Source organism: Bombina bombina, chromosome 3 (genome assembly GCF_027579735.1).
Source record: "Bombina bombina isolate aBomBom1 chromosome 3, aBomBom1.pri, whole genome shotgun sequence".
NCBI classification, from domain to species: Eukaryota; Metazoa; Chordata; class Amphibia; order Anura; family Bombinatoridae; genus Bombina; species Bombina bombina.
In genome coordinates, this window is record NC_069501.1 from 603334983 (window position 1) to 603479161 (window position 144179).

Sequence of the window (144179 nt, forward strand, 5' to 3'; positions counted from 1 at the left end):
GAATTACAGGAATCAGAAACCCTGCTATCTGAGTTCCTTTTCCTTTTACGCATCACCTGTAATCTAGGAAAAGCCGCTAACGCTGCAGATACTGCTGAAGATACTTGCGCTGCAATTTCTGCTTTTAAATATGCTCCACTTGGAGCTACAGAGGAGCCCGCAGGGCATAGCATGTGACGCTATAGAGGCTTGAGGACGTTACAGGAGAAGGCTGTGGAATAATCAGAACAAGCATCATCCTGAGAGACATTAGGCTCAGCAAATTAAATTTATCTTTACATTGCATGGTCTTTTTAACACATGATGAACAGAACTGCATAGGAGAAGCAATCTGTTTTTCTGTACACAGAAGACAGGAGATTAACTGATCATGAGCCTGATCTGTATCAGACATGATCGCAACAACACTAATATTGTGAAAAAGTAAAAAGGATTCATTAATATCCCCTATATAAATTCCCTCTGCAGCTAGAGTATTATTTTTATTCCCACAGTAATACAATAACCGTTCACAAATGATATCATAACGAGAATTTCTTTCCTCAGAAAATCCACACACCTCAGTATTAGCTGAGGTGCCTACCTTGCACCAACTCCGGAGACCATATAAAATAAACTGTCTTTATCGTTGTCGGCACCAGACTGATGCAATAAAAAGAAAAGGGTCATGTGATCGCTTCATAAACTAAACTACGCCACAGAGAGGCGCGAAAAAACGTCACAGACAACTGCTTCCTAGTTGCTACTAAAACGAAACGCTGCTAGAAGCTTAAATTAACGCGTAGGAGAAAACAAAAGTAAAATCTTCCCACCTGGAAGAAAAAAGGAAACTTACCTGCCAACTCTGCTGCCAGCTTATAAGGTATGCAAGGACATAGTTCCTCACAGAGACCTGTAAGAAAGAAAAGACAGAGTCATCTACTCTGATTTTCTATAATAGGGCAGCAAAATGATAGGAAAACTCTGTAATGCCCATACAAGACTGTCAAAAGTGTACTAAAGTGTATGTTTTCTTAATTAGGAATGTGTTGCTACTGTAAAATTCCAAATACAGGTGGCCCTGGGTTTACGCCGGTTTCAATTTGCGCCATTTCAGAATAACCTTTTTTTCCAGTCATGTGACGGCTATTGAAAAGCTATGGAAAACAAAGTGCACTAATTAAAATAGTCAGGTAGGTGGAGCTATCCACTTGTTTTGCAGCAAAGTTATGCAACTTAACAGCCTGAAATTGATCTGTGTACACAGAGCAGACATTAGCTATTGAGCAACAAGTTTTAGCAGCCACTTCCCTATTATCTTCCCTGTCCAGCAGCTTGAGGGTGAGGGTGCCTAACTGCTTATTAATCACTGCAGATTGAAAATGCATAGAATAGGTGCTGACCCAATATTATCTACATGCTAACAATGCAGGAAACTGATTGCAGAAAAATGTAAGTAAAAAACAAAATTTATGCTTACCTGATAAATTTATTTCTCTTGTGGTGTATCCAATCCACGGGTTCATCCATTACTTGTGGGATATTCTCCTTCCCAACAGGAAGCTGCAAGAGGACAACCACAGCAGAGCTGTCTATATAGCTCCTCCCCTAACTGCCACCCCCAGTCATTCGACCAAAAACAAGCAAGAAAAAAGGAGAAACTATAGGGTGCAGTGGTGACTGTAGTTTAAAAAATAAAAAAACACCTGCCTTAAAATGAAAGGGCGAGCCGTGGACTGGATACACCACAAGAGAAATAAATTTATCAGGTAAGCATAAATTTTGTTTTCTCTTGTAAAGGTGTATCCAGTCCACGGGTTCATCCATTACTTGTGGGATACCAATACCAAAAGCTTAGGACACGGATGAAGGGAGGGACAAGGCAGGCACTTTAAACGGAAGGCACCACTGCCTGTAAGACCTTTCTCCCAAAAAATAGCCTCTGAGGAAGCAAAAGTATCAAATTTGTAAAATTTAGAAAAAGTATGAAGCGAAGACCAAGTCGCCGCCTTACAAAATCCTGTTCAACAGAGGGCCTCTTTTTTTTTTTTATAATATCTTTATTATGTTTCCAGCAAATAAAGAAAAATAATACAGTAACAACTGAAGGGTTAATAGTACTTGCATCAGAGGCCTCATTTTTAAAGCCCATGTGGAAGCCCACCGCTCTAGTGGAATGAGCTGTAATTCTTTCAGGAGGCTGCTGGCGAGCAGTCTCATAAGCTAAGCGGATTAAGCTTCTCAGCCAAAAAGAAAGAGAAGTTGACGAAGCCTTTTGGCCTCTCCTCTGTCCAGAGTAGACAACAAACAAAGCAGATGTTTGACGAAAATCCTTCGTAGCTTGTAAATAAAACTTTAAAGCACGAACCACATCAAGATTGTGTAATAGATGTTCCTTCTTAGAGGAAGGATTAGGACATAATGAAGGAACAACAATCTCCTGATTGATATTCTTATTAGATACCACTTTAGGAAGAAACCCAGGTTTGGTACGTAAAACTACCTTATCTGCATGGAAAATCAGATAAGGGGAATCACACTGTAAAGCAGATAACTCCGAAACTCTTCGAGCCGAGGAGATAGCTACTAAAAACAGAACTTTTCAAGATAAAAGTTTAATATCTATGGAATGCAAAGGTTCAAACGGAACCCCTTGAAGAATTTTAAGAACTAAATTTAAACTCCATGGCGGAGCAACAGATTTAAACACAGGCTTGATTCTAACCAAAGCCTGACAAAACGCCTGAACGTCTGGAACCTCAGCCAGACGTTTGTGCAAAAGAATAGACAGAGCAGAAATCTGGTCCCTTTAAGGATCTAGCTGACAATCCCTTCTCCAATCCCTCTTGGAGAAAGGATAATATCCTAGGAATCCTGACTTTACTCCATGAGTAACCCTTGGATTCACACCAATGAAGATATTTACACCATATCTTATGATAGATTTTCCTGGTGACAGGCTTTCAAGCTTGAATTAAGGTATCAATGAACCGACTCGGAAAAAACACGCTTTGATAGAATCAAGTGTTCAATCTCCAAGCATTCAGACGCAGAGAAATTAGATTTGGATGTTTGAAGGGACCTTGAATTAGAAGGTCCTGCCTTAGCGGCAGAGTCCATGGTGGAAAGGATGACATTTCCACCAGATCTGCATACCAAGTCCTGCGTGGCTACGCAGGAGCTATCAAAATCACTGAAGCTCTCTCCTGCTTGATCTTGGCAATCAGACGAGGAAGCAGAGGAAACGGTGGAAACACATAAGCCAGGCTGAAGGACCAGGGCGCTGCTAGAGCATCTATCAGCGCTGCCCTGGGATCCCTGGACCCTTGGCGTTCTGACGAGACGCCATGAGATCCAGTTCTGGTTTGCCCCAAAGTTGAATCAACTGGGCAAATACCTCCAGATGGAGTTCCCACCTCCCCCGGATGAAAAGTCTGCTGAGTTAGAAAATCCGACTCCCAGTTCTCTACTCCTGGGATATGGATAGCTGAGAGATGGCAAGAGTGAACCTCTGCCCATAGAATTATCTTTGAAAACCTCCAACATTGCCAGGGGGCTTCTTGTTCCCCCCTGATGGTTGATATAGGCTACAGTCGTGATGTTGTCCGGCTGAAAACTGATGACCTGACCACAGCTAGCTGAGGCCAAGCCTGAAGAGCATTGTGAGAATTGAAATCTCCCCTTTGGAGATGAAGCTTTGAAATCCAGAAGATATCCCTGGGGAAAACAATCTCCAGAGCCCAGGGATCCTGGACGTCTCTTGCCCAAGCCTTGGCGAAGAGAGAAAGTCTGCCCCCCACTAGATCCGGTCCCGGATCGGGGGCTACTCCTTCATGCTGTCTTAGAGGCAGCAGCAGGTTTTTGGCTTGCTTCCCCTTGTTCCAAGCCTGGTTAGGTCTCCAGACTGGCTTGGACTGGGCAAATTTCCCTCTTGTTTTGCAGTAGAGGAAGTTGAAGCTGCGCCACTCTTGAAGTTTCGAAAGGAACGAAAATTTAGTCTGTTTGGTCCTTAATTTGTTGGACCTATCCTGGGGAAGGGCGTGGCCTTTTCCTCCAGTAATATCAGAAATGATCTTCTTCAGTCCAGGCCCGAATAGGTCTGCCCTTTGAAGGGGATGTTGAGAAGTTTAGACTTTGAAGTAACATCAGCTGACCAGGATTTAAGCCATAGTGCCCTACGCGCCTGAATGGCAAAACCTGAATTCTTAGCCGTTAGCTTGGTTAAATGAAAAACGGCATCAGAAATAAATGAATTGGCCAACTTAAGAGCTTTAAGCCTGTCTAGGATATCATCCAACGGGGTCTCTACCTGTAAAGCCTCCTCAAGAGACTCGAACCAGAAAGCCGCTGCAGCAGTGACTGGGGCAATGCATGCAAGAGGCTGGAGAATAAAACCTTGTTATATAAAGATTTTCTTAAGGAAAGCCTCTAATTTTTTATCCATTGGATCTAGGAAAGCACAACTGTCCTCGACAGGGATAGTTGTACGCTTAGCTAGGGTAGAGACTGCTCCCTCCACCAGGGGGACCGTCTGCCACGAGTCCTGTGTTGCGGCATCTATAGGAAACATCTTTTTAAAAGCAGGAGGGGGAGAGAACGGTACACCTGGTCTATCCCATTCCTTAGTAATAATTTCTGAAAACCTCTTAGGGATTGGAAAAAACGTCAGTGTAAACAGGCACTGCAAAGTATTTGTCCATTTTACACAATTCTCTCTGGGACTACAATGGTGTCACAGTCATTCAGAGTCGCTAAAACCTCCCTGAGCAACAAGCGGAGGTGTTCAAGCTTAAATTTAAACGCTGTCATTTCAGAGTCAGACTGAAGTAACGCCCTCCCTGAATCAGAAATGTCACCCACAGATAGAAGCTCTCCTGCTCCGGCTTCTGCACATTGTGAGGGTATATCAGACATAGCTACTAAAGCGTCAGAAAGCTCTGTATTTGTTCTAGCCCAAGAGCTGTCTCGCTTTCCTTGTAACCCTGGCAGTTTGGACAATACCTCTGTGAGGGTATGATTCATAACTGCCGCCATGTCTTGTAAGGTAAACGCATTGGACGCGCTAGATGTACTTGGCGTCACTTGAGCGGGAGTTATAGGTTCTGACACATGGGGAGAGCTAGATGGCATAACCTCCCTTTTGTCAGTATGAGAAACCTCTGGTGATAAATCTTTAAAGCCATAATATGGTCTTTATAACTTATAGAAAGGTCAGTGCATTTGGTACACGTTCTAAGAGGGGGTTCCACAATGGCTTCTAACAATGGCTTCTAAACATAATGAACAAGGAGTTTCCTCTATGTCAGACATGTTTAACAGACTAGTAATGAGACCAGCAAGCTTGGAAAACACTTTAATAAATGTGAAAAAGCAATTATACAAAAACTGTACTGTGCCTTTAAGAGGAAAAAAAACCCCCACATAAAATGCAAAACAGTGTTAAAAAGTAGTAAACTCTATGAATTTTTACAGTGTGTATAAGGGACTAAAGCAGCATTGCACCCACTTGCAAATGGATGATTAACCCCTTATGCCCAAAAACGGATTAGAAAAACGTTTAAAGACCGTTAACAAACAGTCAAACACACTGCCACAGCTCTGCTGTGGCTCCTACCTGCCCTTAAACACGATTTTTGTAGGGAAAAAAACCCTCTATAGTGGTCCTAGATGCCAGAGGACTCCTTTAGGGAAGCTGGATGTCTCAGTCTGAAAATCAACTGCGCATTTAGAGCGCAAAAATAGGCCCCTCCCACCATGCACTCAATGTCAGAGGGCCTTAAAAAAGTACTCCTAGGAGTAATCTAATTAGCCATGTGGAAAACTAGGCCCCAAATAAAGATTTATCACCCTCAGCGAAAAAACGTTTTTTCTATAAACCATGCAAACGTTTTTTACACTAAGTAATATGAGTATTAACATGAATATTACCCTTTTTTGCAAGCATGATCCCAGTCGTTAAATCACTGTATCAGGCTTACCTCAAATATACCAGGCACTGTCAGCATTTTCTAGACCTTATCTCTCTAGAAAAAAATATACTGAACATACCTCAAAGCAGGTAATCTGCAGACTGTCCCCCCAACTGAAGTTTTCTTTCCATACTCTTCAGTTATGTGTGAGAACAGCAATGGACCTTAGTTACAAACCGCTAAGATCATCAAACCTCCAGGCAAAATTCTTCTTCCAATTTCTGCCTGAGAGTTAAACAGTACAACGCTGGTACCGTTTAAAAATAACAAACTCTTGATTGAAGGTAAAAACTACAATAAGTCACCACATATCTCTTGATACTTCCTTTCTTGTCGAGAGCTGCAAGAGAATGACTGGGGGTGGCAGTTAGGGGAGGAGCTATATAGACAGCTCTGCTGTGGGTGTCCTCTTGCAGCTTCCTGTTGGGAAGGAGAATATCCCACAAGTAATGGATGAACCCGTGGACTGGATACACCTTTATAAGAGAAAAACGTTTTTGTTCATTAAACTTAGTTTGATGATGATGCAGTCTGTTGTGTGATTATTTAAATAGGTGCTGTTAGCAAATGTTTTTGTTCATTAAACTTAGTTTGATGCCGATACAATCTATATTATTAGGTTTATAATACTGTTTAGCATTTAAAGTCTTCATTTCAAAGCTTTAAAAATAATGTATTAGGTGTTACTTATGACAATTTTGAGAGGGGCCTGGAACCTAACCCCCTCACTTCCCATTGACTTACATTATAAACTGGGTTTCAATTTACAACTGTTTCGATTTACAACGATTCCTCCTGGAACCTAACCAGTTGCCTTTAGACAATAAAATTACACAAAAGCATGAATGCTCTTTGGATTTTAAATAAAGTTTATTTCAGACCAATGTTTTAATACTGTTTTTAATAGTGTAACAAGTGTTTTTTTGTTGTTTTTTACAAATCATATTAGTTTTAACAGTTAAACGCATTCCATTTTTTCTTCTTTAATTCTGTCTGTGCACACATAAGTAAAAATGAATAAACACTAGCATATTTCTGTAATTCTGTCATTGAAAGTCAATTATAAATTAGAATTAAGCCAGGCATTTAAGTGCATTTAAATTTCAATTTCAAAAGGAGAAAGCAGAATTAAACATATGAAAACGATGTATTAATGAAAGTTACACGTGGTAATCCTATTGATAATACACATATCAGATCTAAATGACTTCCTGCTTCTTAAAAGATTTTCTTAACCATTGAAAGAAGTTAACCAATAAACAGTAAGTATGATGGGTAAAGCAAACTGGCAGCAAAATACAATTAAAACTTCTGAAAAAAAAACCATTTTAATGTTTTGGTTTATTTTGGTTTCTCCTTAATGATGATAAAGTGATGATAAAGTGATCAAAGAAAGCTGCTTAAAACTTTCAAGAACATTCATAAGCCAGGATATTGTAAACAATCAAATTCTAAATGTGAAACCCTAAATAAAACAATTTTAAATAAATAAATAAATTGGCTGGTACTAAATATAATGCACAATTAGACATTCTGGCCACCCCAACTGTGGTAAAAGCAGAACATTTCTTTAAACCACAATGCACTAAATATGGAGAATTTATTGTTTAAAAAAATCTGTAACAATACACAATAAACGTTATGCGTTTTACTAAACAATATAATAATTAAAAAAAAAACAAAGAAAAACAAACCCAAAACATGTCAACAGCACAAACGTGTAAATACTACTTTCTTGGTATCAGAGCTACAAATGGATTATTTGATAAGCTTTTTTAACGTTTTAATTTTGTGTTTCCACCTTGAAAACTAGCAGTACAGTTGAACATAAGAATTATTGCAGTGTTTCATTTCTGTATATAAATTCTGCACTCAACCTAGAACAAAAAAACTGTAACATGTTCCATTTTAGCTTTAAACAATTATATACTAAAAGGGTTCACAACATTTAGAAGCTAGAAGGAAAAAACAAAAAAATAACCATAAAAAAAAAAGTCTGCTCCAGCTGTATATGTGGCACTTTCCAATGCTCATCTTTTTTTGCAGAAAAAAACTGAAGCAGCCTCAGACTAGTCAAGATAACATGCACATTGATGCAATGCACTATACAAAATAAATTGCTGTAAGAATCCTTTTTGTTCCAAGTCTGGACCCATAATTATTGTGTCCACTGTGAGCATTTATATATAAAGACTACCTTTGACAAGTGCAGCAATTTTACTTGACAGTGTCATTAAATGAATGTACGCTAAATTTTGACATTTGCTTGCTTTGATAAAAAGGAAGTACAAATTCTAAAGTGTAACTTAAAAAAAACAAGAATAATATTACAAAGCAACTTACAATGGTTCAAAATAAGAATCTTAAATCTGCACCACAAACGTCTTTGCTACACACACAAAAATCCGACTTCTAAAACCTAATAGATCACTCACAACAAATATCTAAATAGATAACCTACAAAGTAGAGAGATCTGTGCAATCCCACTAGCTTAAAGGGACATAATACTTATATGCTAAATCACTTGAAACTGATGCAGTATAACTGTAAAAAGCTGACAGGAAAATATCACCTGAGCATCTCTATGTAAAAAAGAAAGATATTTTACCTCACAATCTCCTCAGCTCAGCAGAGTAAGTTCTGTGTAAAAAGTTATACTCTGTTACTGTCCAGCTGCAGGTAAAAAAAAATTATGAAGAAATGAACAGCAGCCAATCAGCATCAGCAGTGCTGAGGTCATGAACTCTTTTACTGTGATCTCATGAGATTTGACTTAACTCTCATGAGATTTAATTGTAAACTTCCTTTAAACTGAATAGGGAAATAACATGAGAGTGCACGCGACTCATCCCTTTGGCTGTCCCGGGACATACTGATATGATGCTTAGAAATCATTTACAATGGGATGTGGCTACTGAGGAACTTTTGAGGTAAAATTTCTTTCTTTTTTACATAGAGATGTTCAGGTGATATTTATTTTCTAGTCAGCTTTTTACAGCTATACTGCATCACTTTCAAGTGTTTAAACATTTGGGTATTATGGCCCATTAATGGTAATTAAAACCTATTAACTTTATGTAAATATAAAACAGAAATAAATATATTGTGTAAACCAAGGGTGTAAAATCACAGTTCAATCTCAAATCATATGGTATTATTTTTTTAGGTTGTGCGTCTCTGAAACAAAAAAGATTTTTCTGTTAGCTACCAAACACCATATTAATAAACCCATAGGAAATTAACCATATGCGTGCATGGGTGCTTTTGAAATTTTCATCAGTTTTTAGAAAAATGTTGCATTCATTACCCATAATATGCTACAATATGATAATTTGTTTTTTTTTTAAAAAAGGTATATGTACCTAGACAGTGCACCAAACATTTTTTTCATATTTTTTTTTCTTCTTCATTTTGAGGTATTTTTATAACAAAATATTTGACCTTTAATGATTTCTATTGCATGAACAAAATTATTTTATAAAAGTCATTAATTGTTCTTTTTAATATCTTGTGGATCATGAAGTGCAAACTTTTGCCTTAAAACTTCTGATATAAGATTGATTGGATCTTCTTCCTTGAGCAAATTCTGGCTCCTGTTTGACCTAAGAAAATAAAATGCACATATTTAATCATAAAAGTAACAGAATCAGTTAATTAAAACATAACAGAAAAGAAGCAGTAATCATATATACATAGTGGTCAGTTTATCAAGCTCCATAACCTGTCCACCTGCTCTGAGGCGACGGACAGAAATCAACCCGATTGAATACGATCGGGTTGATTGACACCCCTTGCTAGCGGCCGATTGGCCGTGAATCTGCAGGGGCGGCATTGCACCAGCAGTTCACAAGAACTGCTGGTGCAATGATAAATGCTGACAGCATACGCTGTTGGCATTTATCGATGTGCAGCGGACATGATACGCTACATTGTATCACGTCTGCTCACACATTCATAAATTGACCCCATAGTGTGTATAAACTTGTATGGAGACCCAGTCACTTATAGTGGGATTGGCTGGGGGCCACATTACATTATCCCCACACTTCTGTTATAGATAATATCTCAAAATAAAATTGTTTTATATTGACATTTTGATTTAAAAAAATAAATTTATGTTCATCTGATAAATTACTTTATTTCATGATGGTGAGAGTACACAAGTCATCACTTGTGGGACATTCCTTTCCTGATCACTAAGAGGAGGCAAAGAGGCACCCCAACACACCATAGCTTTAAATTCCTCCCACTTCTAATGATCATAAGTCATACATCCAAGTAGATGAAAGAATGAAAAGCAGGGAAGATAAAGCAGGGCAAAGAAGTGCAAAGAAAGAATTTACTTTATCAGGCAAGCATAAATTATTATTTTTTTCATTAGATGGTGAGAGTCCCCAAGTCATCATGTGGGGAATTAATACCCAAGAAGTTAAGTCCACAAGACCTCCGTGAAATGGCAGAAGCATACACATCAAAGTGATAAAACTTTGAAAAGTGTGCAAAGAGGACTAATCAGCTGCCTTGCAAATCTGATCAACAGAAGTCTCATTATAAAAAAGCTCAAAAAGTGGCAACTGCTCTAGTAGAATGAGCAGTAATGTTCTCGGGGGAGTTTTCCCAGTGACCAAGTAAGCTTAGCAAATTAAAGCTGATAAAAGTAAATGACATAGCTTTGTGTACTTCACCAATCCCAGAAAAATTACCAACAATGGAAGTCTGAAATATTTTAAGTTTGAACACAATATTTGAGAGCTCTCACGTCCTAATTGTGGAGAAAGGAGCTGGACAAAAAGAAGGAACACCCAATTTCCCAATTGAGTATTTGTAGAGAGCTTAGGAAGAAAAGAATAGCTAATGCGAAGAAAAGCCTGATGAAAAAAAAAAATCAGAAAAAGGAGATTTTAACCGAAGAAATAGCTAAAAGAAATAGAACCATCCAGGATAAAAGCTGAATGTCTAAACCATGCATGATAAATATGTCTGGTAACATTAAGAGTTCAATCGCCATGTCGTCAGCTTCAGAGTTTTGAGATCTTGTTAAAATAAAAGGCCTTGACAGAGAAGACTCGCTTCTTAGAGGAAGTCTCCAAGACAGGCATGAAGAAATCTGAACCAGATTCACAAACCAAATCCTGCAAGGCCACGCCTGAGCATTTAGAATTGCTGAGGATTGTTCCTGCATGATTCTGGCTATCACTCTGGATAGCAAAACAAACTGAGGAAAAATGTATATCGGGTTTTACAACCAGGAAACCACAAAGGCATCTATCAGACTTGTCAGAGGGTCCCAAGACCTGGCAAAACACTGGGGAAGTTTGTGATTCAAATGAGAGCCCATGAGAACTATCTCACAAGTTGGTTCCTGATACAGAGACCATTCCCTTGGGTGACGCCCTTAACATGGATGGATAACTGATTTGTGTCTGAGGTTGGGCCAAATTTGAAGAGCTCTGAAGATTGCAGATCCAGAATATATATTGGTAACTTCACCTCCTGGGGGGGACCCACAGGCTGCACCCCAAACTAACAGGCTGGCATCTGTGGAGATTTACTATCCACACTGCCTGAAGCTTGGAATGGGGAGGTCTGCCATTAAGTTAAGGATACCGTCTTGTCCTGTAATCTAATAATCCTCTGAGATAGATCCCCATTCCATTGATGCCACATCTGCAACTGTTGGGCATGAGGATGAAATCTGGCAAATGGAAAAGCATCTGAGGCAGCCACCATGAGACCCACAACCTACATCCACTGAGCAAAGTTTTAAGGGAGAGTATTCAGCAGCAGAAGGGCACAGCCCTGTTGCAGCTTCAGTCTGCACAGGTCTGTCAGAGACAAATGCATGGTTACGGAATTGGTTATAAACCCCACTAGAGACACACTGGTCTGAGGAGGTAAGGAGCTTTTCGGGAAAATTTATTTTCCAACCATGACTTTCTGAAGAACCATCTGAGTGTAAGACAGAATGTCACCCAAGTAAGGAACTACAGAAATTCCTTGAGCTCGAACTACAGACAACCAAGCACTTTTTGTTAACACTCTGAGAGCTGTAGCTAGACAGAAAGGGGGGGGGGGGGGCACAAACTGATAATGCTTGTCTAGAAAAGCAAATCAGGTACTTCACATAATCCCTGTGAATAGTGATATGCAAATAAGCATCTTTTAGTATATGGTACTCCTGGACTAAAGGAAGTTAAGTGTGAATTGTCTCCATTTTGAAAGTAGGATCTTTCAGGAATTTTTTCAATATTGTGAGATACAAAACAGGCTGAGAAGTACCCTCTTTCTTTGGTATTATAAAGAGATTTGAATAAAACCCCTGGTTTAATTCTGAAGTTGAACTGGAGTAATCACTCACGTTAATTCCAGATCTCTCACACAAGACAAGAAAGCATGGGCCTTTAAAGGATCTCGAGGCATTTGAGTCAATGAGGAGACCTGTGTTACACCTTGGATTCAAACCGGTGTATCCTGGCGTTGCTGTACTATGGATTAAGCTGGTGAGCCATTTAGGTCTTTCACTGAAAGCTTGTGTGTTGCTAATCTTACCTTCTTTTTTTCGTTACTCTCTGGACTTTGTTTCTGCCTTTCGGACTGCCTTCCGATTCTGCTTTGATACTTTGTTAGTGTGTTGCCAACCTCATCCTGAACTTAAAAGGACATTAATTCTAAATAAATGCTAGATAGAATGATGCATTAAAAGAAAAGATAAGTCTGAGAATAACTTGTAGATGTATTTTTTAAAGTTTCATTAGTTGTTTAAATATTGACAAAACAAGTGTAAACTTTTATCGTCTATAAAGCAATGGGCTGCCATGTTGTGACGTAGGTTTCTTTCTCTGCTGTGGCCAATTAGAGACAGTTATAAATAGGTCACTAGAATGTGCAACCAGGCTGTGTAGAATATTAAAGTGTTCTGCACTTCTATGTTTAACAGCAACTGAAAAGCTCACAATTTAAGTATGAGGCTTAATTGAAGAAATGGCACTTTGCTACAATGTAAAGTAGTGAGTGTACAGCCTGTATAACAGTGTAAATTTGCTGTCCCCTCAAAATAACTCAACACACAGCCATTAATGTCTAAACCGTTGGCAACAAAAGTGAGTAGACCCTTAAGTGGAAATGTCCAAATTGGGCCCAATTAGCCATTTTCCCTCTCTGGTGTCATATGACTTGTTAGTGTTACAAGGTCTCATGTGTGGATGGGGAGCAGGTGTGATAAATTTGGTGTTATCGCTCTCACACTCTCTCATACTGGTCACTGAAAGTTCAACATGGCACCTCATGGCAAAGAACTCTCTGAGGATCTGAAAAAAAGAATTGTTGCTCTACATAAAGATAGCCTAGGCTATAAGAAGATAGCCAAGACCCTGAAACTGGGCTGCAGCACGGTGGACAAGACCATACAGCGGTTTCACAGGACAGGTTCCGCTCAGAACAGGACTCGCCATGGTTAACCAAAAAAGTTGAGTGCACATGCTCAGCGTCACGTGCTTAGGTTGTCTTTGGGAAATAGACGTATGAGTACTGCCAGCATTGCTGCAGAGGTTGAAGGGGTGGGGGGTCAGCTTGTCAGTGCTCAGACCATACGCCGCACACTGCATAAAAACATAATTTATGTAAGAACTTACCTGATAAATTCATTTCTTTCATATTAGCAAGAGTCCATGAGCTAGTGACGTATGGGATATACATTCCTACCAGGAGGGGCAAAGTTTCCCAAACCTTAAAATGCCTATAAATACACCCCTCACCACACCCACAAATCAGTTTAACGAATAGCCAAGAAGTGGGGTGATAAGAAAAAAGTGCAAAGCATAAATATAAGGAATTGGAATAATTGTACTTTATACAAAAAAAATCATAACCATTACAAAAAAGGGTGGGCCTCATGGACTCTTGCTAATATGAAAGAAATGAATTTATCAGGTAAGTTCTTACATAAATTATGTTTTCTTTCATGTAATTAGCAAGAGTCCATGAGCTAGTGACGTATGGGATAATGACTACCCAAGATGTGGATCTTCCACGCAAGAGTCACTAGAGAGGGAGGGGTGTAAAATAAAGACAGCCAATTCCGCTGAAAATAATCCACACCCAAACAAAGTTTAAAACTTATAATGAAAAAAACTGAAATTATAAGCAGAAGAATCAAACTGAAACAGTTGCCTGAAGTACTTTTCTACCAAAAACTGCTTCAGAAGAAGAAAACACATCAAAATGGTAGAATTTAGTAAAAGTATGCAAAGAAGACCAAGTTGCTGCTTTGCAAATCTGATCAACCGAAGCTTCATTCCTAAACGCCCAGGAAGTAGAAACTGACCTAGTAGAATGAGCTGTAATCCTTTGAGGCGGAGTTTTACCCGACTCGACATAAGCATGATGAATTAAAGATTTCAACCAAGATGCCAAAGAAATGGCAGAAGCCTTCTGACCTTTCCTAGAACCGGAAAAGATAAAAAATAGACTAGAAGTCTTTCGGAAATTCTTAGTAGCTTCAACATAATATTTCAAAGCTCTAACTACATCCAAAGAATGCAATGATTTCTCCTTAGAATTCTTAGGATTAGGACATAATGAAGGAATCACAATTTCTCTACTAATGTTGTTAGAATTCACAACCTTAGGTAAAAATTTAAAAGAAGTTCGCAACACCGCCTTATCCTGATGAAAAATCAGAAAAGGAGACTCACAAGAAAGAGCAGATAATTCAGAAACTCTTCTGGCAGAAGAGATGGCCAAAAGGAAAAAAACTTTCCAAGAAAGTAATTAGGTTCAAACGGAGGAGCTTGAAGAGCCCCCAGAACCAAATTCAAACTCCAAGGAGGAGAAATTGACTTAATGACAGGTTTTATATGAACCAAAGCTTGTACAAAACAATGAATATCAGGAAGATTAGCAATTTTTCTGTGAAAAAGAACAGAAAGAGCAGAGATTTGTCCTTTCAAGGAACTTGCAGACAAACCTTTATCCAAACCATCCTGAAGAAACTGTAAAATTCTCGGAATTCTAAAAGAATGCCAGGAAAAATGATGAGAAAGACACCAAGAAATATAAGTCTTCCAGACTCTATAATATATCTCCCTAGATACGGATTTACGAGCCTGTAACATAGTATTAATCACAGAGTCAGAGAAACCTCTTTGACTAAGAATCAAGCGTTCAATCTCCATACCTTTAAATTTAAGGATTTGAGATCCTGATGGAAAAAAAGGACCTTGTGACAGAAGGTCTGGTCTTAACGGAAGAGTCCACGGTTGGCAAGAGGCTATCCAGACAAGATCCGCATACCAAAACCTGTGAGGCCATGCTGGAGCCACCAGCAGAACAAACGAGCATTCCTTCAGAATCTTGGAGATTACTCTTGGAAGAAGAACTAGAGGCGGAAAGATATAGGCAGGATGATACTTCCAAGGAAGTAACAACGCATCCACTGCTTCCGCTAGAGGATCCCTGGATCTGGACAGATACCTGGGTAGTTTCTTGTTTAGATGAGAAGCGATCAGATCTATTTCTGGAAGACCCCACATTTGAACAATCTGAAGAAATACCTCTGGGAGAAGAGACCATTTGCCCGGATGTAACGTTTGGCGACTGAGATAATCCGCTTACCAATTGTCTATACCTGGGATATGAACCGCAGAAACTAGACAGGAGCTGGATTCCACCCATACCAGAATTCGAGATACTTCTTTCATAGCCAGAGGGACTGTGAGTCCCTCCTTGATGATTGATGTATGCCACAGTTGTGACATTGTCTGTCTGAAAACAAATGAACGATTCTCTCTTTAGAAGAGGCCAAGACTGAAGAGCTCTGAAAATTGCACGGAGTTCCAAAATATTGATCGGTAATCTCACCTCCTGAGATTCCCAAACCCCTTGTGCTGTCAGAGACCCCCACACAGCTCCCCAACCTGTAAGACTTGCATCTGTTGAAATTACAGTCCAGGTCGGAAGAACAAAAGAAGCCCCCTGAACTAAACGATGGTGATCTGTCCTCCACGTCCGAGAGTGTCGTACAATCAGTTTTAAAGATATTAATTGAGATATCTTTGTGTAATCCCTGCACCACTGGTTCAGCATACAGAGCTGAAGAGGCCGCATGTGAAAACGAGCAAAGGGGATCGCTTCCGATGCCGCAGTCATAAGACCTAGAATTTCCATGCATAAGGCTACCGAAGGGAAAGATTGTGACTGAAGGTTTCGACAAGCTGATATCAATTTTAGACGTCTCATGTCTATCAAAGATAGAGTCATGGACACTGAATCTATCTGAAAACCTAAAAATGTTACCTGAATCTGAGGAATCAATGAACTTTTTGGTAAATTGATCCTCCAACCATGATGTTGAAGAAACAACACAAGTCGATTCGTATGAGATTCTGCTAAATGTGAAGACTGAGCAAGTACCAAGATATGGTCCAAATAAGGAATACCACAATACCCTGTTCTCTGATTACAGACAGAAGGGCACCGAGAACCTTCGTAAAAATTCTTGGAGCTGTAGCTAGGCCAAACGGCAGAGCCACAAACTGGTAATGCTTGTCTACGAAAGAGAATCTCAGAAACTGATAGTGATCTGGATGAATCGGAATATGCAGATATGCATCCTGTAAATCTATTGTAGACATATAATGCCCTTGTTGAACAAAATGCAGGATAGTCCTTACAGTTACCATTTTGAATGTTGGTATCCTTACATAACGATTCAATATTTTTAGATCCAGAACTGGTCTGAAGGAATTTTCCTTCTTTGGTACAATGAAGAGATTTGAATAAAACCCCAGTCCCTGTTCCAGAACTGGAACTGGCAAAATTACTCCAGTCAACTCTAGATCTGAAACACATTTCAGAAATGCTTGAGCCTTCGCTGGGTTTACTGGGACACAGGAAAGAAAAAATCTCTTTGCAGGAGGCCTTATCTTGAAGCCAATTCTGTACCCTTCTGAAACAATGTTCTGAATCCAAAGATTGTGAACGGAATTGATCCAAATTTCTTTGAAAAAACGTAATCTGCCCCCTACCAGCTGAGCTGGAATGAGGGCCGCACCTTCATGTGGACTTAGGAGCTGGCTTTGATTTTCTAAAAGGCTTGGATTTATTCCAGACTGGAGATGGTTTCCAAACTGATACCGCTCCTGAGGATGAAGGATCAGGTTTTTGTTCCTTGTTGTGACTAAAGGAACGAAAACGATTATTACCCTGGAAAGAAAGGGAAAGCAGAGTAGACTTAGAAGACATATCAGCATTCCAAGTTTTAGGCCATAAAGCTCTTCTAGCTAAACATAGCTAGAGACATATACCTGACATCAACTCTAATGATATCAAAGATGGCATCACAAATAAAATTATTAGCATGTTGAAGAAGAATAAAAATGCTATGAGAATTATGATCTGTTACTTGTTGCGCTAAAGCTTCTAACCAAAAGATGAAGCTGCAGCAACATCCGCTAAAGATATAGCAGGTCTAAGAAGATTACCTGAACACAAGTAAGCTTTTCTTAGAACGGATTCAATTTTCCTATCTAAAGGATCCTTAAAGGAAGTACCATCTGCCGTAGGAATAGTAGTACGCTTAACAAGAGTAGAGACAGCCCCATCAACTTTAGGGATTTTGTCCCAAAACTCTAATCTGTCAGATGGCACAGGATATAATTGCTTAAAACGTTTAGAAGGAGTAAATGAATTATCCAAATTATTCCATTCCCTGGAAATTACTTCAGAAATAGCACTAGTGACAGGAAAAACTTCTGGAATAACTACAGGAGATTTAAAAACCTTATCTAAACGTTTAGATTTAGTATCAAGAGGACCAGAATCCTCAATTTCTAATGCAATTAGGACTTCTTTAAGTAAAGAACGAATAAATTCCATTTTAAATAAATATGAAGATTTATCAGCATCAACCTCTGAGACAGAATCCTCTGAACCAGAAGAACCATTATCAGAATCAGAATGATGATGTTCATTTAAAAATTCATCTGAAAAATGAGAAGTTTTAAAAGACTTTTTACGTTTACTAGAAGGAGGAATAACAGACATAGCCTTCTTAATGGATTTAGAAACAAAATCTCTTATGTTATCAGGAACACTCGGAGTATTAGATGTTGACAGAACAGCAACAGGTAATGTAACAGTACTAAAGGAAATATTATCTGCATTAACAGTTTGTCATGACAAAACAGTACAAACAACAGCTGGAGGAACAGATACCATAAGTTTACAGCAGATACACTTAGCTTTGGTAGCTCCAGCCCCAGGCAGCGATTTTCCAGAAGTATCTTCTGACTCAGTTTCAACGTGGGACATCTTGCAATATATTATAGAAAAAACAACATATAAAGCAAAATTGATCAAATTCCTTAAATGACAGATTCAGGAATGGGAAAAAAATGCCAGTGAACAAGCTTCTAGCAACCAGAAGCAATAAAAAATGAGACTTAAATAATGTGGAGACAATAGTGACGCCCATATTTTTTTAGCGCCAAAAATGACTCCCACATTATTTGGCGCCTAAATGCTTTTGGCGCCAAAAATGACGACACATCCGGAACGCCGACACTTTTGGCACAAAAGAACGTCAAAAATGACGCAACTTCCGGCGACACGTATGACGCCGGAAACAGAAAAAAAAAATTTTGCGCCAAAAAAGTCCGCGCCAAGAATGACGCAATAAAATGAAGCATTTTCAGCCCCCGCGAGCCTAACAGCCCACAGGGAAAAAGTCAAATTTTTAAGGTAAGAAAAAAATTGATTTATTCATATGCATTATCCCAAATATGAAACTGACTGTCTGAAATAAGGAATTTTGAACATCCTGAGTCAAGGCAAATAAATGTTTGAATACATATATTTAGAACTTTATAAAAAAGTGCCCAACCATAGCTTAGGAGTGTCACAGAAAATAAGATTTACTTACCCCAGGACACTCATCTACATGTTGTAGAAAGCCAAACCAGTACTGAAACGAAAATCAGCAGAGGTAATGGTATATAAATAAGAGTATATCGTCGATCTGAAAAGGGAGGTAAGAGATGAATCTCTACGACCGATAACAGAGAACCTATGAAATAGACCCCGTAGAAGGAGATCATTGAATTCAAATAGGCAATACTCTCCTCACATCCCTCTGACATTCACTGCACGCTGAGAGGAAAACCGGGCTCCAACCTGCTGCGGAGCGCATATCAACGTAGAATCTAGCACAAACTTACTTCACCACCTCCATAGGAGGCAAAGTTTGTAAAACTGATTTGTGGGTGTGGTGAGGGGTGTATTTATAGGCATTTTGAGGTTTGGGAAACTTTGCCCCTCCTGGTAGGAATGTATATCCCATACGTCACTAGCTCATGGACTCTTGCTAATTACATGAAAGAAATTGGTCTGCATGGCTGTCGTCCCAGAAGGAAGCCTCTTCTAAAGATGATGCACAAGAAAGCCCGCAAACAGTTTGCTGAAGACAAGCAGACTAAGGACATGGATTACTGGAACCATGTCCTGTGGTCCGATGAGACCAAGATAAACTTATTTGTTTCAGATGGTGTAAAGCGTGTGTGGTGGCAACCAGGTGACGAGTATAAAGACAAGTGTGTCTTGCCTACAGTCAAGCATGGTGGTGGGAGTGTCCTGGTCTGGGCCTGCATGAGCGCTGCCGGCACTGGGGAGTTACAGTTCATTGAGATAACATGTACTGTGCCAACATGTACTGTGACATACTGAAGCAGAGCATGATCCCCTCACTTCGGGAAACTGGGCAGCAGGGCAGTATTCCAACATGATAATGACCCCAAACACACCTTCAAGACGACCACTGCCTTGCTAAAAATGATGAGGGTAAAGGTGATGAACTGGCCAAGCATGTCTCAAGACCTAAAACCTATTGAGCATCTGTGGGGCATCCTCAAACGGAAGGTGGGAGAGCGCAAGGTCTCTAACACCCACCAGCTCCGTGATGTGGTCATGGAGGAGTGGAAGAGGACTCAAGTGGCAACCTGTGAAGCTCTGGTGAACTCTATGCCCAAGAGGGTTAAAGCAGTGCTGGTAAATAATGGTGGCCACACAAAATATTGACACTTTGGGCCCAATATGGACATTTCCACTTAGATGTGTACTCACTTTTGTTGCCAACGGTTTAGTCATTAATGGCTGTGTGTTGAGTTATTTTGAGAGGACAGCAAATTTACACTGTTATACAGACTGTACACTCACTACTTTACATTGTAGCAGTGTCATTTCTTCAGTGTTGTCACATGAAAAGATATAATAAGAGATTTACAAAAATGTGAGGGGTGTACTCACTTTTGTGGGGAGAGAGACAGACTCACAGGAACGGACAACTGGTTCAATACCATTGTTAGCCTGTTCTATAGCGATTTACCACCTGGGTGCAGCTTTTTAGCCAAGTAATGCTTTTCACAGAGTAGAACTTTCCTGTAGTATTTCAGTCTGACCCCCACCTACTACGGTCAGTCCATCGCTCTAATACCAAGCAATTCCTCTCTGAACAAGAAACACAGCAACCCCAGACAATCGTTTCGGCCTTCATTGGGCCTCGTCAGTGAGGTGTAACCATATTCCTCTAAGCACACTGAGCAAGGAGTCCACATCTGGTTGCCCCTCTTTCCCATAGGGAGACTAAATACATATAGAGAAGTGCACTCACAGGAACGAACAACTGTCTCAATACCATTGTTAGCCTGTTCTATGGCGATTTACCACCTGGGTGCAGCTTTTTAGCCAACAATGCTTTTCACAGAGTAAAACTTTCCTGTAGTATATCAGTCTGACCCCGCCTACTACGGTCAGTCCAGCACCGAAATACCAGGCAATATATATATATATATATATATATATATATAAAAATCGTATATTATTTATTTTGTCCCCATTTCCTGTTATTCCATTCTGAAATAGTGAGCTTTTCAGCTCCTGTTAGAAATGGAAGTGCAGAACACTTTTATATTCCAAAGAGCCACTGGCTGCCCACTCTAGTGATCTATTTATAACTGTCCCTAATTGGCCACAATAGAGAAGGTAACCTAAGTTACAACACGTCAGCTCCCTTTGTTTTATAGACACTAAAAGGTTACACTTATTTTATTATTATTTAAACAGCTAATGAAACTTTAAAAAATACATCTACATGTTATTCAGACTAATCTTTTCTTTGAATGCATCATTCCATCTAGCATTTATTTAGTGTTTAATGTCCCTTTAAAGTCCATCTAAAATATTACTAACTTTCAGGATCTGATTATGAAAAGTTTACCATCACTTTAATGTCCTATAAACCTACTATCTGGATAACTATTTTGCTGTACTCTTGAACAAAAGCTTATTTGATAACCCTGGGAAATGATTTGCAATACCCCTGGATCCTGAACTGATTTCTCCCACGTGAACAGAGACTGGCATGGGGGCCACACCTTCATGTTGTCTTGGGAGATGGGGTAAACTTCTTGAACTGATTGTTTTTAGACCAAGAAGAGCTGGACTTCCAGAGTTCTGGCTACTTCAGATCTTCTTGGACTGTGGTAGTAACAGCATATAGTCCAGGCCCAAATAGAGATTTACCCTGGAAACTGAGAGAAAGCAGTCTCCACATAGATACCATAGCAGCCCAAGATTTAAACAACAAAGCACGTCCATCTTTACCAGTCCAATAATTCATGCTGTCGTCTGGGAGACTGGCTTACATGTCGTCGTAAGCTAAACTAATTTTGTTCTTTATAACATTTTTGTCTTGAAAAAGGCCCACACTGGGGCTGAAACGTTGACAATTATTGTACTGTATATTCATTTGAAAATAAAATTGCACTGTCTTGCTGTAAAAAAAGTCCTGTGAGTGCCCTCCTTCCATCTACAAGTTACAACACACACATATATATATATATATATATATATATATATATATATATATATATATATATATATATATATATATATATATATATATATATATATACACACACACACACATATATATATACACATACATATACAAATTTACATACACACACACACAACAGAAAAAAAAAAGAATTTTATAGGTACTGGCAGAAAACTGCCAGTACCTAAGATGGCCGCACTAATTCGAGAGGGGGGGTTTAGAGAGCTGTTGGGAGGGATCAGAGAGGTTGGAGAAAAAGAACAGGAAATAAAAAAAAAGTCTTAAATTTGTATATTGGCAGACTGGAGGTGACCAGTGTGTGTGTGTGTGTGTGTGTGTGTGTGTGTGTGTGTGTGTGTGGGGTGAGGGGGGTGAGGGAGGGAAGAGAGCTGTTTGGGAGATAACAGGGGGTGGAAAGTGTCAGGTGGGACAGTAATCTCTACACCAGTGTTTTTCAACCAGTGTGCCGTGGCACACTAGTGTGCCATGAGAGATCCTCAGGTGTGCCACGGCAGATTAAGGACTTGTGTCCGAAACGTTGCTGATTTTTTTGATATTGGCTCAATAAAGAAATTCATTCATTGAACTTGGTAGTGCGACTATCATCTTTTGCTATATTGACTGGGGGTATTGTGCAGTGCCCCTGTGTTTGCACACCTTGGATCCCAGGTGCTGGACTCTTGAAACTTTTTACGGCAGACTGACAACAGTGTGACATATTTTTTAAATATTGCTTGTTTTTTACTCTGGGCCGTTTTTTTATTTTGAGTGAGATGATGACTGAGCATAACTGTGCAGTGGCAGCTCGCCTCGCCGACCCATGTTCACACTTGGAAGGGGCCTATTTTCGCGCCTAAATGCGCATTAGATTTTGCAGCTTGAGACATCCAGTTTCCCTGAAGGAGTCCCCTGAACACTTAGGACCTCTCTAAAGGGTTTTTGTGCCTTTCAAAGTCGTTATATGGGCAGGTAGGGCCACAGCAGAGCTGTGGCAGTTTGTTGTCACTGTTGAAAAACATTTATATCGGTTTTTGTTTGGATCCGGTTTTGAAACTAAGGGGTTAATCATCCATTTGCAAGTGGGTGCAATGCTCTGTTAGTCTATTATACACACTGTAAAAATTTCATAAGATTTACTGCTTTTTATCACTGTTTTTCAATTTCTGACAAAATTTGTTTCTCTTAAAGGCACAGTACCGTTTTTATTTTTTGCTTGTTTACATTTATCAAAGTGTTTTCCAAGCTTGCTGGTCTCATTGCTAGTCTGTTTAAACATGTCTGACATAGAGGAAACTCCTTGTTCATTATGTTAGAATCTCTTAGAATGTGTACCAAATGTACTGATTTCACTTTAAGTTATAAAGATCATATTCTGTCTTTAAAAGATTTATCACCAGAGGAAACTGACAAGGGGGAAGTTATGCTGAAGAGATTCACTCTTGCCACCTATCAGCTATCCATATCCCAGGAGTAGAGAACTGGGAGGCGGATTTTCTAAGTCAAGTGGGAGCTCCATCCGGAGGTGTTTGCACAGTTGATTCAACGTTGGGGCAAACCAGAACTGGATCTCATGGCGTCTCACCAGAACGCCAAGCTTCCTTGTTACGGATCCAGGTCCAAGGATCCCAAGGCAGCGCTGATAGATGCTCTAGCAGCGCCTTGGTCCTTCAACCTGGCTTATGTGTTTCCACCGTTTCCTCTGCTCCCTCGTCTGATTGCCAAGGTCAAGCAGGAGAGAGCATCAGTGATTTTGATAGCACCCGCGTGGCCACGCAGGACTTGGTATGCAAATCTGGTGGACATATCATCCTTTCAACCATGGACTCTGCCTCTGAGGCAGGACCTTCTACTTCAGGGTCCTTTCAACCATCCAAATCTAATTTCTCTGCGGCTGACTGCTTGGAGATTGAACGCTTGATTTTATCAAAGCGTGGTTTCTCCGAGTCGGTCATTGATACCTTAATACAGGTGCGAAAGCCTGTCACCAGGAAAATCTATCATAAGATATGGTGTAAATATCTTCATTGGTGTGAATCCAAGGGTTACTCATGGAGTAAGGTCAGGATACCTAAAATATTATCTTTTCTCCAAGATGGATTGGAGAAGGGTTTGTCAGCAAGTTCCTTAAAGGCAAAGATTTCTGCTCTGTCTATTCTTTTGCACAAATGTCTGGCTGAGGTTCCGGACGTGCAGGCGTTTTGTCAGGCTTTAGTCAGAATTAAGTCTGTGTTTAAACCTGTTGCTCCGCCTTGCAGTTTAAATTTACTTCTTAAGGTTCTTCAAGGGGTTCCGTTTGAACCTTTTCATTCCATAGATATTAAGCTCTTATCTTGGAAAGTTTTGTTTTTAGTAGCTATCTCCTTGGCTCGAAGAGTTTCGGAGTTATCTGCTTTACAATGTGATTCTCCTTATCTCATTTTTCATTCCGATAAGGTAGTGTTACGTACCAAACCTGGTTTTCTACCTAAGGTGGTATCTAATAAAAATATCAATCAGGAGATTGTTGTACCGTCACTGTGTCCTAATCCTTCTTCAAAGAAGGAACGTCTTTTACACAATCTTGACGTGGATCGTGCTTTAAGTTTTATTTACAAGCTACTAAAGATTTTCGGCAAACATCTGCATTGTTTGTTGTCTACTCTGGACAGAGGAGAGGCCAAAAGGCTTCGGCAACTTCTCTTTCTTTTTGGCTAAGGAGTATAATACGCTTATCTTATGAGACTGCTGGCCAGCAGCCTCCTGAAAGGATTACACCTCATTCTACTAGAGCGGTAGCTTCCACATGGGTTTTTAAGAATGAGGCTTCTGTTGAACAGATTTGTAAGGCGGCGACTTGGTCTTCGCTTCATACTTTTCCAAAATTCTATAAATTTGATACTTTTGCTCCTTCGGAAGCTATTTTTGGGAGAAAGGTTTTGCAGGCAGTGATGCCTTCCGTTTAAGCACCTGCCTTGTCCCTCCCTTCATCCGTGTCCTATAGCTTTGGTATTGGTATCCCACAAGTAATGGATGATCCGTGGACTGGATACACCTTACAAGAGAAAACAAAATTTATGCTTACCTGATAAATTTATTTCTCTTGTGGTGTATCCAGTCCACGGCCCACCCTGTCATTTTAAGGCAGGTGTGTTTTATTTTTAAACTACAGTCACCACTGCACCCTATGGTTTCTCCTTTCTCTTGCTTGTCTTCGGTCGAATGACTGGTAGTGGCAGTTAGAGGAGGAGCTATATAGACAGCTCTGCTGTGGGTGATCCTCTTGCAGCTTCCTGTTGGGAAGGAGAATATCCCACAAGTAATGGATGATCCGTGGACTGGATACACCACAAGAGAAATACATTTATCAGGTAAGCATAAATTTAGTTTTTTTGCAAAAAGGTGTGCTGAGTTTTTTAAAGAATGATTTACATACAGTGCATGCTTGTGAACACCTTTAAAGTGGATATTTAAGTTCCTCCTGTACTTGATTTATTTTGTCCGTTATGTTTTTGTATCTTATCACAAGTCTTTGTCAATGTATACCCCTATACCTCCCTGTACCCAGCGCTACAGAATTTTACTATACAAAGAAATGATAAAAATAATCAATTAGGGCTAGATGTAAATGAGTACTGTGGTCTATGAGTTTACCATCTACTAGCATGTACCAAACACAATTTTTTTACACAAAAGCAATGGACATATATAGCAAAGTTGTTTACTAGGAAATCTCATGAGATCACAGCAAAGCATAGCATGACCTCAACACTGCTGATGGGTTATCCCCCCCCCCCCTTACTTGCAGCTTGACAGTAGCATAAGTATAACAGTTACCAGAGCACTATTGCAAGCTAAAGAAATCTTGAGGTAAACTATCTTCCTTTTTTACATAGAGATTTCAGGTGATATTTTGTTTTTCCAGCTTTTTACAAATATGCTGCATCACTTTCAAGTGATTTAGCATATGAGTATTATGTGCCTTTAAGATTTGTGAGCACCTAGTATTACCCCTCCATCTCTATAAAGCCATACTCCCACACATTATAGCAGGCACATTAGAGCCATGCATTTTCTGGGGGGTTTTGTTGTTAAAATTAAAAACTTTAATCATTATTTGGAAATTGAGTAAATAAATGTATTTAAAAAGGTATAATTTCTTTACAGATTTATATATATATATATATATATATATATATATATATATATATATATATATATATGTATGTATTCACTCCAGCTAATTTTAACAGAAAGCTTCTTACACTACCTCTCATTCCAAATAATGAATCATATTTCTCAAAAGATCTGTTTGAAGGAGCGACAGCTAAAAGAAGTGACATAACAAAAGAGTGACATAAGTACTGTATCAAAAGAGTGACACCTACAAAAAATAAAAAAAATATTTCAAAGTGACACAATATAAAAATTAAAGATATTTCTGAAAATTCAAAGGAGGGGTAGTCTAAAAGGGGTTGATGGAGATTGTTTTTAAGATGCAGGGGATGATAGTTTTAAAACGCAGGAGTAGGGGTATATAATATAATTGAGGCAGATGGTCAAGTAGTCTTCAAGGGACATGTGTTTAAGTAAGGGGTCAGGTTGTCTTAAAGGTACACAGTATAGGTAGTTGTAAAGGGCAAGGGAAGATTTGTAGTATTATAGGGGCAGGGGAATATATGTATACAAATGTAAAAGGAAATAGCCTTAAAGGTAAAAGGAGGAAGTAGTCTTAAAGGGTTATCAATAGTCTTTAGTTGTAACCTTCCTGATACCAGTCACACAAAAAAAAGTTTTAATCCCCCTTAATACCAGCGACACAGATAGTAATTTTAAATTTTCCCCTTAACCCATCTCCTTTAAGACACTATAACCTCTATTCCTTTAATAAACACACTACTAACTACTATGTAAACAACAACACTTACCAGTCTCTAGTCAGTTTCATTCTGTGGATATCTTTCAAAATTCCCATCATATCAGCAAAACTATTGGACTTGGACATACACAGAGAGTCCTCATCATCATCAGACATGTTGGGCTCAATTTGACGTTGCTGGCTGATGGTGGAATCCACAAGCGAAGCAGATGAGTATTCAGATACATCCAGCTCGTCCTCTTCTGTAATGTCACTGATCACAAAGGAGGTCGTCGACTGAAAGGAGGTTCCAAAGTCAGCAAGGGTGGGGTCCAAGTCCACATTTCCAGAGAGAGAATCTGATGTCAAGCAAGGAGCAGCTGGAAGACAAAACAATACACGCAACTGCAGTACTTAGAGAAAGTGAACTCTTCATTGCAGGAGTTGACAAATGTATTTCTATTTGGGAGCAAATTTAGAATACTTAGGGAGCAGCTCAAAGCAAATTTGCTTTGCTCTCTTGGTATCCCTTTCTGAAGAGCATACCTAGACCAATAAACTGATAAAAATAAACAAAATAAATAAAATAGTGGTATATGAGGATATACTGTACAACAAAGGAGTCTCTTAGTCTTCTCCTTAAGTCCCAACATGCCTTATTGAAGGGTAATGTTCAATATTGTTAACCTCATGTATGTATGCGGGGGGGGGGGGGGGGGGGGGGGTATACAATAGTATATTGCTTGACACTTGTCCACTGATGTGCCTGTAAGAAGTTTATGTTAATTTTTTAATAACATTTTTATATCCTGACCGGAGGTGTGGCTGGTTATGGGCCTATCATAACACTCTAAGCGACTAAAGTCTAAAGGCTAAAAGGACTCTTGTGGGGCAGTGTATCCTCATTTGTGATACTTTATCTTATTGTTTATTTTTATCACAGTTTATTGGTGTATCATTTGATTGTGATTTATATTTTGTTACATTTGTACACACTATTTTTTATTGATTTTAACACTTCTTTTATTTAAGAAGTGCTTACCTAGGTAGACTCAGGACTAACATACCAAGAGAAGAAAGCAAAATTTGGCAATAGAAATAAATTGAAAAGTTGTTTAAAATTATGGGCTCTATTTGAATCTTGAAAGTCTAATTTTGATTGTACAATCCTTTTAAAACAGTAGAATTCAATAATTAGGTGCATAATAAAGATACAATGCAATAACACCTACTTTTAATTAAGTAGATTTTTCCCACAAATTTCAAAATTTACTTCAGTTTGTTGGACTCCAGCATCACGTGACAGCCATCAACCAATCACAGACATATGTATACAATGAACTTTGTTTGCACATGCTCAGTAGCAGCTGGAGCCACAGAAAACATGCAAAAAACTTAACTGTGCACAGTTTGATAACAGTAGTAAACAGGAAAGTATCTAGGGCTGCAACAACTAATCGATAAAGAAAATCGTCAACGATTTCCGTTACTGATTAGTTGGTTAACGATTCGTTTTTGAGCTAGTTCGGTGGGACACTGTTCTGTTTGGCGCTGCAGCGTCATCTTACACCTCCACCTTAGTGTGTGCAGAGTTGTGCATTGGCGCAACTGTGATCTTTCCCCCCTCCTACAGCAGCGTGCATTGTCGGCGGTGCCAGTTTTTTAATTTATTGATTTTTATTACCTGGTTGATCCTGTCTAACAGTGTCTTTCTCCATTTATTTTTATTATTACTACTATATAGAATCACTTTTATAATTAAGGTCTCTGTTGTGATTCATGATATACTTGTGCTAAATAAAGGTTTACTTCTATTAACTTAAAGGGGCAGTCAACACCAACTTTGTTAGATAATGCCTTTACTACCCAATTCCCCAGCTTTGCACAAAAAACATGGTTATATTAATATACTTTATAACCTTTAAACCTCTAAATTTCTGCTGTTTCTAAGCCACTAAGACAGCCTCTTATCACATGCCTTTTTATCAGCTTTTCACAGCAAGACACTGCTAGTTCATGTGAGCCATATATATAACATTGTGCTAACGCCTGTGGGTTGTGGCAGACACTGCACTAATTGGATAAAATGCAAGTCAGTAGATAATAAATAAAAATTCATGTGATCAGGGGGCTGTCAGAAAAGGCTTAGATACAAGGTAATCACAAAAGTAAAACGTATATTAATATAACAGTGTTGGCTGTGCAAAACTGGGGGAACAAAATGTATGCTTACCTAATAAATTTCTTTCCAGATATGGAGAGTCCACGACGTCATTCCAATTACTAGTGGGAACGTCACTTCTAGCCAGCAGAAGGAGGCAAAGAGCACTACAGCAAAGTTGTTAAGGGTCACTCCCCTACCCATAATCCCCAGTCATTCGACCGAAGGGAAATGGAAAAAGGAACAACACAGGTGTAGAGGTACCTGAGGTTTAGTAAAAAATAACTGTCTTAATTAAGGGTGGGGTCGTGGATTCTCCATATCCAGAAAGAAAGAAATTTATCAGGTAAGCATATATTTTGTTTTCTTTCCTAAGATATGGAGAGTCCACAACGTCCTTCCAATTACTATTGGGAACCAATACCCAAGCTAGAGGACACAGAATGAATAGGGAGGGAGAACAAGACAGGCAGACCTAAACAGAAGGCACCACCGCTTGAAGAACCTTTCTCCCAAAAGAGGCCTCAGCCAAGGCAAAAGTATCAAATTTGGAAAAAGTTTGCAGAGAGGACCAAGTTGCAGCCTTGCAAATCTGTTCCACAGATGCTTCATTTTTGAAAGCCCAAGAGGAGACAGCCCTAGTGCAATGAGCTGTAATTCTCTGAGGCTGCAGACCCGCAGTCTCATAAGCAAAACAAATTATACTTCCCAACCAGAGGGAAAGAGAAGTAGCAGTAGCCTTCTGACCCTTACGCTTTCCAGAGAAACAAACAGGGCAGAAGACTGGCGAAAATCCTTAGTCGCCTGTAGGTAGAATTTTAGAGCACGCACCACAACCAAGTTGTGCAACAGACTATTTCCTGATTAATATTTCTATCCGAAACCACTTTAGGAAGAAAACCCAATTTAGTACGAAGAAACGCCTTATCCACATGAAATATAAGGTAAGGTAAGGTAAGGTGAATCACACTGCAAAGCCGAAAGTTCTGAAGCTCTCCGAGCAGAAGAGAGCCATAAGAAACAAAACTTTCCAAGATAACAACTTAATATCTATAGAATTGCATTGGCTCAAACGGAGCCTGCTGCAAACCTTTAAGAACTCCAAGGAGGAGCAACAGGTTTAAACACAGTCCTAATTATTACCAGGGCCTGACAAAAAGATTGAACATCTGGCACCTCTGCGGAAGGAGCGCTAACGGAGGAAACAGATATGCTATACCGAAATCACAAGGAACAGCCAGAGCATCTATCAGAGCGGCCAGTTCCTGGAATGTGGATGGCAGATAGACAACAATTGTGAGCTTCCGCCGACTGAATAATCTGTGCCACCTCCTTCATGGCAAAGGAACTCTGAGTCCCTCCCTGGTGGTTGATGTAAGCCACTGAGGTTATGTTGTCCGATTGGAACCTGATAAACCGGGCTAAGGAAAATTGAGGCCAAGCCATCAGAGCATTGTAGATCGCTCTCAACTCCAAGATGTTTATGGGGAGAGCAGACTCCTTCCGAGTCCACAAGTCCTGAGCCTTTAATGAGTCCCAGACTGCTCCCCAGACTAGCAGGCTGGCCTCTGTGGACAGGATTCACCCAGGAAGGTCTCTGGAAGCATGGGCCCTGAGACAGATGCTCCTGGAAAAGCCACCACGGGAGAGAGTCTTTTGTCGACTGTTCTAGAGTTATCCTCTGACACAGATCCGAATGGTCTCCGTTCCATTGTTTGAGCATGCATAACTGCAGAGCTCTCAAAATGGAATCAAGAAAAGGGAATGATGTCCATGGAAGCGACCATCAGACCAATTACCTCCATACATTGAGCTACTGATGGCCGAACAGTAGACTGAAGAGAGAGGCAAGAATCTTGGATTTTCTGATCTCTGTCAGAAAAAAATTCATAGATAGGAAATCTATTATGGTTCCTAAGAAAACAACTCTTGCAGCTGGAACAAGGGAACTCTTCTCCAGATTCACTTTCCATATGTGGGAATGTGGAAAAGACAACAAGTTTGCTTGTTGAAAAAAGATGGCGCCTGAACCAATATGTCGTCCAAGTATGGCGCACTGCAATTCCCCGAGACCTGATCACTGCCAAGAGAGCTCCCAGAACCATTGAGAAAATTCTGGGAGCTGTGGCAAGGCCAAACGGATGAGCCACAATCAAATAGTTTTTCTAAAAAGGAGCTTGGACTTGGAAGTAACAGCTGACCAGGATTTTAGCCATAAAGCCCTGCGGGCCAAGACAGTAAAGTCAGACATATTGGCTCCCAGTCTGATAACTTGCATGATAGCATCAGAAATAAAGGAATTGGCTAGTTTGAGAGTCTTAATCCTGTCTTGGATCTCCTCCAACAGAGTCTCAACTAAAATTGATTCAGACAAGGCGTCGCACCAATAAGATGATTCTGTGGCAACACAAACTGCAGTTTGCCAATGAAGACCTTAATGAACATACATCTTTTTCAAATAAGCCTCCAGCTTTTTGTCCATGGGATCCTTAAAGGAGCAGCTATCCGCTATAGGAATCGCAGTTCACTTAGCCAGAGTAGAAATAGCCCCTTCTACTTTAGGCACCATGAATCTTTAATGGAGTCAGCAACAGGAAACATTTTTTTTAATGACGGGAGATTGGGAGAAAGGTATCCCTGGCTTCTCCCATTCCTGTGAAATAATCTCCATCACACGGTCTGGAACAGGAAACACTTTCACAGAGGAAGCAACATCATAGTATTTATTAAGTTTTCTAGACTTCTTAGGGTTGACAACGACAGAAGTATCAGAGTCGTTTAAAGTAGCCAATACCTCCTTTAACAATACACAAAGGTGTTCAAGCTTAAATTTGAAGTTAACTTCTTCAGTATCAGATGAAGGAATTATACTGTCCGAAACTGAAATTTCACCCTCAGAGGCTACCGATGTATCCTCCCCATACTTATGAGGGAGGGCAACCTGCGTAGCAGTAGATGGGACAGAAACCTTACTATCTTAATGTCTAATTTTCCTCTTGTGTTTTCCAAGCATAGGAAAAGCAGATAATGCCGCAGAAGATACCTGTTCCGCAAAATATGCAGGCAAATAAACTCCTCCAGGAGGCTGAGAGGAAATGCAGAGCACTGTATGTGACGCTATTGAGGCTTGGGACGTTTGAGGAGAAAGCTGAGGCTTAGCTTGAACAGCATCATCCTGAGAGACATTTGGCTCAGCGGACAAAAGCTACATTTATGCTTACCTGATAAATTTATTTATTTATTGACACGGTGAGTCCACGGATCATCTAATTACTATTGGGAATATCACTCCTGCCCAGCAGGAGGCGGCGAAGAGCACTACAGCAAAGCTGTTAAATATCACCTCCCTTCCCTCCAACCCCAGTCATTCGACCAAAGTAAAAGGAGAGAAAGGAAGCAACAAGGCGCAGAGGTGCCTGAGGTTTATAATACAACAAAAAACCTGTCTTAAAAAACAGGGCGGGCCGTGGGCTCACCGTGTCAATAAATAAATAAATTTATCAGGTAAGCATAAATTTGGTTTTCTTTCTAATGAAAATCTGTTCCACAGAAGCTTAAATTTTTGAATGCCAAGGAAGAGGAAACAGCCCTCATAGAATGAGCGGTGACTCTCTCAGGGGGCTGCTGTCCAGCAGTTTCATAGGCCAAGCAAATTATACTTTTCAGCCACAAAAAAAGAAGTAGCCATAGTTTTCTGACCCTTACGTTTCCCATAGAAAACAACAAACAGAGCTGAAGACTGGCGTAAATCCTTAGTCGCCTGTAAATAATATTTCAACGCCTGCACCACATCTAGGTTGTGCAGCAGACACTCCTTATGAGAAGGGGGGTTAGGACACAGAGAAGGAACAACAGTTTCTTGATTAATGTTCCTATTTGAAACCCCCTTAGGAAGGAACCCCAACTTAGTACGCAGAACTACCTTATCAGAATGAAAAATAAGATAAGGGGATTCACACTGCAACGCCGAAAGTTCTGAGACTCTGCGGGCAGAAGAAATTGCAACAAGAAACAAAACTCTCCAAGATAATAACTTAATATCTAAGGAATGCATAGGCTCAAACGGAGCCTGTTGAAGAACTTTAGGAACAAGGTTAAGACTCCAGAGAGGAGTAACAGGTTTGAACACAGGCCTGATTCTGACCAAGGCCTGGCAAAAAGATTGCACGTCTGGTACATCCGCCAGATGTTTATGCAACAAAATAGACAAGGCAGATATTTGACCCTTCAAAGAACTCGCAGATAAACCCTTTTCCAGACCCTCCTGGAGAAAGGACAAAATTCTAGGAATCCGAACTCTACTCCAATTCACACCAATGCAGATATTTACGTCATATCTTATGGTAAATCCTTCTAGTTACAGGCTTTCGAGCCTGAATCATGGTCTCAAAGACCGACTCCGAAAAACCACGCTTAGATAAAATTAAGCATTAATCTTCAAGCAGTCAGCTTCAGAGAAACTAGATGTGGATGAAGGAAGGGCCCTTGAAGTAGAAGGTCCTTCCACAATGGAAGTCTCCAAGGTGGAAGAGATGACATCTCCACTAGGTCTGCATACTAGATCCTGCAAGGCCACGCCGGTGCGATGAGGATAACCGACGCCCTCTCCTGTGTGATTCAAGCAATGACCAGAGGAAGGAGAGCGAATGGAGGAAATAGGTATGCTAGACTGAAATTCCAAGGGACCGCCAGAGCATCTATCAGTACCGCCTGAGGATCCCTCGACCCATACCACGGGAGCTTGGCATTCTGACGAGATGCCATGAGATCCAGATCCGGCTGTCCCCATTTAAAAAACAATTTGGCAAACACCTTTGGATGAAGTTCCCACTCCCCCGGGTGAAAGGTCTGTGTGCTCAGAAAATCCGCTTCCCAATTGTCCACTCCTGGAATGTGGATCGCAGATAGACAGCAGTTGTGGGTCTCTGCCCACTGCATAATCTTGGCTACCTCTGTCATGGCCAAGGAACTCCAAGTTCCTCCCTGATGGTTGATGTAAGCCACTGACATTATGTTGTCCGATTGAAACCTGATAAACCGGGCTGAAGCTGAGGCCAGGCCAGAAGAGCATTAAAGATTGCCCTTAGCTCTAGAATGTTTATGGGGAGAACAGACTCCTCCCGAGTCCATGTCCCCTGAGCCTTTAGTGAACCCCAGACTGCTCCCCATCCCAGCAGGCTGGCGTCTGCTTTCACAATCACCCAGGTGGGTCTGCGGAAGCAGTTTCCCTGGGAGAGATGCTCCTGAGACAACCACCAAAGAAGAGAATCTCGTCTCCTGATCCAGATGTAATCTCGGAGACAGATCTGCATAATCCCCGTTCTATTGTCTGAGCATGCATAACTGCAGGGGTCTGAGGTGGAAACTGGCAAACGGAATGATGTCCATGGCAGCTACCATCAGACCGATTACCTCCATACATTGAGCCACTGATGGCCGAGGAGAGGACTAAAGTGCCAGACAAGAAATGAAAATCTTTGATTTTCTGACCTCTGTCAGAAATATTTTAATCGATAGGGAATCTATTATGGTTCCCAAGAAAACTACCCTTGTAGCTGGAATTAAGGAACTCTTTCCCAGATTCACCTTCCATTCGTGAGAGCGCAGGAAGGATAACAACATCTTCGTAACCGGAGCACCGCCAACAGGGATCCCAGGACTTTTGAAAAAATTCTGTGAGCTGTGGCATGGCCGAATGGAAGAGCCACAAACTGGAAGTGTTTGTCTAGAAAAGCGAACTTCAGAAACTTGTGATGATCCCTGTGGATGGGAACATGCAGGTACGCATCTTTTAAGTCTACTGTTGTCATGAATTGACCCTCTTGAACCAAGGGAAGAATGGAACGAATAGTTTCCATATTGAAGGACGGTACTCTGAGGAACTTGTTTAGACTTTTGAGATCTAGAATTTGGTCTGAAAGTTCCCTCTTATTTGGGAACCGCAAACAGATTGGAGTAAAATCCCAGACCCTATTCTTGCCTTGGTAGGAAAGGTCCGGAACACAGTGTAAAAACGCCTCTCTTTTTATCTGGTTTGCAGATAATCTTGAGAGCAGAAACCTGCCCCTGGGAGAAAAAGTCTTTAACTCCAGTTTGTATCCCTGGGACACAATGTCCACCGCCCAGGGATCCTGAACATCCCAAACCCAAGCCTGAGCAAAGAAGCAAAGTCTGCCCCCACAAGATCCCGCAGATAATTCATGCTGACTTTAAGTCAGTAGCGGGCTTCTTGGATTGCTTTCCCTTGCCTTGTTCCATGACTGGTTGCACCTCCAGGAAGGCTTGGACTGTTCCTGCTTTGTAGAGGGAGATGAAGGCTTACCCTTGAAATTTCGAAAGGACGAAAATTAGTCTGACGTCCCTTCTGCTTATTCCTCTTATTCTGAGGGAGGAAATTACCCTTTCCTCCCGTAATGTCGGAAATCCTTTCAGCCAAGCCTGGCCCAAACAAGGTCTTACCCTTGTAGGGAATCACCAAAAGCTTAGACTTAGACAAAACATCTGCAGAGCAGGATTTCAACCATAAGGCTCTGCGGGCCAGTACGGCAAACCCAGAAATCTTTGCTCCCAGCTTAATAACCTGTAGAGAAGCATCTGTAATAAAAGAATTAGCCAACTTAAGAGCCTTGATCCTATCCTGGATCTCATCAAGGAGAGTGTCTGTCTGAATAGAATCAGACAACGCATCAAACCAATATGCTGCCGCACTAGTGACGGTAGCGATGCGCACCGCAGGTTGCCATTGTAAACCCTGGTGAACATACATATTTTTGAGTAATCCCTCCAACTTCTTATCCATAGGATCCTTTAAGAAACAACTATCTTCTGTGGGAATAGTGGTTCTCTTAGCTAGGGTGGAAATTGCCCCTTCCACCTTGGGGACCGTCTGCCAAGACTACTTGATAGAGTCAGCAATAGGAAACATCTTTTTAAAGATAGGGAATGGAGAAAAAGGAATACCTGGTCTCTCCCATTCCTTAGCAATAATCTCTGTAGCCCGATCTGGTACAGGGAAAACTTATACCATATAAGGTACATCAAAATACTTGTTTAACTTGCTAGACTTCTTAGGATTGACAACGACCGTGGTGTCGGAGTCGTCCAAGGTAGCCAAAACCTCCTTAAGCAACAAACGGAGGTGTTCTAGCTTAAACCTGAAAGATACAACTTCAGCATCAGAAGAAGAAATTACACTGTCTGAATCTGAGATTTCACCCTCAGATGCTACCGAAGTATCCTCTTCCTCCAACTTCTGGGAGGGAACATTTGGAATAGCCACTACTGCGTCAGACACCTTACCATTTCCTCTAGCGCTTTCCCTGCAGCATGGGAAAAGCAGACAGTGCATCAGATACTGCAGACGACATGAGGGTAGTGATGTCTTGCAACGTAAATCCAGGCGGAGCTAGAGAGGAAACGCAGGGCACTGCATGTGTGGAAGATAATCTCTGGCACACTTGAGGAGAAAGCTGCGGCATATCTTGAACATTGTCAGTAGATTCCTGAACAGCATCCGTCCTAGACAATGTTGTCCTAGACAATGTTGTCCGAATCAAAAAGTCTATCCCTGTAATTTAATGTTCTCTCAATACATGAGGAACAGAAAGGGATTGGTGGTTCAACATTAACATCAAAACAAAGTATTTTGCAAAGTCTCCTGGTCCATTTTTAACCAGAATTAAAAATAAAAAGTACTTAATTTTTAATCAAAAGTTCACAAAAAAAACAATGTTACTGTCCCTTTAAATATAAAAAGGAAATCTGCTTTATTTTCACAGCAAAACTATTTAAGTCTACTGTTGTGAGTAAAAGTTTATCAATCACCCCGGACAGCCTCTACACCTCAGCTTAGCTCTTGCTGAGGTGCCTACCTGCCCTGCTGGAAAACCGGAGTCAATAGCTATCAGATGGACACCGGACTCAAACTGGAGCGTTGCACCCAAATTCCGTCGAGCGTAGCACAAGACTGGAACCGCAGTAAAATCTCTCCTCTCCGGAGCACAGGAAGTGAAGAGCGCGCAATAGAAAACTTTAGCACGTCAGTTATTCCCGCCCATCGTGGGCATAACAGAACTAACCTCCCGGTCTGCACAATTACACTGAGGTAAAAAAAAACGCTGGGAGCAAGTAAAACACACCACCTTTAAATTGAGCCTATCTCCTCGTCCCCAGTGCCTGCACCACTGCCTTAGATAAGCCCATTAACTTGCTAGAGGCAATAGTGTCCCATTGAAATAAACAGTAAAGTGCCATCTTTTTACTGTATGCAGCACAGAAAATTAATAATAGCACTTACCTTAATTAATTCTGCCACGCAGCAAGGCAGCTCACTAGGTTTGAGAGGCATGCTCCCTCACATGGACCTGTGGAAAAATAGATAAAGACTGAGTAATCTTACTCAGGCTTTCAATATTAGGGCAGCATTAACTTGGGAGGCGCAGTGAGGATTGTGCCTCACAAGTTCCCATTGCTTAAAAGCCACCACTCAACTACTGAAGAAACTGTCATGGACTACGGCTACACCCCAGGAGAAAAGCAGGACATGCTTTTACTGCTGAAAAATAATAAAATCTTGCTTGAAGAATCTTCTTCCAGAGACCTAAATTTGACCACCTCCTTGCTCTTAACGTAGGCAAAGAGAATGACTGGGGTTGGAGGGAAGGGAGGTGATATTTAACAGCTTTGCTGTGGTGCTCTTTGCCGCCTCCTGCTGGGCAGGAGTGATGTTCCCAATAGTAATTAGATGATCAGTGGACTCACCGTGTCATTAGAAAGAAATCTTATTTTAACACTCTGTGGTTCTAGCTAAACATGGAGCACAGAATTGAATAGGCAAAACAATTTGTGCCTACAGACATAGTAAGCATCTGTCAACAGAAACAGCTTCCTGATCCATGTACTACCAGAAAGGAAAATTCTAAAATAATGACTTTAATTAATAAAATGACTATTGTCACTTTAACAGAATTTTTTTTTTATCCCACAGAGCATTAAACACACTAATTAAGGCAGTTAAGGCAGGTGCTCCTACTGTAACTCTTCCACAGCAATAAGCTAATGAAATAACAATAGGAAGCCGAAAATCTCCTTCAGTGATTGTGCCAACACGGGAGAATCTGAAGAAAAGTGACGCTGCGCCGTCTCCGATTTTACACAGAGAGCAGGAAGTCACATGATCATCAGAGAAGGGAAACTGCGCAATACTAAAAGCGCTCCCTAGCTCAGTCAGAAAACCGGAGTCTATACAAACCGGCTAACTGACAAACTGCCACACGTTAGTGAAAGAAAAACACAGTATAAGTACATGATACTTAAGCAGCATGTTTCTATCCCAATAAAAGATAAATGCAGTTTACACACATTAAACATAACGAGCCACATAGGAGGAATATTCCATACATAAATGGAAAATTAACTCCTAATCTCCCAAAATTAGTGCCTGCACCCTGCTCTTTATTAAATCCATTATATATAAAAATGTCCCAATAATACTGCAGCTATAGTCCTCTGAAGTGCAAGTCTTCATTACCTAGAAGACAAAAAGCACTTACCTGCCGTCACAAGGGGTGAAAGGACACATACTCCTTACAGAGACCTGTAGAAAAAAGAAAGAACTCTGGCTTTCTATAGCTAGGGCAGCAATATGTTCGCAAACAAAGTAAGGACTACCTCACAACTTCCTAACTGCTTAAAAGCAACCACTACTTTACTGAAAAGATTGACGTGGTATTCAACTGGAACACAAAATGCAAGTGGCTGCTCTCCTCCTCACAGACGTATCCGAGTGGAACTATGAAGAAAGCATAAAACAGAGGGGCGCCTCATGTGTATATCAGCATATTCGGTATAGAGCATAAAGATGTTCAAGCCAAATCGGTACTCACATTTAGTACGACACGAATACACATATGTACTGGTAGAAGCAGGCTGGCTATTTAGGGTGTACCAGCTAACCCGCCCCTCCGGCTCCAGGTGTGCAGTAGGTGGTGCAAATGTGGTCCCAACCCACTATGCAAGAGGGTGACTCCAGGTGTTCACGTTCAATGTGGTGATGGTTTGATCACTCAAAAAAGGTGCTTCCACTATGCTTTTGAATCAAACAACTTGTTTATTAAAAACACTTAAAAGCAATTACAAGCAGTGGATTTAGAGGTCATATACAATATACTAGGGATGCACCGAAATTTCGGCCGCAGAAAGTTTCGGCCGAAAATTGCATTTTTGGCTATTTCGGTTTTCGGTTTTTTAGCCTGTTATTTTCGGTAAAATTATTGTGTAGCATGTTTCAAATTTGATGCTAGCCTAGAGCTGCTGTTTAAGTTTATTACTTGACTTACTGTTCTGCATATGACTATACTGTACTTTATTTGGATAATTAGTAAAAAAAAAAAAACCTGTTAAATATGATTCTGTTACATAGAACTAAATGAAGAATAATACAGTATATTGATATTTATAATTGTTTTAAGTAGGGATGGACCAAAATTTTGGTCGCAGAAACATTTTTGCCAAAAATTGAATTATTGTTTGCCTGTTTTTTTTCTTGGTAAAATTATTGTGTAGCTTATTATTGTTTGAAGATATTTTTGTCCATTCAATTTTAGTGTGTTACTTTCAATAAAAGTGTGGGATTTTTTTTATTTGCTCTAATTATGCAAAAAAAAAAACCCAAAAAAATTAATTTGAAAAAAATACATTTTCGGTATTGGTTTCGGTTTTCGGCCAAGTGCATCCCGGATTTTCGGATTCGGTTTCGGTCCAGAATTTCAATTTCGGTGCATCACTACAATATACCCCCTATGCGACGCGTTTCTCAGCCTTATCAATCGCCGTTTCCTCAGGCATAAAGCACCTTAATACAAAAACACTATTTAAAATTAACTGTAACCAATTGGCAAGTTGGACACGCCTACAAAGGGTGGGTGTACACACTGGAGTCCATAATTAGTCAATTAGAAACCAACATCAAGAATAAGTTGTGTAACACGTGACACCTATATTTACATTACAATGAGGATAACAGTCTATATACAGCTTAAAGATATTCCTTATAACCATCATTCCCATCATACAATGTTATAAAACACAGATAAAAGTTCCTAAATAAAACATACAAATAAACTTGATGTCCCATCCAGCATAAAAGAAACATTCATTTGAAATAGCTTCATCCTACTTCATAAAATTAAACCTTGTGACCCCATCCTTGTAGGGAAAAAATTGTGTGTGTGTATATATGCAGAAGTGTCGGATCAATTGTAAGGAGTATTATAAACTCCTATAAAGGATGATAGGTTAATACCTTAATTATTTTCTTCTTGAGGGTATAATTGCTTTTAGGGGACAGTCTAGTCACAACTAAACTTTAATGATTCAGATTGGGGATATAATAACTTTCCAATATTTATTTATCGTCAAGCTTGCTTTGTTCTCTTGATATTCTTTGTTGAAAGCTAAACCTAGGCAGGCTCATATGCTAATTTCTAAGCTGCTGAAGCCCGCATCAGTTCATTTTGACATTTTTTCACAGTTAGACAGCGCTAGTTCATGTGTGTATAGAGAACATTGTGCTCATAAATGTGAAAATTACACAGGTAAAAAGTGTATTAATATAACAGAGAAATGTGTAATAAAGACATTATCTATCTTTTTAAACAATACATTTTGGTGTAGACCATCCCTTAAAGGGACACTGAACCCAATTTTTTTCTTTTGTAATCCTGAAAGAGCCTGCAATTTTAAGCAACTTTCTAATTTACCACACAGTATAGCTTGGCTTGAGCACTGATAAATTAAAGGAACAGTAAACATTTTATTTTTTTTTTTATTTTTTTTTACATAAAATGCTTAGTTATGCACAGTAAAAAAATGTTTGCAATATTTACTTAAAATTATTTATTTGGCCCCCTTTTTGTGTAATTTAGCTTTGAGGATTTTCTAATTCTTTCCCTAACTGGCTTCAGCAGATAAACTGCAACACAAAGGAGGCTAACAGATTGACTCTGGCTTGGCTTGCCTAATTCATTAACAAATCCTCCAAATATGGCAAGTGGTATGTGGAGTTTGGCTATTGAAATGCAGTCACAGCAAACAATATGCTTTAAACTTTAACAAAAAACATATATTTTAAAACCATAAACCACTTAAAAGAATAGGAAAGTCCAAATTAAACTTGCAAGAATCATTTAGAGCAGGTCATTTTAATACACTTTTAAATTCACTTCTATTTTCAAATGTGCTTTCTTTCCTTGGTATCCATTGTTGAAAATGAATACAAACATATCCTACACTAGTGGGAGCTAGCTGGTAATTGGTGCCTGCACAGATTTGTCTCTTGTGATTGGCTAACTAGATGTGTGCAGCTAGTTGGCAGTAGTGCAGTGCTGTTCCTTCAGCAAAGGATAAAAAGAGAATGAGGCAAATTGTTGTTAAAAATGGTATGTTCTACCCAAATAATGTAATACAAATGGGGGTTTCCTGTCTCTAATAAAACTAATATTCATAAAAATCAAAATGTGTGTGTGTGCCAGCTGAAATTTCACTTTTCTATTGGTATAAAATTCCTTCTGCTTTTTGTAATTTTATCGATAAAACGTTACACTGAAGGGGCGTGTCCAAGCAGCGTTCTGAACCCAGTGGCAAAACTTTTCTTCACTTTCTGCGATGAGATTTTTTTTTGTGAAAATTTTTCTGCAGGTTATTTTTAAATAAAATTCAATTTTAAATTAGACAGTTTTTTGCTAAGGAAAACTTACACAGTGCAACCAGAGCACAGCTCTGTTTGAGGAGAACTGTCTAATGTGGAGCAGCACTACAAAGTTCAAGCGCTAACAGTGCCTGCATGTGCCCTGTTCTTTCTGCAGACATGCTGCATTTTCTGCGATGCAATCTCAGATCACTATATGTTCTGCCTTGGGGGTTCTGAATAGGATGCACACTCTTAGAGCTCCAAGCAGAAGCTATGATAACCCGCTGATTATTAACATACAACAGCAAGATTAAACATACATCACTCGAAGGCATCACAGTTCTATTAATTGTGACCCCATATTTATTTTCCTCGCTGTATGAATGAGGCTGGGGTTCCAGACTGGAACATAAAGGCCTAAGGTGGCGGCCTACTATTAGGCATCCACTTCTCCCCCTGAGGATAAGGAAATTATTGGTACAGACAGCTTTTGTGCGGATACTCGGGGGGGGGGGCACCCGAATGAGCAACTTCTAACACCAAACAAGCCTTTTACTAATCGATTCAAATGGGAGGATCCTGATAGTTTTGGCTATGCATCTACTACACTCCAAGCCAGCTCTCGACTAAACATCTTTTGCTCTCACAACAATGGTTATGTCCCGAAGAAAGGAGAGGGGAAAGTCTGCAGTTGCCCCTCACAGACAGCATAAAATTGGCTTTATCCTACGGTACAGTGGTTTCCCCCAGCTAACGCCACACAAAGTAACCTTATGATATTAATATCTAACCTTATACTGAGAGATGTTGAGAACGTTATATATGTTTATTTTGTTTGTATGCGTAGCAAGTTCAATCTATTTCTATATATCTTTACTTATACTTTGGACGTTTAAACTTCAATATCACTGTAACGGAGCTTTTTATTTTATCAAACGAATAGAGCTGGTCAACTAAAAACACTTGGGGACTGATGGAAAAAACATAATTTATGCTTACCTGATAAATTTATTTCTCTTGTGGTGTATCCAGTCCACGGACCATCCATTACTTGTGGGATATTCTCCTTCCCAACAGGAAGTTGCAAGAGGATCACCCACAGCAGAGCTGCTATATAGCTCCTCCCCTAACTGCCATATCCAGTCATTCGACCGAAACTAGCCGAGAAAGGAGAAACCATAGGGTGCAGTGGTGACTGTAGTTTAAAATTTAGACCTGCCTTAAAAGGACAGGGCGGGCCGTGGACTGGATACACCACAAGAGAAATAAATTTATCAGGTAAGCATAAATTATGTTTTCTCTTGTTAGGTGTATCCAGTCCACGGATCATCCATTACTTGTGGGATACCAATACCAAATCTAAAGTACACGGATGAAGGGAGGGATAAGGCAGGTACTTAAACGGAAGGGACCACTGCCTGTAGAACCTTTCTCCCAAAAATAGCCTCTGAAGAAGCAAAAGTATCAAATTTGTAAAATTTTGAAAAGGTATGAAGCGAAGACCAAGTCGCCGCTTTGCAAATCTGTTCAACAGAAGCCTCATTTTTAAAGGCCCAGGTGGAAGCCACAGCTCTAGTAGAATGAGCTGTAATCCTTTCAGGGGGCTGCTGTCCAGCAGTCTCATAGGCTAAGCGTATTACGCTCCGAAGCCAAAAAGAAAGAGAGGTTGCCAAAGCCTTTTGACCTCTCCTCTGTCCAGAGTAAACAACAAACAGGGAAGATGTTTGCCGAAAATCTTTAGTCGCTTGTAAGTAAAACTTTAAAGCACAGACTACGTCCAAATTATGTAAAAGACGTTCCTTCTTTGAAGAAGGATTAGGACACAATGATGGAACAACAATCTCTTGATTGATATTTTTGTTGGAAACTACCTTAGGTAAAAACCCAGGTTTTGTACGCAGAACTACTTTATGTGTATGGAAAATCAGATAAGGAGAATCACATTGTAAAGCTGATAACTCAGAGACTCTACGAGCCGAGGAAATAGCCATCAAAAACAGAACTTTCCAAGATAAAAGTTTGATATCAATGGAATGAAGGGGTTCAAACGGAACTCCTTGAAGAACCTTAAGAACCAAGTTTAAGCTCCATGGAGGAGCAACCGGTTTAAACACAGGCTTAATTTTAACCAAAGCCTGACAAAATGCCTGGACGTCTGGAACCTCTGCCAGACGCTTGTGCAAAAGGATAGACAGAGCAGAAATCTGTCCCTTTAAAGAACTAGCTGATAATCCTTTATCCAAACCCTCTTGGAGAAAGGACAATATCCTAGGAATCCTAACCTTACTCCATGAGTAATTCTTGGATTCACACTAATGAAGATATTTGCGCCATATCTTATGGTAGATTTTCCTGGTTACAGGCTTTCGTGCCTGTATTAAGGTATCAATGACTGACTCAGAGAAGCCACGCCTTGATAAAATCAAGCGTTCAATCTCCAGGCAGTCAGTCTGAGAGAAATTAGATTTGGATGATTGAAAGGACCTTGTAGTAGAAGGTCTTGTCTCAGAGGCAGAGGCCAAGGTGGAAAGGATGACATGTCCACCAGGTCTGCATACCAGGTCCTGCGTGGCCACGCAGGCGCGATCAAGATCGCCGATGCTCTCTCCTGTTTGATTTTGGCAATCAGTCGAGGGAGCAGAGGAAACGGTGGAAACACATAAGCCAGGTTGAAGAACTACGGTGCTGCTAGAGCATCTATCAGCGTCGCTTCTGGGTTCCTGGACCTGGATCCGTAACAAGGAAGCTTGGCGTTCTGGCGAGACGCCATGAGATCCAATTCTGGTGTGCCCCAACGATGAACCAATTGAGCAAACACCTCCGGGTGGAGTTCCCACTCCCCCGGATGAAAAGTCTGACGACTTAGAAAATCCGCCTCCCAGTTCTCTACACCTGGGATATGGATCGCTGATAGATGGCAAGAGTGAGTCTCTGCCCAGCGAATTATCTTGGAGACTTCTAACATCGCTAGGGAGCTCCTGGTCCCCCCTTGATGGTTGATGTAAGCCACAGTCGTGATGTTGTCCGACTGAAATCTGATGAACCTCAGGGTTGCTAACTGAGGCCAAGCTAGAAGAGCAATGAATATTGCTCTTAACTCCAGAATATTTATTGGGAGGAGTTTCTCCTCCTGAGTCCACGATCCCTGAGACTTCAGGGAATTCCAGACTGCACCCCAACCTAGAAGGCTGGCATCTGTTGTTACAATTGTCCAATCTGGCCTGCGAAAGGTCATACCTTTGGACAGATGGACCCGAGATAGCCACCAGAGAAGAGAATCTCTGGTCTCTTGATCCAGATTTAGCAGAGGGGACAAATCTGTGTAATCTCAATTCCACTGACTGAGCATGCATAATTGCAGCGGTCTGAGATGTATGCGCGCAAATGGCACTATGTCCATCGCCGCTACCATTAAGCCGATCACTTCCATGCACTGAGCCACTGAAGGGCGCGGAATGTAGTGAAGAACACGACAGGAATTTAGAAGCTTTGATAACCTGGACTCAGTCAGGTAAATTTTCATTTCTGCAGAATCTATCAGTTCCTAGGAAGGAAACCCTTGAGAGGGGTGATAGAGAACTCTTTCCCTCGTTCACTTTCCACCCATGCGACCTCAGAAATGCCAACACTATGTCCGTATGAGATTTGGCAATTTGGAAGTTTGACGCCTGTATCAGGATGTCGTCTAGATAAGGGGCCACTGCTATGCCCCGTGAACTCTGAGGAATTTGTTTAAGATCTTTAGATCCAAAATTGGTCTGAAGGTTCCCTCTTTTTTTGGGAACCACAAACATATTTGAATAAAATTCTTGTCCTTGTTCCATCTGTGGAACTTGATGGATCAGTCCCATTATTAGGTCTTGCACACAGCGTAAGAATGCCTCTTTCCTTATCTGGTTTACAGATAATCTCGAAAGGTGAAATCTCCCTTGTGGGGGGGAAGCTTTGAAGTCCAGAAGATATCCCTGAGATATGATCTCCAACGCCCAGGGATCCTGAACATCTCTTGCCCACGCCTGGGCGAAGAGAGAAAGTCTGCCCCCTACTAGATCCATTGCCGGATAGGGGGCCGTTCCTTCATGCTGTCTTAGAGGCAGCAGCAGGCTTTCTGGCCTGCTTGCCTTTGCTCCAGGCCTGGTTAGATTTCCAGGACGGCTTGTATTGCGCAAAAGTATCCTCTTGTTTTGTAGCAGAGGAAGTTGATGCTGCACCTGCCTTGAAGTTTCGAAAGGCACGAAAATTAGACTGTTTGGCCCTTGATTTGGCCCTGTCCTGAGGAAGGGTATGACCCTTACCTCAGTAATGTCAGCAATAATTTCCTTCAAACCAGGCCCGAATAGGGTCTGCCCCTTGAAGGGAATGTTAAGTAATTTAGACTTTGAAGTCACGTCAGCTGACCAAGATTTAAGCCATAGCGCCCTACGCGCCTGGATGCCGAATCCAGAATTCTTAGCCGTTAGTTTAGTCAAATGAACAATGGCATCAGAAATAAAAGAATTAGCTAGCTTAAGTGTTCTAAGCTTGTCAAGTATTTCAGTCAATGGAGTAGCTATCTGAAAGGCCTCTTCCAGAGACTCAAACCAGAACGCCGCAGCAGCAGTGACAGGAGCAATGCATGCAAGGGGCTGCAGGATAAAACCTTGTTGAACAAACATTTTCTTAAGGTAACCTTCTAATTTTTTATCCATTGGATCTGAAAAAGCACAACTGTCCTCGACAGGGATAGTGGTACGCTTTGCTAAAGTAGAAACTGCTCCCTCCACCTTAGGGACCGTCTGCCATAAGTCCCGTGTGGTGGCGTCTATTGGAAACATTTTTCTAAAAATAGGAGGGGGGGAAAACGGCACACCGGGTCTGTCCCACTCCTTAGTAATAATTTCTGTAAACCTTTTAGGTATTGGAAAAACGTCAGTACACACCGGCACCGCGTAGTATTTATCCAGTCTACACAATTTCTCTGGCACTGCAATTGTGTCACAGTCATTCAGAGCAGCTAAAACCTCTCCAAGCAACACCTGGAGGTTCTCAAGCTTAAATTTAAAAGTAGACATATCTGAATCAGGTTTCCCCGAGTCAGAGACGTCACCCACAGACTGAAGCTCTTCCTCAGCTTCTGCATATTGTGACGCAGTATCAGACATGGGCCTTAAAACATCTGCGCGCTCTGTATTACGTCTAACCCCAGAGCTATCGCGCTTTCCTCTGAATTCAGGCAGTCTGGCTAATACCGCTGACAGGGTATTATCCATGATTGCCGCCATGTCCTGCAAAGTAATCGCTATGGGCGTCTTTGATGTACTTGGCGCCATTTTAGCGTGAGTCCCTTGAGCGGGAGTCAAAGGGTCCGACACGTGGGGAGAGTTAGTCGGCATAACTTCCCCCTCGTCAGAATCCTCTGGTGATAATTCTTTTAAAGATAACAGCTGATCTTTATTGTTTAAAGTGAAATCAATACATTTAGTACACATTCTCCTATGGGGTTCCACCATGGCTTTTAAACATAATGAACAAGGAGTTTCCTCTATGTCAGACATGTTTATACAGACTAGCAATGAGACTAGCAAGCTTGGAAAACACTTTAAATCAAGTTAACAAGCAATATAAAAAAACGTTACTGTGCCTTTAAGAGAAACAAATTTTGCCAAAATTTGAAATAACAGTGAAAAAAGGCAGTTAAACTAACGAAATTTTTACAGTGTATGTAAAAAGTTAGCAGAGCATTGCACCCACTTGCAAATGGATAATTAACCCCTTAATACAAAAAACAGATTAACAAAACGAAAAATATGTTTTTTAAACAGTCATAACAACTTCCACAGCTCCTACTTTTGAAGCCTTTTGAGCCCTTCAGAGATGTCCTATAGCATGCAGGGGACTGCTGAGGGAAGCTGAATGTCACAGTTTGTAATTTTAACTGCACCAACTGTAACTTTTATACTATAACAGTGGAAAGCCTCAGGAAACTGTTTCTAGGCAAAAATAAAGCCAGCCATGTGGAAAAAAACTAGGCCCCAATAAGTTTCATCACCAAAGCATATATAAAAACGATTAAACATGCCAGCAAACGTTTTATATTGCACATTAATCAGAGTATATACCTCTGATAGCAAGCCTGATACTAGTCGCTATTAAATCACTGTATTTAGGCTTTAACTTACATTAATCAGGTATCAGCAGCATTTTCTAGCAAATTCCATCCCTTATTGCATGATACCCTGTACGCCATTCTCCCGCTGAAGTTACCTCACTCCTCAGACATATGTGAGAACGGCAGTGGATCTTAGTTACTTCTGCTAAGATCATAGAAAAACGCAGGCAGATTCTTCTTCTAAATGCTGCCTGAGATAAAATAGTACACTCCGGTACCATTTAAAAACAATAAACTTTTGATTGAAGAAAAAACTAACTATATTTTACCACTTTCCTCTAACTTCCTCCAGCTATGTTGAGAGCTTGCAAGAGAATGACTGGATATGGCAGATAGGGGAGGAGCTATATAGCAGCTCTGCTGTGGGTGATCCTCTTGCAACTTCCTGTTGGGAAGGAGAATATCCCACAAGTAATGGATGATCCGTGGACTGGATACACCTAACAAGAGAAACTTAATTTATGTAAGAACTTATCTGATAAATTCATTTCATGTCCATGAGCTAGTGACGTATGGGATATACAATCCTCCCAGGAGGGGCAAAGTTTCCCAAACCTCAAAATGCCTATACATACACCCCTCACCACACCCACAATTCAGTTTAACGAATAGCCAAGAAGTGGGGTGATAAAGAAAGGAGTAAAAAGCATCAACAAAAGAATTTGGAAATAATTGTGCTTTATACAAAAAATCATAACCACCACAAAAAGGGTGGGCCTCATGGACTCTTGCCAATATGAAAGAAATTAATTTATCAGTTAAGTTCATACATAAATTATGTTTTCTTTCATGTAATTGGCAAGAGTCCATGAGGCTTGACCCGACCCCAAATAAGCTGAATGAAACCAAAGCTTAACCACGAAGCCAAGGAAATGGCAGAAGCCCTCTGACCTTTCCTAGAACCAGAAAAGATAACAAATAGATTAGAAGTCTTCCTGAAATCTTTAGTAGCTTCAACATAATATTTCAAAGCTCTCACCACATCCAAAGAATGTAAGGATTTCTCCAAAGAATTCTTAGGATTAGGACACAAGGAAGGGACAACAAATTCTCTATTAATGTTGTTAGAATTCACAACCTTATGAAAGAATGTAAATGAAGTCCGCAAAAACGTTTTATCCTGATGAAAAATCAGAAAAGGAGATTCACAATAAAGAGAAGATAATTCAAAAACTCTTCTAGCAGAAGAGATGGCCAAAAGGAACAACACTTTCCAAGAAAGTAGTTTAATATCCAAAGAATGCATTAGGGCATATGTATCAAGCTCCGTATGGAGCTTGATGCCCCGTGTTTCTGGCGAGTCTGCAGGCTCGCCAGAAACTGCAGTTATGAAGCAGCGGTCACAAAGACCGCTGCTCCATAACCTGTCCGCCTGCTCTGAGCAGGCGGACAGAGATTGCTGCAAATCAACCGGATCTAGTATGATCGGGTTGATTGACACCCCCTGCTGGCGGCCGATTGGCCGCGAGTCAGCAGGGGGCGGCGTTGCACCAGCAGCTCTTGTGAGCTGCTGGGGCAATGCTGAATACGGCGAGCGTATTGCTCGCCATATTCAGCGAAGTCTGGCGGACCTGATCCGCACTGTCGGATCAGGTCCGCCAGACTTTGATCACTAGAGGCCATAGGCTGAAATGGAAGAGCCTGTAAAGCCTTCAAAACCAAATTAAGACTCCAAGGAGGAGAGATTGATTTAATGACAGGCTTGATACAAACCAAAGTCTGTTAAAAAACAGTGAAAATCAGGAAGCTTAGCAATCTTTCTGTGAAATAAGACAGAAAGAGCTAAGATTTTTCCCTACAAGGAACTTGCAGACAAAACCTTATCCAAATCATCCTGAAGAAACTGAAAAATTCTAGGAATTCTGAAAGAACGCCAAGCGAATTTATGAGAAGAACACCATGAAAATAAGTCTTCCAAACTCAATAATATATCTTTCTAGAAACAGATTTAAGAGCCTGTAACATAGTATTAATCACTGAGACAGAGAAACCTCTATGACTAAGCACTAGGCGTTCAATTTCCATACCTTCAAATTTAATGATTTGAAATCCTAATGGAAAAAAACTGACCTTGAAACAGAAGATCCAACCTAAATGGAAGAGGCCAAGGTTGGCAACTGGACATCTGAACAAGATCTGCATACCAAAAACCTGTGAGGACATGCTGGACCTACTAGTAATACAAATGACTGTTCCATGATGATTCTGGATATCACTCTTGGAAGAAGAACTAGAGGCGGGAAAATATAAGCAGGTTGGTAGCACCAAGGAAGTGTCAACGCAACCTCTGCTTCCGCCTGAAGATCCCTGGACAGGTACCTAGGAAGTTTCTTGTTTAGATGAGAAGCCATCAGATCCATTTCTGGAAAACCCACATCTGAACAATCTGAGAAAACACATCTGGATGGAGAGACCTCTCCCCCGGATGTAAAAGTCTGACGGATGAGATAATCCGCTTCTCAATTGTCTACACCTGGGATATGCACCACAGAAATTAGACAAGAGCTAGATTCCGCCCAAGAAAGTAATCAAGATACGTCTATCATAGCTAGGGGACTGAGTCCCACCCCGATGATTGACATATGCCACAGCTGTGATATTGTCTGTCTGAAAACAAATAAATGGTTCTCTCTTCAACAGATCCAAGCCTGAAGAGCCCTGAAAATTGCACCGAGTTCCAAATATTGATTGGTAATCTCGCCTCTTGAGATTTCCAAACCCTTTGTGCTGTCAGAGATCCCCAAACAGCTCCCCAACCTGAAAAGACATATCTGTTGTGATCACAGTCCAGGTTGGACGAACCAAAGAGGCCCCTAGAACTATACGATGGTGATCTAACCACCAAGTCAGAGATAGTCGAACATTGGGATTTAAGGATATTAATTGCGATATCCTTGTATAATCCCTGCCCCATTGATTCAGCATACAAAGCTGGAGAGGTCTCATATAAAAACGAGCAACGAGAATCGCGTCCGATGCTGCAGTCATGAGACCTAAAACTTCCATGCACATAGCTACTGAAGGGAATAATAGAGATTGAAGGTTCCGACAAGCTGAACCAATTTAAATTGTCTCTTGTCTGTTAGAGACAGAGTCATTGACACTGAATCTATCTGGAAACCTTAAAAGGTGACCCTTGTCTGAGGAATCAAGGAACTTTTTGGTAAATTGATCCTTCAACCATGTCTTTGAAAAAACAACAGTAGTTGATTTGTGTGAGATTCTGCAGAACGTAAAGACTGAGCAAGTACCAAGATATCGTCCAAATAAGGAAATACTGCAACACCCCACTCTCTGATAACAGAGAGTAGGACACCAAGAACCTTTGAAAAGATTCCTAGAGCTGTCGCCAGGCCAAAAAGGAAGAGCAACAAATTGGTAATGCTTGTCTAAAAAAAGAATCTCAGAAATTGAAAGCAGTCTGGATGAATCGCCTGTAAGTCTATTGTGGGCATATAATGTCCTTGCTGAACAAACAGCAGAATAGACCTTATAGTCACCATTTTGAAAGTTGGTACTCTTACATATCAATTCAAAATTTTTAGATCCAAAACGGGTCTGAATGAAATTACTTTCTTTGGGACAATGAATAAATTTGAATAAAACCCCAAACCCTGTTCCTGAAATGGAACTGGCATGATTACCCCTGATAACTCCAGGTCTGAAACACACTTCAGGAAAGCCTGAGCCTTTACCGGGTTTGCTGGAATGCGCGAGAGAAAAAAATCTCACAGGCGGTCTTACTCTGAATCCTATTCTGTACCCCTGAGAGACAATATTCTGAATCCAATGATTTTGGACTGAATTGATCCAAACATCTTAGAAAAATCTTAATCTGCCCCCTACCAGCTGAGCTGGAATAAGAGCCGCACCTTCATGCGGACTTAGGGGCTGGCTTTGATCTCTTAAATGACTTGGATTTATTCCAATTTGAAGAAGGCTTCCAATTGGAAACAGATTCCTTGGGGAAGAATAAGGTTTCTGTTCCTTATTGAAGAACAAAACGGTTAGAAGCTTTAAATTTACCCTTAGATCTTACCTTGAGGCAAAAAACTCCCTTCCCCCCAGTGACAGTTGAAAATATTGAATCCAACTGAACCAAATAATTTATTACCTTGGAAGGAAAGAAATAGCAATTTGGACTTAGAAGTCATATCAGCATTCCAAGATTTAAGCCACAAAGCTCTTCTAGCTAAAATAGCTAAAGACAGAGATTTAACATCAATTCTGATATCATCACAAAATGGCATCACAAATTAAATTATTAGCATGTTGAATCTAGTTAAAAATGCTACACAAATCATGATTCGATACGTGTTGCGCTAAAGTTTCCAACCAAAAAGTTGAAGCAGCTGCAACATCAGCCAAAAGAAATTGCAGGCCTAAGAAGAAGACCTGAAAATAAATAAGCTTTCCTTAGATAAGATTCAAGTTTCCTATCTAAAGGATCTTAAAAAGAAATACTATCTTCCGTAGGAATAGTAGTACGTTTAGCAAGAGTAGAGATAGCCCCATCAACTTTGGGGATCGTTTCCCAAAACTCCAATCTAACTGCTGGCAAAGGATACAATTTTTTTAAACCTTAAAGAAGGAATAAAAGAAGTACCAGGCCTATTCCATTCCTTAGGAATAATATCAGAAATAGCATCAGGAACTGAAAAAAACTCTGAAATAACCACAGGAGGTTTATAAACAGAATTTAAATGTTTACTAGCTTTACAATCAAGAGGACTAGTATCCTCAATATCCAATTTAATCAACACTTCTTCAACAAAGAACAAATGTACTCCATTTTAAATAAATAAATAGATTTGTTAGTGTCAATATCTGAGGAAGGATCTTCTGAATCGGATAGATCCTCATTAGAGGAGGATAATTCCGTATGTTGTCGGTCATTTGAAATTTCATCAACTTTATGAGAAGTTTAAAAAGACCTTTACATTTATTAGAAGGCAGGATGGCAGACAAAGCCTTCTGAATAGAATCAGCAAAAAAATCTTATAAATTCACAGGTATATCTTGTACATTAGATGTTAAAAGAACAGCAACAGGCAATGTATTATTACTGATGGACACATTCTCTGCATGTAAAAGTTTATCATGACAACTTAATACAAACCACAGCTGGAGATATAATCTCCATAAGAATACAAAAAATGTACTTAGCTTTGGTAGAACTGTTATCAGTCAGTAGGATTCCAAAAGTATTTTCTGAGACAGGATCAGATTGAGACATCTTGCAAAATGTAAGAGAAAAATCAACATAAAAAGTAAAATGATCAATTTCCTTATATGGCAGTTTCAGGAATGAGGAAACAAATGCAACAGCATAGCCCTCTGATAGAGAAAAAAGGCAAGAGGCATATAGGAATGGGGTTTAAATTATGAAAATATTTGGCGCCAAGAATGACGCACTAACAGATAAATTTTTTTGGGGCTAACAACATCCGGAAATGACACACTCGCGTCATTGAAGACACAAACTTGTGAAATGACGAATTTGCGTCATCGAACGTAACTTTGCGCCAAAAAATCTCACGACAAAAATGACGCAATATAGTTTGGCATTTTGCGCCCTCGCAAGCCTAATTCTGCCGCGAATTTAAAATGACAGTCAATTGCAAAAATACTATACCCCAGGTAAAAAATAAATTTTCCTAAAAAAATGCATTTCCAGATATTAAACTGACAGTCTGCAAAAGGAAATATACTGAAACCTGAATCATGGCAAATATAAGTACAATACATAAAGTGCCAAACCATAGCTGAGAGTGTCTTAAGTAAATGAAAACATACTTACCGAAAGACACCCATCCACATATAGCAGATAGCCAAACCAGTACTGAAACGGTTATCAGTAGAGGTAATGGAATATGAGAGTATATCGTCGATCTGAAAAGGGAGGTAGGAGATGAATCTCTAGGACCGATAACAGAGAACCTATGAAATAGATCCCTGTGAGGAAAACCATTGCATTCAATAGGTGATACTCACTTCACATCCCTCTGACATTCACTGTACTCTGAGAGGAATCAGGCTTCAAAATGCTGAGAAGCGCATATCAATGTAGAAATCTTAGCACAAACTTACTTCACCACCTCCATAGGAGGCAAAGTTTGTAAAACTGAATTGTGGGTGTGGTGAGGGGTGTATTTATAGGCATTTTGAGGTTTGCGAAACTTTGCCCCTCCTGGTAGGATTGTATATCCTGAGAGCAACTTAATCAACCAAGCGCTTAAAGACTTATATGATCCCAATGGAGCGCTACTAACTAAACATACAAAGTCAGCCTTGGGGCTATAGGATCACCATAAACCTGGTACCTCTGCCTCCTGTAACAAACACTTAATAACAGTATTTACGGACTTTCAATACCATGTTATAAATATATATATGTCTAGTTGACTTGTTTTATACTTATAATATTGCCGGTACAAAAGTTATATAAATATATGTACAGTAAATCTGGTTTTGATGGGACTAGAGCCACTGTTATGATGTCAAATATAACATATATAAATAGGGAAAATATAGTATCCATCGACACAATCAACATGGCTTATAGGACACAATAAGATAACAATGCATTTGTAGTGCTGCTAATGGCTAATATCACACCATATTGGTTTTGCTCCTGCGGCGAGTGGACGGAGCCGCAGGGGGATCAATAGATCTGCTTTAGATACATAGCAGCATATTATGAGCCTTAATAAGTGACGAATAATAGCACAAAAAGATAAACACTTTTAGCACTAGTACACAAACCTCTGGCTCAGTCTCAACCAGCTAGACATGAAACACTAAGCTTTATCATCCACTACAAGATTATATATCCCTTCTACGTAACAGCCTGTTCATACTTTATTCTCCTTTTTACGGTGCTCTCATACAGATTGCACGTTCTCAAACAGACTCCATCTTACTCTCACTATAGGATCATAGGTCCGAGCAAGATATAATTCACACTGGGATAACAGTGCTCCTCCCATGATCTTGTACAACTTATACCCTTTGACTCATTATAATGTTAATAAGAGACATTCCATCTTTATATACATAACTCGTTCCAAGCGTGTTGTACTAAAAAACAACAATAGCTTAAATGCTTAAATAGCACCCTAGCCCGTTGAAGTAACATACCCCGAGCAGACAGAGCCATTGCATATTGTAACATAATAGAAATTGCTTGCTCTCAATGTGAAATATATTTTCTCCTCAGACCACTAGATGGCAGCATATTCACATCAGATTAATTTGGTCATGCTACAATGTAACCAGAGCAACAAGACTAGCTTCCTTCTATCCTCCCAAGGGATTTTATCTGCTACATTACAACTCACTTTACACTGCAGGTAATCTTTTAATTATTAGCACATCCCAGAACGCTGATATCTGATCCAGTTTTGGCTTTAAACATATAAGTATCATAGCATTTGGATCGTATAGTTGTTTTTTTTTTTTCCCTTCTATAGCTTCATGATCGCATAGTTTTTTGTTCTTTTGCCTTCTTTAGTTTCATGATTATATAACCCCTATATCGTTTTTCATATAATTTTGTCAAGGACCCAAGAGAGGTCTATGGATCATGGGGTAAAAATGAGGATAATTATCATATGTTCTAAACTAAAAAGAAATCTCACAGTTCATAATTTTGAATGTATCTAAGTAATATTACAATGTAGGTTTTATCTTAAAGGGACACTGAACTCAAATGTTTTCTTTCATGATTCAGATAGAGCATGCAATTTTAAGTAACTTTCTAATTTACTCCTATTATCAATTTTTCTTCGTTCACTTGCTATCTTTATTTGAAAAATAAGGCATCTAAGCTTCTTTTTTGCTTCAGCACTTTTTTTTATTGGTGGATGAAATTATCCACCAATCAGCAAGAATAGCCCAGGTTGTTCACCAAAAATGGGCCGGCATCTAAACTTACATTCTTGCATTTCAAATAAAGATACCAAGAGAATGAATAAATTTTGATAATAGGTGTAAATGAGAAAGTTGCTTAAAATGACATGCTCTATCTGAACCACGAAAGAAAACATTTGGGTTCAGTGTCCCTTTAATTCTTAGTTTCATGTGCCTGTGAGTATATCAATATCTCTTGACTTGGAAAATCTGAAAATGTAACACTTGCAAATGTAACCTACACAGAATTTTGCATTCATTTATATTGTGTTCTGCTTTTGAATTCTAAATAAAAACACTTTAAAAAAAACAACAAAACAAAAAAAAACACTACACTGAAATAAACAAAACATATGTACAGTAGAGCAGTGCAACTAATTCATTGTCAATATCTAGTTTGCCTTACCTGCATCTGCAGCAACAATTCTAGCTATCTGACTTCTCAGAAGACTCAGCTCATCCTGCAGGTCAGTAGGGCGATTTACAGATAAGCCAGTTTTCTTTAAGCAATACATTTTTTCTTCTTTCATCTTTAGATTGGGGACAGATGAATTCCTCTGCATAACCAGAAGCGGGCTTGGCCTCCATTTGTGTTTCAGTGGTCTTGTATCACTTCTAATATTCAGTAGATTAAAATGAACAAATTAAAGATTTTAATATCACATATTTCACAGATTAAACATTAATGGAGGTAGAGTTTATACGGTTTTGCCATATAAGACATAATATGGTGTTTGTGTGTGGGTGCCACCCCTTATACAGAAGACAGCAATACTTATAACACTGAACAGTCTCCAGGTATTTAACATAAAAGGATATTTCCTAGATTAATTAATAACCCCTAGACGCCATTAGGACGTTCCATGCCATCCTAAAAGCACTGGGCTTAAACGCCTTTAGAATGGCATGCAACGTCCTAACTTTTGCGGCGTCCTGCTCCATTCTGGAAACAAACCAACTGGTGGACGTGCCAAGCAACACAGGCAGTCCCCCAGGAGCCAATCAGCAATATTTATGAAGCACGATTGCAGTGACGATCATGTGCTTAATTTTTTGTTTATGTTCCGAACTTGGACGGATGGGTCCGCTCCGAAAGGGTTAAAAGCACCTAAAATTTGTGTTTCACTTATTTACACTCAAAATATTATTGTTTAGTTCAGCGACCTTCAAAGTTTTTTTTATTCTCTCAACCCAATACGATATAATAAAGCTACAATTTTCCTTATTGCTTATTTGTGTCTGGCAATAATACTTTGTTCTGACTCAGTCCAGAAATACTGAGTTATTGAAAAACATAATTTATGTAAGAACTTACCTGATAAATTCATTTCTTTCATATTAGCAAGAGTCCATGAGCTAGTGACGTATGGGATATACATTCCTACCAGGAGGGGCAAAGTTTCCCAAACCTCAAAATGCCTATAAATACACCCCTCACCACACCCACAAATCAGTTTAACGAATAGCCAAGAAGTGGGGTGATAAGAAAAAAGTGCGAAGCATAAATATAAGGAAATTGGAATAATTGTGCTTTATACAAAAAAAATCATAACCACCACAAAAAAAGGGTGGGCCTCATGGACTCTTGCTAATATGAAAGAAATTAATTTATCAGGTAAGTTCTTACATAAATTATGTTTTCTTTCATGTAATTAGCAAGAGTCCATGAGCTAGTGACGTATGGGATAATGACTACCCAAGATGTGGATCTTCCACGCAAGAGTCACTAGAGAGGGAGGGATAAAATAAAGACAGCAAATCTGATCAACCGAAGCTTCATTCCTAAACGCCCAGGAAGTAGAAACTGACCTAGTAGAATGAGGCGGAGTTTTACCCGACTCGACATAAGCATGATGAATTAAAGATTTCAACCAAGATGCCAAAGAAATGGCAGAGGCCTTCTGACCTTTCCTAGAACCGGAAAAGATAACAAATAGACTAGAAGTCTTTCGGAAATTCTTAGTAGCTTCAACATAATATTTCAAAGCTCTAACTACATCCAAAGAATGCAATGATTTCTCCTTAGAATTCTTAGGATTAGGACATAATGAAGGAACCACAATTTCTCTACTAATGTTGTTGGAATTCACAACCTTAGGTAAAAATTTAAAAGAAGTTCGCAACACCGCCTTATCCTGGTGAAAAATCAGAAAAGGAGACTCACAAGAAAGAGCAGATAATTCAGAAACTCTTCTGGCAGAAGAGATGGCCAAAAGGAACAAATCTTTCCAAGAAAGTAATTTAATGTCCAATGAATGCATAGGTTCAAACGGAGGAGCTTGAAGAGCCCTCAGAACCAAATTCAAACTCCAAGGAGGAGAAATTGACTTAATGACAGGTTTTATACGAACCAAAGCTTGTACAAAACAATGAATATCAGGAAGATTAGCAATCTTTCTGTGAAAAATAACAGAAAGAGCAGAGATTTGTCCTTTCAAGGAACTTGCAGACAAACCTTTATCCAAACCATCCTGAAGAAACTGTAAAATTCTCGGAATTCTAAAAGAATGCCAGGAAAAATGATGAGAAGACACCAAGATATATAAGTCTTCAAGACTCTATAATATATCTCCCTAGATACAGATTTACGAGCCTGTAACATAGTATTAATCACAGAGTCAGAGAAACCTCTTTGACTAAGAATCAAGCGTTCAATCTCCATACCTTTAAATTTAAGGATTTGAGATCCTGATGGAAAAAACAGAATTTATGTTTACCTGATAAATTTCTTTCTCCAACGGTGTGTCCGGTCCACGGCGTCATCCTTACTTGTGGGATATTCTCTTCCCCAACAGGAAATGGCAAAGAGCCCAGCAAAGCTGGTCACATGATCCCTCCTAGGCTCCGCCTACCCCAGTCATTCGACCGACGTTAAGGAGGAATATTTGCATAGGAGAAACCATATGGTACCGTGGTGACTGTAGTTAAAGAAAATAAAATATCAGACCTGATTAAAAAAACCAGGGCGGGCCGTGGACCGGACACACCGTTGGAGAAAGAAATTTATCAGGTAAACATAAATTCTGTTTTCTCCAACATAGGTGTGTCCGGTCCACGGCGTCATCCTTACTTGTGGGAACCAATACCAAAGCTTTAGGACACGGATGAAGGGAGGGAGCAAATCAGGTCACCTAAATGGAAGGCACCACGGCTTGCAAAACCTTTCTCCCAAAAATAGCCTCAGAAGAAGCAAAAGTATCAAACTTGTAAAATTTGGTAAAAGTGTGCAGTGAAGACCAAGTCGCTGCCCTACATATCTGATCAACAGAAGCCTCGTTCTTGAAGGCCCATGTGGAAGCCACAGCCCTAGTGGAATGAGCTGTGATTCTTTCGGGAGGCTGCCGTCCGGCAGTCTCGTAAGCCAATCTGATGATGCTTTTAATCCAAAAAGAGAGAGAGGTAGAAGTTGCTTTTTGACCTCTCCTTTTACCTGAATAAACAACAAACAAGGAAGATGTTTGTCTAAAATCCTTTGTAGCATCTAAATAGAATTTTAGAGCGCGAACAACATCCAAATTGTGCAACAAACGTTCCTTCTTTGAAACTGGTTTTGGACACAGAGAAGGTACGATAATCTCCTGGTTAATGTTTTTGTTAGAAACAACTTTTGGAAGAAAACCAGGTTTAGTACGTAAAACCACCTTATCTGCATGGAACACCAGATAAGGAGGAGAACACTGCAGAGCAGATAATTCTGAGACTCTTCTAGCAGAAGAAATCGCAACTAAAAACAAAACTTTCCAAGATAATAACTTAATATCAACGGAATGTAAGGGTTCAAACGGAACCCCCTGAAGAACTGAAAGAACTAAATTGAGACTCCAGGGAGGAGTCAAACCAGAGCCTGAACAAAGGCTTGAACATCTGGCACAGCTGCCAGCTTTTTGTGAAGTAATACCGACAAGGCAGAAATCTGTCCCTTCAGGGAACTTGCAGATAATCCTTTTTCCAATCCTTCTTGAAGGGAGGATAGAATCCTAGGAATCTTAACCTTGTCCCAAGGGAATCCTTTAGATTCACACCAACAGATATATTTTTTCCAAATCTTGTGGTAAATCTTTCTAGTCACAGGCTTTCTGGCCTGAACAAGAGTATTGATAACAGAATCTGAGAATCCTCGCTTCGATAAAATCAAGCGTTCAATCTCCAAGCAGTCAGCTGGAGTGAAACCAGATTCGGATGTTCGAACGGACCCTGAACAAGAAGGTCTCGTCTCAAAGGTAGCTTCCAAGGTGGAGCCGATGACATATTCACCAGATCTGCATACCAAGTCCTGCGTGGCCACGCAGGAGCTATCAGGATCACCGACGCCCTCTCCTGCTTGATCCTGGCTATCAGCCTGGGGATGAGAGGAAATGGCGGGAACACATAAGCTAGTTTGAAGGTCCAAGGTGCTACCAGTGCATCCACTAGAGCCGCCTTGGGATCCCTGGATCTGGCCCCGTAGCAAGGAACTTTGAAGTTCTGACGAGAGGCCATCAGATCCATGTCTGGAATGCCCCACAGGTGAGTGACTTGGGCAAAGATTTCCGGATGGAGTTCCCACTCCCCCGGATGCAATGTCTGCCGACTCAGAAAATCCGCTTCCCAATTTTCCACTCCTGGGATGTGGATAGCAGACAGGTGGCAGGAGTGAGACTCCGCCCAAAGAATAATTTTGGTTACTTCTTCCATCGCTAGGGAACTCCTTGTTCCCCCCTGATGGTTGATGTACGCAACAGTCGTCATGTTGTCTGATTGAAACCGTATGAACCTGGTCCTCGCAAGCTGGGGCCAGGCCTGGAGAGCATTGAATATCGCTCTCAGTTCCAGAATATTTATCGGTAGAAGAGATTCTTCCCGAGACCAAAGACCCTGAGCTTTCAGGGATCCCCAGACCGCGCCCCAGCCTATCAGACTGGCGTCGGTCGTGACAATGACCCACTCTGGTCTGTGGAACATCATCCCTTGAGACAGATTGTCCAGGGACAGCCACCAACGGAGTGAGTCTCTGGTCCTCTGATTTACTTGTATCTTCGGAGACAAGTCTGTATAGTCCCCATTCCACTGACTGAGCATGCACAGTTGTAATGGTCTTAGATGAATGCGCGCAAAAGGAACTATGTCCATCGCCGCCACCATCAACCCGATCACTTCCATGCACTGAGCTATGGAAGGAAGAGGAACGGAATGAAGTATCCGACAAGAGTCCAGAAGCCTTGTTTTTCTGGCCTCTGTTAGAAAGATCCTCATTTCTAAGGAGTCTATAATTGTTCCCAAGAAGGGAACCCTTGTTGACGGGGATAGAGAACTCTTTTCCACGTTCACTTTCCAGCCGTGAGATCTGAGAAAGGCCAGGACAATGTCCGTGTGAGCCTTTGCTTGAGGAAGGGACGACGCTTGAATCAGAATGTCGTCCAGGTAAGGTACTACTGCAATGCCCCTTGGTCTTAGCACCGCTAGAAGGGACCCTAGTACCTTTGAACAGATTGGAGTAGAACCCCATCCCTTGTTCTCTTAATGGAACAGGATGAATCACTCCCATTTTTAACAGGTCTTCTACACAATGTAAGAACGCCTGTCTTTTTATGTGGTCTGAAGACAACTGCGACCTGTGGAACCTCCCCCTTGGGGGAAGTCCCTTGAATTCCAGAAGATAACCCTGGGAGACTATTTCTAGCGCCCAAGGATCCAGAACATCTCTTGCCCAAGCCTGAGCGAAGAGAGAGAGTCTGCCCCCCACCAGATCCGGTCCCGGATCGGGGGCCAATATTTCATGCTGTCTTGGTAGCAGTGGCAGGTTTCTTGGCCTGCTTTCCCTTGTTCCAGCCTTGCATTGGTCTCCAAGCTGGCTTGGCCTGAGAAGTATTACCCTCTTGCTTAGAGGACGTAGCACCTTGGGCTGGTCCGTTTTTACGAAAGGGACGAAAATTAGGTCTATTTTTTGCCTTGAAAGGCCGATCCTGAGGAAGGGCGTGGCCCTTACCCCCAGTGATATCAGAGATAATCTCTTTCAAGTCAGGACCAAACAACGTTTTCCCCTTGAAAGGAATGTTTAGTAGCTTGTTCTTGGAAGACGCATCAGCCGACCAAGATTTCAACCAAAGCGCTCTGCGCGCCACAATAGCAAACCCAGAGTTCTTAGCCGCTAACTTAGCCAATTGCAAAGAGGCGTCTAGAGTGAAAGAATTAGCCAATTTGAGAGCATTGATTCTGTCCATAATCTCCTCATAAGGAGGAGAGTCACTATCGAGCACCTTAAGCAGTTCATCAAACCAGAAATATGCGGCAGTAGTGACAGGGACAATGCATGAAATGGGTTGTAGAAGGTAACCCTGCTGAACAAACATCTTTTTAAGCAAACCTTCTAATTTTTTATCCATAGGATCTTTGAAAGCACAACTATCCTCTATGGGAATAGTGGTGCGTTTGTTTAAAGTAGAAACCGCTCCCTCGACCTTGGGGACTGACTGCCATAAGTCCTTTCTGGGGTCGACCATAGGAAACAATTTTTTAAATATGGGGGGAGGGACGAAAGGAATACCGGGCCTTTCCCATTCTTTATTAACAATGTCCGCCACCCGCTTGGGTATAGGAAAAGCTTCTGGGAGCCCCGGCACCTCTAGGAACTTGTCCATTTTACATAGTTTCTCTGGGATGACTAAATTTTCACAATCATCCAGAGTGGATAATACCTCCTTAAGCAAAATGCGGAGATGTTCCAATTTAAATTTAAATGTAATCACATCAGATTCAGCCTGCTGAGAAATGTTCCCTAAATCAGTAATTTCTCCCTCAGACAAAACCTCCCTGGCCCCCTCAGATTGGGTTAGGGGCCCTTCAGAGATATTAATATCAGCGTCGTCATGCTCTTCAGTAACTAAAACAGAGCAGCCACGCTTACGCTGACAAGGGTTCATTTTGGCTAAAATGTTTTTGACAGAATTGTCCATTACAGCCGTTAATTGTTGCATAGTAAGGAGTATTGGCGCGCTAGATGTACTAGGGGCCTCCTGAGTGGGCAAGACTCGTGTAGACGAAGGAGGGAATGATGCAGTACCATGCTTACTCCCCTCACTTGAGGAATCATCTTGGGCATCATTGTCATTATCACATAAATCACATTTATTTAAATGAATAGGAATTCTGGCTTCCCCACATTCAGAACACAGTCTATCTGGTAGTTCAGACATGTTAAACAGGCATAAACTTGATCAGAAAGTACAAAAAACGTTTTAAAATAAAACCGTTACTGTCACTTTAAATTTTAAACTGAACACACTTTATTACTGCAATTGCGAAAAAACATGAAGGAATTGTTCAAAATTCACCAAATTTTCACCACAGCGTCTTAAAGCCTTGAAAATATTGCACACCAATTTTGGAAGCTTTAACCCTTAAAATAACGGAACCGGAGCCGTTTTAAGCTTTAAACCCCTTTACAGTCCCTGGTATCTGCTTTGCTGAGACCCAACCAAACCCAAAGGGGAATACGATACCAAATGACGCCTTCAGAAGTCTTTTATAAGTATCAGAGCTCCTCTCACATGCGACTGCATGCCATGCCTCTCAAAAACAAGTGCGCAACACCGGCGCGAAAATGAGACTCTGCCTATGCTTTGGGAAAGCCCCTAAAGAATAAGGTGTCTAAAACAGTGCCTGCCGATATTATTATATCAAAATACCCAGATAAAATGATTCCTCAAGGCTAAATATGTGTTAATAATCAATCGATTTAGCCCAGAAAAAGTCTACAGGTTAAATAAGCCCTTGTGAAGCCCTTATTTACAATCGTAATAAACATGGCTTACCGGATCCCATGGGGAAAATGACAGCTTCCAGCATTACATCGTCTTGTTAGAATGTGTCATACCTCAAGCAGCAAGGGACTGCAAACTGTTCCCCCAACTGAAGTTAATTGCTCTCAACAGTCCTGTGTGGAACAGCCATGGATTTTAGTTACGGTTGCTAAAATCATTTTCCTCATACAAACAGAATTCTTCATCTCTTTTCTGTTTCTGAGTAAATAGTACGTACCAGCACTATTTGAAAATAACAAACTCTTGATTGAATAATGAAAAACTACAGTTAAACACTAAAAAACTCTAAGCCATCTCCGTGGAGATGTTGCCTGTACAACGGCAAAGAGAATGACTGGGGTAGGCGGAGCCTAGGAGGGATCATGTGACCAGCTTTGCTGGGCTCTTTGCCATTTCCTGTTGGGGAAGAGAATATCCCACAAGTAAGGATGACGCCGTGGACCGGACACACCTATGTTGGAGAAAAGGACCTTGCGACAGAAGGTCTGGCCTTAACGGAAGAGTCCACGGTTGGCAAGAGGCCATCCGGACAAGATCCGCATACCAAAACCTGTGAGGCCATGCTGGAGCTACCAGCAGAACAAACAAGCATTCCTTCAGAATCTTGGAGATTACTCTTGGAAGAAGAACTAGAGGCGGAAAGATATAGGCAGGATGATACTTCCAAGGAAGTGACAATGCATCCACTGCTACCGCTTGAGGATCCCTGGATCTGGACAGATACCTGGTAAGTTTCTTGTTTAGATGAGAGGCCATCAGATCTATTTCTGGAAGTCCCCACATTTGAACAATCTGAAGAAATACCTCTGGGTGAAGAGACCATTCGCCCGGATGTAACGTTTGGCGACTGAGATAATCCGCTTCCCAATTGTCTATACCTGGGATATGAACCGCAGAAACTAGACAGGAGCTGGATTCCGCCCATACCAGAATTCGAGATACTTCTTTCATAGCCAGAGGACTGTGAGTCCCTCCTTGATGATTGATGTATGCCACAGTTGTGACATTGTCTGTCTGAAAACAAATGAACGATTCTCTCTTTAGAAGAGGCCAAGACTGAAGAGCTCTGAAAATTGCACGGAGTTCCAAAATATTGATCGGTAATCTCACCTCCTGAGATTCCCAAACCCCTTGTGCTGTCAGAGACCCCCACACAGCTCCCCAACCTGTAAGACTTGCATCTGTTGAAATTACAGTCCAGGTCGGAAGAACAAAAGAAGCCCCCTGAACTAAACGATGGTGATCTGTCCACCACGTCAGAGAGTGTCGTACAATCGGTTTTAAAGATATTAATTGAGATATCTTTGTGTAATCCCTGCACCACTGGTTCAGCATACAGAGCTGAAGAGGCCGCATGTGAAAACGAGCAAAGGGGATCGCGTCCGATGCAGAAGTCATAAGACCTAGAATTTCCATGCATAAGGCTACCGAAGGGAATGATTGAGACTGAAGGTTTCGACAAGCTGATATCAATTTTAGACGTCTCTTGTCTGTCAAAGATAGAGTCATGGACACTGAATCTATCTGGAAACCTAAAAAGGTTACCTGTGTCTGAGGAATCAATGAACTTTTTGGTAAATTGATCCTCCAACCATGATGTTGAAGAAACAACACAAGTCGATTCGTATGAGATTCTGCTAAATGTGAAGACTGAGCAAGTACCAAGATATCGTCCAAATAAGGAAATACCACAATACCCTGTTCTCTGATTACAGACAGAAGGGCACCGAGAACCTTTGTAAAAATTCTTGGAGCTGTAGCTAGGCCAAATGGCAGAGCCACAAACTGGTAATGCTTGTCTAGGAAAGAGAATCTCAGAAACTGATAGTGATCTGGATGAATCGGAATATGCAGATATGCATCCTGTAAATCTATTGTAGACATATAATGCCCTTGCTGAACAAAAGGCAGGATAGTCCTTACAGTTACCATTTTGAATGTTGGTATCCTTACATAACGATTCAATATTTTTAGATCCAGAACTGGTCTGAAGGAATTCTCCTTCTTTGGTACAATGAAGAGATTTGAATAAAACCCCAGTCCCTGTTCCAGAACTGGAACTGGCATAATTACTCCAGCCAACTCTAGATCTGAAACACATTTCAGAAATGCTTGAGCCTTCGCTGGGTTTACTGGGACACGGGAAAGAAAAAAATCTCTTTGCAGGAGAGGCCTTATCTTGAAGCCAATTCTGTACCCTTCTGAAACAATGTTCGGAATCCAAAGATTGTGAACGGAATTGATCCAAATTTCTTTGAAAAAACGTTATCTGCCCCCTACCAGCTGAGCTGGAATGAGGGCCGCACCTTCATGTGGACTTAGGAGCTGGCTTTGATTTTCTAAAAGGCTTGGATTTATTCCAGACTGGAGATGGTTTCCAAACTGATACCGCTCCTGAGGATGAAGGATCAGGTTTTTGTTCCTTGTTGTGACGAAAGGAACGAAAACGATTATTAGACCTAAATTTACCTTTAGATTTTTTATCCTGTGGTAAAAAAGTTCCTTTCCCTCCAGTAACAGTTGAGATAATAGAATCCAACTGAGACCCAAACAATTTATTACCCTGGAAAGAAAGGGAAAGCAGAGTAGACTTAGAAGACATATCAGCATTCCAAGTTTTAAGCCATAAAGCTCTTCTAGCTAAAATAGCTAGAGACATATACCTGACATCAACTCTAATGATATCAAAGATGGCATCACAAATAAAACTATTAGCATGTTGAAGAAGAATAATAATGCTATGAGAATTATGATCTGTTACTTGTTGCGCTAAAGCTTCTAACCAAAAAGTTGAAGCTGCAGCAACATCCGCTAAAGATATAGCAGGTCTAAGAAGATTACCTGAACACAAGTAAGCTTTTCTTAGAAAGGATTCAATTTTCCTATCAAAAGGATCCTTAAAGGAAGTACCATCTGCCGTAGGAATAGTAGTACGCTTAGCAAGAGTAGAGACAGCCCCATCAACCTTAGGGATTTTGTCCCAAAACTCTAATCTGTCAGATGGCACAGGATATAACTGCTTAAAACGTTTAGAAGGAGTAAATGAATTACCCAAATTATTCCATTCCCTGGAAATTACTTCAGAAATAGCACCAGGGACAGGAAAAACTTCTGGAATAACTACAGGAGATTTAAAAACCTTATCTAAACGTTTAGATTTAGTATCAAGAGGTCCAGAATCCTCAATTTCTAATGCAATTAGGACTTCTTTAAGTAAAGAACGAATAAATTCCATTTTAAATAAATATGAAGATTTATCAGCATCAACCTCTGAGACAGAATCCTCTGAACCAGAAGAACCATTATCAGAAACAGAAAGATGATGTTCATTTAAAAATTCATCTGAAAAATGAGAAGTTTTAAAAGACTTTTTACGTTTACTAGAAGGAGGAATAACAGACATAGCCTTCTTAATGGATTTAGAAACAAAATCTCTTATGTTATCAGGAACACTCTGAGTATTAGATGTTGACGGAACAGCAACAGGTAATGTAACAGTACTAAAGGAAATATTATCTGCATTAACAAGTTTGTCATGACAAACAGTACAAACAACAGCTGGAGGAACAGATACCATAAGTTTACAGCAGATACACTTAGCTTTGGTAGCTCCAGCACCAGGCAGCGATTTTCCAGAAGTATCTTCTGACTCAGTTTCAACGTGGGACATCTTGCAATATGTAATAGAAAAAACAACATATAAAGCAAAATTGATCAAATTCCTTAAATGACAGTTTCAGGAATGGGAAAAAATGCCAGTGAACAAGCTTCTAGCAACCAGAAGAAAAAAATAATGAGACTTAAATAATGTGGAGACAATAGTGACGCCCATATTTTTTTAGCGCCAAAAATGACGCCCACATTATTTGGCGCCTAAATGCTTTTGGCGCCAAAAAGGACGCCACATCCGGAACGCCGACACTTTTGGCGCAAAAGAACGTCAAAAATGACGCAACTTCCGGCGACACGTATGACACTGGAAACAGAAAAAAAAAATTTTGCACCAAAAAAGTCCGCGCCAAGAATGACGCAATAAAATGAAGCATTTTCAGCCCCCGCGAGCCTAACAGCCCACAGGGAAAAAGTCAAATTTTAAGGTAAGGAAAAAAAAAATAAAAAAAAAAAATGATTTATTCATATGCATTATCCCAAATATGAAACTGACTGTCAAGGCAAATAAATGTTTGAATACATATATTTAGAACTTTATAAAAAAGTGCCCAACCATAGCTTAGAGTGTCACAGAAAATAAGACTTACTTACCCCAGGACACTCATCTACATGTTGTAGAAAGCCAAACCAGTACTGAAACGAAAATCAGCAGAGGTAATGGTATATAAATAAGAGTATATCGTCGATCTGAAAAGGGAGGTAAGAGATGAATCTCTACGACCGATAATAGAGAACCTATGAAATAGACCCCGTAGAAGGAGATCATTGAATTCAAATAGGCAATACTCTCCTCACATCCCTCTGACATTCACTGCACGCCGAGAGGAAAACCGGGCTCCAACCTGCTGCGGAGCGCATATCAACGTAGAATCTAGCACAAACTTACTTCACCACCTCCATAGGAGGCAAAGTTTGTAAAACTGATTTGTGGGTGTGGTGAGGGGTGTATTTATAGGCATTTTGAGGTTTGGGAAACTTTGCCCCTCCTGGTAGGAATGTATATCCCATACGTCACTAGCTCATGGACTCTTGCTAATTACATGAAAGAAAAAGTATTAAATTTAAGGGACAGTGTACTGTAAAAAATTCCCTTTTAAATGTTCCAAAATACTTGTTATAAAAACCCAGCATTAAATGTATAGGAAATTGCAAAAATAGTTGTATATAGTCTTGCAATTGCAATAGCTGGTTTTGAAAATGTCATTACCAATGTATTGGTCTTTCTGTGTATACAGTGAAAGTCATAAGAGGTCTGCCCTTACTGCAGATTCAGACAATTTGAATGAGTATGTTCATGAAAACAATGGGTTGCCGTTTCAATGAGCAAAACTAAGTTTTACAAATACAAAAATAAACCCAAATGTATAATTTCCTATAAATGTAATACTCTGTCTGCAACTGGTATAAAAGGCCATTGACAAATTTAACATTAAAGCATCCATTTAATGAGAATAATTTAATTATTCCAATATAAAACAGAAACATGTCTCTAACAACCCCATTAAGAAGACATATTTTAGAAAAATAGTACCTCATATCAGATGCAAATTCCAAGTAAACAATTAAGCTCCTGAGCCTGCCTCAGGAAACAAAAGTAAATTGGAATTTTGACCACTGTATACAAATCACAAAAGTTTAATCTTCACTCATATTTGTTGTTGGAAAGTAATAAAAAGCAATACCTGACTCTTGCATATGTTTCATCATCATCGGCAGCAATCCATTTTATATCAGCTAGTGTAGGGACCATAGGTGTGTCAGTTAAGAATAGATCTGAACCACTTGGAAGAGCCTGCAAAAATAAGAGAACATTTCTTAACCCATAAGGATGAGGCTGGTTGTTTATCCCTGTACGGCGCTGCTGTCCTGAGCTCTTTCTGCAGCGATCTTGCGAACAACGGCAACACCGGGCTATTTCTGCATGCCCCACGAGAAATAGCAGGGCAGAGGATCACTGATGCAGAGAGGGACACACTGTGCCCCTCTCAGCATTGGTTTGCGATGGTGAGAGAAGGTAAAATAACCATGTTTACTAATCATCTGATTATTTTACCTGTGCTCTAGTTCACATATCTTCAACATCTGGCCTGTTAGGAAGACCTGAGAACAGGTTTGAAAACCAGTGCTCTATCTGAATCATGAAAGAAAAAAAACCTGGGTTTCATATCCCTTAAACTACATATGTTAAAACTCTAGCAAACAGGTATGCTGGTACAGACTAATGCTGTGCTACTTCTCATGCAACAATGAAGACATATCACATGGTCTGGCAGCCATGTTGCTTTTTGCAAGTAACTTCAACAAACATTTGAAAATCTTTAACTGAATGTGAAATTTGCTTTGTTAACTGCTGCTGTGACTTAGATTTATGATTGTTTAAGAGATGATGTGACCGCCAAATTGAATTGTGCAAATATCTTCAACGATCTTAAGCCACTAAGTGAAATGAGGAGAAATTTAGCATATGTGGCAAGGTTATCTACCACAGCTGTTTAAACCGTGATTTCTTTTTCAAAATCAGCATGGCTGCTGCAAACCATTAACCTTTTTATCGTTAAGTAAATGTGTGCAGCTTTTGCACTATTTTTACACTATCCAGTTATGTTACAGTGTAGTAGGCACATGATTACACCTACACATGACCTGCAAAGGCAATATTGAAGTCAAAGTTTGTGCAGTGTGGCCGCCATCTTGAAATCAAACATTAACAAATTTTCTTGAAACTTCAGCAAATTGTAGAGGTTTATGGTGAGCTTTAGTATGTACAATCTGAAAGCCATATATTACACAGTAATTTTATTTCATATGCATATTAACCTCTGAAAACATTTCAGACTAAAACTTCACCAAAAGACCAAAGCATTTTTAGCATTTTTGCCATCTATCCATTTAAACAGAAACAGAGCCTTGTTTTATTTTTATTTACCTATCAAAACTATTTTTTATTTTTTTTAGTAGATAACCCAAAGTATTGATCTAGGCCTATTTTGGTATATTTCATGCCGCCATTTCACCGCCAAATGCGATCAAATAAAAAAAAATTGATTACTTTTTCACAAACTTTAGGTTTCTCACTGAAATTTACAAACAGCTTATGCAATCATGGCACAAATGGTTGTAAAAGCTTCTCTGGGATCCCCTTTGTTCAGAAATAGCAGACATATATGGCATTGCCATTTTTGGTAATTAGAAGGCCGCTACTTGCAGCTGCGCATCACACATTTATTATTCCCAGGGGTGCAGGGGTTAATTTGGTGTAAGATCAGCTTCCCACCTGACACTTCCCACCCCCTGGTCCTTCTCAAAAAGCTCTCTTCCCTCCCCCACCCCCCAATGATCCTCCATTTTAAGTACTGACAGACAGTCTGGCAGTATGCAGTTTTTTTTGTATTATTATTAATGTCCTTAGTGTAGGATTACCCCCTTACCTTCCCACCTCCCTGATCCCTCCCAAAAAGCTCTCTTACCCTCCCCCCCCTCTAACTAATTACAGCCATTTTAGGTACTGGCAGCTGTCTGCAAGTACCCAGATTTCCAAAATTTGACAATTTATTTAATAAAATTAAAAAATATTTTTTTTTTCCTGTAGTGTAGCGCCCCCGCACCTCATTTACCCCCCTCCCAGATCGATTTCCCACCTTCCCCCTCTCTGCCGCTTTCAGGGTTTTTTTTCTTCCTGTAGTGTAGCGGTCCCACCCATTCCCGCCCCTCCCACCCCCCCTCCAGCAATGGGCTGCCTCCCTCCTTATCCTCCCACTCCACCAACGATCGGCACCACTGCTGCCACATCTCTGCAACTCTCGTGGGGCATGCAGAAATAGCGCAATCGTGCTACTTTAGCGAGATTGTGGCAGAGAGACGCCTTAAGGGCTTAATGTCCAGCATTGTACAGGGTACGGGACTGGTCGTTAAGAAGTTAAAAAAAACAAAAAATCTTATTTTCTACGAATCCGCTTATGAGACAGACATGAAATTTTGTTTATAGAGTTATGTCATCATCTAGATCTGCTCAATAGAAGTTTATTTCTTATGTGGTTTGGCAGCCATTTTGAATTGTTTAAAAACTAATTTTTTCAATTAACCATAAAACAAAAACAGTTTCACAAAAATGCTTCAATTATGCCATGTTTATTGACATATATGGTGAGCACTATTATGTGTAATATGGAGGCTATATGTTACATGCTCTGGCAGCCATCTTGGTTTAAGCCAAAATTTTGAAAATGTGACCACATACAGTATGTTGAAGCTGTGAAATTTTCTGTATAATATAATGTTGTGACCTAGATTCACAATTACTCATGAAAATCGGTCACCTGGTGCAGCAGCCATATTGGGATATGTCTAAATAATATTTGATTTTGTTTTTATTCTTTAAAATTCTTCAATTGCCAATTTCCCATAAAATTACATAAGTTTTAATTTTTTGCACTCTACCTGCTGTAGCTACTCGTATGCAGCTGGAAAGATGTCGCGCTTGGCCACCCATGTGTGATTAAAGCAATGTTACATTATGATGAAGTTATTAATGAATATATTTTAGGGATATATCTATCTATCTATCTATCTAGCTGCTCTGTAATATAAGCTTGTTCACATGTGTTTTGATGTAATGCTTAGTATGATTTCTAATATGATTTTCAATATGTTTGAGTGTGGATATTGTATAGTTTGTTTAACAGCAGTAATTAATTTGCATGAGTAACACTCATCACATGACTAGAATGTTGTTGAGGATCACCATGGTAACTGTTTTGGCGCAATTTTCACTGGGAGGGGTTTGTTTGGCTTTATATGTCCAGTCACTTGTAGTTTGTTCTTTGTCTGAGGAAGGGGAGTGTGTCCCCGAAACGTCACGCTTATTAAAGTATATATATATATATATATATATATATATATATATATATATATATATATATATATATATATATATATATATATATATATCAGGGCTCAAAATTTCCAGTACTAAGCTACTAGCCAGGGCAAAATGTTATTCGCCACTTCTGATCCCACCCACCAACTGACCCGGCCACGCCCACTACCCCAACCTATCTTTACATATGTTTAGCCATTGCAAAACACCTTCTTATGTAGTAATTTAAATTTTGTTTTTATTTTAAACCATAACAAATTAAATGGTACATACAGTAATACATTTTTAAAAAAAGTGCATGACAGCAACATCAGCTATGGCTTCTCTGGAAGACAACAGCTAGATAAAGTAGGCTGCACATTAAACAACAATAGTTAGGCTCTATTAAGGTAGGGTCTCCCCTACAATACCAGAGCTCTACACGGGTATATAGATGTAAGTCACACACAAATGTAGCCTTGTAATGATAGAGCTTCCCACAGGTACGTGATTCAAAGATCCAAGGTAGTAGCTGAAACTTTGAGTGCCGTTCTCCCGTGGAGCTCTATCATGTAGTGGAGCAGAGACCATAATATTAATAAAGCCTACTAGGCTTGTTTCGCGCAGCCAGTATAATGAAGCCGCAAAAACATGGGAGTCGGAATAAAAAAAAATCTGGGGGGATAGCATTTTTACAGGCAATGTATTCTTATTCAGTAAACTTGGAATTGTGTGGAATGGCAAAATTTAAATAATTAAATTATCTATCGTCTATATCTCCCTCTCTCACACAAACTCCCTCTTTTTCTTTCCCTCACACTCTCCCTTCTCTCTCTTACACTCTACCCCCCCCCCCCGCTCTTACACTCCCCCCTCTCTCACACAATCTTCCTGCCCTGTCTTTCGCTCCTCCTCTCTCTCTTACTCACTTATCCATCTCTCACACATTCTCCTAATGTGTCTTTTACACATCCTCCTCTCTCACACACTTCCCTCCTCTCTTTTAAACTCTCCTCCTTTCTTCTATACTCTCACACTTATAAACCCAAACTCACCGACACACAAACTCTCTCTCTCTCTCTCACTCACACACACCTACACTAATATACACACGCTCTCTCACACATACTTACAGACTCCTGGCTTTCTCTGTAAAAAATGCTGTTTACGTGATTCATATATTTTCAGTGGGGTCAGCCTGTACTAGAATATCCCTAATAGTCCTTCCTCTCTTATAAGAAAATATAGGAATTTCCTTAACAAGGGAGGAAAGCCTATTATCACTCTGGAGAACCCCCCAGACAAGATTCTTATTGAGAGTAAAGAACAAGTATTACAGACAGAGAACTATGGTTAAGAGACAGGACAGTGATAGACTATTTTTTGTCACTGACTATACTACTGACAGCTGGAAAGTACGCAAAGCCATCTGTGATAACTGGGGGGTTCTCCAGAGTGATAATAGGCTTTCATCCCTTGCTAAGGAAATTCCTATATTTTCTTCTAAGAGAGGAAGGTCTATTAGGGATATTCTAGTGCAGGCTGACTCCACTGAAAAATATGAATCACCTAAACAACATTTTTTACAGAGAAAACCGGGTGTTTACAAATGCTATGGCTGTGTGACAACCTTATTTTGGTTGACTCATTCACACACAGCCATACAGGAAGGAGATATCGCATTAAATATGCTCTTAACTGTGAATCAAAATACGTGGTTTATCTTATCAAATGCCAGTGTGGGGATGTTTACATTGGAAAGACCGAGTGTATGCTCAAAGAAAAGATTACTGTGCACAGGTCCAGCATCAGACTAGCTATAGAGAAGGGTGAATCTGACCAGCCTGTTGCAAAACACTTCCTTGACCGTGGGCACCCTGTGTCAAGCCTGAGATGCTGTCCAATAGATCATATCCCACCACTGAAGAGAGGGGGTGATAGGAAGAGGATCATATTACAAAGAGAGGCTAAGTGGATGTCTGAGCTTGACACAGTATACCCTAGGGGCTTGAATACATATTTTTCATTGTCTTGCTTTCTTTGAAATGTAGATAGTAGTACTCTTTCTTAATGTTTAACCATATCTTAACATCAGTATTGGCATGTACATGATGGTTGTTTAATGTAAATAGTGATGTATATAAGTTTTGTGTATTATACTTTGAACTTAGTCTCATTACATTTTATCTCTTCCAGCAAGAAAAATGAAGAAATCAAATACAGGAAATTTACCTGATGAGGCAAAACAGTTTTTTGCAGCACATATTGTTTCCACTAGATGGCAGAGATTGGATGCACCTGAGACAAATTGCACCTAGGTTGCACCTGGTATGTGGGCATGGTATAGTTAATTTGTAAGGTATAAATGTTTGCACATTCTGTCTGTATGCTATTTTGACAAAGGCCCAAGTTGGGGCCGAAACGTTGATAATAAATGTTCTTGAAAAGAAAAGCAATATGAGTTGGAGTCATCCATGACCCATGACCCTGTAACATGCTCAGCCCTGGGTGCTCACCGGCACTCACAGGAAGCTGTGCTGTCCCCAGAGTCACAGGCAGTTAACCCCAGACAGGTCTGGGTGCAAGAACCATAGGGAAAATTACAAAACAAATCTTAGCTGAGAGCTTGTAAGTGAGTGCTGGACTTTCTCTGTGTGTTGTATTAATTTGTTTTGTAATTTTTCCTATGGTTCTTGCACCCAGACCTGTGACTCTGGGGACAGCACAGCTTCCTGTGAGTGCCGGTGAGCACCCAGGGCTGAGCATGTTACAGGGTCATGGGATGTGTACCCAGTCCGGTATGAGAGTGCAGTCCCCTCCCGTGTTTTGTATATGTCTCGGGTGATTACATAAGCCTGTGCATCCTTCCCTTGTTTCCAGTTTGTTTGGATTTGAGAGCTTGTATTGTGTGGCTGTTTTAGGGTCCCAGGTATTGGAAAGGACCTTGACGTGGTACCTGGGCTTGTCCCATTTGGCCAGATGCGGTAACTAACCTTTCCATTTTTTATTTTAAATCTTAGCTGAGAGCTTGTAAGTGAGTGCTGGACTTTCTCTGTGTGTTTATATATATATATATATATATATATATATATATATATATATATATATATATATATATATATAAATAAAACTGTGCATTAGGGCTGTGATTGCGATTTTATTAAAACATTTTTTTAAACATACATTTTAGATTCAAAAATGCATTTAACTGTTTAAAACACTGCAGAGTTAATAGACCAGAGAAAAGAGCACTTTCTTTGCTTGTGCACACTTTAGGACTGGAGCAACAAACGTTAATTGTTGTGTCACTGAGTAGTGATCAGTGTTGTTGGACTAAAGCACTTGTGTGACTGATGTGACGTTAAAAAAGACGTTTTTTTCTTTTTTTTTTGTTTTTATAAAAAATTGCAGCCTCATGCGATTTAGATATTGCATAGCCTCATATCGTGATTAATTGCATTATGCGATTAATTACACAGCCCTACTGTGCATTATCCCATTTGCATCTGAAAAAATTCTGCTCCAAACTTTTTGGCCTGGCTCTTAAATTTTAAACAAATTTCTCAAGTCCTAGCTTAAATAACGTATAAATACTAGAAAATGTTATAATATTGCACCTTGATGATAATATGACCAAATTTTCTGTGGAGAACGCTGGTAGGTACTATAATTTTTATTAGAAATATTTAATGTATATCTCTCTGCTTTGAAAATGCTGTAAATAGTTGGGAAATGCACAAAAAATGTGTGCCTTTAAATACAGGCATGTGAAAAAGAAAGTACACCCTCTTTGAATTCTATGGTTTTACATATCAGGACATAATAATCATTTTGTCCACATCGTCGTGGAGGAATTTTGGCCCACTCTTCTTTACAACATTGCGTCAGTTCATGCACAACTCTTTTAAGGTCCCGCCACATCATTGATTCTTTTTTCAGCCATTCTGTTATAGATTTGCTGGTGTGCTTGGGATCATTGTCCTGTTGCATGACCCAATTTCGGCCAAGCTTTAGCTGTCGGACAAATGGCCTCACATTTGACACTGGAATACTTTGGTATACAGAGGAGTTCATGGTCGACTAAATAACTGCAAAGTACCCAGGTCCTGTAGCTGCAATACAAGCCCAAATCATCACCCCTCCACCACCGTGCTTGACAGTAGGTATGAGGTGTTTGTGCTGATATGCTGTGTTTTGTTTTTGCCAAATGTTGCGCTTTGCTTTATAGCAAGCATCTCCACTTTGGTCTTATCTGTCCAAAGGACAATGTTCCAGAAATCTTGTGACTTGTTCAGATGCAACTTTGCAAACCTAAGCCATGTTGCCATGTTCTTTTTAGAGGGAACAGGCTTTCTCCTGGCAACCCTTTAATACAGACCATACTTGTTCAGTCTTTTTCTAATTGTACGGTCATGAACTTTAACATTTAACATGCTAACTGAAGCCTGTAGAGTCTGAGATGTAAATTGAGTCTTTTGCAATTTCTCTGAGCATTGCACGGTCTGACCTTGGGGTAACTTTGCTGGGAATGATCAACTTTAAAATTGTTAAGAAATTGCCTTATAACCCTTCCCAGATTAATGGGCAGCAACAATTGCTTCTCTAAGATCATTGCTGATGTCTTTCCTCCTTGGCATTTTGTTAACACACACCTGAATGCTCCAGACCAGCAATCTGCTAACACCTTGGCTCTTATAAAGTTGGTCACACTTGCTGATGATCAATTAATCAAGGGCATTTGATTAGCAGCACCTGGCTGCTACTTAGCCTCTTTATTCCTATGAAAGCAGTAAGGGTGTACATAGTTCTTCCACACCTGGCTTCTCCATGTTGGCTTTATTTGTGTTAAATAAATCATGACACAGTGTAATATGTCATGTGTTGTTGTTCATCTGCGGTTGTATTTACCTAATTTTAAAACCTGCTAAGGACCAGATGATTGTTATTATGTCCTGACACATAAACCATAGAATTCAAAGAGGGTGTACTTTCTTTATCACATGACTGTACATATGCACCATATATAGATATGGAAAATTATTTGAAACTACTATTAGGGAAAGGAGCTAAGCAATTTCTTACCTCAAAACATGCTCTTGGACAGGGCTTTAATGGGAGGTGGGATCCAATTCTCCTTACAAGACTGCGAGCAGAACCACATGGCTTGTTTTCCCAAACAGGAACAGTCTGAAATAAGAATGTGCATATCTCGCTTGAATACGAAGAATGAAATAGATGGCATTAGAAAAAAAATAGTTAATATATTGCAACAGTAAGGAAGAAATATTTATCAGCTCTCCAGCTCACAAATGCTATTGAGGTTATATATAGAGGAAAAATAATGCCAGCATTTGATAAAATCATTGTATCAAACAACTAAACAAGAATGTCTAGAATTTGTTACAACAAGGTCTACTAGAGTCTTTTAATTTTGAGTATGGAGAGTTCAGTATAAGCTCAGAAGCATGCACATCTCTGGGGCACTATATGGCAGCAGTTTTGCAACAATATATTCCATTTGCAAGAGCACTAGATGGCAGAACTATTTCCTGCCATGTAGTGATCCAGACTCCTACCATTAAATAAGCAGAACTAGGTGACTGTAAGCCCTAAATCTTGGTTGGAAAAAACTGAATGTGACTGAATAGGATATCTAAAGGATTCTTAAAGGAAGTACTATCTTCCATAGGAATAGTAGTATGTTTGGCCCGAGTAGAAATAGCCCCATCAACCTTAGGGACTTTTCTCCAAAACTCTAAATTAGCCACAGGTAAAGTATAAAGCTTTTTAAAACTAGAAGGGTTAAAAGAAGTACCAAGTTTAGACCATTCCTTAGTAAACATATTAGAGATAGCATCTGGAATAGGAAAAACTTCAGGAGTAACATCAGAAGTTTTAAAAACAGAATTCAAATGTTTACTATTCTTGTTATCAGGACGACTAGATTCCTCAACACCCAAAGTAAACAATACTTACTTTAATAAAGAACGACTATATTTAATCTTAAAAAGAAAAGTTGATTTATCAATTTCAGTCTCTGAAGTAGGATACTCTGAGCCAGAGAAATCCTCATCAGCAGAAGATACTTCAGTATGCTGTTGATCAATACAAGCTTCATCAGATTTATGAGAGTTTAAGAGAGACCTTTTACGTTTATTTCAAGACGGAATAGCAGTCATAGCCTTCTCTATGGCTGCAGCAATATGATCTTTTATATCTACAGAAATATCATGTACATTAGACTTTGAAGGTTTAACAGTAGAAGTATTTGTACTTATAGAAACATTATCAGCATGTAATAATTTTTCGTAACAAGTGTCACATATTTGAGCTGAAGAAGTTCAGCTAATTTACAACATACACACATAGCTTTGGTAGAATTGTGTTCAGACAGCTTAGTTCCTACAGTAACAGAGGCAGGATCAGTCTGAGACATCTTGCAAAATGTAACAAAAAATAAAAAATAACATTTAAACAAAATATCCAATTTCCTCAAAGTAGCAGTTTCAGGAATGGGAAAAAATGCTTTTAAAAATAAGGTAATAATCAAAAGCAAGCAACGCAGCCCTCTAAGAAACAAATGAGAGCAGAGAGCAAAAGAGGAAGAGACTTAATATAACAAATTTTGGCGCCAAGAATGGCGCAAATGCAGAAAAAACTTTTTGGTGCAAATGAGTGAAAAGATGCGACTCGCGTCATAACAGATGTGACTTTGCGGCAAAAAACCTCACAACAAGAAAGTCGCAAGAAATGACGCTACTCGTGTCACAACAAAAAAAAAATTGCACCAAAAATGTCGCAATAAAAAGTAACATTTTGCGTCATCGCGAGCCTAAGCCCACGAAAATTTTGAAAGAAACAGACTCCAAGTCGCAACTAACTGGGAACCCCAGGTAAGTCTAAAAAACACCCATAAACATAATTTCCATGCTGAAACTGTTAGACTGCAAAAGGGAAATACACAGACCTGACTCATGGCAAATATATACAATATACAATTAAAACTTTTAAAGAAAGTGCCAAACATAGCTGAGAGTTTCTTAAAGACACCCATCCACATATATCAGACAGCCAAACCAGTACTGAAACATATCACCAGAAGTAATGGTAGAGGAGTACAATGTCGATCTGTAAAGGGAGGCAGCAGATGAATCCCTGCGACCGATTACAGAAAGCCTTAGAATAGATTTCCCATAGGTGAAACCATGAAATCAACAGGCAATACTACCTCTGGGGGAAAAAACACAAGCGCAACCCAGATTCAAGGAAGTAAAACAAAATTTATTAAAACACAGTGTGCTATATTGCACTTACAAGATTGCAGGTAAAAACAGGCACATCAGAGATATCCTGGCCATAAACAGCTTCACTGGCAGCTCAGGATCCACTGTAAGTCTTTCAAAAGTCAAATCTTTGCAGGTTTAAACAGCTGGTTACTTCCAGGGCCAGTAATGTATGCAGATCCTTTTGAAATCTTTTAGCTTAAAACGCTTTAACTCTACGCGTTTCATCTGCCTTCTAAGCAGACTTTGTCAAGAGATTTCCAAACAGAACATCACATCTCTCAGACAAACACTGTACTCTGAGAGGAACTGGGCTTCAATATGCTTAGAAGCGCCTATCACAGAAGAAAATCAAGCACATCTTGCTTCACCACATCCACAAGGAGGCAAAGTTTGTAACACTCAGGTATGAGTGATGTAGGAGGTGTATTTATAGGAATTTTGAGGTTTGGGAAACTTTGGCCCCTCCTGGTAGGAATGTATATCCCATACGTCACTAGCTCATGAACTCTTGCCACTTACATGAAAGAAACTGCAGAATTAGGCCTTGCTGTAAACTCATATTACATAATCTAGTCAATAATTGTACTCAAAAATGACAATTATCTTGTATGTCAAATAAAGTAAGAAGTAAAATAAAAAAATAATATAAGATGACAGTATATGGGGTGTAGGGGTATTGTAAATATACTGATGGAAATAGGCTTAACCATCTTCCTAGGGCAGGCATAAAGTCATGATATACAGTAGTAAATACATACTCCTCTCAAAATGCACACACATACACATTTACATACTTTTTCATACATTAGTTCGTATTGTGCATTGAAGTGTATAACACATATAGTATATCCGAATACCCCTTTCTATAGCAAGTACAAAAAATGGTTTTGATGAAAGCATATATAATTCAAATTATCAGGTCAAAAAGTTGTAATCAAAAGGTGACAGTCATCTTTTGTATAAAAAAATATATAAATGAAATAAGATGACAATAGGTGCCCTGGGCCAAAACAGAATATGATCAAAACTTCAGAAGCATTCTGCTTATGTGGTAGTTATTTCCAATAATTTATCAAATCATACTCTGAGTTGAGCCCCCTTGGCACCCATGTCTGGAGTCTAAAAACCCAAAACATTTCTCTTCTGCCTAGTATCTGGTCTCTGTCTCCACTTCTTGTTGGATTTTGTGCTGAATTTATTCACCCTGAGACCTCTTGGGACAATTTGCATCTTAACATATTTCTCGAATGTCCATATAAAAATTGGAGTTTGCGTTCTTTGATTAGTAGTTTTTCCATCTCATCAAAAAGTTCTCCCAAACAATAAGTGGAGATATCTGTTGAAAAAACTCTTTCCATATCCAAGTTAACATTGCCTCTTTCTGTCACAGGTAGCAGAGAATAAAAGTCAATATTGGATCCCTCCATGTTAAAGAGCTCTCTTTGTGCAAAGTTGCAAAAATGTGTTGCCAGGAAACACAATAATAAATCAATTGAAAGAAATGCATCACAATATTGCACAGTCACTTAGAAACCCAGACATAGAGGCCTATTTATCAAGCCGTCAACCGCAAATACACTGGAATTCTGCAGCGTAATTGTGGAGAGTCTGATTCCCCTTATTTATCAAAGCCTACAGACCAGCAAAAGTTGAAATCCGTGACGTAACATACGATCTGCCGGTCTCAGTCCGACACAGATCGATGCCAACGTCATTACAGATGTTCCGAATGCAAATTCGGCACTATCTGACGACTTTTGCAAGTTATCAAACTGCTAACAGGTACGCTCGCCACTAATCCGGTCCAGCGTACCTGCTTTTCAATCCGCCACCCTGAAGGCCGCGGATGCCATAGGAATTAATGGGAGTCTGAAAGCAGCGAAAGCTTATGTTCGATGCTGCCCGATATCCCATTGATTCCTATGGGAGAATAAAAGTAATGTTTACACCTAACACCCTAACATATACCCCGAGTCTAAACACCCCTAATCTGCCGCCCCCTACACCGCTGCCACCTACATTATACTCATTAATTTTAGATTAGGTTTTGGGCAAGGAAAAAGAGCTAAATGCCCTTTTAAGGGCAATGCCCATACAAATGCCCTTTTCAGGGCAATGGAGAGCTTAGGTTTTTTAGATTAGGTTTTTATTTGGGGGGTTGGTTGTGTGGGTGCTGGGTTTTACTGTTGGGGGGGTGTTTGTATTTGTTTTTACAGGTAAAAGAGATGATTTCTTTGGGGTAATGCCCCGCAAAAGGTCCTTTTAAGGGCCATTGATAGTTTATTGTAGGCTAGGGTTTTTTTATTTTGGGGGGGCTTTTTTATTTTCATAGGGCTCTTAGATTGGGTGTAATTAGTTTAAATATTTGATAATTTATTTTTTATTTTGTGTAACTTAGTGGGGGTTTTTTTGTAACAGTGTTTGTTATTTTGTTTAACTTAGTGTTTGCTATTTTGTGTAACTTAGTTGTTAGTTTTTGGTAACTTTCCAATTTTTAATAGTAGATTTAAATTATTTGAGTAGGGTTAGGTTTTTAACTATATAATAGATTTAATTTGTAGCTTAATGTAATTGTAGTATAACAGGATAGATTATTTAATTCTAAAGTTAAGTTTAAAATTATTATAAGATAGGGATGAGTTAATATTTAATGTAAAGTTAAGTGGTTGTTCGGTTTAGGGGTTAATAGGTTAATTTAGTTTATGGCGTTGTGGGGGGCTGGCGGTTTAGGAGTTAATAGGTTTAGTAAGTGGTAGTGATGTGGGAGGCCAGGGGTTTAGGGGTTAATACATTTATTAGTTGCGGTGGGCTCCGGGAGCGGCGGGATAGGGATTAAACATTTTAGTATAGTGGCGGTGTTTAGTGACAGGGTATAAATAAAGCTGTGAAAAAGCTGAATAGCAGCGAGATCGATGACTGTTTAGTTAACAACAGTCCGCTGCTCATCGCCCCGTACTTGGTGCGCGGCTTTTTGACAGCTTTTTTGTTAAATATGGAGAGCGTATTCAGGTCCGCGGCTGCGATGTTAGGCAATGTCAGGCAAGTGTATTGGTGCCGTTGAATGCAAGAAAGTTGACGGCTTGATAAGTAGGCCTCATAGCCTGTAATCCTTCCTCGAAAGTCCCTTAATGAGCATCATGGACAAAAAGAATTGCATTAAAAGTATTGCAAATCCCTTCAAATTTATAGAGAGAAGGAATTGCGAGCTCCCTTCTCTCTACACATTTGAAGATTAGCTCCAGAGCAGGACTACAGAAATTGGCCCAGACCGATCAGATGTTTGGACACCCCCCCAAGAGAATTGGACGCCGCTACTAGCGGCAGCATTGTTTGCATGCTGAAGCAGGAGAGAGCCCTAAAGGACAGCTACTGAGAAGGCACTAGAAGAGCGGTAAGTGGGCACAGCCATAGGCTGTTTTGGGCACAGGTTACTTTAAGGGCTCCACCCCCGCCGGAGAAAGTGTGCGTTTGATATACGCATAACCAAGTGAGCCAGGTAGCGTGGGTTCAGTGTGAGAAACTCTCTGTTTAGCAATTTCTACACTTACTGGGATTTGCAATACTTTCAATGCAATTGTTTTTTTCCGTGATGCTCATTAAGGGACTTTAGATGAAGGATTACAGACTATGTCTGGGTTTCTAAGTGACTGTGCAATATTGTGATACATTACTTTCAAGTGTGTGTGTGTGTGTATATATATATATATATATATATATATATATATATACACATACACACACACACACACTAGTGTTAAAGCCGGTGTACACGGGCCAAAATGTCCCCCTCCAAGATCCTTTCCCTAGCCTTTATTCCCCCCCCCCTCCACTCTAGGATCCCCCTGTACATCCTTCTCCTTCCTCCCCCCTCCCTGCTGCTCTTAGCATACATTTCTTCTGTAGTGCTGTAGTGTTCCCGCCCCCCTTCAGTGATGGGCTGTCCACCCGCCTCCCTCCTAACCCTCCCATGCCACCAATGATCAGCACCACCGCTACCCGATGCAGAGAGGAAAACACAACTGTTTTGTTTGTGGGTGGGTTCACAAGGCAGAAGCAGAGAGATAATCTATAGAGGGTATCTGTGGGTAACCGGGTCGCAACAGGACTCTGGGATAGTGGAGCTTCGGTTACCTTGGTGAGTCCAGGAATGGTAAAGCTCGAGAACATTATACCAGGGAGGACTGTGCCTGTGGCACAAGTATACCTTGACTGGGTGTGGGAAAAGGTTTGCGGAATATCCCTGTTGATGTTTCACTGTGGGATGATTTGGGCCGGATGCTTTGACAGTATGTCCCAGAAGACAACACCTGCAACCTGGAAGAGTCAACAGAGGGCCCAGCACCAACTGAGGTACTGTGTAAGACTTTGGGGGACCAGGAGGGGAGGCTGGGGATGGAAAACTCTCTAACTGCACCAGGGCCGGAGGTATCCTACCAAAGGATGGAGAATACTTCCCTTAAAAAAAAAGTATTTTTCCAGCCACCAGTTAAACTTTAAAAAGACCTTTATTCATTTCTTACAGGGTCCATCATATCAACAACGTTTCAAACCTATGCCAGGTTCTTAATCATGTCTTTAAGAACCTGGCATAGGTTTGAAACGTTGTTGATATGATGGACCCTGTAAGAAATGAATAAAGGTCTTTTTAAAGTTTAACTGGTGGCTGGAAAAATACTTTTTTTTGGATATACATTGGGGTCTGGCTAACCCTCTTCCCGTGCCCCAGAAGGAAAATAGGTGCTGTCTTTCATTATCATATTCAGAATACTTCCCTTAAACATGGTTGCTGGTAGGGGGAGCTGAGGGTAAATGAAGCGCTGTCTGTGTTTAAACCAGTAATGTCTTGTTATAGAGAGGGGGGATGTATTGTAAATTATTGTGGCAATATTGATTCTATTGAACATGCCTAGGGTTAATGCAAATTTACCTGAGCTTGAACCAGTAATGTCTTGTTCCAGTGAAAAGGGATATACGGCCATTGATGATTACAATGCGTGCCAAGCGCTAGGTCCTAGAGTAAATGAAGTGATGGGAGAGCTTGGTTTACCCCTGCTTAGGAGTGATAGTAGGGGCAGAGAGAGAAGGATGCCCTGGAGGTTCCTGAATGATGTGAGAGTGTGGTGCCTGATGTATTGTGTGGAAATGTGAGAGGGCAGACCCTACTGTGCTTGAACTAGTATTGCATGCCTAAGAGGGGGGGGGAAGGTATTGAATGTGCAGTGCCAGGACCTAGTGAAAGGACACTGGTAGCTGGGATTGCTATACCCCAGGAAAAGGTAGGATGTGTTGAGTGGGGTAAAGTGGCCAATGTTACATATCTGGTGCCTTAGTGTGGTGTGCCAGCTGAGTGTGGTGAACAGGGGGCAGGAGAAGAGGCTTTGTCTCTAGTTCACTCTGAGGTAAAATGCACTCTTAGGATCAATTTATTAAGCAGCAGATGCTGCTTTGGAGCCCCATCACTTCAAGTCCGCCTGAAACAGATGTTAAGAAGCAGCGGTTGTAAAGTGGCAGACTGAAATCATCCCGATCTGATCAGGATGATTGACGGCCGCTGCTAGCGGCCGAATGGCCGCCAGTGAGCAGGGGGCGGCATTGCACAAGCATTTCACCAGAAATGCTTGTGCAATGTTAAATACCAACGGCGTATGCTGTCCGCATTTAGCGAGGTCGAGCAGACATGATTCGCTACAGCGAATCATGTCCACACGACCTTTGTTAAATCTACCCCTTAGTGAGTGAGGTCAGGCTCAGTTATGCAGTAGGCAAGTAGAACAGACGACAGGCATGTGTCAGTCAGGCTCTGAAAAAGCATTGCATATGCAAGTAGGAGTGAATGGCACAACTGGAGTAGAGACCAGAGTACCCTCTGACCTGTTAGAGAGGGTAGGACAGAATGGGACAGTGTGTCTGTAACCCCACCCTGCAGTGATAGCATATGGGAATAAAAGGGGGAGGGAGATGGGACTTCCCCCTACAACTCTCCCATAGTTGTGTGTGCCCTGGATGGAGAATGTGTGAGCCCAGCAGCTACAGTGACAAGTGAACCTGCTATACCTACAGAGCATACAGGGGTAGGTGTGAACAGTGGACTGTCTGGCATAAGCTGTGTAATGACTGCCCTTATTACCTAGTAAGTCACCCTCAGGGGGCTTTAGAACCCTTAATGAGTGAGAGAGCAAGGAGAGTGTGATATCCAGCAAGGGAGTTCCCTCCAAAAGGGAAATTATGTCAGCTGATGCTAAATGCTGCAGTGGGCAAAAGAATGCATAGGGTGTGCGAGATGGGCAGAATTGGTATTATGAATGGGGAAAGACTAGGGTTCAGGTAGACATAGAGGCTCAGCATGGGCTGACCCCCTCTCTCCACCATCTTAAAGGAGGAGGTGTCATGATACACTCATGAGGAGTAGTAATACATTGATTAGCTACCCAGCAGAGATTGTATGGTGTCTCAGCATTACCAGGGTTAATCTGAAATGTCCTTACTTTGTGTAACATCTGCATTTGTTAAAGAATGCAGTGATCTAAAGACTCCCCATCCTTCCTCCTCCTGGTGCCTGCAATCTCTTGGTACCTTGGTTTAGGGACTTGCATGGAATGTTTTAAATAATCGTAAATTAACTCAAGAACGGTGGTCTTGACAAGACAAAGGGAGTCTGAGATATAATTGAATGTTACAGAAAAAGTATTCAGAACTTGCCTGGGACAGAAGCAGTAACATAAGAAGGAAGTTCTCCACAGACCTACTGAAAGTTTTGTAATAAGTATAGGTATTGTGTTTAGTTTATGTCCCATTTTATTTTAAAGAACTATATCTTTACATATTCTTGTTCTTTTGTATGTATTCTGTTTTTTAGAATTTGGCACTGTGTAACTTGTATTTGTCTTTTCTTATTAAACATATAAATAATCTAATTCTGTATTTGGGCTCTAGTATCTGAATTCACTCTGAAGAGACAGGGTTAAAGGCACATTACCTAATTGTAAGTCGTGTGAGTTATTGGGTTTCCAGGACACCCTTATCCAAAACTCTTAGTGGTGGCATCATTGTTAATCTGGGTGGTGTAGGCAGGATTTGGGGGTTAATTCGGTGTCCATTTAGGTCCTTTGTAGAGGTAAAGGGAACCAGAGGCTGAGTGCTATTAACCCCTTCATGCCCACACTCTCCGCATAGTGACAGCTGGGTGGATAGGCTTCGTTGTTACAGATGTATTAAATTGTATAGAATGCTGCAGATTTGATAATAGGAGTAAATTGGAAATATGTATTAAACTGTATGTTATATCTGAATCATGAAAGAAAAAATAAATGGGTTTCATGTCCTTTTAAAAAGCATGTGCATGTCTAGATAGATATACTTCACGTGCAAGTGAAGGGTGAAAGCTCTCATTGAAAACATTGATATATTTTTACTATAATCATCTTTGCTAATGCAAGGGAATTGTAAACATGCTGTTAGTCAAAATTGAAATGTACTCGTGCATTTTAGTTTGGGCTAGAAAGTCCCTTTAAATTGGTATCAAATAAGCTACGTTGTATCTCATTGACACGAATATAGCAATTTAGTTAAGACATTCACAAACACTACTCTAAACTGCATTGTTTATCATTTATATAACACTCTGTGAAATATATCCACTATGTCAACTGCAAAACATCCCCCAAAAGATTGCTCCTATAGGACAAAAGCAGCGGAATATTGCAATTAGTAGCGCATTCTGCCCCTTGTACACATATTATGATAAGCACTGGTTAGTGGACGAGCAAATAACTATCGTTATCTGAAATTCAAGATCAGGTCACCTCGTCACATACGGTTTTACGTACAGCAACAATAACCAGCAGTACTGTGCGTCACGCAAGCCCCTCCCCTGCCTCACCTTGGCCCTCTTCCGACGACCGTTCTTCCGCCCATCGGACAGACCTATGACTTCAGCGTTCTCTGTTTCTAATTCTAACTGACTTGTGTCTGAAAAAGCTCCATTGACTAAGGAGGCCATAACAAATATCAATAATGTTGCAGCGCGTTCACAGAATATCCTCACTGTCGCTTGGGGTGGAGCTGCTAAGCCCCGTTACACAAGCAGTTGACACAGCATACACAACGCTGGATGGCAAAGGGGCGGGTGCAGCTTGTGTAACCAATTGGAAACTAGACCGCATGTGTTCTATCCAATAGTATTGATGTAAAGGCGGAATTTGTGGTTACAACCAATAGAACGTTCATAAAAACATGGTGTGGCAGTGTGTCTTCTTCATTTTTAATTTCTTATGGCTCGTAGGAGTACTAGGAGAATACTAAAGTAAGTTGTTGCCGCTGGCTACGTCTCGCGGGGCAACTTGTTATTAAACCAAACAATGGACTTATGATCACGGTTATGTTATCTATTACGTTGTGCCAGGGATGAGTTAGGAACTGCAAACCTACATGGCTTTTTGTGGCCTGCCAGCGCAACAAGTTCACGTTAATTTAAAATTAGAATGTGAAGGTGCAGAACAATATACATCTGCTAACTGCACGTATTCAAATGTTTTTTTTGGTAACTTTTATTTATTCCTGTTACGACGTACGTACAAAAAAATACAATAGGATTGTCAAGGTTTATGGCTTGACACTCGATGCGAACTGCCTGAATTTTTACAGCTTATATTGACTGCTTTTTAAATTCTTTTTGGACTGGAATTACACATGAATGTACCTACGCCAGTATTGGCACCGATTGATGTTTATATAACAGAATATTGAGTGTTTTTGTTTATATTGTAAAATACAATAAATGGTACATACAATATTCAGAAACAGACCACACTAACAGTAGTGGCAAGACATAATTCCCCCTCCATGGTTAGCAGCATTGTACCAATACTGTAAATTTTAAAACCTAAACACAAAAGTACTATATAACTGCTTGCATTTCAGTCTTGCAGTAGAACATGCACAGACATAAATACAAACAATGAACACAATAATAATCAAAAAAATTACACAAAATGCCCCAAAATACATACTCCAGTCAAAAAACCTTTAGGTCTCCAATGAGTCATTATAAATACAGAGCGTCTTCTATACTACTAGATATTCCTAATCCTCCCAAATATTCCATTCCCCTTGGAGATTCGCTTCTAATGTGTATACTGCATGTCTAAAATGCACTAATATCTGTAATCTAGTTGGCAAGTCTAAAAAATCTAAATATAGTTTTAATTTCTTAAGGAAGCCAGGCACTCTAAGGGCAAGATTTATCAAAGAGAGAATAAGAAAATTCTCACATTTGTCTTAAAAACCTCACAAATGATATCACCATATTTATGATAGGTTATGCGCCAATAAAGTCGCAACTTTTCATATGTGCGAACAAATTGACTCATAACCATTCGCAAGTCTTAAAGGGACACTCAGGTTAAATTAAATTTTCATGATTCAGATACAGCATGTACTTTTAAACAACTTTCCAATTTACTTCCATTAAAAAAAATGTGCACAGTCTTTTATATTTACACTTTTTGAGTCACCAGATCCTACTGAGCATGTGCAAGAATTCACAGACTACACGTATATGCATTTGTGATTGGCTGATGGTGGTCACATGATACAAGGGGAGTGGAAATATACATAACTTTGAAATTTGTTTTAAAAAAATCTACTACTCAATTGAAGTTCAGACTAAGTGCTATTGCATTGACTTCTTATCTTGCATTTGTTGATTATGCAAATTTAATGTGTTGACTGGTCCTTTAAGTATATACGAATAAGTTGTCTGGAAATGCCTAATACTTGTATTAATCTCTATTGGCATTTTAAAATGCCCGTATATGTTCGCAGTTCTCATATATTTATGAAAAGTGGTGCATGTAATATTCACTGCTTTTAATTTAGCCAATTTGCACGTTGCGAGGAGTGAAAAAACATAATTTATGTAAGAACTTACCTGATAAATTAATTTCTTTCATATTAGCAAGAGTCCATGAGCTAGTGACGTATGGGATATACATTCCTACCAGGAGGGGCAAAGTTTCCCAAACCTCAAAATGCCTATAAATACACCCCTCACCACACCCACAATTCAGTTTAATGAATAGCCAAGAAGTGGGGTGATAAGAAAGGAGCGAAAGCATCAAAAATAAGGAATTGGAATAATTGTGCTTTATACAAAAAAATCATAACCACCACAAAAAAAGTGTGGGCCTCATGGACTCTTGCTAATATGAAAGAAATGAATTTATCAGGTAAGTTCTTACATAAATTATGTTTTCTTTCATGTAATTAGCAAGAGTCCATGAGCTAGTGACGTATGGGATAATAAATAAATACCCAAGATGTGGAACTTCCACGCAAGAGTCACTAGAGAGGGAGGGATAAAATAAGACAGTCAATTCCGCTGAAAAATAATAATCCACAACCCAAAACAAAAGTTTTAATCTCAATAATGAAAAAAACTGAAATTATAAGCAGAAGAATCAAACTGAAACAGCTGCCTGACGTACTTTTCTACCAAAAACTGCTTCAGAAGAAGAAAACACATCAGAATGGTAGAATTTAGTAAAAGTATGCAAAGAAGACCAAGTTGCTGCTTTGCAAATCTGATCAACAGAAGCTTCATTCCTAAACGCCCAGGAAGTAGAAACTGACCTAGTAGAATGAGCCGTAATTCTTTGAGGCGGGGATTTACCTGACTCTACATAAGCATGATGAATCAAAGACTTTAACCAAGACGCCAAAGAAATGGCGGAGGCCTTCTGACCTTTTCTGGACCCAGAAAAGATAACAAATAGACTAGAAGTCTTTCTAAAATCTTTAGTAGCTTCAACATAATATTTCAAAGCTCTTACTACATCCAAAGAATGTAAAGATCTCTCCTTTGAATTCTTAGGATTAGGACACAATGAAGGAACAACAATTTCTCTACTAATGTTGTTAGAATTCACAACCTTAGGTAAAATTTTAAATGAAGTCAGTAACACTGTCTTATCCTGATGAAAAATCAGAAAAGGAGATTCACAAGAAAGAGCAGATAACTCAGAAACTCTTCTAGCAGAAGAGATGGCCAAAAGGAACAGAACTTTCCAAGAAAGTAATTTAATGTCCAGAGAATGCATGGGTTCAAACGGAGGAGCTTGTAAAGCCCTCAGAACCAAATTAAGACTCCAAGGAGGAGAGATTGACTTAATGACAGGTTTGATACAAACCAAAGCCTGTACAAAACAATGAATATCAGGAAGATTAGCAATCTTTCTGTGAAAAAGAACAGAAAGAGCAGAGATTTGACCTTTCAAGGAACTTGCAGACAAACCTTTATCCAAACCATCCTGAAGAAACTGTAAAATTCTAGGAATTCTAAAAGAATGCCAGGAGAATTTATGAGAAGAACACCAAGAAATGTAAGTCTTCCAGACTCGATAATAAATCCTCCTAGACACAGATTTACGAGCCTGTAACATAGTATTAATTACTGAGTCAGAGAAACCTCTATGACTAAGAATCAAGCGTTCAATTTCCATACATTCAAATTTAATGATTTGAGATCCTGATGGAAAAAAGGGCCTTGAGATAGAAGGTCTGGTCTTAACGGAAGAGTACAAGGTTGGCAACTGGCCATCCGAATGAGATCCGCATACCAAAACCTGTGAGGCCATGCTGGAGCCACCAGCAGTACAAACGAACGTTCCATTAGAATTTTGGAAATCACTTTTGGAAGAAGAACTAGAGGCGGAAAGATATAGGCAGGATGATAATTCCAAGGAAGCGACAACCCGTCCACTGCCTCCGCCTGAGGATCCCTGGATCTGGACAGATACCTGGGAAGTTTCTTGTTTAGATGAGAGGCCATCAGATCTATTTATGGAAGACCCCAGATTTGAACAATCTGAAGAAATACCTCTGGGTGAAGGGACCATTCGCCCGGATGTAACGTCTGGCGACAGATAATCCGCTTCCCAATTGTCTACACCTGGGATGTGAACCACAGAGATTAGACAGGAGCTGGATTCCGCCCATACAAGTATCCGAGATACTTCTTTCATAGCCTGAGGACTGTGAGTCCCACCCTGATGATTGACATATGCCACGGTTGTGACATTGTCTGTCTGAAAACAAATAAACGATTCTCTCTTCAGAAGAGGCCAGAACAGAAGAGCTCTGAAAATCGCACGGAGTTCCAAAATGTTGATTGGTAATCTCGCCTCCTGAGATTCCCAAACCCCCTGCGCTGTCAGAGATCCCCATACAGCTCCCCAACCTGACAGACTCGCATCTGTTGAGATCACAGTCCAGGTTGGACGAACAAAAGAAGCCCCTTGGACTAAACGATGGTGATCTATCCTCCACGTCAGAGAGTGTCGTACATTGGGATTTAAGGATATTAATTGTGATATCTTTGTATAATCCCTGCACCATTGGTTAAGCATACAAAGCTGAAGAGGTCGCATGTGAAAACGAGCAAAGGGGATCGCGTCCGATGCAGTAGTCATGAGACCTAGAATTTCCATGCATAAAGCTACCGAAGGGAACGATTAAGACTGAAGGTTTCGACAGGCTGAAACCAATTTCAGACGTCTCTTTTCTGTTAGAGACAAGGTCATGGACACTGAATCTATTTGAAAACCCAAAAAGGTTACCTGAGTCTGAGGAATCAATGAACTCTTTGATAAATTGATCGATCCTCCAACCATGTCTTTGAAGAAACGACACAAGTTGATTCGTATGAGATTCTGCAGAATGTGAAGACTGAGCAAGTACCAAGATATCGTCCAAATAAGGAAATACCGCAATACCCTGTTCTCTGATTACAGAGAGAAGGGCACGAGAACCTTTGAAAAGATCCTTGGAGCTGTTGCTAGGCCAAACGGAAGGGCCACAAACTGGTAATGCTTGTCTAGAAAAGAGAATCTCAGAAACTGAAAGTGATCTGGATGAATCGGAATATGAAGATATGCATCCTGTAAATCTATTGTGGACATATAATGCCCTTGCTGAACAAAAGGCAAAATAGTCCTTATAGTTACCATTTTGAATGTTGGTATCCTTACATAACGATTCAATATCTTTAGATCCAGAACTGGTCTGAAGGAATTCTCCTTCTTTGGTACAATGAATAGATTTGAATAAAACCCCAGACCCTGTTCCAGAACTGGCACAATTACTCCAGCCAACTCTAGATCTGAAACACATTTCAGAAATGCCTGAGCCTTCACTGGATTTATTGGAATGCGAGAGAGAAAAAATCTCTTCGCAGGCGGTCTTACCTTAAAACCAATTCTGTACCCTTGTGAAACAATGTTCTGAATCCAAAGACTGAATCGAATTGATCCAAATGTCTTTGAAAAATCGTAACCTGCCCCCTACCAGCTGTGCTGGAATGAGGGCCGCACCTTCATGTGGATTTAGGAGCTGGTTTTGACTTTCTAAAAGGCTTGGATTTATTCCAGATTGGAGAAGGTTTCCAAACAGAAACCGTTCCTTTAGGGGAAGGGTCAGGCTTCTGTTCCTTATTCTGACGAAAGGAACGAAAACGATTATCAGCCCTATATTTACCTTTAGATTTTTTGTCCTGAGGCAAAAAAGTTCCTTTCCCCCCAGTAACAGTTGAAATAATAGAATCCAACTAGGAACCAAATAATTTATTACCTTGGAAAGAAAGAGAAAGCAAAGTTGACTTAGAAGACATATCTGCATTCCAAGTTTTAAGCCATAAAGCTCTTCTAGCTAAAATAGCTAAAGACATATACCTGACATAAACTCTAATGATATCAAAGATGGCATCACAAATAAATTTATTAGCATGTTGAAGAAGTTTAACAATGCTATGAGTATTATGGTCTGATACTTGTTGTGCTAAAGCCTCCAACCAAAAAGTGGAAGCAGCAGCAACATCAGCCAAAGAAATAGCAGGCCTAAGAAGATTACCTGAACATAAATAAGCTTTCCTTAGAAAGGATTCAATCTTCCTATCTAAAGGAAGCCTAACAGCCCACAGGGAAAAAAGTCAATTGAAACAATTTTTAAGGTAAGAAAAAAATTGAATATTCATATGCATTATCCCAAATAATGAAACTGACTGTCTGAAATAAGGAATATTGATCATCCTGAATCATGGCAAATATAAGTTTAAAGACATATATTTAGAACTTTATATATAAAGTGCCCAACCATAGCTTAAAGTGTCACAAAAAATAAGACTTACTTACCCCAGGACACTCATCTACATATAGTAGATAGCCAATGGTACATAAGAGTATATCGTCGATCTGAAAAGGGAGGTAAGAGATGAATCTCTACAACCGATAACAGAGAACCTATGAAATAGATCCCATAGAAGGAGACCATTGAATTCAAATAGGCAATAATCTCTTCACATCCCTCTGACATTCACTGCACACAGAGGAAAACCGGGCTCCAGCCTGCTGCGAAGCACATATCAACGTAGAATCTAGCACAAACTTACTTCACCACCTCCACTGGAGGCAAAGTTTGTAAAACTGAATTGTGGGTGTGGTTAGGGGTGTATTTATAGGCATTTTGAGGTTTGGGAAACTTTGCCCCTCCTGGTAGGAATGTATATCCCATACGTCACTAGCTCATGGACTCTTGCTAATTACATGAAAGAAATAAAGAGCAATATTGTTGTTTGTCTGGAAGGAAAATTAAAATATGTCTTTTTCTTGCTGTATCTAGGGTTAGAAATTGTCCACAACAAGGCGAGAACCTGAATAATAATATATAATCCTATATAATAAAAGGCCAAGTGTGTTTGTCCGAAGCTGTCATGCGCAGTAGAGACAGCACAATGACAAACACACCTGGCCTTTGAGTCTATACTTGAGCTGCGGCGGAAGTAGGTGTGATCAGGGAGTGTGGCCAGACGTGAAGGGGGCGTGGTCTGACTTGAAGGGGGCGTGGTCGGCGCTCACGCAAGATAGAGGGGAGAGAGATAGAGAGGGGGGGGGAGATAAAAAGAGGGGGGGGGAGAGAGAGAGAAAGGGGGGGAAAAGAGAGCGCAAAAGAGAGGGGAGAGAGAGCGCAAAAGAGAGGGGGTAGAGAGAGAGCGCAAAAGAGAGGGGGAGAGAGAGCGCAAAAGAGAGGGGGAGAGAGAGCGCGCAAAAGAGAGGGGGAGAGCGCAAAAGAGAGGGCAGAAAGAGAGCGCAAAAGAGAGGGGGAGAGAGAGCGCAAAAGAGAGGGGGAGACAGAGAGCACAAAAGAGGGGGGAGAGAGAGCGCAAAAGAGAGGGGGAGAGAGAGAGGGCAGAAAGAGAGGGGGAGAGAGAGAGCGCAAAAGAGAGGGGGAGAGAGCAGAAGAGGGGGGCTAAAGAGAGGGAGAGAGACAGCAAAAGAGAGGGGGGAGAGAGAGTGCAAAAGAGAGGGTGGAAGAGCACAAAAGAGAGGGGGGGAAAGAGCGCAAAAGAGAGGGGGGAGAAAGAGAGTGCAAAAGAGGGGGAAGAGAGCGCAAAAGAGAGGTACGGGGAGGGTGCAAAAGAGAGGAGAGAGAGAGAGTGCAAAAGAGAGGGGAGAGAGAGATCGCAAAAGAGAGGGGGGAGAGAGCGCCAAAGAGGGGGGAGAGAGAGCGCAAAAGAGAGGGGGGAGAGAGAGCGCAAAAGAGAGGGGGAGAGAGAGCGCAAAAGAGGGGGGGAGAGAGAGCTCAAAAGAGAGGGGGAGAAAGCGCAAAAGAGGGGGAGAGAGCGCAAAAGAGAGGGGGAGAGAGACAGCAAAAAAAGAGGGGGGAGAGAGAGAGCAAGGGGTGGGACCGCTGTACTGCAAAAAATGGCCCGTGTGAACGGGCTTTAGGACTAGTATATTATAAAAAAAGTAAAATAATTTAAGTGCAATTGAAATAAGTGTATTAAAAAGAACGAAGATGAGCTCCAAAAAACGGCAACCTTCCTTAATGAAAGAGAGCCAAAGAAGGGGCAAAATAAAAATAACTTTAAAGGGACACTGAACCCAAGTTTTTTCTTTTGTGATTTAGATAGAGCATTAAATTTTAAGCAACTTTCTTATTTACTCCTATTATCAAATTTTCTTTCTTCTCTTGGTATCTTTATTTGAAATGCAAGAATGTAAGTTTAGATGCCGGCCCATTTTTGGTGAACAACCTGGGTTGTCCTTGCTGATTTGTGAATACATTTATCCACCAATAAAAAAGTGCTGTCCAGGGGCATGGCCAAGCAACTATCATGGAAGGACGCACAATTTGCAGCTCCTTAAGAATTTTTTTTTTTGATGGGCTGATTTTACTGTCTATGGACTTTAGTTACAGCGGTGACCTCTCCTATAAGAAGCATGAGCTTAAGGCGAGTAACAGGAGCACATCTTTAGCCACATTAAAAGTCCTTCTAACTTAAGACTCAGAAGGCTGCGGCCTACTCGCATGAGCCTGACGTCTCCCCCCGGCTACCTGGGTTAAGGGGCCGTGCACAGAGCGAAAAGGGAAGCCCAGAGAGCATACTTGGCTATCACTCTGCCGTGAACCGCCTTCTAAGCCTATCGGTTAACTATGGCCCAGACCTATAGCCTGACGTGGGACGCTCTGGCGGAGCTACTGCGGTCTCACTACAACAGGCTAGAGCAACGCATCGAGTTAATACTTAAAGGTCAGCGATACAAGGAACCACTACAAGATAAGCACTGCGATACCGAAGGCGCAACCTCCCATGCCACAGCTGAAGTCTTACCTCACAGAATGATTGCGGCGAAAAGGCGGCCTATTCAAAGTGAGCTAAGTAGCAGCCGAGCGCACACTGAAGTGATCGCCCTAGCGCGGAGGCCCTCTAGTACCGTAACTACAAAGCGACCATTACAGCAGCTGAACCACCGGAGGTCCACAAAGAGACTTATGCACAAGAGGTCTCTGTTGTTTAAAAGACAAAGCAGACTTAAGGGACCAGGAATGTCTGGGACTAAAAGGATACTGGACATACCGTATCAGTCAATTCACGCTGAACTGTTAAGTGCACAAAACTCTATGAGAACCCCATCCACAGGGGTTTATTTGGATGACTTGTATGCAATAGGTTTAGCAAAAGTAGGAGTAGGATGAGTCTGAGAGTTTATTTCAGGATGTGTGGTGCACGGTAGTGGGGTCCTGACTACACTGCTTACTGCGCAGTAGCCTTACTACTGAGGCTCTCTTACTAATTTTTCACTTCCGTGTGGTTGGACGCAGTGCTGTGCCCCTCATCTTGCCGCCAGATTAATGAAGACTCTATGTCTGATAATCTATTACATGATTGTGTTTATCTTGAAGAAATTGCCTAAGTTTTAAGGGCTCCATGTACTAAGCAGTCAGCGAGCTACCCGCAACAAATCTCGCGTCAAAATTCGCAAACTGATATGTACAAAGCCGTCAATTATGTTAAAACTCGCATCTTTAAAATTGCGAGCGTACTTATCCGCCAAACCTCGCTACCGCTCCATTTTTCACTGTAATTAGACACATTTGACCACCAACTCGCCAAAAACGAATGTACTAAAAAATCTATTTGTCCGCTCGCTACAATTTCCGCTCCCATCTCGTTATTTTTGCCTCGCCACCTTTTAGGTGGCGGGCAAGGTACAAAACAATAGGAAAGTCAATCTAGACGCCAGTCTAGACATATATAAAAGGCAGTAATATCAGCATTGTACAGCATAACTGGCGTCTAATTTGTCTCTCATTTCCATGTACATAAATTGCGCCAAATTTGTCGACTGTAATTAAAGAGTAATCTATATTTTAAATTTGTATTGTATAGTTGTCAATCTTTATAATTATTTTTATATTAATATTTATATATTATCAGATCCAGATGAAGCCATATCCAAATTGTAAATAAATATTACAAAAATAACGCTGTTATCACTCTTCAAAAAATTTAGAACAATAATAAAGTTGTTTAGATAAATTTAACTTTTATAGGAGCAAAATTCTATTCCCGCGACTACTATGATGTTCGTGACACCTTGCATGTCACGTGTTAATAATTGGCCAGACAATTCAACTGAAAGTTAAAAGTACATCAGCTTAGTCGCGGCGAGCGAGACATCAAATTTATCAATAATCCGCCACTGCTCGCGGCGGGCTAGACTTGTCTATTTATTGGGGGATTATTAGTACATAGTGACAGCGGACACCATTTCGCCCGCGGCGAGTAACGGCGAGTTTATCCGCGTCTAAAATGACGGATGAATTGACGGCTTAGTACATGGAGCCCTAAGTATCCTGTTCATCTACTATAATCTACCTATTACCATACCCTAAAGCTTTCTTGTATAGAAGGGTTAACTAGTGGGGTTTCAATTATTGTTTGTTAGACAACATGCCTTTGAATACTGGTGTGCATGCTACAGCAGAATCTAAATATTTATGCTTATATGTTAACTAGTTCGATTGTTTAAACGATATATAACTATATATAATGTTCTGCAGGTTTGCCATATCCATATAATGATGTTCAGACCCATTTAGATTGGTAAGAAGAGTAACATGGATGCCCTGATGCCCACTATAGTTAGATTTAGTATGTATTTATTTTATTTATTTATCCATTTTTATTTGACAAGAGCAGCCCTAGGTCGCCTAGAGCATACCTACAGACTCACGAATCCTAACATGTTTAGTACTAGTATGTGTTCAGACCTTCGCATAGTATACAAACGATTTGCGCAGCTACCCACCTATAATGATATTGATTTATGATTGCTTTCCCTTTGCCAAGCTCTGTTAATTTGGCAGAGTTGAGTAGTCTCTGCCCTGTTCAGTAACTTGTTACTGAGCCTTCCACTGTGAATGTTGAATTAGATAGACATGTGCCCTCCCGCACCCTACGGGGTTTTATTATTTGTTCTGGGACCCACCCGAGGTCCGTGTGCCATAGGAGGGTAAGTGTTGAAGATGGGTCCATAAGGGACCTATCTCCAGTTCGAACCCCCAACTTAGATGGTTTCATTATGGCCCTGAAGAGGCCTCTACTGTTTAACTGAGGACTGGGGGGAAAAAACAAGAAAATTTGAGGGAAGTGTCAGAGTTGCTCACCTAGAATTGTACTCTTCATGTTGTAATTTACAGAAGAACTTGTGTTTTGTTAATTTTCTGTTCTGTGAGCAAAACAGTTGTTTGTCTTTGTTTCTCTCAACAAAAATAAAAATTATAAAAAATAAAAGAAAAAGTGCTGTCCAGAGGTCTGAACCAAGAAAAAAATCTTAGATGCTTTCTTTTTCAAAGAAAGATAGCAAGAGAACGAAGAAAAATTGATAATAGGAGTAAATTAGAAAGTTAATTAAAATTGCATGCTCTATCTGAATCACGAAAGAACAAATTTGAGTTCAGTGTCCCTTTAATATATAAGAAATAACATTCTTTTAAACAATCACTTGATTAAAACAATAAACCATTTACCGGTGTCTAAAATTAAAGGGATACTGAACCTAAATGTTTTCTTTTGTGATTCAGATAGAGCATGCAATTTTAAGCAACTTTCTAATTTACTCCTATTATCACATTTTATTCATTCTCTTGGTATCTTTATTTGAAATGCAGGAATGAAAATTTAGATGCCGGCCCATTTTTGGTGAACATCCTGGGTTGTTCTTGCAGATTGGTGGATAAATTCATGTACCAATAAAAAAATGCTGTTCAGAGTTCTGAACCCCCAAAAAAGCTTAGATGCCTTCTTTTTCAAATAAAGATAGCAAGAGAACGAATAAAAATTGATAATAGGAGTAAATTAGAAAGTTGCTTAAAATTGCATGATCTATCTGAATCGCAAAAGAAAAATATTGGGTTCAGTGTCCCTTTAAGATTGATAAATAAAGTGAAAATGACATTTTTGCAAGAAAACTAGGATCAGCCATTCGCTTGACATAGCAAAAAAGTTTTGCCCCAAAAATGTCTCTAGAATTTTGATAAATAATTGCAACATTTTTTACTTCACACATTGCGAACTATTACGAAAATAATCACAACTTTTTAGGCGCATTTTTTCGGGGCTTGATAAATTTTGCCTTAACTGTTACTTTTAGACATTGTGTCAAATTGTCCCCCGGACTAGATTTTGTAATAGCACATTTCAAAGTCATAATAGAGGGGGCATCTTTAAACAGCCACCTACAGAAGATACATTTCCTAGTTAGCATGATAGATATAATAAGAAATATATATATATCTAATATGCATCAGCTTCGATAACCAAAAAGACACCCCACCAGAACACCCTGATCTTAGGGCACTTGCCACATACTGTACGTTAGTAAAGTCCCCCCTCCATATATTTAATCTGTTATGGGTAAGGTCATTTTAATGTATCATGCATAAACAATGATGACAGAGACAACAAGAGAGCTGTAAAACTTGCTCACAGTCACAGAGATACCGACAACAGCGGCCGAACTAAACCACAAAGGAGCTTTTCTGGAATGCAACTTACATTTGTGCACAATCTTGATGTATCACCCTGACCTGTATGTAGAATATGGGTCACACAATGAAACAACTAAAAATATACAAACATATTGTTCTGGGAAATCATAAATTCATTTCTTTCATGGTGGCAAGAATCCACAAGCTTGTTACTGATGGGATATACATTCCTAGCAGGAGGGGTCAAAGTTCCCCAAACCTCAAATGCCAATAATTACACCTCCCACCTCACTCATACCTCCGTTTAACATATAGCCACGTTAGTAAGGTGTATAAGGAGTAATAGCATAAAAAAGAGGAACAGCATAAATAATGTGCTTTATACAAAAAAATCATAACCCCTAAAAAATGGGTGGGTCTCGTGGACTCTAGCCACCATGAAATAATGATTTTATCAGGTAAGTTCTTAGATAAATTATGTTTTCTTTCATATAGGTGGCGTGAGTCCACAAGCTTGTAACTGATGGCATATAATACCCAAGATGTGGAAGTCCATGAGTAAGAAAAAAGGGAGGGATCAAATAAAAACAAGTATAAGGCTGTAATGCTCACTTCATGTTAATTAATAGTATCAGTCTTATAGTGCAACCTAGAAAGAAGGTTTGTATATATGTATATATGCATTTTGAGGTTTGGGAAACTTTGCCCATCCTGGTAGGAATGTATATCCCATACGTCACTAGCTCATGGACTCTTGCCAATTACATGAAAGAAAGGTAGAATAGATCACACCAATCAGTGTGACCTAAAAGTCTAGACAAAACAGCACATATAAGACAGTATAAAACAATATAATATAAAAGTGAAACGAGATACGAACACTCTGTGCAGAAAAATACAAATACATTTATTATTCTAAATATATAAACATATAAAAACACATATACAAAACAGGGGTCCCCATACAGAGTGAATTGCAAAGATATGGCCAAATTAAAAACTCAAGTGGTGCACCACTAATGCTGCAAAGGGCAAAATTGCAAGAATGTCCGAGGCTGCTGGGAAAGCAATAAGCGTGTAAGCATAAGTGTTAGCTAGTTCAGCAAAACAATCAATGCCAGTATGATTATCCAGATGTTGCTGGAAAGCGTGTTATGCAAAACAGACTTGAAATTAGGCTTAAAGTGAAGGTCAATTTTTGGGTTTCATAATACATCATTTTGAAGCTTATAGTATAAACACTGTAGTCGCTCACTTTATCTCTCTAAATAACGGATCATTTGCAAATAAAGAGTTATTATAATGTACCTCCGTTATCGCTCTAATCTCCGCCCATACAGCATTTCCTTATTCAGCTGTTATGACGTCGCATTCTGTCTTTCAAACGGACTACGCTCGTGCACCCGTGTGTTGTCTCTAAATGCGCATGCGTAGCCACATCTAAACAGCGCATGCGTTTTCATTTACCGACCGTAATTAATCCAAAAGTAACACAATCTGTGGGTTAGATGAGCAGCGTATTCATTTGTACCGGTTCTTAGATATCGCTGCTATTTTTCTAGGATGCGGGAGACCGATGGTGCCGATGCAATGTATCAAAAAAATATGACAGCGGAGAATGCATGTGCGTAACATGAACGAGCATGTCTATGATAACGCGCTATTCAATTACACGCATGCGCATATTGTTTCAATGACGAAACAGAAAAGGGGCTGGACGCCACGGGGGTAAACCGAAGATTGAAGAGAAAAACTGTCAATCAATAAAGGCACTGTGACGGGCGGATTGTAATGCTGAAACGGAGCGCATTCAGGTCGTAAAAAATAAAACTTTTTATTGCGTTTTCCTATGATTTCATGAATGAACCTCATACTAATTATATCTAACTTATTGAAAAATGATAAGCACAACCCCGGACTTGACCTTCACTTTAATGAAGCAAGCTCGGCATAGCAGTCAATGTCAGAATCGTTATCCAAATATTGCAGGAAAGTGTATTGCACAAAGCAGACAACAAACAGCTTGGAGTAGAATAAGGTGTATCCACAAGCCTGTATTAATTCTTCAGACAGCCAGACATATCATTAGCAAAGTCACTATAAAACACCCTCTGCATGCGATAAAGTTCAAGCGTATGTATTGCACTCAATCATTCCATATGACACCGGTGCTGCACTTTCAGGTAATAAACAAGATGTGTTCAGCGTTTTACTTGCACAAAACGGACAGATGAATACTTATCCACATGCAGAATGTCACCAACAAGGATTGATCCGCTGGCTGCAGAGGGTGCGTGCGGTAAAGAGGGGGGAATTCCCCTGGCAAGATGAGGTAGCGACAGACCAACGCGTTCCTGTGCGCGTTTCACTCCGCTCTCGTGGTCGCTCTGAGCTTCTTCCGGGTTATGACCTCACCCCAGAGATGTTGCCATTTATTGGATGCAAATATCACATGGTGCTTGAAAGGGCTGCCCAGATTTAAGGAGCCATTACATTACCACATCGATGTAACACTTATGCATTTGGCTTATTAGGCGTTTATTTCTCTTTTTAATGTTTAGTTACATGTTCCCAAGCAGCCTATTTGCAACCTAAGTACTGGGAATGAAGAATTAGCAAATTTTACGACAGTGATAACCATAACCTATTTTGAAATAATGTTTCAAAAAATTATTTTTATGAAACAACAGGAACAGTTAAAATTACATTACAATTAGATTAATACATTAATATCATTAATTGTAAATTACTCGCAGACTGCTGAAATTTGGAGGAAATAAGCAATAAATGTGCTTATTAAAGGGAACGTTACTTTTACTGAATGTTTAGGTTAAGAAGGAGGCAAACTCCAATTTTTCATTTAGACCATTAGGGGACAATGTTTTAAGGTTATACATCCATTTGGTCTCTTTTTGAAGAAGGATTGTGTCTGTTGCCACCTCTTCTACTAGCCTTTACTGATTCAATGCCAATAAATGTTAGACCATCTACTTTGGATCTATGGTACTGTGCAAAATGCCTTGCAATAGGGCTATCAATATTAAAATCTTTAATATCATCTCAATGTTCTGTGAACGGAATTCCCTATACGTTTTCCCTATATAAAACAGGGGACAAGAGCATGATAAGAGATATACCACACCTGTAGTGGACTTAATTTTGTGAAGTTTTTTGGTGCTGGTTTCAAAAGTTTTTGTTTTTCTAACAAATTAACAGCAAACGCAATGATTGCAAGGGGAGCATCCTACAATTCTTTGAGAGTGTGCTTCTAACCAGTTGATTTTAAAAATGGAGATTATCCCTAGAGGATTAAGGATCAGATTGGATCCAGGAATTAATCTAAGGGCAGTTGATGCTAATAATGACTTCCTAGTTAAATGGAATGAAATATTGACTAAATGCTCCCTTGAACTAATTACATTATTGATAGCTGAAGGCGAGAAAAATGGGAAAATTGTAAGGTAGAAGTTGACACTATCTACGAAAAATTACATCATTATGAAAACAATTCCTCTTTTGAGAAACTTAATAGGGAGACCGAGAAACTGATTGAAAAGTTGCAAAGTGAAATTAAATTGAGGAAGAGACGCAAATTGTTTAGGGATCAAGATGACTATAGACTAAATAAAATATATATTTATCGTAATAGAATTAATACTAGAAACTATTACGATTCTGGTACAGACAATTCTGATATCGATTCTGAACCCTGATACTACAACTCTAGCTATTAACCAAGAGTCACACCCTTTAGGGGTAGGACAAAAAGAGGGGGGGAAGCGGCAATACGCAAAGGCACCCACCAGGAAAGAAGAGATGGGGGTGGAGGGAGGAGAAACAGAGGCCATTACATGATAACCAGGAACAGACTAAGATGCAATTAGAACCTGATAAGATATCCCTTTTGGGTGAACCTCCTGGAACCTGTTTATCTAACATTGTAAATCTATCCTCCTTTCCCCTTAATCAAGAACATGTGAAACTTTTAGAGAAAGGACTTTATAGCTTAGACCTTTTTGAGGTCACTAAAGATCTACATCTCTTTGCTCGTAAATTAGCATTGAAGAAAATAATGACCCCATGCACTACCATTGATTTGAGTAGTGGTAGTGATAGGGAAGCCTTACATAATTTGGAAACTCTAGCCTATGAACAATCTCATGAACAAATAGCTATCTGTCCTAGATCTAATTTTAAGAAAAAGTCCATGTATATGCCTTCATTTTCTGCAATACCGAACATATCAGTGTTTGTGCAAAGTGTCTCTGAACAGTTTGCGCAGATACAGACCACTGGTATAGTTAATGACAACTTGTCTTATGGTGAGCGTATAGCCCTAGATGATCTTATTAACCATAAAGAGCTGGTTATAAAACCTGCTGACAAGGGTGGACATGTGGTAATCCTTGATCAGAAATACTATATTGGTAAGGCTATACGCCAACTCTCTGATCTTAATCAATATACTCCAGTGTCCAATCATGACTTTCAGAAATCCCATAATGAGTTACTATTCCTCTTGAATGATGCTAGGAGATCTAACTTGATCACTAGTCAAGAAAAAAGTTACCTATATAATGCAAAACCTAAGATACCAGTTTTCTACTGGATTCCTAAACTTCACAAATGTTTGACACAACCCCCAGGCCGTCCTATCATTGCCGGGATAGGTGGCCCTACTGAAGGAATTAGCAGATACGTGGACTTTTTCTTACAGCCCTTTGTTAATGAATTAAGGACTTTTGTCCAGGATTCAACTGATGTTATTAAAAAACTGGATGGAGTTTTTATAAATTGAACTACTCTAAAACGGAAGTACTACACATTAATATTCCAGAACCAGAGCTGAAACTCCTACAAAGGAATTATGCCTTCCATTGGTCTGCTACCTCTGTCAAACATCTGGGTATTCACCTGAGCCCAAACCCTGAAATCATGATCCAGAAAAATTTTACTGACCGTATTCCTGAGTTCAGGAAGCTTCTTGAAAGCTGGGAATTCAGAGAATTCTCGTGGACAGGGCGGATTGCTGCGGTCAAAATGTCGCTTCTTCCTAAAATCACGTACCTCTTTAGGTGCATAAATCTGACGATCCCGAGACCTATACTCAATAAGCTTCAGAGTCTAATCTCAAGATACGTCCGGAAAGGTGGAAGACCCAGAATCGCCACCACGACGATTCAACAACCTTTAGATAGAGGAGGACTAGCCTACCCTAGTATTCTGATATATCATGATGCCGCTCGTCTGTCTCATCTTGTATGTTGGAGCCTAGAGGTTGACCAGCCTAGATGGTATGAGGTAGAGCAGTCCCTTCTCCCTGGAGCTGTTCTGCTTTCTGACCTTCCTTGGATCCCAGTACATGTCCGTAAAACTTTGCGGATTGAACACCCCCTTATTCTGAACACCCTGCTACACTGGGATACCAGAAAAAACATGGAATCTATTGCCCCACACCCCTCCCCTCTTTATAGGATACGAAATATTTTGATTTCTATGCCTGAGACGCATGTAGGCAATTGGTCTGAGGCTGCTAATGAACCTATCACATCTTTATATAAAAAGGACTCCCTCTTATAATTCGAAGAGGTCAGGGCTAGGCTCTCCATACCCTCATATCTGAACTTTGAATTTATTAGGCTAGCGAGCATCCTCAGGGCTTGGGGACTTTCGGGTCATCCCACAAGACCTCTCACTAGATGGGAACAAAGATGGAATCTGGGCAAGCTACTCAAAGGCTCTCTCTCTTTCCACTATAATCTACTGGTGGCGCCCATAAAACCAACTAAACATAGTCAGTACAGAGCCTGGGAAAAGGAACTTAAAATTAACATTGAGATCACAATATGGCTTAACGAGCTCATAAGTGCTAAGAAAATCTTACATAGCGCAACCTTGTGGGAGCTTTATTATAAGATAACCACCAGGTGGCACCTCGTGCCGGTCACACTGAATAAATATTATCGAAAGACCTCCCCCCTATGTTGGCGGAACTGCGGTGGCTTGGGCACGCAGGTTCACATCTGGTGGGATTGCCCTATAGTTAGGGGTGCCTGGGGATTTGCATTTGATGTTCTCAGGTCGCTAGACATATCACTGAGCCCAACCCCTTCAGTGGGCCTCCTGCATCATCAGCTTCCATCTATGTCTGATGCTGACAAACATCTTACCCTATACGTCTTGATGGCTACTAAGCTGGCTATTGCCAGGGACTGGAAACAAGCCTCATCTCCTTCACCCAAAAAAATAATTGCCATAATTGATCATATTAGACAGATGGAGGAGTTTGCATTTAGACATCTTAACAAATTAGAACTCTACCTAGAGATTTGGAATAAATGGAGTGAGGCACAGTCCTTGTAGACATTAGGGAAACACACAGTACACGATCACTTACATGAACTTCATCTGTAGAAACCCCCCTAACCCCCTTTTTTTTTTTTTTTTTTTTCTTCCTCTCCCCTCTCCTCCCTTTCTATCCCTCCAGTCCCTTTCCCCCTTTTCCCCTGTGTAATACCCTTAAAAGCCCGAGCACTTAACGCTCTTCTATATGAGCATGCCACTTTTAACTAAAGTAGTAAACTCTCTAATCTTGAATGATGAATTACGCACTGTGTCAAGCAGGATTTGAACCCAATATGAGGAGACGATCAATCTATCCGGGATGCGCTGGTTGTTCAGAGTGTAAGATACAAGTTTAATGTTTGACTCTATATTCTCTCACATATGAATGTATCTAATATATGTACAAAAAGTAAAATGAGGAAATAATGTAAGTGCACATACTTCCATCTCTTAACAAACAGTGCCTTATTTATATATAGTATGCCAAATATACTAATATAACTGTTCTATGATGTTACAAAAATCTTATGCTCTAACAGATTTTGTGTTGTACGATTGTTCAAATTGTGTAACTTCTACACTTATGTTTTGTTCTCACTGTTAAAATTTGTTATTGTTCCTCAATAAAAAACTATTTAAAAAAAAAAAGTATCGGACAACACTTTGTTGGTCTCCTTGGATGTGGAATCGTTATATTCCTCTGTCCCACACTCAGTGGGGTTAAGCAACTAAATCCTTCCTAGCAACTACAGGATCTGGGTATGAGATACATACTTACTTTGTTATCAACCTTCTTAAATTTGTGCTTACTAATAACATCTTTCTATTCAATGGCAAATACTACAGACAAAAATGTGGTACAGCAATGGGGGCCACATGTGCACCAACCTATGCTTGTCTACACCTAGGTTGGTGGAAGAATAACATTGTATTTGGTGAACATGCCGCATGGGTTGATGCACATGTGGCCATCTGGATCCGCTATGTGGATGATATACTTATTCTATGGGAGGAAACTGAACAGGAACTTCTTCAGTTTGTATCTATTCTGAATCAAAATGATCTAAATATCTTCCTCACATGTAATTTTGATATTAATGAGATCAGTTTCCTGGATCTCCTTGTTAACAAAAAGGGGTGTGTCATTGTAACAGAAGTATATCGCAAACCTACGGCATCCAACAGTCTTTTGTTGGGATCTAGTCATCATCCAGGAAAACCTTAAGAAAGGTATCCCATATTGTAACATATCTCAGCCTAATGTCACTATCCCTTTAAGAAATCCTTCTCTGACTGCTGCATTTGGGCAGTATTCACATTCAGCTTGCCTGCCTGCCTGATTAATCATTCATGCACCTGATTACCTCAGCCTTTTTTTAAGCCTTCTCAGGTCTAATGTGCCTTGCATTAACATTGAAGTTGTGATCCTGAACAACAGAGGTCTGTGACTGTTTCCTGTATGAATTTACCAACTATTTCAACCTACAGCATTTTCTAATTACCTATGCAAAATATCATCAAACCGCAAGTATCAAAAATATCTCCATTCTGTTTCCTGGACACAGCTACTTAACAATCTCTGAACTTTATTATAAATCAACTATGCTTTTGCTTACCATCACTCCCTAATTACAATAGCATCTTACTCAGAACTTTATAACTATTTATCTGCTACAAGTTGTCATTGCTGAAATATCCTGCTGCTATTCAGAACTCTGCATCTTTATGTTCAGTTAAAAGCTTTCATGTGATTCTTCAATATATGCACAAAACAGTAATTAATGCCTAAGACTTGCAACCTGTTTATCACCTGTGCTGCTCTGCTAATTACTGACATACAGCTCTTTATAATATTATGTACTGTGAACCTGCAACAAACCAAGTTTGCATTTATAAGCTCAAACAATGCCTAAACTTTCAGCTTGTCTAACTACCTGTGCAGCTGTGCTTAACTCTGACATACAGCTTAATATAATATTATGTACTGTGAACCTGCAACAAACCTAGTTTGCATCTAAGTGTCAATCTTTTACCAGTTTACTCTGAAACCTGAACATTCCACATTGCTATATTTTTCTCTCATTGAATCCTGCAGCTACTTCTATTAACTAACTATAAGTCACAGTGAAGTCAGAATATATTGTATACAAATGTTGCACTCTCCATTTATTCTACAATAACTTCTAGCAACTATGAATCACAGAATATCATCTATCCACGTCCAGGATACTCTTCCCCGGGTCAGGGGTCGGTGTCTTCAAATCCCTACCACTGCCCCGAGGGTCTGTGTCCTGAGCGCATGTACACCGGATCATGACACATATGGACAATTTTTGAGGTTGCGTAGGATCTGTACTGATGACTATACTTTCAGCAAACAGGCTGCTGAGATGGCCAGTAGGTTTGATGAACGAGGTTATTCCAAAAGTTGCGTGAAAAGGGCCCTTTTCAAAGTCAGGAATAAAAACAGAAGGAATCTTCTATTTCAAAATAAAGAACCTAATAATGAAAGAAACACTAGTAAGATTAGATTTATAACCAAGTTTAACTCTCACTGGGATAAAATTAAAAACATCTTGCAAAAAAAACTGGCACCTGCTGTCTTTGGATCCTGTTTTACAGGAATATGTGGGTGATTACCCCCTTATGACAGCACGCAGGGCCAATAATCTTAAAGACTTCCTAGTTAAGAGTGAATTCAACCAAGTACAAAACATCAACTGGTTAGAAGCACACTCTCAAAAAATTGTAAGTTGCTCCCCTTGCAATCATTGTGTTTGATGTCAATTTGTTAGAAAAACAAAAACTTTTGAAACCAGCACCAAAAAACTTTACAAAATTAAGTCCTTTATCAATTGTTCCACTACAGGTGTGGTATATCTCTTATCATGCTCTTGTCCCCTGTTTTATATAGGGAAAATGTATAGGGAATTCCGTTCACGCATCAAAGAACATCGAGATGATATTAAAGATTTTAATATTGATAGCCCTATTGCAAGGCATTTTGCACAGTACCATAGATCCAAAGTAGATGGTCTAACATTTATTGGCATCTAATCAGTAAAGGCTAGTAGAAGAGGTGGCAACATAGACACAATCCTTCTTCAAAAAGAGACCAGATGGATGTATAACCTTAAAACATTGTCCCCTAATGATCTAAATGAAAAATTGGAGTTTGCCTCCTTCTTAACCTAAACATTCGGTAAAAGCAACGTTCCCTTTAATAAGCAAATTTATTGCTTATTTCCTCCAAATTTCAGCAGTCTGCGAGTAATTTACAATTAATGATATTAATGTATTAACCTAATTGTAATGTAATTTTAACTGTTCCTGTTGTTTCATAATAATAATTTTTTTGAAACATTATTTAAAAATATTTAGGTTATGGTTATCACTGTCGTAAAATTTGCTAATTCTACATTCCTCTCAGGGTTTTTCCCTGTTGTGTTTGCCATGTGCTGCTGGCAGCCATTTTACTCACCTCTCTTCCTGACTATGGTGCATTGTGGGGGATGCTGCTCATTTCCTGCACTTCCTTTTATGGCCAGACTGGTGTGCATCATCCATGTGAGACAGGATGCAGTCTCAGAATTGTGATGTCATCATTTATTATTTAAAGGGCCTCTGTTCAGTATGCTTTGCCTTTGCGTTGTCTCAGACCTGTTTGTGAGAGTTCCTGTGTATTACCTGGCTGCCTGACGTCCTTCCTGGTTCCTGATCCCTGGCTTGTTCCTGACTCTGCTGTTTTCCTTGTTCCTGATTCCGGCTTGTCTGACTACTCCCTTTGGCTCCTGACTCGGCTCGTCTGACTAATTGCTTTGACTCCTGACTCGGCTCGTCTGACTACCAGCTCTGGTTTTGACTCCTGGCTTGTTATTTGACTTGTGGACTTTTTTTTTATTATTTTTTGCTATTAATAAAAGGTGAGATTATTTTTGCACTTCTTGTCTCAGTCTGATTCCTGGCACCCTGACAATTCCCAGTACTTAGGTTGCAAATAGGCTGCTTGGGAACATGTAACTAAACATTAAAAAGGGAAATAAGACTTCCGGTGGGCGGACCTTCTGGGTGGAGGTGAACAGCAAGAGCTCCGTGAACCAAGTTCTGACAAAAGTTATTTTAAGAGCCGTTTCACCTAACCCAGACACCCACGCAATTTGTCTTGCTGTGAGAACCTCTGTTGGGGACATCGACAGCCGACTAAACGAAATTTGGGCCTTAGACACAGTGCATTGGGGTATATGATATGCTAGGCTCTGACACTGGGAGATAACTTGCCTCTAAATAGAAACTCCTGCATTATACCTTGTTCTCTCTAAAGATCTCTTGGGAACCCATTTGAATACTTTGAGTAACGGTATTGTGTGGCTGTATCCCTCACTTTTGTATAAATACAACTTTCTTTCATTACAGTGGACCAATTTTTTCGTAAAATCTCATCCACGCATAGTGACAAGATGAGTCATAAATCAAAAGCTGCAGAAAAAAAAACTCGCCAATTGATAGATTCACAGATGGACATCTCCCCACACTCTGATCAACAAACTCCCCAGCTGGGAGATCATTCATCTCTAATGCAGGACTTTAAATCTTTCTTTTTGCCTAGAATAGACTCTCTGCAGGCGGGCATGAGGTCAGACAGTTCTCTACTCGCCTCTCAGCGGCAGAGGGTCGCATCTCAGAGGTGGAAGATAGGCAATCCAGTGCTGATATTTCAATTAAACAGATAATAAAGCAGAACCAATACCTTCTAGACCGGGTGGAAGATTTAGAGAATATGAGTTGCCGAAATAATCTGCGCATAGTGGGGGTGCCCAAAACGATCAGAGGTAAAGCACTTATGGAGTTTGTGGCTGTCACTTTTCCTAAACTCTTGGGTTATCCTCTGATCATCTCCCAATCGATATGGAACGTGCTCATAGAGTGGGCCCAGACATCCTACCCAATGACAGAGGTAAACCAAGACAAGTGATCTTCAAATGCCTGAATTTTCAGGAAAAAATTCTCCTCCTCCAAGCTTATAGAGCACAGAAAACGGTTGAATATGATTCTGGCCGCCTCCTACTTTTTCAGGACTACTCGATGGAGGTTACTAAGAAAAGGAAAGATTTCGCCCCACTCTGCTCAAAGCTGCATGAACAAGGCCGTCAAGTGGCCCTCTTATATCCCGCTAAACTTCGTCTTGCAACCCCCGTAGGCCCAAAGTACTTCCATTCACCACAAGCCTTGGAGGCATATCTCACCACAGAAACCAAAAATCAACAATCACCCAAAGCAGGCAATATAGACTTGGGTTGATGCCTGGGACAGATCTGCAATCTGTGGCCTTCAACAAGAAAATATATGTATATTGAACTGATTCACTTTGGGCATACTCCCCTAGGGATTTCTGAGACTTACACTCATCTGAGTGTCAATCCTGGGGGGCCTATTGCTTCAGAGTGGCTTTATAGTTTTACTAGTTATAGTTGTGTTGATGTTTACACTTGTCTCAGCAACGTTACAATCCCGCCTTCAAGATGATGTATGTATATCTTATCTCGCTAATGCCTTTTAACAATGGGAAAATATTTCAATGCATTTGGTTGTATTTGTTTACATTGATGTTTAGTTTTATAGTTTTACCTTATTCTAGTACTGTTTATACTGATCTCAGCAACACAGTAATTTTAGTTTCAATGTCTTGTTTTGCTCTATTTGTCCTAATGGTTACTTCTGAACAAGGGAAAAGGTCTCTTACTCATTCTACTAGATTTTTACTTAAAATGTTACTAAAAATCCCGGCCCTCTAACATCCATTATTCATAATGATGAGTTTTCTTTACTGTCTATTCTGAAGAACCAGACAGCAGATACCCCGATGGGAGAGATCCACATTGCTCAATTGATTTTCACAACTGTTCCCGGCCTTTGAGTTTGAAAATCCTATATTGACAGATGAGTGGGAAATAGCTCTATCTGAGTGTTCGGTTAAACTCATGAACATACTTATCCGACATGATAAAGAAAAATATGACAAACTTGAAGTGTCAATCCAGGAACAATACGCACAGCTCAAAAAATATGAATCACAATCAGACTTTGAAAAAATGTATAAAAGCTATCAGAAAGAATTAGATCAGTACATTAAAGAATTAAGGGACATGAAGCAGGGAAAACTATACAAAGACATCAATGATTATAAAGAGAAGAAGATCTATAAATGGAGAAGGAGGAACTTCTATAAAAACAATTCAAGAAGTAATCATCAAAGCATAATCCAGAGTGATGTCTCGGACACGGATGGTGAGGATAATATGAATAATGATTCTGCTGGCAGTACCCCAAGCACATCCACCTCTGTCTTCTCGCTACCAACTAGAAATAAGAGGAAGAATTATTTAGATCAAGGCACATCAGAAGAGGCAGAACCTCCAGAAGAGGTCAAAAGTACAAACAAAAAACCCACCAGATCCAGAGGCCAGTACAGAGCTCCGCAACGGGGGGGCAGGCAACATCAGAGAGTGCCGAGCCCCTTCTCCCAAATGAGACTAAATCATTAAAGGTCATCAACTTATCAGAACATAAGTTATCCCCGGAGCATGTCTCAATATTATCAAAAGGTCTATCTTTCTGTCCCACGGGACAACTTAACAAATTCGAAGTGATTAAAGATATTCAGCTGTACGTACGAAAATTAAATTTAAAAAAATTTTTTGCTCAAAAATCTGATCCCACCCTATCAGAAGATGAGAGGAGGAGCTTACAGGACTTAGAAAGTCTACTACAAGACAGTGAACCACAGTCTAAATCCTGGAGAAGCCAATTGAAAACTAGGTCGACATTTGTACCTAAATACAATTTATCCACACAATTGGAAACATTCAATCAAGTGGTCTGTGAGGAAATCTCACAATTAAAAACTCAATACTCACAACAGAATCTAACAACAACTGAAAAACAGGCTTTAAAAGAGATCAAGTCCTGGGAGGACATAATAATAAGGGAGGCGGATAAAGGTGGAAACATCGTCCTATGGCCATTATCAATGTACCTCAAACAAGTGGAAAAACAATTGAAAAATCGACAGTGTTACCAAAAACTGTTCAACAACCCCAGTGAGACATACAGTAAACTCTACAATAACATCATTAAAGATGGTAACAGTAAGGGAATCATAATGGCGGACGAGTTTAAGTTTCTTACAGTTAAGCATCCTAAAGTGGCCACGTTTTACCTCATCCCCAAAGTCCACAAAAATATAACAAACCCTCCAGGAAGACCCATCGTGTCTGGTAATGAATGCTTATCAGAAAAAGCCAGCCAGTATGTTGACCACAGACTGAGGGAATTTGTGGAGACACTGCCCTCTTATGTCAAAGACACTATTGAGGTATTACAAAGGCTTGAAAATATCAACACCAGAAAAGAAACTTGGCTTGTAACAGCGGACGTAGAGTCCTTATATACCTCCATAGAACATGATAAAGGACTAAGGGCAGTACAATATTTTCTCATTCAAGGCTCCGCGGAAGAGGAAGATCATGACATGTTCATCCTCAAACTATTGGAATTTGTCCTGAGATACAATTTTTTCACTTTTGCCAATCAGTTTTACCTCCAAGTTCAAGGCACGGCGATGGGCACAGCGTGTGCCCCTACCTATGCCAACTTGTTCTTAGGATTCTGGGAAAAACATGTGGTATTTAATGATATCAATTCAGCAGCGACAGACAAAATACCCTTCTGGATTCGTTACATAGACGATATTCTGTTTATGTGGGAGGGGAGCAGAGAGGAACTAGATATTTTCCTTCAGAATCTTAACCAGAATGACTTAAATATAAAACTAACGTATACAATGAGTCAATCTGAGATACATTTCTTAGATCTTAACATCTTCAAAGACCAAGAAGGAAGAATTCAAACTAATCTTTACAGAAAAGAAACCGCAACTAATAGCATTCTACACAGCAACAGCTCCCATGCCCCCGGAACAACTAAATCATTGCCTGTCGGTGAATTCCTAAGAATTAGGCGAAACTGTAGTAACCGACAACTATTTAATGAACAGGCAAAATTACTTGAAAAAAGATTACAGGACAGAGGGTACAGCAAAAGGAACATCAAAAAAGCCAAAAACAGGGCAATACAAACTGAGCGCTCGGACTTACTGCGCAAAAAAAACAAAAAACAGGATGAACAAGTCAGACTGATCCTTACATACAACCCTCAGATCCATACAGTTAATCGCATACTAAATAAACACTGGCATTTACTAACCCTAGACCAAGATCTTAAGCCTATTGTGGGAGACAGAATCCAGATAGGATACAGAAGGACTCAGAACATTAAAAATATGGTATCCCGCAGCCACTACCAATTGGCTAAAACCAGAACTGCCGTTCGGGCAGGGTCTTTTCCGTGCGGTACTTGCTCTATATGCGAGCACGTACGCAAGACGAACTCGATACAGGATCGGTTTGGTCGAACTCACAAAATGAAAAATTATATCAGCTGCACCACAGAAAGCATAATATACGCTTTATTTTGCAGCTGTCCCAAAATCTATGTTGGGATGACCAGCCGACAACTGAGGGTCCGAGTTCAGGAGCATATAAGAAATATCAAGAATGCTGCCAAAGACCAGGAGGATGGCAAAACAATATCCTCAGTTGCATCTCATTTCTTAAAACGACATCATTCTAATCCAAGAGAACTCAAATGCCAAGGAATAGAAAAGATAATCCTTGGGCATCAGAGGGGGTAATCTGGAACAGGCCCTACTCAGAGCCGAATGTAGATGGATATATCTACTTGACAGTGTACACCCCAAAGGGTTAAATGAACAGAATAACTATTTCTGTTTTCTATAAAAATCGAACATCTTTGAGTTTCAATTGAGACAATAGATAAGACAACTAATAAATTAATATATACTAACATGAATGAGGGTATAAATCTGGGGGGTTACAATTGATGACCCTATAAGGGGAAACTGAGAGCCAATTTTCTCAATACACAATAGGAACCATTTTAGTTACTACTAAAGTTAATTTAATGTATAACGGGTTATAACCAACCGTATTATTAAAACTAAGACACAAACCAGGACATATGTCCACCTTAGTCAACCTAAAATAGTCTAGAAGGAAGGAACCTAGAGCTCTAGGTTATCATTATGTAGCTAATGTCTTGGTCACTTCCTTTTTACAATAAGCGACACGCTTCATGACTTAATATACATCTTTTGCACTCCCCTTTTTTTCACTGTTTTTATTTTGTTGACACGGTTTTCTCCCCTTTCCCCTCCCTCACTCCCCATTTCTTTTCTCACGCTTCACTTCTCTAGTTCACATACCCTGTTTTTACAGGTTTACCGACACCAGCATAATAACATTTACAGACAGGACACTGACTCTGTCACCCACATTAACCTGAGACCACATTCATTTATAATACAATTTATATCACTTTTATTCCCTTAGAAGCTCAGTTGAGCTCCTAATTTAGGATCCTATGTAATTTCACTGTCTAGGCACAGTAAAGTTTAAAGTAATAAGAATAACAACTGAACACATTTGTCACTCAGTACGGTTTACAGTATTGTAGATTACCTTACTATAGCAGGACCAAATAATTGAGGAAGTGAACAGCCTAACCCTTCTAGTGATAACATCTAAAACGCTCAATCAGAGTTCTAGGAATATTGAGTCCGGAGCCGATTTGAATCTTTTTACCTTATGTACGTTACAATGACTATATTCACAACTATGCTTTCCTGTAGACTATGTCATGCTAACTAACCCTGGATATTAACTCTCTCCCTTTTGGCAGTTTCATTGTTAATTTAAAATCACACATATATGTAAACATATAAGAAGGCCATTTGACTATATTACAACGTGGAACGAATGATTAAAAAACCCCCTCGGAAACAAAAATGGATTAGTATATTAGAGTTCTATTTACTAAGATATAGAGATGCTAAAAATGTATTCATCCTGCCCTGCAAATAGTATCACGATAACGCTATGTGGGCACGAAGGTTGAAACCAGTACGTGACACAAGTACACACCTCCATAGCAACCTATCAAGCGCAAGCAGGGAGGAACCAATCAGATCAGCCGATAAGGGACAAGCCCCTCAGAGATCGGCCAATAAAAAGCCCCATGAATGGCGGGCGCCCCACCTTTGACAAAGCTGTTTAGGCGAAACATGTCAGGGCCGCAGGAGACTTTTTCTCCCTTTTAAAACTTTACAGCAGTGTGACTTGGTGACTGAATGGTTTATTAGAAATTAATTTAAACCTGTATGTGTGTGAGAGTACCTGACTTATAAATAGCTTTACGCTAGAACCAATACCCTGCAGTTTACCTTATCCTACTAACCCACTACCTTCTATTGTTAAACGGCAACAATAACCAGCGTGTAGCCAGAGACGAAAGTTATTTTTAATTCCTAACTCGCAGCTTAGACTGGTGAGCGTTACCTGTATACCAACAGGAACCGGGTCGCATTCGCCCACATAGGGACACTGCTTCACAGTAAACTGTACCGGGGAAAAGGGGCGAATATCTCCCTCTTAGACATATGAGATATCTGCACAAGTATTCACAAATAGTGCATAACCGATAACAGCAGTAACTTGGGGAGTGAGCCAGAATTATCTAATGTTAAAGATTTTAAATTAATCCTCTCCCTGGCTATGCTACGGTATGAATCATAATATTGATAAGATAGTCACTTCAACTGTAGGTGATGGTCTAAATCTCGGCACGATCTTAGAGTGCAAGATATCTGAATAAAAAATATATATAACTGTGAAAACAGACACTAGTAGCAATCCAGGTCACGCTTTTTATTTATTTTTACTAGGCTATACAATTTACCAAACCCTAACTAGGGCAATACCGGTTGCGTTACAATAGCGGTTTTCAACCAAAATTTGTTCTTCTGACAACAACACCGCTACCTGAGAACAATAAACCAACCTAGGTTGGTACATGGTCCAAGTGTCTGGGTCCCACCCAGTTCCATTATAACTAGTATGTTACACCAAGCACTCCTCTACACTATTATAACAATATAGGCAACAATAAAATAATAGAATTGTGGGGTCACAGCCAGTATAACCCTGCTGGGATTAACGTTTATACTAACTGGAACACCTATAGAGGAGACCATTTGGACTATTTCCCATTTGCCAGGGAAACCTTGTCCAGCTCTAATTTCACACTGTCTCTCGGACCCAAACCACCTCAATCATATTCACCTCCTAGTGACAAACAGCTACACAGGTGTCACGCTAACTGTACTAACGGAGACAAATAGTTAGTCCAGATATAGGTATTCCGAGTACTATCATCAATAGAGTAAACTAGTTTATAATATATGACATGAGAGGCTGAACTTTATCAGCAATCACTGATTAACCAATAATAGGAGTACTCTACCTACCTGGGTATCTACTAGCCAATTCTATAGTATCTTATTTGTGGATAGCTCACATCTCCTTGAGACTACTGTGCCTCTTAATATAATTTAGAAGGTGTTATTGTAAAGTAGAGATCCCTAGACTCAGATAGAGAGTGATAGTGGGGGCATCCTTATAATATAATTGATTTTCACCTTCTTCCACTTTATCTTGAGGCACAGGGTAGTACTTCAGGAGACCATACTAGGGTTCTATATTTTACACTTTGGGATTAGGGTGGTCCACGTTTCCACTCCCTAGCAATCCCTTTTGTCCCGGGTCACATCTGCTGATTATTTTAACTTAGTTTTGAATTTTATCCAAAGTCAATAAAAGTTAAGTTTTAACTTGCCTTCTAAGGGCTCCTTTCACCTACGGTATTTAGCCCTAAATATGCTGTTGAGTGCTATGTAAGTACATTCTTTTCAATTGCTTTCTGCAATTGTGCTTTTCTAGACTTGGGTTGATGCCTGGGACAGATCTGCAATCTGTGGCCTTCAACAAGAAAATATATGTATATTGAACTGATTCACTTTGGGCATACTCCCCTAGGGATTTCTGAGACTTACACTCATCTGAGTGTCAATCCTGGGGGGCCTATTGCTTCAGAGTGGCTTTATAGTTTTACTAGTTATAGTTGTGTTGATGTTTACACTTGTCTCAGCAACGTTACAATCCCGCCTTCAAGATGATGTATGTATATCTTATCTCGCTAATGCCTTTTAACAATGGGAAAATATTTCAATGCATTTGGTTGTATTTGTTTACATTGATGTTTAGTTTTATAGTTTTACCTTATTCTAGTACTGTTTATACTGATCTCAGCAACACAGTAATTTTAGTTTCAATGTCTTGTTTTGCTCTATTTGTCCTAATGGTTACTTCTGAACAAGGGAAAAGGTCTCTTACTCATTCTACTAGATTTTTACTTAAAATGTTACTAAAAATCCCAGCCCTCTAACATCCATTATTCATAATGATGAGTTTTCTTTACTGTCTATTCTAAAGAACCAGACAGCAGATACCCCGATGGGAGAGATCCACATTGCTCAATTGATTTTCAATGAACAAATGGGTAGCCAGAGTTTGCTAGTTGAGAGGGGACAAGACTGGGCGACTAACTGGTTCTCATATAGAAGGGTCCATCATTACATTGCAACACATAAGCACTATGGTAATATGTCCAGACCACTGACAAACATTGAGAAGTTGTTCTCTTCTTCTCCGCCAGTAAGACATAGCCTCTCTCTAATATATAATATTATTACCCAACAACCCCCGGGCAACATGCCAAGATCCATTGAATTTTGGGAGAAGGAGTTGGGGATAATCATTACACCACATGTGGCGACTAATATCTTTTTAAATACAAAGTCCAGCTCCTCCTCTGCCTCCATAAGAGAATTGAACTACAAAATATTACACTGTTGGTACCTGACACCCAGGAGATTACATAGACTATTCCCTAGTACCAGCAACTGTTGCTGGAGATGTGGGCACGTAGGCAGCGGGATGGGGCATATGTGGTGGTGGTGTAATCAACTGCAGATGCTATGGAGGACCATAATAGCAGAAATAGAAAACATATTCCAGACTACGCTCCCCTTAGACCCTTCGGTCTGGCTACTCAACAAATCGGTTAAGTTACCTCAATTACATTTTAAACCTCTGTTGAGGATTATGATTATGGGGTTAAAACACTAGTAGCACAAAATTGGAAATCATCTGAGCTCCCATCAGTTGAGATGTGGCGTAGGAAGGTCACGGAGTTGATTGAGATGGAGGAGTATGGTTCCTATACCCCAAATAAGAGGGAAACTTTTATTGAACTCCAATACACGTGGGAACACTATATAGAGAATACTTCGCGATAGATTATGTACCTCTTGACTATGGCTTTATCACAGACTGAAGGTGGCTTGTTTTGGCTCCTGGTAGACAATATTATTTTGTTTTTCGTAATTCTTAAAGGTTTTATACTTTTAGGCTATAGAGTGTGGCATCTTTTGTATTATGTTTCGGCAACAAGACCTATTTGGTTTGTTATGTTTATTTTTGATCTCCAGAATCCACCAGAGATATGTCTTCATTTGTTTCACAGGCCTGTTCAATCAGAGATGATAATGACTGTATACAATATTGTTTGAACTTTTGTTTGACCTTTTTATTATAATGCCCTGTGTTGTATGACTACTTTGGATTCCCAATAAAAAGAATAAAAAAAAAAAAATGTTACTAAAAATGTTAATCTATAGTGAGCTACCCTTCCCCCCATATAATGAAGCAGAATTCTCAACTTCGAATAGACCTACCTATGTCAGCTCACCTTGGACATTTTCAAATAGCATGTTTAGTTTAACCAAGATATCAAGGTTTCTGAATATATTGTTTAACACCTTTTCTTTGCAGGTACTGGTTTTTTTTTTCCTCCTCTCTTCCCCGTGTTGCTGAATGTAATTAAATTCTTAATAAGGTTGTTGATTAGGATAGTTATTGTTTGTTTGTTTTTTCCTTGAAAAAGTGAAAATGTAAGGTGATATTTGGAGTTTCACAGGATCCTATTAGCCTACTAATCACGCAACAGACTCTGACTACTATACGGAAAAGGCTACGTGCTTAAAACGTATAACCTCTGATATTTCCTCAGATGCATCTGTATGACCCCTGCGCGGGCCATCTATTTCTGATGTATTTGCATATTGTATTGTTTGCTATACTTTTTTCTGCTACCTGTGAACCCAAATAATAAAAAGAATTTGAAAAAAAAAGGGAAATAAACGCCTAATAAGCCAAATGCATAAGTGTTACATCAATGTGGTAATGTAATGGCTCTTTAAATCTGGGCAGCCCTTTCAAGCACCATGTGGTATTTGCATCCAATAAATGGCAACATCTCTGGGGTGACGTCATAACCCGGAAGAAGCTACGAGCGACCACGAGAGCAGAGTGAAACACGCACAGGGACGCATTGGTCTGTCGCTACCTCATCTTGCCAGGGGAATCCCCCCTCTTCACCACACGCACCCTCTGCAGCCAGCGGATCATTCCTTGTTGGTGACATTCTGCATGTGGATAAGTATTCATCTGTCCGTTCTGTGCAAGTAAAACGCTGAACACATCTTGTTTATTACCTGAAAGTGCAGCACCGGTGTCATATGGAATGATTGAGTGCAATACATACGCTTGAACTTTATCGCATGCAGAGGGTGTTTTATAGTGACTTTGCTAATGATATGTCTGGCTGTCTGAAGAATTAATACCGGCTTGTGGATACACCTTATTCTACTCCAAGCTGTTTGTTGTCTGCTTTGTTACAGAAAATGACAATGGCACTACTCATAAGTGATAAACGTTCCCCTTTATGTATTTGTAACACTCATATATTAGGGGTTGGTGCTTGTACTGGTCATAATTTTAACAACAACTCAGTAAAGAACTGATAGGAGACTCATGAACATTAGAAGACAAGTATATATGAAAAAAATAATAAAGGAATTAAAATATAGCTTTTATTATGGTCTGTTAAAAACTTAGGGCATACACACAATTAAAATATGCATATGTCTACTGGAATAAAGCCCATCTGTGTGTGGACTTAAAAATTAGATAAAATCCTAATTGGTATATAGGTTTTGTCTTATAATTGGATAACTGATCACAGAAATGACCACGGTTAGATAAGTATATTGATGAGTACCTATACCAGGGGGTTACCGTAGGAGTATCTAGGTCTAGGAATACCAGACACCTATATCTTATAATTGTCCATTATTAATAATATGAACAAAATACCTATTAATTTACCAGGTTCAACATAGGTGACGGCCAATAGTGATGAGGAGCTGTCTGGTGATACCAGAACAGAATACCAGTTAGTTTACCATAAGCACAGGATATAGTGAATAATAGTTTTTGTGTCTATACCTTTGGATTACCGAGTAAATGCCTGAGTCTGGAACTACCAGACACCTATACCTTGTAATTAACCTTAGGTTTTGCATAGCGTGCTTATTCGTGAATAACACCTCTTAGTCTGGGAGAGCTGTCTGGGGATACCAGAACAAAATACCTGTTAGTTTACCATAAGCAAAGGATATACTAAATAATTGTGTGAGCACCTATACCTTGGATTACCAAGTAAATAATAGCTGATAATATAAAAGAGCTGTATGGAGATACCAGAATAAAATACCTATTAGTATACCATTAGCACAGAATACGGTAAAAGATAATTTCTGTGTCTATACCATTGGATTACCAAGTCAATGCCTAAGTCTGGAACTGCCAGATACCTATACCTAGTAATTAACCTTGGGTTGGACTAAGAGTACCTATTCATGAGTAACAGCTTGTGGTATATAAAAACTGTCTGGAGATACCAGAACTGAGTACCTGTTAGTTTACTATAAAACACAGGATATAGTAGATAATTATGTTTTTACCTATACCTTAGATTACCGAGCAAAAAACAGCTAATAGTATTAAAGAGCTGTCTGAAGATATCAGATCAGAATACCTGTTAGATTACCGTAAGCACAGAGTACAATGAATAGTTAATTTTGTTTTTTCCTATACCTTGGATTACCGAGTAAAAAACAGCTAATAGTGTTAAAGAGCTGTCTGAAGATATCAGATCAGAATACCTGTTAGTTTACCGTAAGCACAGAATACAATGAATAGTTATATCTATAACAGTACCTTGGATTACTGAGTAAATGCCTAAGTCTGGAAATACCAGACACATATACCTTGTAGTTAACCGTTAGTACCTAAAGGTACCTAATATTGCCTTTTGGTTGTGCACAATTTTAAAAAAATTAATTATAAGCGTAACCGCTGGCTAAGTAAAGGTGATTAGGTCAGAGTAAGTAAAGAGCCGCCACGGAGGTTACGGTAACGCTCAGCGCGGTCGAAATGACCTAATGTCACACAGTTATCCTAAATCATGTAGTAGACATAGCGTTTAAAAAAACATGTTTTCCATGTGTTTGGTACGTAAAACCACCTTATCAGAATGAAATATGAGATAAGGCGAATCACATTGTAACGCTGAAAGCTCAGAAACTCTTCAAGCAGGAGAAATAGCAACTAAAAACAGAACTTTCCAAGATAACAATTTATTATCTATGGAATGCATGGGTTCAAACGGAACCCCTTGAAGAACTCGAAGAACTAAATTTAAACTCCAGGGAGGAGTCTAAATACAAGCTTAATTTTAGTTAGAGACTGAACATCTGGCACATCTGCCAAACGTTTGTGAAGAAAAATTGACAAAGCAGAAATTTGTCCCTTTAAAGAACTTGCTGATAACCCTTTCTCCAATCCTTCTTGGAGAAAAGACAGAATCCTGGGAATCTTAACTTTACTCCATGAGTAACCCTTGGATTCACACCAATAACGATATTTACGCCATATCTTATGATAGATCTTTCTAGTGACAGGCTTTCGAGCCTGTATCAAAGTATCGATGACCGAATCAGAAAATCCTCGCTTAGATAAAATCAAGCGTTCAATCTCCACGCAGTCAGCTGCAGAGAAACTAGATTTGAATGTTGGAAAGGACCTTGAATGAGCAGGTCCTGTCTCAAAGGAAGTTTCCACGGTGGCAGAGAGGACATGTCCACTAAATCCGCATACCAAGTCCTGCGTGGCCGCGCAGGCGCTATCAGGATTACTGAAGCTCTCTCCTGTTTGATTCGAGCAATCACGCGTGGAAGGAGAGGAAACGGTGGAAACACATAAGCTAGGCTGAACAACCAAGGCACTGCCAAGGCATCTATCAGTTTGCCTGGGGATCCCTTGACCTGGATCCGTAATGTGGAAGCTTGGCATTCTGACGAGATGCCATCAGATCCAGTTCCTGTCTGCCCCATTTGCGAATCAATTAAGCAAACACCTCCGGATGGAGTTCCCACTCCCCCGGATGGAAAGTCTGACGACTTAGAAAATCCGCTTCACAATTTTCTACTCCTGGGATGTAGATTGCCGACAGATAACGGCCTCCGCCCATCAGATTATCTTGGATACTTCTATCATCGCTAAGGAACTCCTGTTCCCCACTGATGATTGATATATGCCACAGTCGTGATGTTGTCTGACTGGAATCTGATGAATTTGGCCGAAGCCAACTGAGGCCATGCCTGACGCGCATTGAATATTGCTCTCAGTTCCAGAATATTGATTGGAAGTAGAGACTCCACCTGAGTCCAAACACCCTGAGCCTTCAGGGAATTCCAGACTGCAACCCAGCCCAGAAGGCTGGCATCCGTTGTCACTATCACCCACGAGGGTCTGCGGAAACAAGTCCCCTGGGACAGATGATCCGGCGACAACCACCAAAGAAGAGAGTCTCTGGTCTCTTGATCCAGATTTATCTGAGGAGATAAATTTGCATAGTCCCCATTCCACTGTCCGAGCATGCACAGTTGCAGTGGTCTGAGATGAAAGCGAGCTAACGGAATTATGCCCATTGCCGCTACCATTAATCCAATTACCTCCATACACTGAGCCACTGATGGCCGAGGAATGGACTGAAGTGCTCGGCAAGTATTTAGAATCTTTGATTTTCTGACCTCTGTTAGAAATATTTTCATGTCTACAGAGTCTATCAGAGTTCCCAAGAAGGGTACCCTTGTCTGTGGAACTAGTGAACTCTTTTCTATGTTCACCTTCCAACCGTGAGTTCTCAGGAAAGACAGGACTGTGTCCGTGTGAGATTTTGTCATATGATAAGTTGACGCCTGGATCAAAATGTCGTCCAGATAAGGTGCCACTGCTATGCCTCGTGGTCTGAGAACCACGAGAAGGGACCCTAGAACCTTTGTGAAGATTCTGAGTGCTGTGGCCAACCCGAAGGGAAGAGCCACGAACTGATAATGTTTGTCCAGGAAGGCAAACCTTAGAAACTGATGATGATCCTTGTGGATAGGAATATGAAGGTAAGCATCCCTCAAGTCCACGGTAGTCATATATTGACCCTCCTGGATCATTGGTAAGATTGTTCGAATAGTCTCCATCTTGAATGATGGTACTCTGAGAAATTTGTTTAGACACTTGAGATCTAAAATGGGTCTGAAAGTTCCCTCTTTTTTGGGAACCACGAAAAGATTTGAGTAAAAACCCTGTCCCTGTTCCGGTTTTGGAACGGGACAAATGACTCCCATGGTAGAGAGGTCTTTTACACAGCGTAAGAACGCCTCTCTTTTTATCTGGTCTACAGATAATTGCGAAAGATGAAATCTCCCTCTTGGGAGAAAATCCTTGAAATCCAGTTGATACCCGTGGGTCACAATTTCCAGCTCCCAGGGTTCCTGAACATCTCTTGCTCAAGCCTGAGTAAAGAAAGAAAGTCTGCCCCCTCCTAGATCCGGTCCCAGATTGGGGGCCGCCCCTTCATGCTGTCTTTGTAGCAGCAGTGGACTTCTTGGATTGTTTACCTTTATTCCAAGCCTGGTTGGGTCTCCAAACTGACTTAGATTGAGCAAAATTCCCTTCCTGTTTTGTGGAGCAAGAGGAAGCAGAGGGTCCTCCTTTAAAATTTCGAAAGGAACGAAAATTATTTTGTTTACCCCTCATCTTAACAGACTTATCCTGAGGCAGGGCATGGCCTTTACCTCCAGTAATGTCAGAAATGATTCCCTTCAATTCAGGCCCGAAAAGGGTCTTACCTTTAAAAGGAATAGCTAAAAGCTTAGTTTTTGATGACACATCCGCAGACCAAGATTTGAGCCATAACGCTCTATGCGCTAGAATAGCAAATCCTGCATTTTTCGCCGCTAATTTAGCAATTTGAAAAGCGGCATCAGTAATAAAAGAATTAGCTAGCTTGAGAGCCTTAATTCTATCCAAAATGTCATCTAATGGAGTCTCAACCTTCAGAGACTCTTCTAGAGCCTCAAACCAAAAAGCTGCTGCAGTAGTTACCGGAACAATGCAAGCCGTAGGTTGTAAAAGGAAACCCTGATGAATAAATAATTTCTTTAGAAGACCTTTTAACTTTTTATCCATAGGGTCTTTGAAAGCACAACTGTCCTGAATAGGTATAGTTATACGCTTAGCCAGGGTAGATAAAGCTCCCTCCACCTTAGGGACCGTTTGCCACGAGTCCCGAATGGCGTCTGATATGGAAAACATTTTCTTAAAATTAGGAGGGGGGGAGAACGGTATACCTGGTCTATCCCATTCCTTTTTTACAATTTCCGAAATTCTTTTAGGAACCGGAAAAACATCAGTGTAAGTAGGCACCTCTAGATATTTGTCCATCTTACACAATTTCTCTGGTGGTATCACAATAGGGTCACAATCATCCAGAGTCACTAAAACCTCCTGAAGTAACAGGCGGAGGTGTTCAAGCTTAAATTTAAAGGACATGTCGTCCGAATCTGTCTGAGGTAACACATTCCCTGAGTCTGAAAGCTCTCCCTCAGACAGCAATTCCCTGACCCCCAACTCAGAGCACTGTGAGGGTACATCGGAAATAGCCAATAAAGCATCAGAGGATTCAGTATTCACATTAATACCTGACCTACTGCGTTTACCCTGTAATAGAAATGACAAGAAGAAAACAGCGCATCCACGAATCACAGCAGCGTTTATTCAGGTAAATGACACACACAGAAAATTGCACACTTACAAGATGACAGTAATGTATGAGCAGTAATGCCCTCTGGCTAGTTGTCTTTCGCCTGTAGCAAATCTCAGCGGGAACACCTCAGATGCCGACCAGCAGCACCAAGAGACCCACTTCCTGTCACATACGGCAGGTGCCAAAGAGAAACTCAAAAGAGCAGCAGACCTAAACACTTTGATGGTAGGAGTTAGTTACCCTACGCGTTTCCTCTGCACACGGGCAGACTTCTTCAGGGGTATATGAAAATACAAGCTCGTGGATGCGCTGTTTTCTTCTTGTCATTTCTTATACAGCTTGCTGCAACGGGATACACATAGCTGGAGTTCCGTGATTCATCAGCTGCTCCTGTAAGGATCCTTCAGCATATATTCCATCAGACCAACTGGACATTATCACGTCGGATTTGCCGTGTATGCACATTTACTGAACAAACTTTGCCTCCATCTGGTTCAGCTAAGTTAACACACCAATCCTGCTACAATCAGTCTATATGCTTTTTGTGTGACTTAAACCAGCTACGGTTTTGGGACTGTTTTATTTTGGGACTGTTGTATTTTCACATATCTGTTGTGTACGTCGGTGATTGTATTTATGTCCCATATGTTTATACTATAGGGGAGTGGTTGTGTGTCTTCTGAGAAACAGATATTAGATACACCCCGTTATTACTTTTTGATTATTTTTTTAAAGGGGAAGTTCTACGGGTGCCCCACCTGATTCAGTGTAGCGCTGTCATTTTCTCCTGTTTTTGTTTACCCTGTAATACTGGTAATTTAGATAATACCTCTGTAAGGGTAGTTGACATAACTGCAGCCATCTCCTGCAGAGTAAAAGAATTAGACGCACTAGAGGTACTTGGTGTCGCTTGTGTGGGGGCGTTAAAGGTTGTAACACTTTGGGAGAATTGGATGGCATATCCTGATTCTCTTCAGATTGCGAATCATCCTTAGGCACACTTTCTTGACCTAAAATATGCTTTTTACAGTGTAAGGCCCTTTCAGTACAAGAGGTACACAATGTAAGAGGGGGTTCCACAATGGCTTCTAAACACATAGAACAATGAGATTCCTCAATGTCAGACATGTTGAACAGGCTAGTAATAACCACAAATAGTCGTTAAACACTTCATAAAATGCTTTAATAAATTTTTTCAGAAACATGTACTGCGCCTTTAAGAAGTAAAAAAGCGTACCAATTTTCAAAAACTGCTTTAAACTGTTAATTTACTCATAAAAATTAACTATTCCTAATAAAAGGCTCCAAATATTATTGCACCCCAAGAGTAAGGGGAGAATTAAGCTGTAAAATGTATTTATAGACACAATAATGTTAAAGTCAACAAAAATACCCTCTGCACCTCGCCACAGTGCTGCTGTGGCGCCTACCTGACCCCAGGGTACTTCAAAAGGTCTTGACAACAATCCAGATAAGAAAACCCCTGCGTAGGCTCAACCGGAGCTAATGTCTGCTGCTTCCCAGCTAGAGTACATAGCGCGACTGAGTGCGCGAAAATAGGCCCCGCCCATCATGACCGATGACCGAGTAGGCCTGAACAACCGCATGGAGAAGCGGTTTCAACTATAAACCATGTGGAATCTTTAACCCCAAAGTTCTCAATACGGTCAACTGTTGCCTCAAACAAAAAAACGTTAAGCATATCTACCAGTGTCTTTTTATAATGTAGTGCCCATTATAATGTTAGTCAACTGAATAAATAAAGTATAGGTTTCAGTAACACCCCCTTTGTCTTACAGGTCTACTGCTTACTCCTTCCCTTGCATGGAAATAAATGTCAGCCAGTTCTGATATACCAAGTCTTCTCAGAAATAAAGGGCGCACATACCTCAATACTGCTTGAGGCAAAACCGTTCTCCACACTGAAGATGTCTCTTGTATTACCTTCAGAAGCTCTGTGGGAACCAACGTGGATCTTAGTTACAGCTGCTAAGATCATTAACCTCAGGGCAGAAATCTTCTTTCATATCCCCTTGAAGAAAATAGTACTCACCGGTACCATTTAAAATAAAAAACTTTTTGATTGAAGAAACTAAAACTAACACCTCACTTTACCTCTTCCTAGTACAAACACAGGCAAAGAGAATGACTGTGGGTGGAGGGGAAGGGAGGAGCTATATATACAGCTCTGCTGTGGTGCTCTTTGCCACTTCCTGTTAGCAGGAGGATATTATCCCACAAGTAAGGATGAAATCCGTGGACTCGTCGTATCTTGTAAAAGAAAACAAAATTAACTATTCATTGTACTCTGTGCTTACGGTAAACTAACAGGTATTCTGATCTGATATCTTCAGACAGCTCTTTAATACTATTAGCTGTTTCTTTCATGTAATTGGCAAGAGTCCATGAGCTAGTGGCATATGGGCTATACATTCCTACCAGGAGGGGCAAAGTTTCCCAAACCTCAAAATTCCTATATATACACCCCCCCACCACACCCACAATTCAGTTTTACAAACTTTGCCTCCTATGGAGGTGGTGAAGTAAGTGTGTGCTAGATTTCTACGTTGATATGCGCTTCTCAGCATGCTGAAGCCCGGTTCCTCTCAGAGTGCAGTGAATGACAGAGGGATGTGAAGGGAGTATTACCTATTGAATGCAATGGTCATCCTAACGGGGATCTATTTCATAGGTTCTCTGTTATCGGTCGTAGAGATTCATCTCCTACCTCCCTTTTCAGATCGACGATATACTCTTATATACCATTACCTCTGCTGATTCTCGTTTCAGTACTGGTTTGGCTATCTACTTTATGTAGATGAGTGTCTTTTGGTAAGTATGTTTTTCTTTATTAACACACTCTCAGCTATGGTTTGGCACTTTAAATGTAAAGTTCTAAATATAATCGGCTAGATTTAGAGTTTTGCGTTAGAAGGGGTGCGTTAGCTATGCATGCTTTTTTTCCCCTGCACCTTTTAAATACCGCTGGTATTTAGAGTTCACAGAATGGCTGCGTTAGGCTCCAAAAACGGAGCGTACAGGCATATTTACCGCCACTGCAACTCTCAATACCAGCGGTGCTTACGGACGCGGCCAGCTTCAAAAACGTGCTCGTGCACGATTCCCCCATAGGAAACAATGGGGCAGTTTGAGCTGAAAAAAAACCTAACACCTGCAAAAAAGCAGCGTTCAGCTCCTAACGCAGCCCCATTGTTTCCTATGTGGAAAAACTTCCTAAGTCTGCACCTAACACCCTAACATGAACCCCGAGTCTAAACACCCCTAACCTTACACTTATTAACTCCTAATCTGCCGCCCCCGCTATCGCTGACCCCTGCATATTATTTTTAACCCCTAATCTGCCGCTCCGTACACCGCCGCAATCTACGTTATCCCTATGTACCCCTAATCTGCTGCCCCTAACACCGCCGACCCCTATATTATATTTATTAACCCCTAATCTGCCGCCCCCAATGTCACCGCCACCTACTTACAATTATTAACCCCTAATCTGCCGACCGGACCTCACCGCTACTATAATAAAGTTATTAACCCCTAATCCGCCTCACTCCCGCCTCAAAAACCCTATAATAAATAGTATTAACCCCTAATCTGCCCTCCCTAACATCGCCGACACCTAACGTCAATTATTAACCCCTAATCTGCCGACCGGACCTCGCCCCTACTCTAATAAATGTATTAACCCCTAAAGCTAAGTCTAACCCTAACACTAACACCCCCCTAAGTTAAATATAATTTTTATCTAACGAAATAAATTAACTCTTATTAAATAAATTATTCCTATTTAAAACTAAATACTTACCTGTAAAATAAACCCTAATATAGCTACAATATAACAAATAATTATATTGTAGCTATTTTAGGATTTATATTTATTTTACAGGCAACTTTGAATTTATTTTTACTAGGTACAATAGCTATTAAATAGTTAATAACTATTTAATAGCTACCTAGTTAAAATAATTACAAAATTACCTGTACAATTAAACCTAACACTACACTATCAATAAATTAATTAAATGAAATACCTACAAATAAATACAATTAAATAAACTAACTAAAGTACAAAAAATTAAAAAAGAACTAAGTTACAAAAAATAAAAAAATTATTTACCAACATTATAAAAATATTACAATTTAATCTAATTACACCTACTCTAAGCCCCCTAATAAAATAACAAATCCCCCAAAATAAAAAAATGCCCTACCCTATTCTAAAATAAAAATTGAAAAGCTCTTTTACCTTACCAGGCCTTAAAAGGGCCTTTTGCGGGGCATGCCCCAAAGAAAACAGCTCTTTTGCCTGTAAAAAAAAACATACAATACCCCCCCCCAACATTACAACCCACCACCCACATACCCCTAATCTAACCCAAACCCCCCTTAAATAAACCTAACACTAAGCCCCTGAAGATCTCCCTACCTTGTCTTCACCACGCCGGGTATCACCGATCCGTCCAGAAGATGGTCCGAAGTCTTCATCCAAGCCCAAGCGGGGGCTGAAGATATCCATCATCGGGCTGAAGAGGTCCATCATCCGGCTGAAGTCTTGATCCAAGCCCAAGCGGGGGCTGAAGATATCCATCATCGGGCTGAAGAGGTCCATCATCCGGCTGAAGTCTTGATCCAAGCGGGGGCTGAAGATATCCATCATCCGGCTGAAGTCTTCTATCAAGCGGCATCTTCAATCTTCTTTCTTCCGGATCCATCTTCATCCCGCCAACGCGGAACATCCATCCTGGCCGACGACTTCCCGACGAATGACTGTTCCTTTAAGGGACATCATCCAAGATGGCGTCCCTCGAATTCCGATTGGCTGATAGGATTCTATCAGTCAATCGGAATTAAGGTAGAAAAATTCTGATTGGCTGATTGAATCAGCCAATCAGATTCAAGTTCAATCCGATTGGCTGATCCAATCAGCCAATCAGATTGAGCTCGCATTCTATTGGCTTATCGGAACATCGGATGATGGACCTCTTCAGCCCGATGATGGATATCTTCAGCCCCCGCTTGGGCTTGGATCAAGACTTCAGTCGGATGATAAGACCTCTTCAGCCCGATGATGGATATCTTCAGCCCCCGCTTGGGCTTGGATGAAGACTTCGGACCATCTTCTGGACGGATCGGTGATACCCGGCGTAGTGAAGACAAGGTAGGGAGATCTTCAGGGGCTTAGTGTTAGGTTTATTTAAGGGGGGTCTGGGTTAGATTAGGGGTATGTGGGTGGTGGGTTGTAATGTTGGGGGGGTATTGTATGTTTTTTTTTACAGGCAAAAGAGCTGTTTTCTTTGGGGCATGCCCCGCAAAAGGCCCTTTTAAGGGCTGGTAAGGTAAAAGAGCTTTTCAATTATTATTTTAGAATAGGGTAGGGCATTTTTTTATTTTGGGGGCTTTGTTATTTTATTAGGGGGCTTAGAGTAGGTGTAATTAGATTAAAATTGTAATATTTTTATAATGTTGGTAAATTATTTTTTTATTTTTTGTAACAGTTCTTTTTTTATTTTTTGTACTTTAGTTAGTTTATTTAATTGTATTTATTTGTAGGTATTTCATTTAATTAATTTATTGATAGTGTAGTGTTAGGTTTAATTGTAGATAATTGTAGGTATTTTATTTAATTAATTTATTGATAGTGTAGTGTTAGGTTTAATTGTAACTTAGGTTAGGATTTATTTTACAGGTAATTTTGTAATTATTTTAACTAGGTAGCTATTAAATAGTTATTAACTATTTAATAGCTATTGTACCTAGTTAAAATAAATACAAAGTTGCCTGTAAAATAAATATAAATCCTAAAATAGCTACAATATAATTATTCGTTATATTGTAGCTATATTAGGGTTTATTTTACAGGTAAGTATTTAGCTTTAAATAGGAATAATTTATTTAATAAGAGTTAATTTATTTCGTTAGATGAAAATTATATTTAATTTAGGGGGGTGTTAGTGTTAGGGTTAGACTTAGCTTTAGGGGTTAATCCATTTATTAGAGTAGCGGCGAGGTCCGGTCGGCAGATTAGGGGTTAATACTTGAAGTTAAGTGTCGGCGATGTTAGGGAGGGCAGATTAGGGGTTAATACTATTTATTATAGGGTTTTTGAGGCGGGAGTGAGGCGGATTAGGGGTTAATAACTTTATTATAGTAGCGTTGAGGTCCGGTCGGCAGATTATGGGTTAATAATTGTAGGTAGGTGGCGGCGACGTTGGGGGGGCAGATTAGGGGTTAATAAATATAATATAGGGGTCGGCGGTGTTAGGGGCAGCAGATTAGGGGTACATAGGGATAACATAGGTTGCGGCGGTGTGCGGTCGGCAGATTAGGGGTTAAAAAAATTATTAGAGTGGCGGCGATGTGGGGGGACCTCGGTTTAGGGGTGCATAGGTAGTTTATGGGTGTTAGTGTACTTTAGAGCACAGTAGTTAAGAGCTTTATGAACCGGCATTAGCCCAAAAAGCTCTTAACTCCTGGCTTTTCTCTGCGGCTGGAGTTTTGTTGTTAGATTTCTAAAGCTCACTTCAGCCAAGACTCTAAATACCAGCGTTAGAAAGATCCCATTGAAAAGATAGGATACGCAAATGGCGTAGGGGGATCTGCGGTATTGAAAATTTGCAGCTGGAAAGTGAGCGTTAGACCCTTACCTACACGACTCTAAATACCAGCGGTAGCCCAAAACCAGCGTTAGGAGCCCCTAACGCTGGTTTTGACAGCTAACGCAAAACTCTAAATCTAGGTGAATGTTTTTATAATATTTGTCATGATTCAGGTTTATCAGTATATTTCCTTTTTGCAAACTGTCAGTTTCATTTTGGGAAATGCACATATAAAAAAAAAAAAAAAAAAATTCTTACCTGAAATTTTTCAAATTGAATTTTTCTAAATCGTGGGCTGTTAGGCTCGCGGGTGCGCAAAATGCTATAATTTATTGCGTCATTCTTGACGCAAGACTTTTTTGGCGCAAGAATTACGTTTGTTGACGTATTTTCGTTATTTCCGGCGTCTTAGTTGGCGCTGAAAATTTTCACGTAGTTACATCATCTATGACGCTCGTGTTTGTTGCAGATGTTTTTGGCGCCAAAAATATTTTGTCAGTTGTGGGTGTCATACTTGGCGCCAGACTTTTGACATTATTTAAGTCTTCATGTATTTTTGCTTCTGGTTTCCAGAGGCTTATTCTGTTTGCATTTTTTCCCATTCCTGAAACTGTCATATAAGGAAATTGATAATTTTGCTTTATGTTATTTTTTCTCTTACATATTGCAAGATGTCTCAATCTGATCCTGTTTCAGAATCCACTATTGGAATCCTGCTGCCTGATGTCGGTTCTACCAAACCTAAGTGCATTTGTTGTAAACTTGTGGTAACTGTTCCTCCGGCTGTAGTTTGTGATAGTTGTCATGACAAACTTTTACATGCAGAAAATATTTCCATTAGTAGTAATACATTACCTGCTGTTATTCCTTCAACATCTAATGCTCAGGATATTCCTGTTAATGTGAGAGAATTTGTTTCTAATTCTATTCAGAAGGCTTTGTCTGACATACCACCTTCTAATAAATGTAAAAGGTCTTTTAAAACTTCTCATAAAATTGATTAATTTTTAAATGACCGACAACATTCTGATTTATCTATCTCTGATGAGGATCTATCTGGTTCAGAAGATTCTGCCTCAGATATCCCTGGACCATTGGGTTCCCTCAGGATCAGGGCCGCTATTTCTATTCTGGCGTTGTTGCCCCTGGGGTTCAGCTTGTTCAGTGTTATGATTTTGGGGAGCATTATATATTTGGGGTGTCTGGTTATCCTGAGAATATCTTCACCGTCTATTGTATCTACCTTTGCGTGGATACCAATTATTTGGTGAGTATTCTCTTTGTGAGTAATTATTCACCTGATTATGTCCCCCACTTTGGTTATAGTCTCTCTGCGCCTCAGCCCATGTAGGGGAAGGGGCAGAGTTAAACCTCTGTGGAGATGGCCTGTTTTGACTGGCCACCTCCGCATAGGTTTTCTTTTTAGACTCCAAATTGAGGGGGCTAGGTGACACCCTAGTTTCTGCTACAATTTTGGGGTTTGATTCCTTTTTAACCCCCTGCTCACTGGACTGCTGAATAGAGTATAATTTTGTACTCTCTTTGATCAGCCATTCCAATGAGCAGTCCTCATCAAAATCTCTAGCTAAGTTAATTTTGATGGGTGTAGGCAGTGCTTCAAAAAATAAATTTACAAATTCTGAGCAATCAAATCTGGGATTATCTTCAGCCATACTGTACGCATTTTTCAATTCAGAAAGGAATTCGATGGGACTCTGATTTGCACTACATTTTAAACTATATACCGCTATTTTCACAGCAGTTTTAGTGCGATGTTGCCTGAATTCCTTTCTGCATTGTCGTTTTATTTCACTCCAGGAATGAATATTCATATCCTTTAGTGAAGTAAAGAATTTGTGATGCTTACTGTCAAATACCCAGGGCAGAAATTCAATTTTTAATTTCTCACTTGTTACATTCATTATAGCTAATGCGTTTTCAAAAGCCTCTAAGTGATCAATTACAGATTTTGTTCCCTTATTGGAGAATATAGGTACTGCACCCTGTATGAAAGTAACTATTTTATGGGAATCATATACCTTATTAGACTTATTTTGGGATTCTCTATTAGTTTCCCTCACCCGCACCAGCTGAGTTACAGCAGTTCTCTGGATTTACATCATGAGGTGATTGTCTATTTGGGAAATCGATTTCTGACCCATTAGGGGTCATTTGTCTATACTCTTCCATATATTTTTGTACCTTGTCCCTGACGCGTTCTCTAAGGGAGTTAGCATTATCTGCATTATTCTCACTGTTAATATAGGGGTTTTCATTATGGCGATATGACCGTTTTAAATCACTTAATTCTCTCTGGCTTTGCGCAAGCTGTTTGTTTAATTCTGTGCAAGTAAGTCTATATTATGCTTATCTAAGGCGGTTAGGTTTTGGGCAAATTCATCCATTTTATTTTTGGCTATTTTTACATCCTCTTCGCATCTGCATGAGGAACGAATACTACTTTCTAGCTCCTGTATCTGCAATTGTTTGTCTATGACACAAAGCGACATTTGGTCAATAATGCATACCATAAGGGGCCAAGATTTTAGTATTAGTTCGTCTCGCTTTTTGAGAGTATTGCATTGGTTAATCATTAATAATTCTTGGAAAAATTCATTTTTTTCATTCCACATATTATTATTAACGGTAATATTTTTAGCCCTAATTTCAAGCATATCCATAAAATCATTTAATTCACCTGCATTATTAAACTTCTCTTTAATGTGACTTATGATATCTTTCTTAAGGACCTGACCTCTAGTAACGGGTATTGTGATGGGACCATTTTCAATGCTATGTATAGAATTAAATGAGTCACTTCTGGCTACAGACATTATTATATTGGCTTAGTATTTAGTTAAATTAAAACGCTAATACAATTTTTACCAATAAAAAGAGAGAAGAAAAAAAAAAAATATTTAAAAAAAATAATAATAATATTAATTTAGAAATATGATTTTTTTAAAATATTTTTATGAATTTTGAAATATGAAAAAAAATAATATTTTTATGAATTTTGAAATATGAAAAATTTATATTTTAATGAATTTTGAAATATGAAAAATTAATATTTTTGATTAATTTGGAAATATGAAAAATCAATATTTTTATTAATTTTTCAAAAATTAATCTTTAACAATATTTCAAAATATCAATATCAATCTCGAAATATGAACATCAATATTTCAATCTTAAAAAAAAACCGAAATATTAATTTTTTTCTCACTTTTATAATAATTTCTATTTACTACAAATATATGATATCAATATGATGAATATTAATAAATCTTTCAGCAGTGCCTCCATACAATATGTAAGTATATTCATAAGAATTTTCAGTAGTGCTCTCCAAATAATATATCAGCCTATGGCAGGGTTATAATACAATGTATTTAATAATTATCCTTTAAAAATATCAACCCTCAATCAATATGCATCTACTAGAAACCATTAAATTGATATAAATATCTGAATTATTTTATTTAGTTAATATCTATGAGCATATTGGAATATATACCAGAGCATGAAACAATATTATATGCGTTAAAAACTATTAAGATATGCTGTACTTCTTACAAAGCCCAGAAAAGTTTACCTTTAAAAACCTTATTTACAAATAGCCTTTCATTCAGTTAACACAATGAGATTCTAAGATATTTAGCTGCTAACATTCAAGCAATACACTCAGTTTTTTTAACCACAATTTACTCTAACACAATTCTAATTAGGATACTAAAAATACATATATTTTACTGTAAACAGTTACTTATAATTAAAATCAATTCTAAGATATATATATGTTCTATGTTTTGCACAGATAAAAACAATTTAGCATTAAAGAAATATGTTTAACAATACATAGGCTATAAAATAGTAGCTTAAAAACCAAACTGCTCTTTAAATTTATTTGCTATAGTAATTTCTTAATACATTACCAAGATGAATGCCAATCGATATCCAGTATTCCTTAATGGGAATTTTCTCACCTCAGAAAATCAATAAGTATATTTTTGCAATCAATGAGAAAAGGTTGATTAGCTTGCCAGAGTAAATGGTATCTCACGCCCAGCACCCAGTTACAAGTTAGCTTAGCACAATCTGTCCTCTTTCTATCTTGCATTAAACTTATATAAAGTTTTTCATCATAGGTAAGATTGGAAACGCCCAAATGGAAACCTTGTCTCGGATTGGCCCTTAACGGAGCTGAACATGTTCACCATGGAAACGCATCTTTTGAACAGTTAATTCCCTTAACTGTCCTACTGGATTCTGGCCACTCGGGGGCAGTAGACATACAACACAGCAATACATTTAACCAACATTTTTAACAACTTAATTATTCTTATAAAATGATTATTTAATCAGACCATAACTTTTTGCATCAATCACATACAACCCCAATTATAGATGGGTAGTATCAGATCATTTTTCTGATTATTCTGATACCAAATATGTTATTTTATTAACATTGTATTATATTAAAGTAACTTATATTGCTAACTATTAGCTTAAAATCCATTAAAATTTTTTAGCATCCTGGCGTTTATATACAAATAACAGCCTATTTTGAATTCAGTATTGTATTGTATTCCAACATGAATATACCATATTTCCCGTTTCTAATAAATCTTGGAAGTATGAATCCTTTCTATGCAGATCTGAATTTATATGTCTGAAAAATAAAAACAGTACAGAGGTTATTATTCTGACACAGTTAAACATTTAGACCAACTAAAAATAGTTACCTACCAAGCTTACGGCTAGATTTAGAGTTTTGTCGGTAACGACCCGCGTAGCTAACGCTGGCTTTTTTCTGGCCGCACCTTTTAAATACCTCTGGTATTGAGAGTTCACAGAATGGCTGTGTTAGGCTCCAAAAAGGGAGCGTACAGGCATATTTACCGCCACTGCAACTCTCGATACCAGCGTTGCTTACGGACGCGGCCAGCTTCAAAAACATGCTCGTGCACGATTCCCCCATAGAAAACAATGGGGCTGTTTGAGCTGAAAAAAACCTAACACCTGCAAAAAAGCCACGTTCAGCTCCTAACGCAGCCCCATTGTTTGCTATGGGGAAACACTTCCTACGTCTGCACCTAACACTCTAACATGTACCCCGAGTCTAAACACCCCTAACCTTATACTTATTAACCCCTAATCTGCCGCCCCCGCTATCGCTGACCCCTGCATATTATTTTTAACCCCTAATCTGCCGCTCCGTACACCCCCGCCACCTACATTATCCCTATGTACCCCTAATCTGCTTCCCTAACATCGCCGACCCCTATATTATATTTATTAACTCCTAATCTGCCGCCCCCAACGTCACCTCCACCTAACTACACTTATTAACCCCTAATCTACCGACCGGACCTGAGCGCTACTATAATAAATGTATTTTCCCCTAATCCGCCTCACTCCCGCCTCAATAACCCTATAATAAATAGTATTAACCCCTAATCTGCCTTCCCTAACATTGTCGACACCTAACTTCAAGTATTAACCCCTAATCTGCCGACAGGAGCTCACCGCTACTCTAATAAATTTATTTACCCCTAAAGCTAAGTCTAACTTTAACCCTAACACCCCCCTAAATTAAATATAATTTAAATCTAACGAAATAAATTAACTCTTATTAAATAAATTATTCCTATTTAAAGCTAAATACTTACCTGTAAAATAAACCCTAATATAGCTACAATATAAATTATAATTATATTATAGCTATTTTAGGATTTATATTTATTTTACAGGTAACTTTGTATTTATTTTAACCAGGTACAATAGCTATTAAATAGTTAAGAACTATTTAATAGCTAAAATAGTTAAAATAATTACAAAATTACCTGTAAAATAAATCCTAACCTAAGTTACAATTAAACCTAACACTACACTATCAATAAATAAATTAAATAAAATACCTACAATTATCTACAATTAAACCTAACACTACACTATCAATAAATAAATTAAATACAATTCCTACAAATAAATACAATTAAATAAACTAACTAAAGTACAAAAAATAAAAAAGAACTAAGTTACAAAAAATAAAAAAATATTTACAAACATTAGAAAAAAATTACAACAATTTTAAACTAATTACACCTACTCTAAGCCCCATAATAAAATAACAAAGACCCCCAAAATAAAAAAATGCCCTACCCTATTCTAAATTACAAAAGTTCAAAGCTCTTTTACCTTACCAGCCCTGAACAGGGCCCTTTGCGGGGCATGCCCCAAAGAATTCAGCTCTTTTGCCTGTAAAAAAAAACATACAATACCCCCCCAACATTACAACCCACCACCCACATACCCCTAATCTAACCCAAACCCCCCTTAAATAAACCTAACACTAAGCCCCTGAAGATCTTCCTACCTTGTCTTCACCATGCCAGGTTCACCGATCGATCCAGAAGAGCCTCCGATGTCTTGATCGAAGCCCAAGCGGGGGGCTGAAGAGTGACGTCCATCCTCCGGCTGAAGTCTTGATCCAAGCGGGCAGAAGAGGACATCCGGACCGGCAAACATCTTCATCCAAGCCGCATCTTCTATGTTCTTCAATCCGATGACGACCGGCTGATCTTCAAGACCTCCATCGCGGATCCATCCTTCTTCACCGACGACTTCCCGACGAATGACGGTTCCTTTAAGGGACGTAATCCAAGATGGCGTCCCTCGAATTCCGATTGGCTGATAGGATTCTATCAGCCAATCGGAATTAAGGTAGGAAAATTCTGATTGGCTGATGGAATCAGCCAATCAGAATCAAGTTCAATCCGATTGGCTGATCCGATCAGCCAATCAGATTGAGCTTGCATTCTATTGGCTTAAAGAAACCGTCATTCGTCGGGAAGTCGTCGGTGAAGAAGGATGGATCCGCGATGGAGGTCTTGAAGATCAGCCGGTCGTCATCGGATTGAAGAACATAGAAGATGCGGCTTGGATGAAGATGTTTGCCGGTCCGGATGTCCTCTTGGATCAAGACATCGGAGGCTCTTCTGGATCGATCGGTGAACCTGGCATGGTGAAGACAAGGTAGGAAGATCTTCAGGGGCTTAGTGTTAGGTTTATTTAAGGGGGGTTTGGGTTAGATTAGGGGTATGTGAGTGGTGGGTTGTAATGTTGGGGGGGTATTGTATGTTTTTTTTTACAGGCAAAAGAGCTGTTTTCTTTGGGGCATGCCCCTCAAAGGGCCCTGTTGAGGGCTGGTAAGGTAAAAGAGCTTTGAACTTTTGTAATTTAGAATAGGGTAGGGCATTTTTTTATTTTGGGGGTCTTTGTTATTTTATTAGGGGGCTTAGAGTAAGTGTAATTAGTTTAAAATTGTTGTAATTTTTTTCTAATGTTTGTAAATATTTTTTTATTTTTTGTAACTTAGTTCTTTTTTATTTTTTGTACTTTAGTTAGTTTATTTAATTGTATTTATTTGTAGGAATTGTATTTAATTTATTTATTGATAGTGTTGTGTTAGGTTTAATTGTAGATAATTGTAGGTATTTTATTTAATTTATTTATTGATAGTGTAGTGTTAGGTTTAATTGTAGGTAATTGTAGGTATTTTATTTAATTTATTTATTGATAGTGTAGTGTTAGGTTTAATTGTAACTTAGGTTAGGATTTATTTTACAGGTAATTTTGTAATTATTTTAACTATTTTAGCTATTAAATAGTTCTTAACTATTTAATAGCTATTGTACCTGGTTAAAATAAATACAAAGTTAGCTGTAAAATAAATATAAATCCTAAAATAGCTATAATATAATTATAATTTATATTGTAGCTATATTAGGGTTTATTTTACAGGTAAGTATTTAGCTTTAAATAGGAATAATTTATTTAATAAGAGTTAATTTATTTTGTTAGATTTAAATTATATTTAACTTAGGGGGGTGTTAGTGTTAGGGTTAGACTTAGCTTTAGGGGTTAATCCATTTATTACAGTAGCGGCGAGATTCGGTCGGCAGATTAGGGGTTAATAATTGAAGTTAGGTGTCGGCGATGTTAGGGAGGGCAGATTAGGGGTTAATACTATTTATTATAGGGTTATTGAGGTGGGAGTGAGGCGGATTAGGGGTTAATAACTTTATTATAGTAGCGGTGAGATCCGCTCGGCAGATTAGGGGTTAATAAGTGGAGGCGACGTTGAGGGGGGCAGATTAGGGGTTAATAAATATAATATAGGGGTCGGCGATGTTAGGGGCAGCAGATTAGGGGTACATAGCTATAATGTAGGTGGCGGTGGTGTACGGAGCGGCAGATTAGAGGTTAATAATAATATGCAGGGGTCAGCGATAGCGGGGGGCGGCAGATTAGTGGTTAATAAATATAATATAGGGGTCGGCGGTGTTAGGGGCAGCAGATTAAGGGTACATAAGTATAACGTAGGTGGCGGTCGGCAGATTAGGGGTTAAAAAAATTTAATCGAGTGGCGCAGATGTGGGGGGACCTCGGTTTAGGGGTACATAGGTAGTTTATGGGTGTTAGTGTACTTTAGAGCACAGTAGTTAAGAGCTTTATAAACCGGCGTTAGCCCAGAAAGCTCTTAACTACTGACTTTTTTCTGCGGCTGGAGTTATGTCGTTAGATTTCTAACGCTCACTTCAGCCACGACTCTAAATACCGGAGTTAGAAAGATCCCATTGAAAAGATAGGATACGCAATTGACGTAAGGGGATCTGCGGTATGGAAAAGTCGTGGCTGGAAAGTGAGCGTTAGACCCTTTCCTGACTGACTCCAAATACCGGCGGTAGCCTAAAACCAGCGTTAGGAGCCTCTAATGCTGGTTTTCACGGCTACCGCCAAACTCTAAATCTAGGCCTTAGTAAATACTCATGTAATATTAGAAAATTAGACAATCTTCCAAACTCCTATATTTAATACATTCTGAGGCATGCATTCCTTTTTCACAATGTATTTATATTTTATGTTGTGTCATCTTTCCCCCAGCCGTACGTCTGCAATACGTCTTCAAATATCAGAGATTCAGTGAGATAGGACTGTTGTCATCACGTGTCTGCAGCACATGTCTCCCTTTGAAATCACAAAGATTTAGGTGACAAATTCTAGAGGGCCCTTGAGCCCATCCTCCACTCAAAATACAGACTATTTATTCTAAATAATCAAGGGGTTTCCTGTACATGGAGAAATTCCACAGGAAACAATTTACACATAGCTGTGAAATGTCTCAATGTCCCTGTATGACAACTTTGCCCTGGACCTCCTGTAGTGTGGTTGGCTTCAAAGACTATGTTATATTTTAATTAGGATAAAAACATGTTTTCATCCAGCTAAAACTATTTGGCAAGCTTTTTTCTTTCATGTAATTAACAAGAGTCCATGAGCTAGTGACGTATGGGATATACATTCCTACCAGGAGGGGCAAAGTTTCCCAAACCTTAAAATGCCTATAAATACACCCCTCACCACACCCACAAATCAGTTTATCGGTTACGTTTTTTCAAAGAAATTTGGATCAATTCTGTTCACAATCTTTGGATTCAGAACATTGTTTCAGAAGGGTACAGAATTGGTTTCAAGATGAGACCTCCTGCAAAGAGATTTTTTCTTTCCCGTGTCCCAGTAAATCCAGTGAAAGCTCAAGCATTTCTGAATTGTGTTTCAGATCTAGAGTTGGCTGGAGTAATTATGCCAGTTCCAGTTCCGGAACAGGGGATAGGGTTTTATTCAAATCTCTTCATTGTACCAAAGAAGGAGAATTCCTTCAGACCAGTTCTGGATCTAAAATTATTGAATCGTTATGTAAGGATACCAACGTTCAAGATGGTAACTGTAAGGACTATATTGCCTTTTGTTCAGCAAGGGAATTATATGTCCACAATAGATTTACAGGATGCATATCTGCATATTCCGATTCATCCAGATCATTATCAGTTCCTGAGATTCTCTTTTCTAGACAAGCATTACCAATTTGTGGCTCTACCGTTTGGCCTTGCTACAGCTCCAAGAATTTTCACAAAGATTCTCGGTGCCCTTCTGTCTGTAATCAGAGAACAGGGTATTGTGGTATTTCCTTATTTGGACGATATCTTGGTACTTGCTCAGTCTTTACATTTAGCAGAGTCTCATACGAATCGACTTGTGTTGTTTCTTCAAGATCATGGTTGGAGGATCAATTTACCAAAAAGTTCTTTGATTCCTCAAACAAGAGTAACCTTTCTGGGTTTCCAGATAGATTCAGTGTCCATGACTCTGTCTTTAACAGACAAGAGACGTCTAAAATTGATTACAGCTTGTCGAAACCTTCAGTCTCAATCATTCCCTTCGGTAGCCTTATGCATGGAAATTCTAGGTCTTATGACTGCTGCATCGGACGCGATCCCCTTTGCTCGTTTTCACATGCGACCTCTTCAGCTCTGTATGCTGAACCAATGGTGCAGGGATTACACGAAGATATATCAATTAATATCTTTAAAACCGATTGTTCGACACTCTCTAACGTGGTGGACAGATCACCTTCGTTTAATTCAGGGGGCTTCTTTTGTTCTTCCGACCTGGACTGTAATTTCAACAGATGCAAGTCTCACAGGTTGGGGAGCTGTGTGGGGATCTCTGACGGCACAAGGAGTTTGGGAATCTCAGGAGGTGAGATTACCGATCAATATCTTGGAACTCCGTGCAATTTTCAGAGCTCTTCAGTTTTGGCCTCTTCTGAAGAGAGAATCGTTCATTTGTTTTCAGACAGACAATGTCACAACTGTGGCATACATCAATCATCAAGGAGGGACTCACAGTCCTCTGGCTATGAAAGAAGTATCTCGAATTTTGGTTTGGGCGGAATCCAGCTCCTGTCTAATCTCTGCGGTTCATATCCCAGGTGTAGACAATTGGGAAGCGGATTATCTCAGTCGCCAAACGTTGCATCCGGGCGAATGGTCTCTTCACCCAGAGGTATTTCTTCAGATTGTTCAAATGTGGGGGCTCCCAGAGATAGATCTGATGGCCTCTCATCTAAACAAGAAACTTCCCAGGTATCTGTCCAGATCCCGGGATCCTCAGGCGGAGGCAGTGGATGCATTATCACTTCCTTGGAAGTATCATCCTGCCTATATCTTTCCGCCTCTAGTTCTTCTTCCAAGAGTAATCTCCAAGATTCTGAGGGAATGCTCGTTTGTTCTGCTAATAGCTCCGGCATGGCCTCACAGGTTTTGGTATGCGGATCTTGTCCGGATGGCATCTTGCCAACCATGGACTCTTCCGTTAAGACCAGACCTTCTGTCGCAAGGTCCTTTTTTCCATCCGGATCTGAAATCCTTAAATTTAAAGGTATGGAGATTGAACGCTTGATTCTTGGTCAAAGAGGTTTCTCTGACTCCGTGATTAATACTATGTTACAGGCTCGTAAATCTGTATCTCGAGAGATATATTATAGAGTCTGGAAGACTTATATTTCTTGGTGTCTTTCTCATCATTTTTCTTGGCATTCTTTTAGAATACCGAGAATTTTACAGTTTCTTCAGGATGGTTTAGATAAGGGTTTGTCCGCAAGTTCTTTGAAAGGACAAATCTCCGCCCTTTCTGTTCTTTTTCACAGAAAGATTGCTATTCTTCCTGATATTCATTGTTTTGTACAAGCTTTGGTTCGTATAAAACCTGTCATTAAGTCTATTTCTCCTCCTTGGAGTTTGAATTTGGTTCTGGGA

General features: G+C 39.8%; 1 protein-coding gene across 1 annotated transcript; it reads right to left on the bottom strand.

The window, feature by feature from the left end:
- Positions 1–6799: 6799 nt before the first annotated feature.
- Positions 6800–87311, bottom strand: MTFR1L (mitochondrial fission regulator 1 like). The gene is made up of 6 exons (XM_053707206.1): positions 87072–87311; positions 76989–77093; positions 68734–68843; positions 55987–56195; positions 26743–27052; positions 6800–9551 (listed from the first exon to the last, which is right to left on the bottom strand). The coding sequence occupies exons 1-6, from the start codon at positions 87189–87191 to the stop codon at positions 9437–9439; spliced, it is 969 nt and encodes a 322-aa protein (XP_053563181.1). The 5' UTR covers positions 87192–87311; the 3' UTR covers positions 6800–9436.
- Between the last annotated feature and the right edge of the window lie 56868 nt (positions 87312–144179).

Bases quoted from the DNA above. Each gene is read 5' to 3' on its own strand.
- MTFR1L (XM_053707206.1), bottom strand. From the start codon at position 87,191: ATGGCCTCCTTAGTCAATGGAGCTTTTTCAGACACAAGTCAGTTAGAA. The intron at 27,053-55,986 runs GTAAGGCAAACT...TTTGTCTTCCAG, and splicing joins AATTGTTGCTGCAGATGCAG to CTGCTCCTTGCTTGACATCA. The intron at 9,552-26,742 runs GTAAGTGTTGTT...TTATTTTCTTAG, and splicing joins ATGAAACTGACTAGAGACTG to GTCAAACAGGAGCCAGAATT.